The 142,386-nt window shown below is 48.0% G+C and overlaps 1 protein-coding gene across 9 annotated transcripts; it reads left to right on the top strand.

The window, feature by feature from the left end:
• Positions 1-7,084: 7,084 nt before the first annotated feature.
• Positions 7,085-66,219, top strand: KLHL13 (kelch like family member 13). 9 transcript variants are annotated; one of them, XM_061353278.1, is made up of 10 exons: positions 7,170-7,216; positions 17,465-17,529; positions 23,701-23,759; positions 48,118-48,305; positions 51,516-51,657; positions 52,403-52,535; positions 52,766-52,962; positions 58,736-59,531; positions 63,866-63,979; positions 64,686-66,219. In XM_061353278.1, exons 4-10 carry the CDS (start codon positions 48,289-48,291, stop codon positions 65,171-65,173), a joined length of 1,887 nt encoding a protein of 628 aa, XP_061209262.1. In that variant the 5' UTR covers positions 7,170-7,216; positions 17,465-17,529; positions 23,701-23,759; positions 48,118-48,288; the 3' UTR covers positions 65,174-66,219. The 9 variants fall into 9 exon arrangements, with proteins under 9 accessions (XP_061209257.1, XP_061209253.1, XP_061209261.1 ...); XM_061353274.1 differs by lacking the exon at positions 48,118-48,305; XM_061353273.1 differs by lacking the exons at positions 23,701-23,759; positions 48,118-48,305 and having other exon boundaries at positions 7,085-7,216.
• Positions 66,220-142,386: the final 76,167 nt, after the last annotated feature.

Genomic DNA, 142,386 nt, shown 5'->3' on the forward strand with positions numbered 1-142,386 from the left:
GAACAGCATCGGGCTTGGGGCATCCTCTGTGCCTGGGCAGTGCTGGATGCACAGGCAAGGAAACACGCTCCGAGGTTTCCTTTGCCAGCCTGGAAACATGCTCCGTGCTTTGCCAGCTACTCACCTGTGCCTCCAGCACAAATCAGTTCACTTCCAACCTCAAGTTCATCACCAAAAGGGAGCAGCAAAGCTAAGTTGTTTGAGCAGAGCTTTGGTCTTCAAGGGGAAAACTGCAGCCTGGCTTACTGCACTGGCTTACTGCACTGGCTTAGGTCCACAGGATGGAAACCTCTGGGCTGCAGCAGCCGGGCCAGGCAGGGGCTTCTCCTGATGGCAACTGTGACTGCCCTTATTCCTGCTAACGAGGGTCAGGTCAGTGCTCAAATCACTTCCCATTAATCCAGGGCTGAACAAAGCAAGCTCAGTGAGGCTTAAAGCCCGTGCAAGCCCCTGCACATGAGCTGCTCACACTCACGTGTGTAGGTGATGGTAAGAGACTTACACAGGGCTGGTGGTGGCAGAGCCCTGGCCGCAGGGATGCAGCACAGCGCTCAGCCCAGTCTGTGTTTCCAAGCGTGTGCTGGGGACAGCAGCTGGTTTGGAAGCACAGCTCTCAGGCTCTGCTTGGGTGCATGTGGCCTGCAGCATGTTGGAATTCAGACCCCGGTGTCATCCCAGCTCCCCGCGTGCCATTTACTGGGATTACTGTATTCCTGCCTGTTGTAGGTCCATGTAAAGGATAACCGCATTGCTTCGACCTGAGGACTAACCAGGTTTTATGCTGCTGTTCACTGGCACAGCACGAGTCAGGAATGTGAAACTATGGCAATAATTGCTTTGAGCCCATTGAGGTACTGGGGGACTGAACCATGGCCAGATGCTCTCCAGTGCGGTGAGCACTCCTGTTACAGCACCAAGGTCCCGATATTCCCTAACCAAAGGGAATGTCAGGCTCTGCTCTGGCTGTTGCTCAGGTGCAGATGCCACCGCAGCCCTGCCTCACATGGATGCTGCTATGGGAAAATGCTAATGTGACTTTTGCTGCTTATTTGTTGTGGGCCAACACTAGAAACAAGAAACCACAAATTACACCTGGCTGGAGAACAGACAACGGCAGCTCCACAGAGTCACTGCAGGAACCATGGAGCAGGACGTGTCCATAGCATAACAGTGTACAAATGTGCCTGTACCCTCTCCCAGATGTCCTGCGGAGCCAGTACCAGCCTGTCCCTGCTGCCACCAGGCCCTGGGCTGCACCATGACCAGCAAAGCTCAAGCTCCAGATTGTGCCCTCAGCCAAGAGCAGTCTCAGGGCACGATGCTCCAGCAGCGATTTGTTCAGCAAAGGCCAGCAGTGATGGGGGGAGGCTTGGGGAGAGGCCAGCAGCTCAGTATGTGGCTGTGCCCAGGTGAGGTCACCGTGCACTTATGGTGCCTTTGTTACATGGGAAAATAAAGGGAAAAAAATAAAGAGTAAACTGGGGAATGCTGGAACTTGTCATCACTGCAGTGTGATTAGCTGTCCTGCCATGGTGTGCTGGGAAGCACCGGAGAAGCTTGGAATGGTTTGAGTTAGAGAGAGTTAGAGTGACCTCTGTTAGAGGAGGCCATGGAGATGCTGCGAGGGCTGGAGCAGCTCTGCTCTGGAGCCAGGCTGAGAGAGCTGGGCTGGGGCAGCCTGGAGAAGAGAAGGCTCCTGAAGGGGAGACCTTAGAGCAGCTCCAGTGCCTAAAGGGGCTGCAGGAAACCTGGAGAGGGGCTTGGGACAAGGGATGTAGGGACAGGGCAAGGGGAATGGCTTGAACCTGCCCGAGGGGAGACTGAGCTGAGCTCTTAGGCAGAAGCTCTTCCCTGTGAGGGTGCTGAGGCGCTGGCACAGGGTGCCCAGAGAAGCTGTGGCTGCCCCATCCCTGGCAGTGCTCAAGGCCAGGTTGGACACAGGGGCTTGGAGCAAGCTGCTCCAGTGGAAGGGGTCCCTGCCCGTGGCAGGGGTTGGAGCTGGAGGAGCTTTGAGGTCCCTTCAACACAAACCAGGCTGGGATTCCATGTTCTGAAAGGAAAACCCATAGGAAAAGCAGGAAGGGAAGATCTGAGGTCACTTTCCCATCTGGCAGCTGCAGAGCTGTTGGCTGCTCCGCAATGCTGGGCACAAGGATCCGGCAGGCACAACACAAGGGCAGGTGGGAACATCCATGGCTTCCTTCAGGCCCAAGGAGACCTGGCAGGGTACCCAGGCAGCTCGTCCCTATCCCGAGGAGACTCCTCTCAAGAGGAGCTCTAGAGAAGGCAGTGCTGTGGCTGTGCTCAGAGCATGGCCCCCTCTGCCCGGAGGGGCTGGGGCAGCATCCCCCTGCAGGCAGGGAGAGGTTAACGTGGGATGAGCATTGAGCTGCCTTGACCTGCTCTAGCAGCCGTTTCAAAGCACTGGGTTACATGATAAAAGCTTTAATCATTGTAGAAAAGAGGGAGGGATAAAAATAGCCCTGAATGCTGTAACACACTGGGGGACATCTGGGTACGTGAGTCACTTTTAAGCACAGAAATGATTTTGAAGGAGCAGGACCTCTGATGTTGTTTGTGAAACTCTCACAGATGGGCTTAATAGCAGGGGAAACAACTGGAAAACCATTTGAATCCAAGCTGGCCGGAGAAGCTCTTTGTGTGCTACAAATACATCTATTTTGGCAGTGGAGATTCAGGGGAAGAGCATCCACATCTGACTTCCAAAGACTCCCTGCGTACTTATTTTTGTCAGCCAGTTTCTCCTTAGGGAATCGTTAAGGGAAGAACATCCTGGGGGAGCCAAGCAGTATCTCAACAAACTCCTGGAAAGGCAGGCTGTGATTTTCAAGAGCAAGCCTTTGAAAAGGCACAACCAGTGCGTGCCCAGTGCTCAATGGGGCTGGGTTTCCATGGGCCTGTTTGCCCTTTCCTCCCTTGGGAGTCAGTCCCCAACAAGCGCCTTCACATGGACCAGGGGGCTCGGACAGTCCAACCCAAAGGCAGAGGCCGGCTGTTACCTGACCAGTGTGACAAAACCTGCCTCTGGTTTCCCTGCTCTCACAAGGTTTATTGTCACTCGGAGGTGTCAGCGTGTCTCATGCTGGATGTGGGACTGATCTCCCCAAAGACACAGGCTCCTCTTGCTCTGAATGAAGCTTAAATCAGCAGAACTAAAGAGCATCTCCCTGAGGGATTGCAGGGGGGGGCAATGCAGCAGGGAAAACAAAGCAAGGTGGTAATGTTAGTGACAGCTTTTGGGCACAAAGGCCCCAGAGGTTGTGTCTTTGTCCTGATTTTACACGATTGGTTTCATTCCTTGTGGCCTGAGACGTGTTATTACAAGCTATAAATAGCTACGACTGAGAACAGAGCGATAGCTTTGTCTCTTCTACAGCACAGATAACTGCAGAGCATTAAGCAAGCAAGAATCCCTTGAAATAATAAGCAAAACTAAATGAGGTTTGCTGGTGCTTGTAAACCCAGTTACAAACCCATTGCACAATGGTCTCTTTATCTGTGAAGAAGTAACTTCACAAAGCAGCCCTTCACTGTGCTCCTGCGGCGGTGTTCAGCCCCAGTAGGTGCACCTCAATCTGCTGCAGCGTAGGAGAACACATGAGCCTGACCCGTGCCCCCTTGCTTCCAGGAATGCTACAATGATACCACTACATTTTACCCTGTGGAGACTTGGAACTGCTCCCTGAAGCATTGCTTTTGGAAGTGTCCACTGGATAATCCCACGTTGTTCCCCTCACCAGGCTTAAGAGCAGCTTGGGTGGCACTTAAGATGCTTTACTCCTGTGTGAGCTTGGCTGATGAATGGAGCACTTCCACATCACTGACAGTTACTAAATTTGCTCCCTTTGGAACCTTTGAGCTGTTTTTTTCTCTGGGACAGATTTATTAATGTGTTTCCTGGCAGCAATGAATAATTTATTTTATATTCTTTGTGATCTTTGATTGGGAGTGAACCTGAAGATGGATCGCTCCGGTAGAAGAGCTATTGATTGCTGCAGAAAGCCCAGTTACCAGCTCACACTGTGGAGAACAAGAGAGCACAGTTGCTCGCACCAGTTGTGTGATGCTGGGGGAGGTAAGAGGCAGCTCTTCTGCCAGGATGTAGCTGGGCTGTATCAGAGCCAGCTTTGGTCAGACGCTAGGACCCTGCTGTGAATGATGCTCCAGAGATCAATGGGAGCATTTGCACAAGGCAAGCAAAATCTGGCTTTTCAATGCTTTTTCGCATGATAGTCAAAATAATCCAGGGCAGAGGTTTGTATCTGTGTTGGTATCAGGTGAAAACTGGTCATTTATTGAGACAGACAGGGGTTGTTAACCTTAGTGCTGCTTTCAAGGAAACAAAGTGGCATTGCTTTCTTCTATATGGAAAGAAACTCCCAGGTACCGAGCTTGCATATGGATGGTGCCATGTGCCTTGCACTGTTCTGTTGCCCCATCAAAAGCCACTGCTCTCCCTGTTGCTCCAGTGGGAATTATGCCCATAAGCCATCCATCTGGCCCAGGCCATTCTGCATCCTGGTTGAGTTGTGTTGGCTGGAGCCATTTCCTCCACTGGCATTGGTTCCTTGTCCATCCCCACCTGTGGGAATGGGAAGAAAAACAAAAGTGATCTTTATCCTGCTGCCTTCCAGGCAGGATGAGAGGTGTCACGCTCCCTGGTTCCTCTTGCTGATAAGCCAGCCCTGCATCACCAGTTTTAGGAGCCAAAAGCAAGATGATTTTGCTGAAGTTCGGGAATTCTTCTTTAATCCCTGCCTTGCTCCTAGATCTGACCTGCACTCAGAAGAAGAGAGAGGAGTTAATACCATTTGCCAGCAGGGAAGAAAAGTGTATAAGCATGCAATGATAGATTGCTTAGCCAGGAGAATACACAGCCTGCAGAGGTGCGGGTAGTTTATCTGCAGCCATCAGTAACCACGTGCATGGTGCTGCAGTTATCCCCCAAACTACAACCATAGTGGGAGCTTGCAGGAGAAGCCTCTTCATCAGGGGCTGTAGTGGTAGAACAAGGGGCAATGGATTAAAACTTGAACAGGGGAGATTGAGGTGAGCTCTTAGGCAGAAGTTCTCCCCTGTGAGGATGCTGAGGCACTGGCACAGGGTGCCCAGAGGTGCATGCTCTGGCCTTCTTCTAGTGGTTATAATACTCTCTATAAAGCTATGGATAATGTAAGGATGGAAGTGCCTTATTTAGGTCAAATACTGTGCATGTAGCTGCTCTGTTTAATTTTGCAGGCACTCCAAGTCCCTGGGGCACTTCCCGCTCTGCTTGCAGTGGATGGCCTCCTTTCTGCCCAAACGTTAGTTGTGGGCTGTACTCCCTGAGGCACCTTTCCTGCTTTCCCATCTTTCCTTCCACTCCTTTCACATTTCATTTACCTTTCCCAGCTCCTAAAGCCCAGATCAATTGGACCTAGAATGTTTTCTGCCTTTTTTTACCCCCACACAGGATGAATTTTAATACTCAGTGGCCAATGTAATTCCCTCTTCCTACATATTTAGTCTTCTGACTGCACCTTTCCAGTGGGATGCTCCATTTCCATCGGAAATGTTTCTCTGTGAAGAGAGCTGATGTTTCAGCTGATTTCTTCCCTGTTCTGCTGTGATTTTGCCTGGCAGGGAATGGCAAAGAGCCTGTGATTCTCTAGTGCTCCAATAATTATCATGTCCTTGGTGGGAGCATCTATGGAGGGCAAAGAGAGATGAGACATTAAATGTGGTACCCACGAAAATTAGGTTGGAGTTTTATGTTTGTGGAAGTGGCTGTTGATGGGGAAACAAGGTGGAAACCCAGGATGCACACACAGGGCCTATCTGTGTTATAGCTGTAATGTAAATGCTTATGTGTGCCAGCACGTGCCAGGCAGTTATTTCCTCTTCCAAGGACAGGGAAGAACTCTGATGTCCCGCGGTTTAAAGGCACTGACTCTGCAAGGAGAGGCTTTTCAAATACCCCTTTCGTGAAGCTTTATTACCTCTTTTAGTGCTGTTTTCTGCCCAAGTATCCATGGCCTCGGCTCCGCGAACTTCAGCTGGGCTGATCCTACTGTGCTGGGCTGCAGAGAAGGATGGTGCCGATATCTCTGCCCTGAAGCATGGGGAGATGGAGTGGGACAATGTGGCAGAGCGCTGCTGGAACAGCGAATTTCATAGAACCACAGCACCCCAGCCTGGTTTATGTTGGAAGGGACCTCAAAGCTCCTCCAGCTCCAACCCCTGCCACGGGCAGGGACCCCTTCCACTGGAGCAGCTTGCTCCAAGCCCCTGTGTCCAACCTGGCCTTGAGCACTGCCAGGGATGGGGCAGCCACAGCTTCTTCATTCCAGTATTGAGGCCATATTTCCCTCTAGGGATTTTTGTTTCAGTCACCTCCCTGGGGACATTTCCAATTCACACCACAGGCAAACAGCAAGAACAGGACCTGGGCACCCTCTGCCCATAGGAGACTTTTTACAAGGCTTCACCAGCCTCAGCAAACATGATTTATTGCTGCTCAGATCCCTTCCTCCCTCTTGGGGGATGGAGTAACTCTCACAGAGCCTCTCCAGATGGTTGGCGGGCGAGCAGCTTCCATCAGCACATCGTGGCCTTCAGGATGGGATGCCAGCCTGTGGGAACAGCCACGAACAGGCTGTCTGCACTCAGCAGACGTTAGTTTTTACTCCAAGTTATTACTATTACTTGGAAAAAACAGCTCTGTAGGGTTTTTTGTGCATTAATGGGGACCAGGGTAGTCAGTCACCTTCAGAAGGGCCCCGTCTATGGCTGGAATCAGGCTGGAGTTAGAGAGTTACTTAATCCGTCCGTCCATCCATCCATCCATCCATCCATCCATCCATCCATCCATCCATCCATCCATCCATCCATCCACCCATCCATCCATCCATCCATCCATCCATCCATCCATCCATCCGCCCACCCACCCTCGCCCCCCGCGCTCTCCGACCACGCCTCCTTCCCCATAGCCCCGCCCCTGCCCCTTTAACCCCGCCCCCTGCACCGCCCATCCGCCCCGCCTCTTCTCGCCGCGCGTCGCCTACCCACGTGCGCCTGCGCACCGCCTGCCCGCCATGTTGGCGCGGCCGGTGACGCGCTGTGCCGGGGGGCGGTACCGGGCGCGCGGCCGCGCTCGGGACTTTGTGGACGCTCCGGAGCGGGGCCCGCCGCGGGGCCGGGCGGCCGCAGCCCGCAGGTGAGAGCGGGGCGAGGGGCACCCTCCGGCTGTGCCGCGGTTCGAGGGCACGGTGGGGCCGGGGGTCGTTGTGTCCTGCGGGGCCTGTGCGGCCGGGGGCGGCGGGGGCTGCCGTGGGGATACCCGGTTAGTGAGGGGGAGAACCGAGCGGGGGGCCGCCGGGGGGGGGGTGAGCCGGGCAGGGCCGCGGGTCCCGGCGTGCTCCGGAGCGGGGTTTGTGCCGCGGAGAAGCGCCTCCAGCTCCCATCTTCCAGGCATTGTCCCGGAGCCGTGCAGCCGCGGCCCCGTCTGCTGCCGGTGTTCATTGTTCCCGGTCGCTGTTTGGCTGGTCGAGGTCTGGAGTTCAGCTGCTTAGTTCTGAGATGCAGCCATTCGAAATAGGGATGTGATGCAGGGTGTCATTAACTTGATGGTTTCCTCTTCTCCCTGTTCGCATTAGATTTAGGCCAAGCTGTGCTTTACTCGGGACTCACTGCTCAGCACTTTGTGCCTATGAGAAGCGCGGTGTTAACTCGGGAGCCGTGGCTCGGGTCCTGGCTGCCGTTCAGGACGTGCGGGGAGCATCGCTTGTAGTTCCGTGTGGCAAAGGGCTCTTGAGCTCAGGTGTTGGCTGTGTCAATGAAACTGATGCTGGCTTGGCCCTGCTGTGAAGTCTTGCTTTAGAAATGCCTCTGCTTTAACTGTGGCTCATCCGTTTGAATAGAACGCCACGGAGGAGTTTCCTTATTCTTTCCCCAGTGAGCTGCAGACAGAGATAATGCTAATGAAGAACCTTCAGGGCACTCTCCCCACTGCTGCGCTTCCATGCAAAGCCTGTTCTGCAGTCTCCTTTAATACCAGAGCACGCTGCACAGAGGTGATAGTAAAAAGCTGTTGTAAGTGTGGGTAGTAGCTGGGGTGAAATGCCACCCGGAATGCAACTCTGTGATCCCGGTGGGGCTGGGACCGTGCTTCTAAGCATTTTCCTTCCCATCTGAAGCTCAGACCCATCGCAGTGAGCTCCCAGCACGAATTAGCATGCTGCTCTGCTTCAAAGCACCAAGAGTTCCAGTGAGCCTTGGCTCGGCACCAGGGCTCCGCCATGAATTCAAGTGGCTTTGCCCCAGCCAGCTGTGATTTGTTATCATTTGAAAAGGTTTCTTCTGCCCTTCGGAGGAAGGTTCACTGAGCCGAAGTCACCCGAGGCTGCAGCTCACCTGTACCTGCTCTGTGGCAGTGATAGTGGCTCGGGGACTTGTGTGCTTTGTGGTACCACTGGCACATGTTCTGGTGATGCTGGGAATGAAGCTGATTGCTGAACCTGCCCAGCCAGAAAACAGGACCCTGCAGGCTCCCTGACCCAGCGTGTTCCCACAGTTTGAGCAGAGCGTGTCCCTGGGGACATGATGGGCACGGGGATCATCTCAACCAGCCTCTCAGGATTTGGCTCACCCAGAGAAGGGAGTGTGTTCGGCTCATACCGCTGCAGAGGCAGTGTGTGAGGTTGGTGATGGATCCTTCAGTGAGCTCTAAGGGAGCTCAGAGGAGGGGTGAAATGAAGCTGCTGCAAACAGGGCTCTTGTTCTGGCACATGAGCTGCAGAGAAGCACATGGGGTTGAGCATACAAAGTGAAGCCTTGCTTCCCCCTGGAATTCCAGTAGCCTTAAATGGGTGGGTTTTCTTTCTTTTGCTTTCCAAGAAGCTCAGAATGTTGGAGCCCTTTAAAACAACCCCCAAATCAACAAACTGGTTGAGTGTATCTCAGTATAACATAGTACTTGTCTGTTTCCTTGGCAGTGGGGATGAAGCCAGGGATGTCTGGATGTAAAGGCGTCACCTCTGCTGTCTGAATTCAAAGTACCTCAAGGGCTGTGTGTTCATAGTGTGGTCCAGCTATTAGGAAGGGTTAATTAGTCCACACTACAAAGAAACATGTTGGTCGAGACTCTGAATGTGCAGTGTGTACTTCAGGGAGAGTTTCTGTGAGCTCTGCTGTATCACCTCCCCAAGCACCACAAGCAAAGCTGTCAAAGGTGCTCTGCTTTTGCATGGTTGTCCCATTGCTGAGGCACCTGTGATGTGTAAAACCTGCTTTTTGTGTCTTTACTCTTTTAGTTGATTCATCCATGCTGGCAAAATTTACTGTGGCAGAAAATGACTTATAGCAAAGCATTTATTGTGGCTTTCCAGTGCCTAAAGGGGCTGCAGGAAACCTGGAGAGGGGCTTGGGACAAGGGATGTAGGGACAGGGCAAGGGGAATGGCTTGAACCTGCCTGAGGGGAGGCTGAGCTGAGCTCTTAGGCAGAAGCTCTTCCCTGTGAGGGTGCTGAGGCACTGGCACAGGGTGCCCAGAGAAGCTGTGGCTGCCCCATCCCTGGCAGTGCTCAAGGCCAGGTTGGACACAGGGGCTTGGAGCACCCTGCTCCAGTGGAAGGGGTCCCTGCCCGTGGCAGGGGTTGGAGCTGGAGGAGCTTTGAGGTCCCTTCCAACCCAAACCAGGCTGAGATTAAGAGCTCTCAGCCGCAGAGTGCTCACTGTTGGGCTCGTTCACTATCCATAGTAAAACACTTTTCCAGTGACTCTTACAGCTCATGAAAGTTGACTTTGGTGGCCTGGGGCTGGTTTCACAGGGATGGATGCCTCTATCACAGATCTGGTGCAGTGTGTGTGGATGCCAGTGTGAGTGGGAGGTGAAATCATTACTGCATGGGGCAGCATGCATTCTGCTTTCCTTTCCAGGTTCTCTGCCCTCAGGTTTTTGTATTCCCAGTGCCTTGCGTTGGCAGAGCACTGGAGGGAAACATCTTCATGCTTTTAACTCTTGGTGATGCAAAAGGTGTCTTAAAGCTGGGAAATCGGAGCTTTATGGAGAACTCAAACACAACAGCGTGGAGGAAATTTCTTTTGGTGTATTTGCTCTCCCGAGGCAAAGTGTCTTGGAAAAACTAGGAAGGAATGAAGCCGTGTTGGGTTGTAGTCTCTGGAAGACAAGGCATGTGTTCAATGGGCATTCAGGGTGCTTGAGGAACTTGCTGGTTTTGGGTTGAGGACACATAGTGTGGACAGCCTGAGTCCTGTGCGGGCAGGACCCAAGGAGGAAACAGGCTGTAAGTGCGCTGAGATGCAGGGAATTGCTGTGTGTGACCTGGAACTGGTGACAGGAGTGATTCACAAGGGGGCTTCTTGAAGATACCTTTTGGCTGCTGAGGTAGGAAGGGATCTGCTGGAACCGAAGAGGATCTTGCAAGTGTAAGTCTGACTCCCTTAATCAGCCCGTGTGTTTCAGAATACCAACAGTAAGGGAATTCAGGTGATTTCCCATCTCCTACAATGGATTTGATGACTTCCATATGTGCTTCGAGCAGCTCTTTTGGAGTGAATCAGGTGTAGTCACCTTTTGAAGAGAGCACCAGTTACTGAAGTGTATTCTCAATGGTTTTGCTTTCAGCTTGCTGTGGGGAATCTGTCATTTGGTTTCCTTTGTGGGAACAGTGCTTCCTTGTAAATACTAATGGCTCTGGTCATATGATTTCTTGAGGCTTTTGTTCTATCTTCTTTGTGACTGCTGCAGCTGCTTGGTGGTGTGTTATAGTTGCGAAATGTGAGAGATGCTTGGCAATGCCACCATGGTTCTGCTTGGTTTCTTTCATATGAAATATCTGCTGGTACAGGGGAAAGTCGCAATGAAAATAGATCATGAACAGAAGTGTTGCTTTCAGGGAAGTTCTTGGAGCTTTTGCCCCAAAGTGCAGTTGCTGAGATTTGGGGGAAAACTTAAGAGCTTTTCCCATTTCAGTCTTCAAGAGCCTCAGCTTTACCCAGTGCCCTGTCAGGTCATTCATTGTGCTGTTCCTTTCCATGGGCACCAGCTCTGGGGGTACCCAGCCAGTGATGCACATGGAATCACAGCCTGGTTTAGGTTGGAAGGGACCTTAAAGCTCATCCAGACCCAACCCCCTGCCACATCCCTCTTGTGCTGCTGCCCCAGAGCTGGATCAGGGCTGCAGGGGGGTCTCCCCAGAGCACAGCAGAGGGGCAGGATCCCCCCCCCGAGCTGCTGCTCACGCTCTGGGGGTGCACCCAGCACATTGGGGTTTCTGGGCTCAAGCACACACGGTCCCACCTCTCCAACCTGTCCAGGTGCCTCTGGGTCCCATCCCTAAACCCCCAATGTTTCGTGCATGTGGCTGGGCCCAGCAGTGGAACCAGTTGTCAGCAGCAGGGCTGTTACCCACCATATCACACACCTGCAGTGCCTGCTTGCTGGTTGTGTACTTGCTTGTCCTGCCTCTCTGAGTCCGTTTGCCTGGAGGTGGGAGGGATAAGCAGCTTTAGGACAGAGGTCCTGCCTAAGCTGTTTCACCTTGTGAGAGGAAAACCACTAAAGCATGTGGGAATGTGTTGTGGAGTTAAACCAGGGAGGGGATGGTTTGAGTGCCTGTCCTGGCTCTGAGTTCTTTAACTGCTTTAACAGGTATTGCAGTGCTCAGCATCTCCGTGTGTTTTGAATGTTAATTTCCATCTTTGCAGGGAAGCGAGGGAGAACTTTGTTTCCTTTGTTCTTGGTGAGAGAACAACCGCAAAGGGGCAGATTTAACTATCTGTATCCGTCAGAAATTGCAGACCCGGATTTAGCAACACAGCAAATGAAAACTGTGATACGTTGTAAACCAGCTCAGTTACACCGGCATGTGGTCCTGTGCAAACTGGTGTTAGGAGGAAGGGGAGGATCCATGTCTTGGAAAGAACAGATCACAGTTTGAGGTGTTTGAGTGGTGATGATCAGAGGCTCCTGTAGGTTGAAGAAAGCAAGGATAAGCACGTGAGTCTTGACCCAGTTCCTGCTTCCTGCCTGCTTTTGGGATCTCCACGCGAGTGGTCTGTGCTAGTTTCAAGTTGAATCTGTTCCATGTGCATTTCATTCACCATCGTGGGAACGTTGATTCTTTTGAATATTGACCTTATCTGATAATGCTAATGTGAAATACCCAGCAGTGTGTTAAGGTGATGATCTGAAATACCCAGCAGGTTGTTACTGGAGTGGCACAAACCCCAGCTCTGAAGCTGAAGCTCTATTTCTGTTACAGATTCTTGTAGCACATTTTCTATGTGTTCAAACAATTCTGTAAGAAATAAATGGAAAGAATTTCTTTTAAATTGGAAACTTCTTCATAATGTGTTATAGGTGGAAAATGAAGCAGAAGATTCACACTTGGAGGGCAGAATCTGATGCCAGAGGGTTTGGAGGCGATTTGGTGCTGCAGGAGCCTCATCTGCTGCATCTCTGGGTGGTCCTACCTAGTACCTGATCTCCTGCTCAGCTCCCTTGGCAGAGCTGCTGTGATTGCAGGGTGATTTCTTTTATGCTCTTATCTCATGGGAAACTAACCCACTCAGTAACGTTCAGATCAGGCTGCGAACTCACCCCGTGGCTACACCTTGCTGCTGCTCACGCAGGTAGAGGCAGGAATGCGGTGGCTGGAGGTGAGTGGAGGGAAAGCAGGACTGCTTCCCTCAGCAGGTTAAGGATGCAACTGTAGTGATAGACAAGGGGCGATGGCTTTAAACTTAAACAGGGGAGACTGAGCTGAGCTCTTAGGCAGAAGCTCTTCCCTGTGAGGGTGCTGAGGCGCTGGCACAGGGTGCCCAGAGAAGCTGTGGCTGCCCCATCCCTGGCAGTGCTCAAGGCCAGGTTGGACACAGGGGCTTGGAGCAAGCTGCTCCAGTGGAAGGGGTCCCTGCCCGTGGCAGGGGTTGGAGCTGGAGGAGCTTTGAGGTCCCTTCAACCCAAACCATTCTATGATGCGTTGAACGCAGCGCAGCAGGACGAGGGGAATGCTCCCAAGTTTCCGGATGCTTTTAAAGAGATGCTCCTGTTCTCCAGCTCGCTTTTCACCTGTGCAGAAGCTGAGTGATCCATGTAAATTCATGCTTTCCGTAAAATCTTTACATGAAAGCATGACTTACGCACTACAGCAAGGTGGGGGGAAAGCGTTTTGTCTCACCTCTGGAGGACTTGGAACGTTGGCAAATGCCGCCTGGCTCTTGAAGGAAGCTGTGCAGGGAAAATGGGTTGCTCTTGTGCCTTGAATGCTTTTGACTGCTCAGTGCTTGAGTAGCTTCAGCTTTAGGAAACGGGCATGGCTCTGGGCAAGTTTATGGCTGCCCACAGGTTTGGAATAGAGCAGAGGAAGTGAGTAGCACATCTGTTATTTAAAGCCGTGACACTGGAATCCTACAGACCTTGGCATCTATTCTGTAGCTATATGTTTTTTTAGAAGCTGATTACCCACCATGGTGCCAGAGTTGTAGAAGACTTGTATTAATAGCTTATCCCCCTCCCTGATCATCTTTCTGCTCTCTGCTAGTGGGTAACATCTGAAGTAGTAGCAACTCCAAGTTAAAGAAACACATACGTGGTTGTATTGCTGCCTCTTAACAACTCTATTTTGTTGCCTGTTTCTGTGGGAGGCTCTGAACAGGAACAGAACGTAACCAGTTTTGGTCTCTTTCATGTTGAATTTGTAATCTAGCAGGGATGTTATATCTAGCAGTTTAAGCAGGGCTCTTGTGTTTGCTGTCCTAAGCATGTTGCTATACAGTGGAATGAAAATATTTCCATCAGGGTATGTGCCCTATGAGATATTTTATAGAAGTGAAAGACTTGGCAAACTTACACATCCAGACTGGAAGTTAGGGATTACACACGGGAGCTACAGAAGAATCAAAGGGTAAATCTATCTAATGCAGCAATCCTGAATCTGGATTTCCTCGGTGGCTTGAGTTGCTGCATCCTGCTCCCTCGGTGGCTCTGCACCTCCGAGACCTGGCACCGCATTTACCCCCTGGATCTGACAATTTTGCCCTTAAAGCCCAAACAGGGACTTTAGGGGCGAGCAGTAGTGAGAGAACCAAGGTATCAGCTACCCTGGTGTTGGTGGAAGAGGCATTAACTCCACCTTGGTGGTGGTGGTGGCATGTGCTGAGAGAGCCTGGCTCCTTTTCAGGACTGGTTTAGGAGCTTGTCTTAATGGGAGGTTGGATACATGGAGGAGTTTGCTGTGAGGCTTGAAATGGACCCTGGAGATGGAGACCCTGAGGTTTTGTTTTCCTTAAGCTTCGTTTTTGTCCTTAATCCTCTTGCTGATCTGTATACCTGGTGGTGTTCAAGAGCCACAGTCATGGACTGAGACCTTGGTGTGATGCTGCTTGGTGTGCACAGAAGAAAAAGGTGGGTTCTATTCCCAACTCTTGTTACACTGCTGTAGTCTTCCTTCACGTTTTGTTTTCCTGGGTTTGTGGGTGGGATGGGTGCTGAGCCCAGCTCAGTAAGAACAGAGTCTGACTCCAGCCTCTGGTGGTGGCATTTTGATCTTGAAGAACTTGTAGCCTTAGGACAAGACGATGGATGTCACCAGCATCTCTTGCCTTCCTGCAAGGGCAGAGGCTTGCACACAGTGTGACTGTAGGTGCTCGTGTGGCTGTCCCAGTGCGAGGAGCTCTGAGAGCTGGGTGAAATGACTGCCCTGGAACGGGCTGAGCAGATGTAGGCAAGGCTTGTCCTCCTCTTAGAATTCATTCCTTGGGTGACACAGTGTACCAATGGCCCTTGTTTCTTTCGGGATGCTGCCTTGTCTGGTTTTGCAGCTGGCCATCATTCCTGGTGTGTAGAAGGAGGAAATGTTTCTGTAAGGGGGCTGTAAACCTTGCCTCTGGCAGCTTAGACGCTTGTGTGAGCTCTTCTGTACGATGCCAACACAAATAAGATGGAACGATTTAAACAGCCTAAGGAACTCTTTGTATCAGTTGATCCTGTGTAACTGGGTTAGGAAGTCCTTGGGAGCAGGTCTGCCTGCAGCCTTGTGCCATGGAGCACAGACAAACAGCTGAAGGTGCTGAGCATGGCACAGATGTTCCTAGAGGAGGAGATCCAAACCCAGGGCAGGGGTCACAGCCTAAAATGCTTCTCAAAAGCAGAAATGTGGCTTCTGCGAGGATGGGTGAAGTCAGAGCATCCCAGTTCGTGATCTTCCTAGGGAATGAGTGTATTTCCTGCTTAGGCTGGAGTGAAAGAAGCGGTTAGGTTTTGACATGGTTTATGGGGATGGCAGTTGTGTTGATGCTCTTCCAGCAGTGCTGGCGGGTGCTGTGGGGTTGCTGGGGAAGTGGCTTGTCTTCCCCATGGAGAAGCCTGGGCTGTGGTTATCACCAGCTCCCTTTATTAGTTCAGGTCGTTTATTCATTAGGAAAATTAACAGTAGGAGGGGGTTTGGCTGGGAAGTGAGAATGTGCCAGAGCAGAGGTTGCATGGCAACACTTCAGTTCCTAACTGGGAATCAGGGATAAATAATGGTGGAAAAAGAAATGGGGGGAGGAGGAAAAAAGAGTGGGCTGGAGGAAAAAACGCTGTCTTTGTACTGACTTCAGTGTGTCAGGGCCATCCCAGATGTGTGGAACAAGCCTGACATTGTGTGAGGTTTCCATGAGCTGGAGCCGCTCACAAGCCCTCCAGTGTGGTGCTGCATGCGTCACTGGAGCAGCCTGCCCGCACTGCAGGGATGCAGGTTCTGCACAGTGCCCTGCCAGGGGATGCGGGGAAGCCTGGGACTCCTTCCTGGGTTTAGAGGGCTTCTTGCCATCACAAACAACTTCCTCACTTCTTGTGTCTCTGGTTTGCTCCTGGGGAAGAGGTTTCTGTGGGTGTCACTCCCAACACCTTAATACTTGTATTCTGGAGCATGGGTCTTTCTGATGGCTCCATGCATAGGTGGGTATATGCAAACAGCCAAATAATCTGACACATTTCAAGGAGGAGCATAAAAGGAAGAAAGCTTCATGAAATAGGCTGCAATAGGCTCGCAAATCTTAAGGTAACTCCTTTTGGTTTTGGCTCGGAAGCTTGAACATCCTGTAGTGCTTTTTATCTGTTACTGTCGGTTAACCTGTGGTTTCCTGTGTGATATATTGATGTTACTGATGCTTTATCATTGGCAAGGGCTTGACACTGAGGAATTTGTTCCTTGAGTTATTCCAGCAGCGACCCTCGTTTGCTGGTGCTGCCTGAACATGAGCAGATGGGGTGCTTCAGCATAGAACTGTAGAATCCTAGAATCAGCCAGGTTGGAAAAGCCCTTTAAGCTCATGCAGTCCAGCTGTTCCCAGCACTGCCAAGGCCACCCCTAACCCATGGCACTGAGGCCTCGTCTCCATGCTGTGTGAACCCTTGCAGGGCTGGTGACTGCAGCCCTGCCCTGGGCAGCCTGTTCCAATGCCTGAGCACCCTCTGGGGCAGGAATTGTTCCTCAGCTCCATCTAAACCTGCCCTGGTGCAGCTTGAGGCCGGTTCCTCTTGTCCCATCCCTTGTTCCTTGGGAGCAGAGACCGACCTCACCTCACTACAGCCTTCCTTTAGGTAGTTGTGGGGTGTGATAAGGTCCCCCCTGGGCCTTCTCTTCTGCAGACTAAACAACTTCCTTCTTTCTGGAGCGCGAGTGCAGAGGAAGCAGAAGCAGTGGTGTTGTCACCAGTGTTTCCTCAGTCTGCTGTATGTTAGAACAGTTAAACCCATGACAGCCATTGCAGGTAACAGTGCAGCTTCTCACTCCCTGTGTGTTGGGATAACTGCCTGCTTTTTCCCTTGTCAGTGGGGCATGCTGTCTTCGTGGCATTGAAAAGCAGAGCAGTGTCTCCTGCCAGATCCTGCAGCCCAGCGCCGTTCCAAGCCCATTGTGCCTGGTGCTCTGCCTGCAAGCTCTGCGATGGCTTCCAGTGCGAGTGCAGCGGGGGTGAATGGCTGAAAGCTTGGCTTAATGTCATGATGCTGTTGCTTTTGTTAGGACTTGTCCCTCCTGTGACTTGTATGCATGCAGTGACTTCCATGAAATGGTGGCTCTACTTCTGAGATACAGACTGAGTAGCCTGAAAGCAGAAATGAGCTCCGAGTTTCTTTCTTCTGCACTGTTGTTAAAACTGGTTTTTATTTGAAGCTGTGGTCTTGCAGAATTGGGTCTGAAACACTCGGTACACATGGGAAAGAGCAGGGTGCCCCAGCTCTGCAGTGAGGTATGTGAACTTTCCCTCTAGGCAAGAAGTGGGGCTATCCAATTTTCCACTCAGAGCAGAGATGGAGCTCAAAGAACTGCAGAAGCCAATAGTTAACTCTGTGGGAGATGCTGTACCCTGCCGTTCTTTACAATAACATCTACAGTGAATAACAGTGTGCAAATGTGTGTGACAATGTTTTTTCTTTTCCTGAACCTTGTTCTAGATGTCAAAATTAACCTGGACCGCTTGGGAATGGCGAAACATAGCCCTGGGATCCTGCCATGAACAGTAAGAAAGTTGAGATGCTTTGTGTATGCAAATAATACTGTCTTCTAATGGCTAAACCCCAGTGAAACTGTTCCTGTTCCATTAACGTAACTGGGCAACAATTTGTGTAGCTCAATGTGGATGTGGTCCCAGGGTTTCATGCAGGAAAGAGGCAGTGCATCAGTAGAGGGAGCGCTGTTTGGGAAGCAATACTGGGAAGGCTTTGGAGGGAGGAGGGCTGCTATGGTGCAGTGTTGTTCTGTTCCTGCTGCTCCTGGATCAGCTGCTGTTCGACAGGAAGCCTGGCTGAGTAGGTCTTTGTCTGACCTTTCGTATTTCGTTTCCTTCTATGAGACTTTGGATTCAGTAGATGTTGATTAAATGGTTCATGTATCAAGAAAGCAGCCACCTTTAACAATATCCTCAGGTGTTGGTAGCATGAAACTTTCTAGTTTGAAGGATACATAAATATTTCTGTATGTGCATGCTCTGTATTCCTTATATAGCCCTTTGCAGATGTTGCAGGAGGCATCCTTGCATCAATTGAGGCACTGAAAATTATTCTGCTGAATTTTCCCAGTACAAAATAGATGACTTAAGAGAGCCTGTGGGGGTGAGTAGTGTGCTGGTGAAGTGCAAATGTTCAGCAGATGCTGTTGATGCTGTTTGTCAGCCTTGGCTAGAACAGAAATGAGAAGGCTTTTGTATTGTTAAATATCGTGATTTGGAAATAGGCAATTGGAAATGAACAGCTCTTGGGAACTCTTGTATCTACACATCAGTTTAATGCTTAACATGCAAATGTTCAGATGAGAAAGATTGCATTTTCTTTTGTAGAGCTCTTTGGCTGTGTCATTGAATTCTTCCATGGAACAGTGTTTTACCCAGGGCTGCCTGCCTGCCTTGCAGTGTTCATGGTCTGAAAGTCTGAGCCCTCTCCTTTGATGGAATGCTGTAATTGTTTAATTGCTGGGGAGCAAATTGTGTGGCCTCGGGTCAGTTGTTAGAACAATGGATAAAGACCCAGGAAGCTGTTCAGTTCTTTGTGCACACTAGTGTATGGAACACAAGGAGATCCTGTAAGGCTGATGGCTTTCGGCTTCTTGAGGAGCTTGTCCAGATTAGCTGAGAAGGTAAATGTATGTATTTGTAGACTGTTGAGAGGCTTTGCAATCTTAGCAGAATGCAGCTAAAGCTTCAGTTGGCTTTTCCTGAGCTTGGATAGACTGAGCTGACAGTTCAAACTGTGCATTCATTCCTTTAGAAGTGTCCTGTTCAGCAGCCTTCACCTTTTGAAAGGTAGGGAGGGAACTTGGCTGCTCACAGGTTTGCTCTGGCAAATCCTCGTGATTCTTGAGTCAAGAACAAATGTAACACCAGAGAATAACTGTGCGTGTGCAGTGTGGTGAAGAGGAGTTTTAAGGGTGGAAATGATTCTTGGTACAAGTCAGGACATCCAGCATGATCTTCGACTTTTTGTTTCTTGCCAATCAGTTGTCTAAAAGTTGTGTGCCTTTTGGCTCCTCTTTCAGAGGTGGTTGCTGGAGCCAGAAGAGCTGGGCTGCTCTTGTCCTGGTGTTCAAGGCCCTCATGTTTGGGACGTCCTTAATGTCCGTTTCTAGGACGAGTAGCATTAGAAATCCAAATCTCCTCTTGGCTGTTAATCCTGTAGTGTTAGAACATGTCCACACGCTACCAAGTAGTAAGCTAAATCACCAACATGTGAAATACATCTTACTGAGCTCTCATGTCATTGTAAGCCAGTGAGCAGTGTGTGCAATGCTGGGCTTTGCACAGCCTCATGACTTGGTGTTTCCTGCATTATCAGTTCAGTGGCTGTGTCCTCCTAAGGTATGCTCAAGATAGCTGTTAGGAAGCAAAGGAGAGCTGATGCCTTTTGAGTTGATCTGCAGCTTCCACCTTCACCCACTAACAGCACTCCAGAACCAGTAACTTGCTGACAGTGATGGGTGTTTGGGATCATGCTGACTAACCTGATCCAAAAGCATTTTTCCCAGGCCTCTATTTGCATATGTAGATCTTTTTTCCCAAGGAAGTGGTTTAGATGAAGCCTGCAGGTAAAGGATATGGTGATGGCAGTAACAGCAGGTGGGAAGGCTCAGAGTTCAGTGGAAAGTGATTCCAAGATGCCTTGTCACATGAATACGTGAATGGAAGCTTAAGGAAATACCTTGGATTTAGTTTCTGAGTGGAGCAGGTGGTGATGCTCTGGTGTGTGATATAGGAGAGGGCTACCAGAAGGTTTTACAGCAGAAAATGGGGAAAGTGGGCTTTAATGTTGTGAGCTTCTTTGCTGTTATTGTTAGGTAGTGTAAGCTGGCTGCCCAAAAGTCACTTCTGAACACTGGAAGATTCAGTTTACTGGAGTGTTTGTTATTTTACTGAGAAGCTTCACAAGATTTCACCTCCTGCTGTGATGTTTTCAGCTTTTCATTAACCCTTGCAGAGCAGTGTTCAGTTGATGCCTCTCAGTCTGTGGCGTGCACTCCCCAGGAGTGATCCATGTATGCTATGAGTTGCAAGTCTATACTTTCAGGGCTCTTGAGAGATCGTGATTAAAACCCTTCATCTGGTCAAAAGCCCACAGTGCCTTTGATGGAGGAGTGGCATGGAGATGCTTGTGTTCCAGTCTGGACATGGACAGGCTGGAGAGGTGGGACGAGTGAACCTCATGGAGTTCCATAAAGTCAAGTGCAAGGTCCTGCAGTGGGTCAGGGCAATCCCCAGCACAGACACAAGCTGGGAGAGACGGGATGGAGCCACCCTGAGGAGAAGGACTTGGGGTGTTGGGTGAGGAGAAAGCTCCCCATGACCTGGCTTCAGGTCCTGTCCCCCTCTCCTCTAGTCCAGGCTGGGATTGCTCTGTGTGGAGCTGCTCTTGTCTGTTCCTCCCCTGAGGCTGGGTTTTGCTGTTCCATTATTGTGGAAGCTCTCAGTGTTGAGAGCATCATGAAGGGCACCCACTGTGGCTCCACCTTTCCCTGCTGCCTGTGGTCCCTTCCAAACTGGGGGTGTTTTCCTTGGTGTGATGTATAAGCAGCGTATTAATGCTTCAGGCATCCTCAGGGAACTTTCTCCTGCTCTGTGAGTGAAATACTATACTGAGGAGGTTGTGTTTTATACATGAAACATTACTGAAGACTCCTAAGCCTGTAGGAACACGCTGAAGCATTTTTATTGTGCTCCTAAAATAGGCTGAGTAATTTTTATTGAGCATATTTTGGAAGTACATTAACAAAGGCCGTGATGTAATCGCAGTTTGCGAGCAGGGGAGCATTGCTTTTTCATGGGCAAAACTTCCTTCACTTAATACAGTCACTAAATCTCCATTAGGGTGAGATCTGTTCTGCTACCTGGAGTTGTATTTCAACAGTTTATTGACTTCCTTTATGACACTGAGTTTTTCACAGTGCAGGAGCTTGGTTGACTGAAGCAAAAGGGTAGCTTCAAGTGGGTCTCCTGTAGTCTAAGACGAGGGGCTTGGTTTGTGTGGGGACTTGATGTTTATTGAAAATGTTGAAGTATTTATATGCTTCTAGTTTGAGGGTGGAGAATAGTAATGGTTTTCCTTGTTAATTATTGATTATCAGGTGATATTTGATATATGTTAATGCTGTTCTTGTGCAATACAGCTCTGCCTGTTATAAAAGCCTTGAGGCCATGCTAACATCCAGAAACACGTCCAAAGTTCAGGCTGACAGCTGCATACATCAGGCTATTCTACACCCTACTTGTAAGATAAAAATGCCTTCTTAGGCGTATACTTCTCTGTATTTACAGACAGATTATTGTAGAATTCCACCCTGATTTGGGATGAAGGGACCTCAAAGCTCCCCCAGCTCCAACCCCTGCCACGGGCAGGGACCCCTTCCACTGGAGCAGCTTGCTCCAAGCCCCTGTGTCCAACCTGGCCTTGAGCACTGCCAGGGATGGGGCAGCCACAGCTTCTCTGGGCACCTTGTACCAGTGTTGTAACAACAGCAAGAGCAACACCACAAACCAGGGACCTGAGGAACTTGCAGAGCCGTGAGAAATCCATCTCCCAGCTCTTGGCAGGGGGAGGCAGGTCAGTGCTGGTGATCAGGTGTGTCCTGTCTGTGGATGTAGTAAGTAGCTGTGCAGTTGTAAGCAGAGGTGTGAATGTCTCCTGTCTGGTGCTGGGCATATCGAATCAATGGGGAGGATGTTAAAGGTGAAAGTTAACGGTTAACACAGCTCTTCAGAGGATGAAGAGTTTGTCTGCCATGGAATTTGAGCTGTCTGGATTTCGGTGGTAGGAAGACCTGGTAAATAATCCTCATGCAGCTGCTGAATTTTGTACTTTATTGGAAGAAAATCCATCAGTTGCCAGTTGTAGAACTTGGGTGCATCAGCTTGTCCATCCTATCCTGTCTTTGGGCACATCAGCTTGTCCATCCTATCCTGTCTTTGGGCACATCAGCTTGTCCTTTATGTCCTGTCTTTGGGTGCATCAGCTTGTCCATCTTTTCCTATCTTGGGTGCATCATCTTGTCCATTCTGTCCTGTCTTTGGGTACATCAGCCTGTCCATTCTGTCCTGTCTTTGGGCACATCAGCTTGTCCATCTTTTCCTATCTTGGGTGCATCATCCTGTCCATTCTGTCCTGTCTTTGGGCACATCAGCTTGTCCTTCATGTCCTGTCTTTGGGTGCATCAGCTTGTCCATCCTGTCCTATTGGACACATCAGTTTGTCCATCCAATCCTATCTTTGTAATCTTTGGTCTCCTGTGGGCAGGAGACAGCAAGCGTGCTTGTGGCTTTTCTCATGGTTTTGTACTGCACCCCAGCCGTTTCTTTGCCCCACCAGCAGTGGGTTTTAAACAAATGCCCCAGAAGAAGACATTCGGCTTTCACCTTGCAGTGCATCTGGCTCAGCTTTCTCTCCTGAGCAGAGTAACGTGAGCAGGTAACAGAAGCTGTCCTGCTAAAACCTCATCCCGGAGCAATCTTTCAGGGAGGGGGGCCATGCACAGGTAGAAGGGTTTTCAGTGTAGCAGCTTCTGTTTTGAAACTGGGCAGCAGGATTACAGTTGTGAGAGGTAGTCCTGACTCTGTGTGAATAGTTTGGCCAGTCTGATGTGTTCAGCAGTCTCTGGAAGGAGGTGAAACTGCTCTGTTTGGGAATGCAGGTCTGGTTCTGTTGGGTACAGCACAAATTATACTGTGAGCTACTAACACTTATTTAGCGTTAGCGGCAGGATGAGGAGGAATGGCTTGAACCTGCCTGAGGGGAGACTGAGCTGAGCTCTTAGGCAGAAGCTCTTCCCTGTGAGGGTGCTGAGGCGCTGGCACAGGGTGCCCAGAGAAGCTGTGGCTGCCCCATCCCTGGCAGTGCTCAAGGCCAGGTTGGACACAGGGGCTTGGAGCAAGCTGCTCCAGTGGAAGGGGTCCCTGCCCGTGGAAGGGGTCCCTGCCCGTGGCAGGGGTTGGAGCTGGAGGAGCTTTGAGGTCCCTTCCAACCCAAACCAGTCTGGGGTTCTGTGGTTCTGTGTCTTGCAGCACTTGCTGTTAATGATGTGACATTTCAATTTGATGACAACTTTCTCACTGTCCCGTAAGTGGACGTACAAGTTCACGAACTGGGATATAGTCTGTAGTTATTTGGTTTGGGTAGTGGCTGTGAGATACCACACTCCTGAGGCACAAAAAAGTGGAACAAGGCTTTTTTTATCAATTCCATTAGATCTTGAAACTGGAACTCATTAACATTGTGGCCTCTTCTGCACAGATGAATGTGCTTACATCTTGCACATAAATAATGAACCGTAAAGGTGGCTTGAATGAGCCAGAGCTTCCATTTCATGAACTGTCCATGGGATAGGCGGGCTCAGGAGCAACTGGGTTAAACCAGGAGATTATTTGAAGAATCTAGGGCATGTGCTCCCTGTTCCCTTGATTGCTTTTCATAACTCAGCCCTGATCCCGCAGCTGGAGCAGTGGGATACACGCAGACACGCACTTTCCTTTCTCCTGTGCTCCTTTATCTCTTGTCGTTTTACTGGCCACAGTGAAGAGGGGGAAAAGCCATGTTGTGTGTCAATGCTTAGAATGGCTCTTGGTTCCTTTGGAGAGGATCCATGGGGACTGAGAGGCAGAGGCTGTGTCGGGCTGGCTGTGACTCTGCCTCAGTTCTTTTCTGTTTGACCGCAGGTGCATGAGGAGCAGAGGAGGTATTTCCACGTACCAGAGATGATGTGGAGAGACACTTTGTGAGTATCTGATGGGGGCTTCCTAAGAAGCCCAAAATGCCTGTGTGGGAATGACCATTCTTTTTCCCCCCTAACTTAGAATAACTGTGCAACTTGTCCAACAGTTTCATTTGGTCTAGAAAGCTGTGAATATGAAGCCCTTTATTTCGACAGTCAGCTTTGTCTGTGGTTTCCAGGAAGAGCTGGAAGGCAGAGCACTAGGATGTGAATGGCTTCAGAACTGATGAACTGTGACACTGGGGTGATTTTTGCTGTTGGCTGCTCAAGGTGTTCTAGACACAGTAAGCCCCCTGACATTGTGTAGCGGGGGAACCTGTACTAGGGTTGACTTGTTACTTACAGAAGCTCCTCTGTCAAGTTGAAGGTGCTGCCTGTTCTACATAGCAGGTTATTGGCACTTTCTTGTCACTTTCTTGTCCTTGTTTAATTTTGATTGAAAGTCTGATACATTTACTCTAAAAGAGATGGAAATAGCACTCAATAGCAGCTTTCCTGTCTGCTGGAACACAAAGATATTCTGGGAGCACACACTTAAACTGCATTCCCAAAATACTGCAGGAAAGGAAGAACCTCTATGACAGAACATAACTGTAGCTAAAGAAGTACTTAAAGGATTTACTTCTGTGGAAACAAGGTCATTTTTATGACCACAGTTAGATGATGCAATGTCTTAGTTGTCAGATGGACTCCATAAATAGGCTGGTTCTAGTGCTGCAGCCTCATCATCAGCCAGCTCTCTCCTCTGGGGCAGTGAGTCCCAGTGCACAGAGCAGGAACAGTTGGGATTTAAAGCAGTATGTTATTTTAGGATTTTCCATGATAGTCTTCATGCTTATTTCATTTTTTAAATATAATACAAGTAACATGGTCTCAAGTGCTTTCTTTTAAACCATGAGCTTTGATACTCTGGAGCTACTGCTTTGTTATCCAGGATAATGGGGCCTTTGTGGGCAGCTTTTCAAAGTGCTTTTCTTGGCACTGAAGAGCTGAAGTTAAAGAACTGCTATTACCTTGGGCTCTTCCACTTCTGATTTTAGTTTGCATTTGTGGTATTAATCCTACACCATGAAAATGATGGTGTTTTTAATTGAAAAATAGACTTTTTTATAATAGACTATGAATTGTTTAGTTAACAACTGCTTAAACTGCTAGGTAGGAACCAGTTTGGGTTTTTAACATGGAGTTTGCCGCTTTTGTGACCTAGATCTAAGGAGAAGGGGTTTAAGTGGTTTTTAGGCTTCCCTCATCCTGGAGCCCTTTGCGTAGAGATGGTTTTGTGATTTAGTAGGTACTTACAAAAATCATCCACAATGATGAATTTCCTCCTTGTGGGATGAGGTCCTGCATGTGCAAATAGGGGCTGGTAGTTTGTCTTCCTTTCAGTCAAGAGGAAAATCTGCTTCCAGACAATATTGGCTTGTACTCCTCTTTCCCTTGGCTCCCTCCAGGCTCTGCTTGCCAGCTCAGGAAGGCTGTGGGAGGATTTCTTCCTAACTGTGTCCTGGCCAGGTGCTGGCTTCTTTATGAAGCAGCAGGAGAAATCCTTGTGCTGATCCAGCTGACTGAGCCAGGAGCCAGTGTCCATTTGATCCACTGTGACCTGGAGATCACTCGATGGTGGCTGAAGTGCAGGAAGACTTTGGCACCATTGGCTGAGTAGCAGCGATCATGGGGAATATTATTTAATAATGTAACCTCTAGGAATAATGATTCATATTTGTAATAAAATTAGGTTCTGTGATAGCTTCTGTGAGTGAGCAGAGCAGTGCATTAGTGGATTCTTTGGTCATGGCATGCATTGTTCTCCGTGTTTTCGGGTTCTGGTCAGGGCTCAAGCAGAATCCCATCATCATCTCCTGGGCAGAGCTTTCTTCTGCAGCTCCTCTGGTCTGTTCCTGAGAAAGGCTTGTTTTGGCAGTAAGGCAGGCAGGACTTGCTTCCTTCATGGATGACACTGTTCTCATAAGAGTCTGTGTTTAAATTGTCCGGACTCCCCAGCAGAGATTTCTGCAGTTAGCAGTGAGGGGATGGGACCAAAGGCTTGGTTTGCTTCAGTTGCTTTTGTTTCAAATTCCTAAGCTGCTTCCTTAGGACAAAGGAGCTTTTTAATAGCCCAGAAAAAAGTTCTTCAGGCTCTTTCTGTAGCTTTCTAGAAGGTGTAAGGGGGGAGGAAGGATGTAGAGGTTGTGTGGCCTGATCTGGGCAGGCTTGCAGGAGTTTGCTGTGCTTTAGACAGCTCCAGTGTGTTAGATGGGCACATGTTTATGTGCTGGCTGGGTGTCGCTCTGCAGAGCTTGGAAGAACTTGCAGGTGAGCAATAACTTCCTTTTATTTGTATTCTTTTAATAAGGTATCTTTGTTATTGCCCCATCCCTGGCAGTGCTCAAGGCCAGGTTGGACACAGGGGCTTGGAGCAAGCTGCTCCAGTGGATGGGGTCCCTGCCTGTGGCAGGGTTTGGAGCTGGAGGAGCTTTGAGGTCCCTTCCAACCCAGACTGTTCCAGAATTCTGTGATTATCAGCTTCATAAAATTAAAACTTGATTGATGTCCTTCTTAATTACTTATTTTTAACAAGAAATAGAGTTTAGGTATAAACGTTTCAAGTATCACCCTCATACCTGAAATATTCCCATAGTGATTTCACAGTTGCTGATCAGACAGAACAGATTCCTTTGAGTGTATTTCCAATGTTAACTCTACGTGGTAATTTTCAGAACAGGCTCTAAAAAATAGACCCCCCCTTATCTTGTGGGGCTGGCATTGGAGTTGTACAGATGGCTGCTGCTAAGGACCTTTTGGTTGCACAGCAGTCAGCTCTTCACAGGCTTCAGCATATGGCTGGGGCAGGTTGTGCCCTGACCCTTAAGGGAGCAGATAAGGCTTATGGCCAGTGACACCCTCTGAAGCCTGCTTCTGGATTTGCCTACATTAAGGCTCCTCGGTGTCAGCATTAGTAGCTGCAGTAACAGGTAATGCCTGCCTGGTTTCACGAGTCCTCTTGGGGCTGTTGCAAGGGTGAATATGGGTAGTTTGGGCATTGAATGGAGTGTACTCCTTGGTGGAGGTGCAGGAACCAATTTCTTTTCTCACTTGTACATGATCATAACCTTGGCTTTAACCTCTGTGCTGTAGTACCTGTTTCTGTGAAAGGTATTTATACAGTTATATACAGTTCCTGGGGTGAAGTTGTTATTACTTGTTGCTGTTCTTATCATGGTTATTACTGTGCACTTCTGCTTGTGTGGTGTTTCTGGATAAAAGTGGAAAAATGGTTTACCTTTTGAATGCTTATGCAGAAGATTTAAAGAGCTTAAAGTACGTACTGCAACTTAGTCTACTCAGTTAAAAAGTGGCTTTGCTAATGAAGTGAGAATGTACAGTGAAACTTTTCCCATTTAATAGTATTGTCTCCTGCATTCATAAACTTCAAACAACATGAATTCCTAAGTATGTTGGGTAATATTGAACATAGAATTGTGGAAATAAAGTACTTGGCCCAAAGCAGGGATGCACATCCATCCCCTGTGCCGTTTTCTTCCTGACAGGCTGAATGAGGCTGCCTTGTTCCACTTGATGTCTGCCTAAGTCCAAGTGAGTCTAATTTGTACCATAGCAATGGGCACTTGAGCTGTGTCCTGGGTAATCAGCACATGAGGGGTGTCTGTGACAAGATGGACACTGAAGGGACACGCTGTATCTCAGCTATTCAGTTTCCTTCTGAATGGGCTAATATGTTCTGTTTGCTTTCGCTGACATAAAGCTTGGTGCTCTGAAAGAGCTGTCAGTCAGCAGCTGGTTTCTTACCGGGGTTTTCTCTCTGCTAGTGAGGAGAGGTGGGATCCAAATGTTGTACATCCTGTTGTATTCCTGGAGACAATACAGGTGTTCCACTGCTGGATTGCTTCCATGTGCTGGGTATTTTTACATGCAGTGCTTATCTAATCAACCTGTTCTCAGTGGAGTCTATTTCACCAGTGTGAATGTATTTAGTATAGGTGGTGATGAATGAGCTGGAGCATGCTGAAGTTGTAGCCATAGGTGACTTAGGCTTGATGAAGGGTGGCACATGCGGGTGACATGGAAGCCCTCAGAACACTGAAGATGTGGTGGTTCTGTAAGGACTCAAACATTCTAAGAACACATCAAATTGATGAGAAGTTTTTTGGCCATCTGATAACCTGCATCAGGGTTTGATCCACCTTGCTGTAAATGTGTGGGAATTGACATTTGGTTCATCGTGCAAATGCAGGCAGTGATCGGCTGACTTGCTGTTCAAAGTACTATTTCATTTACAGCAGTATTTTGCTACAACATCTCAGTGTGGCAGAAACTCTGCTTTCTGCTGCCTGGCTCTCTCAGGGCAGTGGGTTCAAGCTGACTTGTCCAGTGCCCTGACCTGCGGATGTGGATGAAGTATTGTCCTACCTGTCACTTGGTGTATGAGCAGACAGGGATGGTTTTAAATGTTAGTTACGTCAAGTTTCATATAGGTTCACTTTGAAATGCAATAACGAATCTGTTATTGTCAGACCTGTTGCTCTTGGAGTTCAATTGGGAAGCCTGAAACTGCCAAAGCAGGGATTGACTTGGGAGCCAAGCTCCGTCAGGCACAGATGCCGGGGTACTTAGGCTATGAAGTAATCCTGGTTTAGCTCTGGAGCACAGAAGCACCATTGTGTTCCTGCAAATCTCTGCAGAGGTTGAAGTTGCTGAATGGTTTTGAGATGATAGGTTTGGTTGCACTCAGACTGTCTAAAGGTGGTTCTCTCCCCCTGTCATGGATCTAGAGGTTTACTCTGCCCTCTGCTCATTGTCTTACTAAAGGTTGCTGTGGTTCTGCAGTGAAACACTTTGTATTCTGATTTGGTGCATGTGTCCTGGACCACTGTGGGACATGTTTTAGGATGATGAGGGTGCTGAGGCGCTGGCACAGGGTGCCCAGAGAAGCTGTGGCTGCCCCATCCCTGGCAGTGCTCAAGGCCAGGTTGGACACAGGGGCTTGGAGCAAGCTGCTCCAGTGGAAGGGGTCCCTGCCCGTGGCAGGGGTTGGAGCTGGAGGAGCTTTAAGGTCCCTTCCAACCCAAACCAGGCTGGGGTTCTGTGATGAGAACAAAGCACTTGATGTCTTGGAGCTTTACAGTCCACACACTGGGGATGATTCCATTGCCAGCTTCATCCTGCATATTCGAGTGTGTTTTTCCCAAGCCAGATGTTTGTGTCATGTCGATGGTGCTCTCTGTTGCACAAGCTAGAGCTGCTGTAGAATGGTTTACATAAAGCAAGAATTGCTTGCACTGAGTTTAAATCTGGCTTAGTGTTACAGAGATCAGTGTAGTGGGTGCTGTTCTGTTGCACAGTCTCGTTCCTTCTCAGTGCATGTGGCTCACCTGAATTACAGTGCTGGTAAAGGGCATTGCAGGAGCTCTGGAGTGATCCTGCATGTACCTGCTGCTGATTGTTAGCCAGCTCCTGGGTGCAGCATGAGGGCTGTAGGGTTTTTAGTAAGAAAGCTTCCTGAAATGTTAGAATTTGGACAGTTTCACACAACTTCCTGGTTTTAATGATGAGCGCTTGTGTTTGCTTCAAGGACCCAAAATGGAACAGATTTGCACAGAACATGTTGAGGTTTGTGATGAAGGGAGGAACATTGTTGTAGTGTGGTCAAAGAGAAAACTCTGTGGGCAGTATTTCTCTGGTTCTATGGTGCCCTCTTTGACGCTTGCTCCTAAGCATCCCTGGCTCAACAGCTGTTGCACAGGGTGTTTGCAGCTGGATGGGACAGGCCTGAGCCTCTGCTGTGGTGGTGCTGCAGAGTGCTCAGTTCTTGTCATGTGCAGTTTTGGTGGCTTTTGATCAGAGAGAATCAACTTTTCGTGCAGGGATTGCAGGAGCAGCGTGCTGCCGTAACAACTGCTGCTTCTAATTGTGAACAGTTCATTACCAGCTTGTGCTTATAACTGTGACCTGGGTGCTGTCAGCTCCTGGCTCTTGCTGAGAGGCTCTGCAGGGAGGGGGCTTTGTGGTAGGTAAAGTGAAATTAAACCCAAACCAACCCATTGAAGAAATCGATGCACTTCCTTATGAAACAGATTTCTTTGTTACTCCATCCATGTGCATGACTCACTCTGTGACAAGCTTAGATCTTTTAGTCTTTGGAACTTAAAGATGCTCTGCTCTTACTTAGTGCTGTGAGAGGTAAGCTCCATGTTGGGCTGGCAAAAACTCTCCTTAGATGATGTTGTTTAAATACTGGCCTGACGAGCAATACTGGTGTACAGAGGTAAACCAAAACGTAATCACACAATCCCAGACCGGTTTGTGTTGGAAGGGACCTTAAAGCTCATCGAGTTCCAAGCCCTGCACAGCTCCCTGGTGAGCAGTTCTTGGGAAGGTTGACCCTGGAATGTTCTCCCAGGGTCAGACAAAATAGGGTTGTCAGCACAGGTACCCTGCATAAGATGTCAACCCTTTATCACCAAGCTCTAAACCAGAGACAGCACGGGGCCATGTTGTTGGCAGTGCAATGTTGCCTCATGCTGACTCTTTCCCTTTCAGCTTCCTATCTGTCTCCTGTGTTGGCTGTAGCTGTTCCCTTGGTGTCAGGTGATGGCTGCAGTGTCACAAGTGCCTGTTTCCCTGCTTGCTTTGGGGTTTGCTTCAGTGCATCAAGTTCAAGAGAGGCTTTATCCAAAGTGACTTTATGCTTATGGTAATGTGCTTTAGAGTCCTAAATCTGAACTAATCTACTGAGTATGTACAGCATTCTGCCTTTGAGGGGCTATGGGATTTGTTTTTCTGCACGTAATTTATCTGTTGTGACCATGTATTTCAATTGGACATCCCTGTGGGTACAGACTGGCGTGGTTCTGAAACTGATAATGCACATAACACTCCAGAACTTCACTGCTATCGTTTCAAAAAGGAATCACTTGAATAGGCAGTTGAATCTGCCTTAGCCAGCAGCTGAGCATCTAAATAAGCACTCTGGAAGTACAAGTTTTCATCTTGCTGTCTCTGAATCCCTTACTCCCAGACAATACTTGTGGTGCTAATGTTCGTCTATAATCAGTGTCCTCCCGTCTAGTCAACTGGGGAAGAATCACGTTGTTCTTTATTCATAAAGGGAAGGAGGAAACCCATCAGGCTTGTTGGTGGTGCCTCTGATCGGGTTTATTTCATTTTGCTGCTAAGAAAAGAAGCCAGCGAGTTGTGGAAAGGGAGGTGTACCTTTGTGGGTGCTAAATCATTCGGTGCTTCCTACAGTTGGAAACCAGCGAACAGAAAACCCCAAATGACTGCAGGATGTGTGTATTTGTGCCTTACTCGGAGGGGAAGAAATCCCCACACCTCAACACCAAAAAAACCTTGTGTTACAAACCCCAACCAAGCCGTAGCCCCACTTGCCTGTTCCATTATTCTTTGCTGGAGGTGTGTGCAGCTTGGGAACATGTTTCTGATGGTTCCCTTGTCCTTGAGCAGCTGGGACGTGTTTGTCTGTCAGGTTTTGGTTCACCTGGATGCAAAACTCAGGCCTATCTGAGATAATTGTGCAGTGGTGGAGGCTGTGCTGGAAGAACAAGACACCCAGTTTGCTGGTTTCACTGTGTGGGGAGCTCAGTAGGTTTTGCATCTGGAACTGATGTGGTTTATGGGCTGCGCTTCAGGCTTGCTGTTGTGCTGTGAGAATGAGAGCTGCTGGGTTGTATTTGCCCTGGAAGTGTGTCTGTCACAGAAACCCCCCAGCTGTAGCTGCTGCTGCTCTGCCTTGTGACGATGCTCTCTGTATATTTATGCCTGACCTTCCTATGGCATCTCTGAAACCTGAGCATCTTGCTAATCTCCTTGCGTCTTCCCAAGCCGTGTTATCACATCCCGCTCCATCACGTTGGATTCCAGGCGTTTTCAGCATGTAAGTGCCCTGTTCCAAATTCCAGACTTCTGGTTTCATTCTGCTGTTCCAGCTCACCTGGTGGAGGCGAGTGGAATCAAAGCTGACAGCCAAGGAGGTGGAGGTGAATCAGGCAAGGATCTGAAAGCAGGCTTAATTTGAAGTGAATCTGTTGCCTTTTCGTAAGGTCTCGGTTTGCTTCTGTTGTCCCAAAGAGCACAGAGGTCATGTATCAACAGGTCAGCAGGTTCTGTAGGCTGGACAAGGATAGCAGAGCTGGAGCTGCAGTTGCTTAGATGTGGATTGACATGACTTGGGTGAGTCAGAGCAATGTGGGAGTAAAGTGGCACATGAGAACTGAAGCAGATGAGCCTGCAAAGCTGATCTCTCCTGGCTAGAGCAGCATCTTTGGTTGTTGCCTGGGCTCCAGTTTGCTCTCTTGCTCTGTCTCCACAGTAATTAGAGCACCAAAGCGACTGTGTTCAGTTGTGTTCTCACCTAATTAGAGCTGGGCCCATAAAGCACAGAGTGTCCATCCGGGTTTTGCTTGGGGGCTTTGCGAGGACGTCACAGGGCTGTCATTGTCAGCCGGAAATCCTTGTCATTGCTGCTCTTCCACAGTGACACAGGCGGTGGTGGGTGAGGAGTAATTACGTGATGTGGCTGGAGCTGAAGGCAGCATAAGCCACCTCTCTGCTATGCATGGCTTAGGAGGAATGAGGAGTGCTGCTTAAGAACAGGAAAGGCCTTGTTCTCTGGGCAGTTAATGTACTTGCTTGTAAGACCATTTACAATGCAGAACTTGGGAGCAAAGGGAGGGAGAAAGGGGGTAAATGAACTGAATCATATGAGTGGAATTTGCTGTTACAAAGAATTTAGAGAATCCCAGACTGGTTTATGTTCAAGGGACCTTAAAGACCATGGAGTTCCAACCCCTGCCACGGGCAGGGACCCCTTCCACTGGAGCAGCTTGCTCCAAGCCCCTGTGTCCAACCTGGCCTTGAGCACTGCCAGGGATGGGGCAGCCACAGCTTCTCTGGGCACCCTGTGCCAGCGCCTCAGCACCCTCACAGGGAAGAGCTTCTGCCTAAGAGCTCAGCTCAGCCTCCCCTCGGGTAGGTTAAAGCCATTCCCCCTTGAGTACATTCAAGCCCTGAGCACAATGCAGTGCTTGGAAGCATTCCCCCTGGAGTGCATGTTGTGGGCATTCAACAGCAGAGAGCTGAGGCTCAGTACTTTTAATTAGATTCCTGCCCTTTGCATTCTGTCTGCTTTCAGCAGATTACAGCTGGGAAGGAAAAGCTCACTTTCAGCAGATTACAGCTCTGAGGGAAAAGCTCAGTTACACTGTGCCTTGGGCGCTGCTCTGTGTTGCTGATAACGGATAATCAGAAATAGGCTCCTTGTCTGCAAATACTGGGTGTGGGTATGTTACACTGAGGTGTTTGATATGATGGCTGAGCATCCTGAACAACTTCCTACTTGTTTAATGAATGTAACTGTTTAGAACATGCCCAGTTGTCTTCAAAGGGATCTTTCTAACAAAGCAGCATTTTGGGCTGAAATGGAGCATTGCCACTGGTCCCCCTGTATCCCTGATGGCACATTTCAGGACCCAGCAAGTGTTCTCATGTTTAAAGAAAGAATGTCCCCATCAGCTGCTTTCTGCTTGCAGGAAGGTTTCTGGGGTCTGCTGGGGTCTGTGGTTCAGGGACAGAGCTTTTCATAGGGTTTCCTAGGAGCCCCCCACAATTAGTTCTGTCTCATTTCCACATTTCTAGTCCGTGCTATTCAAAGCCCTCAAAAACTTCATCTTTCAAGGATTTCAGTGTTATAAATGTACTGGGTTAATCTAAGAGTGCCTCTGAACCACTGTACCCCAACACGGCTGTCCGTTCGAGGGTCGAAATGTAGAATCAGTGTTCCAAGTGGGTGAAGAAATGCTTTGCTTAAGCTGCAGAAGTCTCTTTGGTAGCAATTATAAATGGCTAAAAAATAAAGGAGCAGCTCAGGCATGACTGATGCCAGTGCTTGACTTTATTTTTTGTACATTTGGTTACTTTAACCCTTCATTGTGTGGGATTATAGCACTGCATTTTCCAGGCCACACTTGGTGCAATATGCAGCAAGACTTAGGTCAGTGGCCACAGTTACGTTAGGCCTGGTCTGAGTTTGCCATAATGAAGTATTATTGTGCAACTTTGGTGCTATATTAGTTATTTCTGGTGTTCAGGCAAATGCAGTGGTGCTGCTGCATGTCTGCTGGTGATGGTTGTGCTGAAAGTCATTGTCTGTGATGTGTGTGCAGCCTTCTGTGTATGATCATTGTGGGCAAAATGACAACCACAGCATCTCAGAAACCAAACTGCTGAACCTAAGAATGAGTAAAACCCCTTCATTGTACCAACACATCAGAGCAAAGCTTTGCTTAACAGAAGTGCTGCTTTGTTTGGAGAGGCAGATGACGGTTATACAATGGAACACACACTGCAGGGAGCTGAAGGAATATGCAGAGGCTTGTGGGGAAGGTGTGATGGGCAAGTGGGGATGTACATAGATGTCCTTACGCTTCAGCTGTGCCTTATATTGGTTCTGCTTCTTATGTATCGTAGTACCTGAGCAGGGTGTTGGGCTTGTCTGATCCCTACCCCCCAAACTCACTAATTCCATTTCAGATTCATGTAATTAAACTTGTGTAGTTCAAAGTGGAAAATTCCAGCCAGAAATACCAACGTGGTGGGTGAGGTTGGAGGGTCACCAAGTGTTTGTCGTGTGAGGAGCAGTGGAGCATCAGAGTTTTCACGGCTGGAGTCAGTTATCATCATGGGTCCTTACTGTTGTTTCATATCTAATTCTGTGCCGCCTTTCTTCCTTCACTGATGATCTTTTTCTGCTTGAGAAATTGCTGGTGGAAGTTTGACATTTAGACACGGTTTTATACTGAAGCTTAAAAAAGGTCACGTTTTGCACCAGTGTCCGATAAAAATTGAGTTTTCTGGTTGTGCTCTTGTTTTTGTTTTCCCTATTAAAAATGGGAATTTGGGAAAACCAGTATTATTGTGCAGCAGTTCTGATGAATGCCAGAAGGTGGCATCACCGATTTTGCTAAGAGCATTTTGGTTACAAGACCTACACAGGATGCTCTAGGCTGATTTTAACGCTGTTGGTCAAATTTTGGTTGAAGGAAAGTTGGACCACTTTAGCCCTTAACGTTTAAGGGAGCCATTTAAAGGTACACTCATCGTTATTGATCAAAACGTGAGAACTCTGGGTTTTATGCTTGCTTTTATATCTATAAAGCTTATGAAGTTGGAAGTAGCTTGACTGAAGTGCAGGATGGAAGGAAGGGGCCCTTCCTGTGTGCAGTGGAATTGTTTCTGGAGCTGTTTCCCATCATCCCAGTTTCCCATGAACATGTGTTTTGCTTAACCAGTTTGCAGAATAGACCAGTTCCTGTCTGATACGAGCTCTTCATGTTAGCTGGTGCTATGCAAGTGTAAATTATCAACATGGTAATGTATAGTTTTATAGTTGCAAGCACTTATAGGTGTGCCAGTGTTAAGGGTTAGAAGCAGTCAATGGAAACAGCATGCAAAACCCACCAATAAGCATTTAAATGCTGTTTTCAGCATAGGGTCTGTTTCGTTCTAGCAGTCTGGAAACTTGACCTTTGTGCAGTGTTGCCAAGTACTTAATGACAAGTTGATGTAATCAGGTTTTTAGATACCATCTCATGGGATGCTTTCCTTCTTAGAGAAGCCTGTCTATGGGGCAGTCATCTCCATGATGGTGTAGGTCAAAAAGTACTTAAATATACCTTAAAAGAAGGTTTGTTTCCATTGCTAGGGGTACTCGTAAGAGCCAGTGTGTTGGGCATGACTGGTCTTAGTGGGGTGCTGGGGCAGGGCTGCCCTGTGTGGGGTGAGGTGGTGGTGCCCTGTGCCAGACACAGCCGGGGATGTTCCTGCATCAAACCCTTACCTGGTTTGAATAGTTAAATGAATTAGTGTGAGACAGATCCCTGACTTGTGAAGCAAGGACAGAGACTGGATTTTTGTCTTTCCTTCGTCTTTCTGGCAGGCAAGACCTGAATTACAACTTGGATTTGTTACTATTTCCGAGGACTTTGCCCTGGGACAAGACCTTACCACCGTTGGTGTTGTATCCCGGGCCTGCTGGGATTCACTAGAGCAGCACAGGCAAGTGATGGGACTGGCTTGCAGAGCAGTCCGGTGCTATTTGCAGGATCCCTTTTGGTTCTTTGCTGCCTTCCCTGGTGACTGTCCCTGAGCTGAGCCCCACATCCCACCTCCACAGGTCCTCCTCAGAGCTTTGCCCAGTGTTACTTTTCCCTCAGTTCCATATTTCCGAAGGATGGCTTTCCAGAGTGAAGTGATGCCTGTGGACAGCAGTGCGTACAGCACTATAAAGATGTTGAAAACTCCCCTTAGTGTGCAGTAGTGCTGGTAAAAGGGCTCAGCAGTGGTGAGATCTCGTGGGACCTGTGGAAGATGCAGCATGGGCACATCTGAAAGCCCTGGACTTCAGTTTTTGTTGTGTGTCAGATGTTTGAACCTGTGTGTAACAAAGGTTTATAATAAAGGGCTATGGAGCGGCTGCGAGGGCTGGAGCAGCTCTGCTCTGGAGCCAGGCTGAGAGAGCTGGGCTGGGGCAGCCTGGAGAAGAGAAGGCTCCTGAAGGGGAGACCTGAGAGCAGCTCCAGTGCCTAAAGGGGCTGCAGGAAACCTGGAGAGGGGCTTGGGACAAGGGATGTAGGGACAGGGCAAGGGGAATGGCTTGAACCTGCCCGAGGGGAGACTGAGCTGAGCTCTTAGGCAGAAGCTCTTCCCTGGGAGGGTGCTGAGGCGCTGGCACAGGGTGCCCAGAGAAGCTGTGGCTGCCCCATCCCTGGCAGTGCTCAAGGCCAGGTTGGACACAGGGGCTTGGAGCAAGCTGCTCCAGTGGAAGGGGTCCCTGCCTGTGGCAGGGGTTGGAGCTGGATGAGCTAAAGCTAAAACTGGATGAGCTAAACCTTAAAAGGTTCCTCCCAGCACAAACCAGTCTGGGGTTCTGTGGTTTAGACCTTTCTGTTGTCTGTATTTCTAGGGGAAATAGGAGACGTAACTCACACCGTCCCCGTAACTTCGAACGTGTTTCTTTCAGTATAGCTCAAGGAAGCCTGAGGTTCTGGAAGTGCAGGAGACTTTTTGGGTCACGCTAGAAAGGGTTTGCAAGACTTGAGCACATTTCAAATGGGATCACCCTGGTTCCACCTAGTGTTTCAGTTCCTCTGATCCTCAGTAGATGGATAAAAGCAGGGAGGTGAGCAGCTGGGTTGAGCTGAACAGCAAATCTTTAACCACAGCAGCTCACTTCACTGAGCAGTTATTTTCCAGCTTTGTTTTTTACCAGTGTAAGGACTGAAACCACCACGAGCTGAACTCGGTCTGGGGATGAGTGGCGAAGGGATGTGAATAGGGATGTGATAGAAGAACAGAGATGCCTGTTGGGTGGGTGCAGCGTGCTCCAGGAGATAGCTGTTTTTCCCCTCTGTTTCAAAATGTGTAATGAAACTGTTGTTTTGGAGTCTGAATTAAAATAACAGAATAATGCACTGCGATTTTGTGTTGTTTTAGGAATAGTTATGTAAAGCGTAGAATCCATCTCACTGGTGTTTTCCCTGGGAATGCACAAGCCACTTGTGGCTGTCAGGAAAAGAATGGAATATGATTTCTTGTTTTCCTCCTTGTGTACGAGATAGGTGACTGACTGCTCATGTGGTGCTGCTTCTGCAAGTGGAAGTATTTCTAGAGTACCTGGCACTGCTGCTTCCTTCAGTTCTGCATCCCATACAATGGCTCGTTTGTCAAGCAGAGTGTGTGGGACATGAGAAGGAGGTGAAGCTGGGCTGGGTTCGGGATTCATGGATTTCAGCCAGTTACAGCTGCTGTGTTTTCCATAAAGGTTTTAGTTAGGTTGCTTGTGAGCTGAATGGAAAAATGAATGGGAACTGTAGCCCCCAAAGGAGAGTGGGTGTTTGAGGAGTGTTGTTGCCCCATGGGATAAATCATCTTGTTGGGGTCAGCAGTGAGAAGTAACTGATTTGTGGGTGTGCACTGCTTGACTTCAGTACCAGTCAGTGCTTGGGAATGGCTCTGTGGCTTTAGCTGGTTTTCAGTTTACTGCTCCAGAGCCTCTTTTGGAAAAGGGGCCCATTGATTGCCGTAAGCCTCATTCTTTTATATTGGTAATGCTGCTGTCAATAAATGAACTGTGTCATCAGGTCCTTGGGGTCAGCAGAGCAGGAGGTGCAGACATTAACAGCAGTTCCCATTTGAATGCATTGGATGCGAGGGAGGCAGTAACAGCGTTTGCTGTTTAGATTTAAAGACAGCTTCTGTATGATGGCAGATGCAACAGCAAGATTGAATGCATGAATTTAAAACAGTGATGGTTTTCTTTGTGCTTATAGTAGCTGCTGTCTGACATCTCTTTCAGATTCCACTTTGGGTTAAATTTGTTACATCCTGCACTTCCTTCAGTGCAGGGAAGGCAAGGTCTAACAGCCTGGTGTTTTATATGTATTATATATACGTATATATATGTATGAGACTGTTGCAGGTAATATTTACAGGGTGTGCAGATAGGCATGGCTGTTTGCATATGAATGCAGGAATTCTTTTACTGAAAGTAACACTTCCTTGGCCTAAACCCATGTACTTGCTCTCTTTAGGATGCTGTTTATAGCACATAGGGTGGTGTTTATAGCATATAAACTCTGTTGTCCTGCGCAGCAAAGGTCTGCTTTGCTTTCCTGGAGCAGTTGGTGGGGAGTTTGTTGCCTGCATTAATGCTGCTCATGTGTAATTTGGAGCTTCAGAGGAGTGGGAGAGTGCTCCTGAGCTGTTTGTCAGAGTGCATCTGGGTTTGAATCAGTCCTCGGCTCCCACCACCCTGCATTACTGCAGCTCCTCGCCTGTGGTTATGGTAACAGCTCCCAGTGCCCAAAACTATTTTGGGCAAACGTTTGCAATAATAATGATCAGAAGCAGCAATTATTCCCTGGTGATTTCATCCCCAAAATAAACTGAACAGCGTAGGTTTCACCATTACAAAACCCGGTCGGAGTGCTATTAAATGCCATTAAATGTTCCAGTTGATAGGAATTCTGCTCCTGGTTCTGTCCGTTATTGCAGAGCAGTGTGACAAGGTGTTGGCTTTTCTTTGTGACGGGATTGAGCTGTCCTGATGAACAGAAGGATCACCGAGCTGTGCAGAGCCTGTTCTGACATCTCAAGCTTAAACACCCTCGTGTTGACTCCTCTGTGGCAGTGCATTGAAAGCGGCTTGTTTTGGTTTTGCCCCTGGAAGGGAGTGAGCGCAGTTGAAGCTCTGCCGCCTTCTCCCTAAAACCCAGCTCTGCCTATGCACAGTGTCCCCTCCCATGCTCCCTGCAGTCACCAGCCCCGGGAGGTCCCCAGGCAGCGCGGGGAGGTGTGGGGTGGTCCCTGATGGCCACCGGTGTGCCCATGTACTTCATCAGTTCTCCAGGCGATGTCTGAGCTGCTGGGGGGGATGTTGAGCGTGAGGCTGTTGATAGCATCCCTCCAAAGCCTGCGATAACAGCGTGCTCCTCTCTGCTTCTCTGCTGCAGGAGACAGTGGTATTTGTGTTCCCATAGCGTGTTGTAAAATGCATGAGATTTTGCTCATCCTCCTTGGAAGTGGGAATAGGAAAATGAGAGCATCCTGAAGCAGAAGCTGTTAGAAGAGCATGCAGAAACCTGCAGTGATTTGGGCTTTATTTTGTCTTCCTAGCTATGGATTAGAAGGACTGATTTTTGCAATGGGCTTTTTCCATAATGGCATTCTCGTATTGTTTGGTCAGAGCTTGCACAGGAGGAAAACAGGCTGCTGAATTTAGTCACTGATTTCTCTTAGCCGTGGCCTAAGGCTATGCTGAGATTTATATCCCATTTGTATTGTTGCAGCTCAAAAGAAGAATGTTCAGAGGATGACAAGTGTATTCTGAGTAGGTATGTTGTTTCGTTTTCATATGAAACCCATTTTTTCTTTTCCTGCTTCCATTGGTCAGAAAGGAGGTTAATAGGAAGAGAACAGAGTGCACTGCTGCAGTGTCCCTATTCAGGTAGAACAATAGCATCCGACACAGCTCGCTGAAAATTAGCTGCTTTTCCGAACCAAAGCTGCATTGTGCTGGTGTGCACGGTGCAGTCCGTCTGGCTGGGGTGGGGGGGTGGGGGGGGTTTAAGCATCTACTGCAGTCAGCGCTTCCCTGACGAGGTGGCACTATTGTGGAGTTGAAGGATAGAATCATCACATCGCTTTAGGGGACAGCAGGATTTAAAAGGAGATGGCTGGCAGCCTTGCTTTACAGCTCGGGAGCACCGGTTTAAGGGCACTGGCAGAAGCAGCTCCTTGTTCCTAGCAGCAGGCACTGCTGTGTCAGTGGTGTGTGTGTGGAATGGAAGTCCTAGTTGGTAGCCTGTTATGGAAATGCTGTTTGCTGTTATTGTAGTACCGTGGTGACAACATGCCATTGAAATGGAAAACGAGCTCTCCTGCTATCTGGAAATTCCCAGTTCCTGTGCTTAAAACATCCAGGTCATCGCCACTTTCTCCAGCATACATGTAAGTGAGAGAAATGAGGATAATAAGGTGGGATTGCTTTTGTGAGACTACCCCGTGGCAAAATACCCTGTTATGTGTTAAATGGCATTGGCGCTCAGAATCTTACCTTGTTTTCTGTGTAGACCCCCCCCTAGACTTTATCCTGGATGTTTCATGGTGGATGTTGTGTTAAGTCTTTCCCTCGTTGTTGAAACAGAGAGAAATTGTGCAGATTAAGCTATATTTGTAATAATATGATAGATGTTCATTTGAAAAGTTCATGTTGCTGTTAATCCGTAGATCTTGAATTGACAAGGAAAGCTCTGAAGCAGGCTTTCATTTAGTGTATGTGCTAACATTTCCTCCTCCTGACTATTGCACTTGGCAATTAAACATGAAATCACCTGCTGTATTGTACTGCACTTCTGTTCATGTCAGGTCTTGTATGGAAGAAATCACCTGCTTTGGTCGTCTTTTAGTCTGGAAAGTCTTAGCCTTAATACAGCTTGAATGTCTTGTGACAGAGTTACAATAAAAGCTTAAAGCACAAGTACCAGTCATCCAGATCTAAGTACTTCTGGGGCTGCAGTTTGTCCATGTAGAGTAGCTTCACAGAAAAGAGCATTTTAATACACCCAGAAACAGCGTGCCTTTGTCTTGCCCAACCTTGGTGGAGCTTTTGTTCACCTTTTGCTGCTGCCGCTCTGGGTTAGCACATACAGGTGGCTTTTTTTCCCCTCTGTGCTATCAAACTAAGCAATAGGGTTTGAATTGCTTCTGCCTTTCCATAAGAAAGCAGCTCTTTCAAAATGAGGCAGAATTGCTCTAAAATGCACAAATAGCTGTGTAGATGATTTCCCGATCTGGAAATGACTATAAAGACTATTACTTTCCAATAATATTCCAGCCTAATACCTACTTAGTACTTTTAAGCTTGTATTGTCATCTTGCAGATAGGTTTTTGCTTCAGCTCCTGTAAGGACGTGGCTGTAAAAAGGGGGTTTTAAGGGTCCTCTGCATGTCATGGTGCTTGGCTGCTGCTGTGCATCGCCTGGATGAGCAGCGGGGCCGGAGTAGCCTGATGCAGCTGCGGGGTCCCTCTTGTCCTTGCTGGGAAGGGCTGGGCTTTGCCAGCTAACCTGTTTGAGATGAGTTCATTTCAGCCTTTCCTCTCGCTGACTGCATCACGGATGCTTAAGGCTGCCAGAAGATGAGCCATTTCCAGTAAATTGCTCCTTACCCTGAGTTTTTACAAAATATTGGCTAAATACAAAGGAAGCGTCATGATGGGAGTTGTGAGGCTTTTAAACCTGTTCCAGGGAAGCAGTGTCTTCAGTGTTGTGCAGTACGCTTTTGGCTTCTTAACTATACTAATGAAATGCAAGAAAGGTCAGAAGGAGCCTGGTCTGCTCTGGCTGCTGCTGACACTGAGCATCGCTTTTGTGTCGCTTTAAATTGCTCATCCAGCACTGTGTGTGCTCTGGCTTTTCTGATTGGGATCGTGTAGCTGATGATCTCGGTGTGCTCAAAGTGTGGGGACAGGTTTAGTGATCATGCTGAACTCTATGATGCCGTGCTTATCTGAAGCATCAGAAATATGTGATCAGCAGCCCGAAGAACCTTTTTAGAATGAGTCCATGTATCCCAGTGCTTATGGAGACATTTCTTCCCTGGCACGCAACCCAGACATTAGCAGGACTCTGAAAGCTAACATGAAAATCATTCATACACCTTATTATGCAGAATGGGGAACATTACAAAATGGCACCTATTTGATTAGGCAGGATATATATGGACTAATAACCCACCCCATCTAATTTGGGTTGACCAGTAAAGCAGGTGATGGAATTAATTATCTTCATTGCAGAGATCACAGTAAATTTGCTACTGTTTTATGTGATCTGATGCTTTTCACATTCATATTCATGACTTTTCTTTCCGAAGAAGTACTCTGTACGCTGGCAAAAGGCTTATGTTTTAGGTGAAAGATTCAGGCATAAGTGGCGTGTGAAACAGGATGTGTATTGATGTGAAATAAATGACCATAAAACTCCTGAATTCACAGATGAACGCCTCTGTACTTGCTACGTTGGATCTAGGATATAGAAAGGTAGAAGTGAGCTTTTGATCGCTTTAATCATTGACATTTTAACCTTGTAGAATAGGTTTGTAGTATAATTTTAAACATAACATAGGGAGGTCTTAAAGGGTTGGGGGTTTGGGAGGTACCTACATCGAAATTCCAATTTTTCAGGTTTTTTCTAGTAAAAGTTCCACTGAACTTCACAAGCTTCATCCTGCTTATGATTTACAAGTGCCTTACCTGGAGGTTAAACTGCTTGTCAGGACACACAGGTTTGATTAGTGCTTGATTTGGTGCATGTAGCCAGTACCTGAGCTCTGCCTTAGTTTCCCTGTATGGAAAGGCCAAGACTAGTGGTTCCAGACACGTTTGGCTGCTGGGATGAAGCAGGTACAAAGTACCACTGGAGAGCAGGTAACTGTCCTCAGGCTGTGCAGCTGGGAGGGGGTTTGTGGTAGTTCTCGAGGTGGGGAAGGTGTTCAAAGAGCTGGTCCTAGAGAGTTCTCTGCTGCAGGAAACCTGTGACCAGGTAGGATGTGAAAGGAGGGACCTGCTGCAGCTGAGCTCATGACTTTGCAGTGAGGACGTGGTTCTGTTAGTGCTGGTGTTGCTGGGTCTGGTTTTGCTTTCCTGGCAGTGGGAAGGAGCAGCAGTGAATCGCTGCCTCTTGGCTGGTGGTTTTGTTCACCTCCAGTTACTTGGTAGGGATAACTTTGGGATATCCTGGCTGTAGGAGGTCACGCTTAACATTAGGTGGAGGGTGAAGGGTTCCTCTGTGGAACAGATGTACCCTGGTTTCTGGGAGAACTGGTCCACAGCATCTTGAGCTTTCCACCCAGGCTGATGGGAGATTGTGACATTGCACAGGGAAAATGAGATCATGTTAGGACTGAAGCACTGGCGTGTAACCAGCATGTGTAGGTGTAATGCAACCTGGCTCAGTGCACAAGTTGGGAATGTGCTGTATGTGCTTTTGTCAAGCTGCTTTCCAGTGGGTTTCATGACACTTGCGGCATTGAGGTTTAGAAGCTATATTCCTCTTGTCAAAATGAGTGTGAAAGCTGTTACAGCAAGTTTATGCTCTGCTAGTGAAATCGTGTTTATGGTGTCAGCTGTGTGGGGCAGACCTAGGTGACAGAAACATACCATCACAGAGTGCTTTGGGTTGGAAGGGACCTTAAAGCTCATCCAGTTCCAACCCCGTGCCCCAGGCAGGGACACCTTCCACTAGAGCAGGCTGCTCAAAGCCAGGACTAATAACACCGAGCTGCAGAAGTACTGTTCCTTGGCATCATAGCTGTGTATTGAGAGCCACGTGTCTAAAACAAAAACCCCAGTACCTGGCAAGAGCAGAGGTAGAGAACAGACACCCTGCTTGAGAGAGGGTGAGGGACGGATCAGCATTTGGCTGGGTACACAGCTTGGAGGTGTGAAGGAACACCTCCTTCTTAATTACTGTCTATGGGTCCCAGTTATTGTTTAGGCATCTCAATTACTATGCATGGGTCACATCATCTCACACTCTTCAGACCAAAGAGAATTCTTTGTTATTCACAGCAGCAATGTCATCTGTGTGGTTTTCCAAAGCTGAGCGCATCTTCTGTTGACAAGGATGGAAATGATGCTTGTGAGAGCTCTGGAGGTTAAAGTGCAGTGATGGACATCTGCAAAGAATTCAATAGTGCACAAACGCTGCTTGCAAAAATGCTGTTTTCAAAGCTCCTCTGCATGCCTCCAGCATGCCTCAGCTAAAAAGAAGTAAAATCCTTAATGCAGAATAATCTGTCTGTAAAGTCAGTGCCATTTCTCCTTTAACATGGAATAGTGTGTGATATTTTGAGTGGAAACTATCCCCTGCATGTGTTGTCATAAATAACTAACATTAGGAGACAAATGCAATATTCCAGTCCTGCTATCAAAGGGTTTGTAACACTGTCCTGAACCGTGTTTGTGAAATGTATCTAATGGGAACTGCCTAGCAGTGATGGAAATCGGTTGCTGTGCAGAAAAGTAGAAGGAATTCTTAATACTCTGGAGTAATCAGTGTTAGCATTAGCTGCTTAGATAGGTTATATAGGTTAATGCCTTTGTGTCTTCTTGCAAATCTCTGATTTGCTCCACACCGAGCTCTTTGAATTTATGCTGTACAATGATATGTACCTAAACGGGAGGAGGTGTGTATGTAGGATTTGTCAGACCAGCCCTATTAGTGCTTTTCTGTGGGACCACCCTCTGTGCTTCCACTGTCTTCACTGGTCCGTTTTAGTCAATCGCCCCTTTTGTTGGGCTGCCAAGCATTTGACCCCAGCCCGGACTCTCCTGTCTTCGGCAGCATTCCCATTTTAAGCAGTTACTTCCTAGATGTTGCAGATCTCAACATGTTCACATCAATGTGCAGGTCACCCCAGCTATTCTATCAACTAATCTGACAATGCACAAAACCAGATCAATGGGTGGGTGGGGAACAGAAGAGGCCGGTATCTTATAAATAGGAGACTGCTTTTAATCCCAGTGATTTTGTATATATAATTCTCATTTGTGCCTGTTGATGTGACTTTTGCTTTTTAAATAATAGGTATTTCAGTATGTTATTCAAAGAGAAATTCCACTGCAGTAATAAACTGGCAAAACCAAGGGAAAACCCAGACTCATTATTGTGAAGCCTCCCAGTGCTGGTGGTTTCTCTGGGCAGCCTTTCAAAGGGGATGCTGGGGCTCACAGCTCCTCAGAATTACCTTCTCTTACGTAGCACAGTGTTGTGATACTGACTTCATGTCATGACATGCTAAAGCAACTTCATTGAGCTATCATGGATTAGGTCCTCAGCCTGTTCTGTCAGTGTCAGCTTTGCCAGTTTGTCAGCTGTAAAGACCCATCAGGTAGAATGTGATCCACTGGTGCATTCAGAGTGTTATGAACTGTTCTGTAAGGCACCTGCAGTATTAAGCTAAAATGATGACTTGCCTTGGGAATGCCAGCGACCGACTGAAGGGCGGAGAGTGGGATGTGCAGTGTCAGTCCAGCCAGACCTGGGGAACCCCCCAGAGGCTGTTGGTTTTTACCTTTCTGAATGTCAAGGTAATGAAGGAGCTTTGCTTCTTTTGTAGAAGCTACAGAGCGTGTGGCTTAGCTTTGCTTTTCCTGGTTTGGATCGTAGGAATCAATAGACTAGCACCAACTTTGGCAACAAGTCATTAGAGAACTGTTTCTAATTTAGCATTATTAAACAATCTGAGCCTGCAAAGTCGAGCTGCAAATGGCTCAGTGAATGTAAACCCTTTGTCAACCAGATAAATGTGGATGTGAGACTAAGGCTCCCAGAGAGACCGAATACTGTTAGGAACAAAGCTTTATAGCAGTGACTGAGCCAAATATTGCTTTGTTTCTGTGGAAAACAAATTTGAATTAACCAGCAGGCTGTAATTATGCTGCAAACAGCTCGAGACCTCTGACAGTTCAGTTGTTTAAGAAGGAGTTTCGAGGAGAGTGTTTCCTGGGTGCTCACCCTTGGGGAATCCTATGAATGACTGGTGATGTTGCTCAGTCCTCCACTGCAGCCTTTGTGGGACTTGGTTTTTGTGCTGGCTTTGGTCGCAGCGTGGCCTTGTTAGGGAGTGATACAGAAAGATTCAAGTGATGCTGGGAATAGGTTCATTTCTGTGTTGTCCTCCTCTCCCCCCAGCTCTGTTGGTGTTTGGGGCAGCGATTGTACCTTGAATCGTTTGCGTGTTTCTAGTTGCATTCATGGCATTGTGGGTTTGCATGCTTGGGCAGAGACTTTTTGTCAGGGTGGTTGTGGCTGAAGTGCTTGGCTATGTTAAAATTAATAACGGAGTAAAAAGAAAGGTTAAAAGCTTGGCAGTTCCACACTAGTCTTGAGAGCTTGGCTTCTAGAATAGCTGAAGTAGGTTCCCTTGAGCTTGGCTCTGGTTGAACAAGGTTCTGTGTCACAGAATCCCAGACTGGTTTGGGCTGGAAAGGACCTTAAAGCTCCTCCAGCTCCAACTGATGCCATGGGCAGGGACCCCTTCCACTGGAGCAGCTTGCTCCAAGCCCCTGTGTCCAACCTGGCCTTGAGCACTGCCAAGGATGGGGCAGCCACAGCTTCTGTGGGCACCCTGTGCCAGCGCCTCAGCATGCTCTGAAAATGAAGTTACCTTTTTTAACAGGAGTTTGTAATGTCATTCCCTTCTGGAAACAGTAACCAAGAAAACTGCCCAAATTCATAATTTGTTAATGGTTCCTTGTAAAAAAATCACAGGAAAAGTTTCTGTAGGGAATGCAAGTTCACATTTTAAAGTAGATGTATGACTGCAGCTGAAAGAGAACACAAAGACAAAAGATCATTTTTATTCCGATCAAATCAACTCCTCCCTAAACAGACCCAGCAACATGTTCAGCAAAAAAATAGTCCTTGCTTTGGGGACGTCCAGGTCCTGGCACAGGCTGCTGCTGGAGACCTCAAAGGAGGATGAAGGCAAGAGCATCACTAGAAGGCAGGAGCCGAATCACCACAGGATACACACAAAGGGTCAGGAAGAGGAATCACGCTTCTCCTTTCTTATTATGAGCACTAGTGTCATGCGAGCAGCTTCAGGTGTTACTGGGTTTCCTGAAGAGTTTAAAGGCAGTTTTTACTGGATGAACTAGAGGCTGAAAATGTAAATAGAAACACTTTTTACAAGGGCAGATAGTGACAGGACAAGAGGGAATGGCTTGGAGGTGAGCTCTTAGGCAGAAGCTCTTCCCTCTGAGGATGCTGTGGCACTGGCACAGGTTGGCTCCCAACCCAAACTGGGATTCTGTGACTGTGATAATAAGGATTTCCAGCAATTGTATAGGTAGAAGCTTTGGAATGAAAGCAATGTGAAATAATGTGATTGTGTAATTTGTTCATCTACGTTATATTAATATCTAAGTTTCTTAATATAAGCACGATGAGATTTTCTTTTATACAGTGCCACTCCATCAGTTATGCCTATTGAGTTCCTGGGTGGCTGTGTAATTTGTTGGGGAATTCCTAAATTCATTACTCACCAAGCTTAACATCTGTTCCTAATGGGAAGACTGTAAAATAATCAATACTTCCATTATTTTTTTGGCAGACTAAGCATACTATGGTACTTCATTGCAGATTATGCATGCAAAGTAAGGAATTACTCTATATCTAATAGTAAATGGAAGTTTCGTTGTATTTCACTAGCCTTTTCATTAGTAGGTTCATTAGCAAAATCCATGCATGGCTGTGTGTATAGGAAAGCCCTGTAATGCACCAGCATTTTTGACAAAGCCGAAAATAGGCAAGATTTGTCTGAAATAAGAGTATCTTCATATGAACTTGAAATGTGGCTCTTTGTTTGGTGCTAAATTCCAGGGTAGTGGCACATGCCAGGTGTGATTGCTGAAGATGCTGTTTACCAGTGACCAGAGCACTTGCAGTCATGGTTCATTGAACAGTAATTTGACAGAGAAAATAAGGTTATAATCCTTTCAAAAACAAGCCATTGAGCTTCACCCAATGAAGAATTCGCTCTGTAGCCAATATGGCTTTGGCAGGCTTTTACTGAGTTATGTAAAGTCTGTGGGTTTTAAATAAATCAGAGAACACGCACTCTGAAATAGCCCTAGCTGTAGGCTGATCTCCTTCCTTTGCTTTCAAAGGCTGCATTATGCTCTGACAAACAGATCAATGCTTTCCCCATGTAAATGAACCAACTCCTAATAATATTCACAGTCACCTTGTTCCTGTTGCATCAGAATGAGTTCAGCTACTTCTGAAGAAAACATCATCACTGACCATTGTTTTATTCCATTCATCCACTGAACTCCATCCAAAATGGCAACAACATAATTTGGATCTTCTAGTTGAGTGGAAAACTTGTCTTAATTTCCAGAGACCCCTGCTCCTCATGGGTCACCTGGGTGCCTATGGACTGTTCTAACAGGTTAGTATTTGCCTAGTGCTTTAGAAAGCAGTCTGTGTCTGCATCACACTGTGACTCCAGCCAGTTAACAAATATTTGCTGGAAGGTTCCAGTACTTACAACAGCCTTTGCAGGAAGGTACAAATAGCAGTTCCACAAGAGATGGGGAAGCCTTCAGTGAAGGGTAGAGGGAGGCAGATTGACATGCTGGGTCTGAGCTCAGGGTCTCGTGTCCCATTGCAGTCACTGTGCTGGTTAGTGGCTCTCCTGCTGGGTACATGCAGCAGTTTCTCCACACTTCACTGCAGGTAATCTGTAGAGATAGCTGCAGAACTGGAAGCAGTGAATGACACGAGTCCTGTAAATATGCGGGTCAGTCTATGTGTTCTCAAATTGTTCACTGGCATCCTCCTAGAATACAGAGCTCTGGGTTACTCTTGTGTGTGATGCAGTGCTCGGGTGTTGCCTTTGCTTTGTGTCTGGTACCAACACAGTGTGGAGGAGCTGCTGTGTTTTCACTGTGACTTGCAAAGATGGGTTCTCTGCTTGTGTGAAGATAGATGCTGAGAGAGGAACAAAGCCTCGGACAAACTGGTCACTGCTGGTCACTCGTGATGGGTGTCCCAAGGCTGGATCCCAGGGTCAGTGCGCTCTCGCCAGCTCTTAGTGCAAATAATGCCCTTGATGGAAGAGGGTGCTTGGCCTTCCCAAATGGGGAAGCTGTAAGGCTCTGGTCAACCTGCTCTAGTGGAAGGTGTCCCTGCCTGAGGCAGGGGGCTGGAACTGGAGGAGCTTTAAGGTCCCTTAGAACACAAACCAGGCTGGGATTCTGTGACAGTCTCTTCTGCGGAAGAGCATCAAGCCAGGAGCTGCTGAGCTCACTTGTGTGCTGTGGGCATAAGACAACTGCCTGGGATGGACTGAAAGTGAGGCAGGGAAGTACCATGCTCTAGCCACACCTAACACGTCAAGGGTGTGCTGATGAGTACTGCGAGTCCTTTGGAATCTGTGGTGCTCTCTCGTGCTGTAGGAGACCACTGAGGACAAAGCTTGGGAGGTTTTGTGCAATGTGGCCTGTTCAGTACAACGCTTCCATTCTCACTGCTGTTCTTGGAACAGATGGATCCTGGTGAAGGGCTTTGCCTTCATTTGTACCGGTTAGGAATTCTGCTGGCTGTCAGGAGCTGAAGTAGCATGGGGCATGGGCAAGCATGGTAAAAACAGCAAGGGAGTCGGTTTACTTGTATGGTTATTTTCCTAATGATTTTAACCTATGTGTACATCTTCTGTTTCCCTCTGAGTTCAGAAACAGCGTTTGAAAAGCCCCTCAGTGTAATGGTGATCTGACCTGACATTTCAGGAGCACACAGTCAGGTCCAGGCTAGTTGAAGCTGCGCTTCCTTCCCACCCACACTCACAAGTCTCCCCATGTTATCTTCTGTTTCTCCTCAGAAAGACATGTACGGATTTAGAGCCTGGGTATCCTTTGAAGTTATGTCAGGCTCTTCCCTTGATGTGATTGGATTAAAACTAAAACAAATAAACAACGAAAAGCCCCAAACCACCCCAGAACAAAGGGAACAGAGCCAGCAACTGCTTTGCTGCAGGGCTCCATCCTTGGCTCTGTTTGTGGGATGCCAAAGGTAGTTTGGAGAGCTCAGGTGCAGCCTGTAAAACAGTATTTCAATTACACTATGGATTTGCTTTCTAAAGTAGATAATTCTGTTTCCAAAAGGACATGGTTCTTGCATGCTGCAGTACACCCACATTTGTGAATTCCTTTCAGATGTGTGAGCACGGGGTTGCTGCGTTCAAAGTCAAAGCTCTTTGGATGTTCCCTCATTCCTGCAGTCTGTTATGTCTGTGTGCATAAAATCTCCCTGCTTCAAACCCATGTGTGCTGTTGGATGGTGAATTTGTTCTGAGCACATTACGTAGCTGACCTTATGTCCTTGTGGGTTTGAACAAGGCAAATCAGTGCTGTCAGGGGAATGTGGGTTTCAGAAGCTGCTCTGTGTAGTCCGTGTTCCCAAAGGGGGGGACATGTGTTTTCTGTAGAACCAGAACCTGTTTGGGGTTTGGAAGTATGAAATTTACTTTTCATCCTCAAATTTCCAATTTGTCCTTAAGTAAATGGGCTGGGGGGAGTTTTAGCACATTCTTGCCACTTATTGACAGTGATCTCTGAAACTGCCTTGGAGGCCGATGTCTGAACCTGCATGTTTAAATCTTGGCAAACTCGACAATCTGAGGTTTGCAGCAGTCGCATCAAAGTGCCGCGAATCCTTTGTGGAATGTGGAGTAACGAAGCTGCCCTCGTCTGTGGATGAGCAGCTTCTGTTTGCTAGTGTTTGTGTGTATGTGCGTTATACCACAGTGCAATGCTAACTGTGCATTAGATCACAGCAGAGATGGGAAGTGGTTATCGTTAATATTTCTGGAGATGATCACTATTTATAATAGTGGCAGCGTAGGGGAGCTGGACTCTCATATGCAGATCTCTTTATACAAATCTCATTTGCATCTCAAGATTAAAATGGAAGGCTAAAAATAGTGCAGCAATTCCAGAACAGTTCTACCTAAAATTAGCCCTTCCCATGTAGATGGGGACAGGAATTGCTTGGCATGAAAACCACAAGTGTTGACTTCACACTAACACGTTTTAACTTAAAAATGCTGAAGTGATTGCCTGCAGGAGCAGGATACTGGATGTCCTAAGGAAGGACTTGTTGTGGGTTAGCTGAGAGTTACAAAACTCCACTATATATATTATGTTCATACTTGAGCAAGATAACACAAGCCATTGAGAGTGAAATTACTGAACTTTGATATTGCAACGAGAGTTTCAATCTTTTTAGCTTTCCTTGGCAATCTTGGATTTTTCTGGATGAAAGCCCTGCAAGAATCCTACAATAGTGGAACCACATGTAGAAAAGAAACGATGTGCATGGGGTGGATATCATTTCAGCTAATTTAATTAGCTGTTAATGCTAATTTAATGCTGTTAATGCTTCACTTTCCTAGATCAGCTGAAGGGGGGAGCACTATGGACTGAGTCCGTCATCTGCCCATGTTTGACCTATGCTGTTATATATGCTTCAGGGAATCAGCTACGTTGGAAAAGACCTTTAAGAGCATCAAGTCCAATCCAGAAGACTGTGGGTTTAGTACACAAGAGCACTGAATGACAATGAGGTTGGGCTTAAGGCTTCTTTGTTCTGATCTCCTTAGATCTCTGGTGGAAGAGGAGGATCCTCATATGAAAGTGTCTCTTGGCAGCAGCGATATGGGCGTCTCTGCCCATCTACAGTCTTCGAAGACAGGGACCACACGGTTTTTCACCAGCAACACTCACAGTTCTGTGGTATTACAGGTATGTAAATACTCTTGTGTCACTGTGGATCTGCAGCAGAATTTGGGCTGCTCCAAATAAAGTCTCCTCTCAATAGACCAGTAATTCCTAAAAAGCCTCACAAAAATGGACATTAGGCTGTGCTGGCAATGCCCACAGGCAGGCATGTCCTGGAACTTCTCCTGGAGTTAAAGGGGTGACTTTTACCAGCAGCTTCGAGAATGAAGCTACTTCCTCAGGCCTGGTGTGCCTTGCATGCCTCAGCCATGTCTAGAAAATAATAACAGTTATTCTACTTTATATTTTTATCTGGGACAAGGGGTGATGGGTTTAAACTGAAACAGGGAAAGTTCAGGTTAGATATAAGGAAGAAGCTCTTCCCTGTGAGGGTGCTGAGGCGCTGGCACGGGGTGCCCAGAGAAGCTGTGGCTGCCCCATCCCTGGCAGTGCTCAAGGCCAGGTTGGACACAGGGGCTTGGAGCAAGCTGCTCCAGTGGAAGGGGTCCCTGCCCGTGGCAGGGGTTGGAGCTGGAGGAGCTTCAAGGACCCTTCCAACCCAAACTATTGCTTGTTTTCCGGTGAATAATTAGTTATTGAATATATTGGAGATTATGGTTATAAGGTGACAAAGTATTTCCTAAGTCACTTTTTGGAAATACACTGCATCTGTATATAACAGTAAATAAGTGTTTCCATAAGGGAGACCAAGGAGATTCCTACTCTCCTCGCCGATCAAGTGGATCTTTGCATTGTGCTCTTCTTGCAGGGTTTTGACCAGCTGCGGGTGGAAGGTTTGCTTTGTGATGTGACGCTTGTCCCGGGGGATGGCGATGAAGTGTTCCCTGTCCACAGAGCAATGATGGCTTCTGCCAGTGACTACTTCAAGGCCATGTTCACAGGTGGGGTTTTTGTTGAAGTACCATATGCTGCTCCCCCCCAGTTGTCCCAGCAATGGCACTGAGACGTGTTAAGGGTTGTGTGAATCGGCCCAGGACTGCAGGCAGCTCTGTGTGGTTGGGTGGCATCTGGGCTTCTAAACTGAACTTGAAAGTTCTGTTTGGATTTTATCTAAGTTGATGAACTCAATCAAAATGATCAGATCAACCTACTACCTCCGTGTCTTTTTCAGGAGGAATGAAGGAACAGGATTTAATGTGCATTAAGCTTCATGGTGTGAATAAAATAGGCCTAAAGAAGATCATTGATTTCATTTATACTGCAAAACTTTCCCTTAACATGGACAACCTTCAGGACACCCTGGAAGCTGCCAGTTTTTTGCAGATTTTACCTGTTTTGGACTTCTGTAAAGTGTTTCTTATCTCTGGGGTAAGACTTACGCCTTGTTTCACATTTATAATGATTAAAGCCTCAGTATGGTTTTTAACAGTTCAAGTGAAATCTAAAACTTGCCATAATTCACCATTTGGATTCACAGAGAACAAGCTTACTTTGTAGCTTTTCTCCTGAGTAGCATTTACAGTTTGAGTTTGATATAAATGATATCACATTAAAGTTCTTCTAATTCCTATGTGTGATTGCAGCGATGATCCTCATAGCTCCCAGATTCATTACTAGATGCCCTCACACTTCAGATCCTTCCATAAGAAAGGTACTCAGTGAGTTAAACTAAACAGCAATAAAAATAATAGGAGAGTAAGGTGCTGTTGCTCCCTGTTAATGCACTTCTTGAAACCTTGCTTTGAGGAATGAAGCCCTCGATTGTAATGGTCTCTGTGATGATCTTTACATCTTCTTTGTAAACCAGTGAGCTTGCTTGCATTCCTTTAGAATGATGTATCCTCTATAGGGATGATACAGAAATGTTGGTTATATGAGAGAAGGATCTGTAAGGGTTTTATGTTGATTGCCATATTTTGCTAGAACTAAAAATGCCTTTGAATGCCTACTGGGAAATATTGTTTCACAATCACCAAAATAAGTGCTTTTGTAAGCAGGGGATAGCCGCAAAGTAGCAATCCTCTCCTCCTCCCTCTACCAATAATGGGTAGTTAAAGGAATAATACATACATAGCATGATTGCTTTTGTGCAATAGGAGCAAATAAAAAGCTTGCCCTGCAAACCTGTTTCCTGTAGTTCCAATGTAGTCCAGTCTATGGTTTAGAGTTGCCCTCTTCATTTTTATTTATTATAGGGATTGTGGGACAGGGAGTGAGCATCCCTGCAAGTGTTCACACACCGTATAACCGAGGCCCTCAGTGCCATGGGTTAGTCGTGGCCTTGGCAGTGCTGGAGAAGGGTTGGACTGGATGAGCTTAAAGGGCTTTTCCAACCCAAGTGGTTGTATGACTTTATGTAAGAGCTCTGCTCTGCTGTCAAAGCACTTCTGCCTAGAGAAACACTTTGGCATTATTGCTGATGCTTCCTGGAGGTTTGCAGATGTTAATTGCTTATATATCTCACTGGGAATCTTACCTTCCTGGAACAGGGAAACTGGTGAGTTCAGTGTGAATTGTAATATTATTTGGAATTCAGCTTTCTACTAGTCTGTAATGAGAACTAAAGCAGCAGGTATTCCCATTGCTGCTTCTGTGTTGGTGTACTTTTCCCTTGCCAGAAGATACATCTGCATAAGTGCCAACTTGGAACAGAGTCTCAGTGGTGTTTTGAACTGGGGGTTTGAAGCAGCCTCCCCCTGGAGTGAGTGAGCCCCAGGGACACTGCATTGCCCCTTCCCCTCTCTGGGTAGGGCAGCTCCTTCTTGATTTTGCTTTCTTGAGGAAAGAGCTTCTTTCCTCTTAAATAGTGTGATTTGGGGTATTTTTTGTCATTGCTTAAGAGAACCTTGTGTTCTGAAGTTTCTTTCCCTTCTGATGCTGACTCAGTCACTGGTTTGGTTCAAATAAGAAGCGTCTGGTTTGACACTGCATATTGGAAAAATCATTAAGATCATTCTCTTAATTTTATGGATTCTCTCTGAAATACTTTGATTTATACCAGTGTCTAAGGGGCCACAATCTCATCCACTGTATAACCGTAGAGGAAGTACAAAGCCAAGTTTGTGCTGGGAGCGTGGTTGTGTGCATCCTCGTATAAAGAATTTTTGACTGTGCTTTTGAATTTGTTGGAACAGGAACAAGAGTTGGTGAGCAAATGGTTGGGTCTTTGTCATTTTAATTACCATGTCTGAGGTTGACAAAGATTACTCCCTGTTCTACTGGTTTCGTGCCATTTTTGAAGCATTTCTGTAATTTAAATGAGTTTTCAGAGTGAGTCTTGAGCTTATTTCTGCTGACATTAGCATCCGAGAGCTGACGTGACCATTCTCAGGCACATGCTTAATTGTCTTGGGAGTCCATTATTAAAGAGATTATAGAAGTCAGTTTATGTCAAACATCATGTAACTGTGTTACTTCAGAAGAGGAGATTGGAAATGTTTACAAAGGAAAACATAAGCTTAAGGTAACAGCTTAATTTGTGTAAACCATAGCAAGACCTTCAGAGAATGGTGTATGTTGTAGTTGACTCGTAAGTGCTCTTTTATGTGTTCTGCATTAGCACCCCTCCTGTCAATAGCCCATTGCTCTTATCATTGATGGAGCTTCAGACAGCCTGGTCTAATGGAAGATGTCCCTGCCAATGGCAGGGGGTTGGAACTGGAGGAGCTTTAAGGTCCCTTCCAAGCAAAAACCTTTCTATGGTAACTGGCAAATGGTCTAATATTTGGAGTCAATATTTGGGAGTCCTGTCTTGTCCCAGGAACTTGGTGAAGGAGGGTGGAGCAAAATGGTCTCAGTTTTATGGGAGTGTGGGATGCAGCGTCAAGGCTCTGCCAGCCACCAGCAACTCCCCTTTTCTGATGTGAGGGTACGATTGATGCTGGTCAAGTTTCTGTGTTGTTATTTCTGGACTTCCTTTAAGGGAGCCCACAGAAGAATTGAGGAGTTCAAGGAAATGCAAGCTCTATTAAACTCAGACCTCCTGAAGCACCATCTGAAGTGCTCCAGTGTCTAATAGTCATTGAAACAGACACCTCAGTGGTCTCGAGGGCTTGATTTTCTATGCCTGTCATTTATCCCAGTTCTCCAAGGTTCTGATTTTGCTCTGTGGCCAGTTTTGTAGCATGTTGGAGGCAGTTAAGTTTTAGCAGAGCTTGGGAATTGATGGCTTCAAATCACGACAAATGAAGTCATCTGCTTTCTCACGGAAATCCTTTGGCTTTTGCAGTTGTGTTCTCAGGCTGCAGTAACGCTGTGCTGGGCTTCACCTGTCCTTTTGCAAAAGCTTATTAGTGTTTGCTGGAACTTCAGCTCCTGCTCTGTAGTGAGCAGCTCCAGCGAGCAGTGTGACTGAGCAACTCTGCTTAGCAAAGCTCAAATCAAAGCAGGTTCATGTAAAATCCTTCATTGCTCCTGAAGCTGCTGAGCTGTTTGACCAGTCACAGCGCTTAGTTCATCCTATGCAAGGATCTATAGTTCCTGAATTGACTCTACAGCCAGGCTTACATTTCCACTCCTCCCATTCACTTCAGTGGGATTTCCGGAAGCAGTGGTTCCTTCTGGTTGTCGATGAGCTCTGGATTGACTGATTTCCATAGAGATCCATTCCGTGCCTCTCACAGGTACCAAAGCATAGGCAAACTGATGTTTTTTTTGTTTATTGGTTTTCAAATTGACACTTGAGTAACTGAAGTATTTAAGTGTTTAAGTAGCATTATTGTACTTGAATGCTGCCCAATTTTGGATATTTAAGTCAAAGTAACTATTGCATTTCATTCTGAAAGATGATTTCTTGGCTCAGGACTTGAATCTCTAGAGTATATGTTGTTATGACTCTGAAGTCTTTGCAATATAATTTAGCCTGATACATTGATTGTTATGTTAGAGCACAGTGAAATTAGCAATAGTACTTTTGCCAAGGAAAGTAATATTTAAGAAGATACTTAATATGGTACCTTGATTGGAGGTGAGTGCTGGCATTTGTTAGTGAGCCAAAGTGCACAATTTTGTAAGCATCTCGGGGAGTACTTGCAGTCATAGTATGGAAATAACAACCCTGAGTGGGGTACAATTCCAGTGGCTTAATTAAGGCAATATAAAGTGAATTTTCTAAGAATTAGGGGTGACTGGAAACTGCTGATACCGTGTTCTTCAGTCATTGACGGTGTATAAAATATCAATACATTTCTCAAATGTAAGTATTCCAGGATTATATTCCATTGCATAGATTTACAGTATAACATGATGAGGATAATACAGCAACTAGGTGTGTGCTTGGGCACTTCATAACAGGCATGTGTCCTGCAGTAGGTCTAAATGCCTCACTGCGACCTGAATAGTGTGAACCAAGGCCAGGCTGGATGGGCTTGGAGCAGCCTGCTCTAGTGAAAGATGTCCCTGCCTGTGGCAGGGGTTGTTGAAGCTGGATGAGCTTTAAGGTCCCTTCAACCCAAACTGTTCTGTGACTCTAAATTAAAACTCCTAAACTGAAATGTACAGAAGTGAGGTTGACAAAGACTCAAACAGTTAAAGTAAAAAAGCTTCTTCAGCATCAGTGAATGTTTTATAGGTCGCTGCTGGCTGATGTCATCATGTTTTGATATAAACAATATGGGCTGTCTTGCAATACAAAAATCATTTCCATCTGTATCTTGCACAGATATTTTTGTAATAAGAACTCCTGTCAGTCTGCACTCATTCATTATAGATAGGACCTTATTACAGGATTGCTGTTCCTGGAGATGAAGAATAAGATTTGAACCTTTGACTTTCTAAAGGTATTTCGGGATGTGTGAATGAAGACCTCGGATGGCCTAATGCAGATCAGTTGCTAGTGAATTAAAGAAAATCTCCTGTTCCCATACTCATTAGACCCTGAAGTTGTGTAGTATTAAAGGGCAGTGATCAGATTGAGTTATACAGTATTTAAATCGTGTAATCTCTGCCGTGCCCAGAAGGTCAGTTGAAGGTTTGTGCATTCTTAGGCTGCAATCAGGGCATAGTCCTCAATCATTGTAATCTTTTTAAAAATAACCATGAGATTTGGAAGCTTAAACTCTTTGGGCATTGCAGATAATGAGAATCACAAAGTTGTGGAAATCATTGACCTTGAGGAAGATTGATGTGCACAGAGGCTAGAAAGCACATCTGTAAATGGGGCTTGGGTTAGAATAAGGATTGAATGCCAAAAGGCTGCAATACTCAGCAAGAAGCATTTGAAAGTGGACTTGCCCTGCGTATGTACCATCAAGCTGGCTGAAATCACTTGGCTGGCTTCAGTGGAGACCTGCTTAAAGTTATGTCCCTTTCCTGCAGTCGATTTCCTCCCGCAGCATTAGGGCCCAAGTGACCTTAGAAGCTCAGGAGCCGAAGATGTAAGAAAGGTAGATGCAGCAGTAGTGTGAGAGTGATGGTCACCAAGATATGGTCACCCAAGTGTTGAATTAAATTAGGGGTGAGCCATACAGCTGAAGTGGTTCATGTGCTGCGTATTTCTAGGGGAAATCCTCCTAGGTTGAGTATTTAAAAATAATAATGCTATTTACAGCTGCTCTATAAAATCATTGCCTTTGTGTTAACTTTGACATGTACTGAATGTTGAGCATATTCTGTAAAAGCACCATCTCTAATTTTGGTCATTCCTAAGGAATGTATTCACGGGATTAAACGCTGTAAATAGGTTGTCTGAAATGCGTCTTTGGCTGCATTATGACAATACATTTTTAATAACGTTAGAAAATGTCCCATGGCAAGACCTACTTTTCCTTTATTCTGTGTAACCTTGGGCTGATCGCTTCTCCTTTAACTGTGTTTTCCATGTGTCTGTCTCAAAGATGTTTGCAGAGCTTTTCAAAGATGAAGTGCTGTATAATTGCTTTGTACCAGCACTGTGTAATGCATTTGACACAATACGTATCAGCTACTTTTTACTTGCCTCATTTCTTCCTTCAAAAGAAGGAGTAGGTTGGGTCTCCCCTTGCAGCCACATCACATTGAATATTTATTTGCTCATGTGTAAGTCACCTTGAGCACTGTGAAGCATTGAAATGCTGCTGATTCTATAGCATTCGTTACATTTACATTGTCAGTGAGATGCCAAATTAAGGAAGTGTTTTGATTCCTCTGTCTGTTTACTTGATAGGTTTCCTTGGAAAACTGTGTGGAGGTTGGGCGCATTGCCAACACGTACAACCTCACGGAAGTGGATAAATATGTTAATAACTTCATCCTGAAGAACTTCCCGGCGTTATTAAGTACTGGTGAATTTGTGAAACTCCCCTTTGAACGTCTTGCCTTTGTGCTTTCAAGTAATAGCCTTAAGCACTGCACTGAACTCGAGCTCTTCAAGGCAGCTTGTCGCTGGCTGCGGTATGAGGAGCCCCGGATGGAGTATGCTGCGAAGCTGATGAAGAACATCAGGTTTCCACTGATGACTCCCCAGGATCTTATTAACTATGTTCAGACAGTGGACTTCATGAGGACTGACAATACCTGTGTAAACTTGCTTTTGGAAGCCAGCAATTACCAAATGATGCCGTACATGCAGCCGGTGATGCAGTCGGAGAGAACTGCCATTCGGTCAGACAGCACTCACCTGGTGACCTTGGGGGGGGTGCTAAGGCAGCAGCTGGTTGTCAGCAAGGAGCTCCGGATGTATGATGAGAAGGCCCATGAATGGAAGTCCTTGGCTCCCATGGATGCACCAAGGTACCAGCACGGCATCGCTGTGATCGGAAACTTCCTTTACGTGGTCGGGGGACAGAGCAATTACGACACGAAAGGGAAGACGGCGGTTGACACGGTCTTCAGGTTTGATCCTCGCTACAACAAGTGGATGCAAGTGGCATCTTTAAATGAGAAGCGCACCTTCTTCCACCTAAGTGCCCTCAAAGGACATTTGTATGCAGTCGGTGGTCGAAACGCAGCGGGTGAGCTAGGTGAGTGGTGCTCACAACAAAAGCTGCCTCCTTTCCCCCTTGCAGATGATGATTTGTTTTACCTGACAAAAAATACCCCCAAAACATTGATTTTGGGGAAATAAGGTGGTTAGAAACAAAGAATAAATAGATGGCAACTTGTAATGTAACAGAAGTCTACAGAGGATGGTCTATGTTAATGCGCTGTGTTTTCCAGAGCCATAGCGGGTTACATTTGCAGTCAGCTCTGGGAGTGTACAATCAGTTGTAAATCTGTGCTTTAAAATGGAAATGTTGCCGTCATCTTGCTTTGGATTTTAGCATAATATTATATCTAAAGCAGATGTAGCGTTAACTTTGTTTGTTGCTTTCAGCCCAATACTTAACTGTGTCTTGTCAAGTCTTTGTGGCAAGCAGCTCTTGCTGCTGAGATGTACTTGTTAGAAACACATGGGGATCTTTGAGTGCAATGGGAAACACGTTTAATAGAAACACCACAGAACCTAATCTATGCTGCAGCATCTGTGACTATTTTAATTAATCCATCTCAGTCATTCACACATCAACTTTGTTTCATGATCATATGGCAGTCTGTCTTAGGAAACATAGTACATTACTTCCACTACACAAACTGGGCTGGGTTTGCTAGGAGTTCAAAATCTGTTCTAATCTGTGATGGAATGGGATGTTTAAAAATGCCTCCTGTTTCCAAAAACCAAGGGAAACTGTGTTGCAGCAACTTGTTGCCTCTACACAGCCATGTTGTGATGCAGATCCTGAGGTTTTCTTACATGTCACATTATCTACGTCCTCACAGCAAACAGGATACCAAATGTACAAACTGATGTGTTTTGATCTTTATCTTGAGTATCAGACAACCTGCCCTTCATCAAGCTATTTGCTAATGCTATGAATTGATGGCAGATAACCACATTGCTACTCCTGTGTCCTCCACCAGTGAAACAGAGCAGGGTTATTAGAGTGTCTGTGAAAAAGTTTCAAGTCTGACCAAATCAATGTGAAATAAGAGTGTCCCTGAGGCAGTGCTGTGTGTGCAGCGCTCTTCTTCAGGGAGATGAAGCAGTGTCATTCTGCTGACCTCAGCTCCTCTGCAGCTTTAATTAAAATACAAACTCTATCACCTGTCTGAAACTCTGCTGTAAAGAGCCCATTAAAATGCTGCAGTGCTTTCCACAGCCCTGAGAAACGTCACTGGATCATTCTGGGGGAAGAGCACTCTATAAATGCTACATGTTGTAGCTGTCTGATGCTTTGATTTGGGGCTGCTTCTGTTTTCCTGTTAATTGTGAAGCAAGTCACTTTGCATTTTCATGTTTCTTTCATAAACCTTGACAGCTGAAGGATGAAATCCAGCTTCAGCTTCCCCTTCTCTTCAGATGAGAGAAACTCTCAAGCTTTGCAGAGAAGAGAAGGTCAGATATGTGTTGGACAGGTATTAGAGAAGTTGCCCTTGGGTTCAAACTAATTTCAATCTCTTGTTAGAGAAGAAAAAATCCCCAAACCTGAAATCAGCTTTCCGGAAGATCAGCTCTTATGGAAAAGGGACAACGGGTTAAAGTTACTAAAATGAATTTCTTTCTTTCCTTTTCTCCTGCCATTTTCTGCAATGACAATTACATTTTGTTGAGACCCTCTCTGAAGCCTTCCCAAAAGCGAGTTCATATCTTTAAACTTCTGAGAACCTTGTAAATACCCCTTTCCACCTCAGCAGGACGTGCTTTGGTGGCAATAACGGCTGCTGTTTGAACAGCACATGCCACTGGGGAGCCTTGGGCTCATTGGTAAAGAGGAGTGGACGTGCCCACGCGTGGTGCACATCACTCTGTGGTGAATGGATCTTGGAGATGAACTGAGTTGTGGTGGGGCTTGGAGCAACCTGCTCTATTGGAAGGTGTCTCTGCCCATGGCCAGGGGCTGGAACTGGATTATCCCTTATTTTGAAGTGGTTCCTTGCTGTGTGAAGAACAGAATTACTCAGGGCTCTGTTTAATTTAATCAAATCAGCTTTGAGTTCTACAGAAGCAAGCTGTATTATAGAAAGAATAGACCCAAATGAAGACCTTGGCTTTGGGACATCACACACAGTTGCTAAGTGCTGCTGTAAGAAACCTCAAGACACATTAGAAGCCACTGACAGAGAAGTGCTAAAGATCTTTGTTCTCCTCGAATAGCATCACAGCTGGTACTACAAAATGAGTGCAGGCTGAGCATCCCTTGGGACTGCCAAAGCTTTGTGTCTTTTTGAGGTTGCTTTATTCTGTTAAGATGAGGGCTGTCCTCCCTGGGTTATGGTAATGAACAGATCAGGTGTTTCACTGTCAGACATAAATAAAGCTGATTTGAGTCATTCATGCTTGTTGGGAGGATGAATCCAGCAGTCTCCTGTCATACAGGATATACACTTAGGTTCAGTCTAGGTGAGCTGTGTGTGCTCTGTCTGTACATGATGTATAGACCTTCCTCATAGCTCTCTTCAATTGATGGGCACCTTTAACAGCTGGAATTTTAAATGTTTGTTTCCTTTTCAATGTGGAGGGATATGTTGTCCAAGCAGCAATGGAATGACCTTGCAAGGGAACAGGGGGATGGCTCCATGAACAACCAAAGAAAACAGGAGGCTTTTATCAGCTTGAGGGACCAGTGCTGTGCTGTGGGGTACATTTGAGATTGGAGTTGGGGTGGTTTGTCTGGAATACTGTCAAACAGGATTATGTCAAACACTGTTCTGTCAGACTGTGCTTCAGGTGTACTGGCAGTGTTCAAGGGAGTGTTGAAGCCTTATCAGAAAGTGAGGGATCTTGGACTCAACATCATCCTCTCTCAGACACCTGAAGTCTTTATGATGTGGTGATAGCGATGGCAGCAGTGTGTACCAGTGTCTGCATGTGTTCATCTTCTCTTGCTGAAGTGATCTTTGCCTGGGGTTTCTCTCTTAAATGCAGTTTGTAGTGCAGAGTGAGCTCTGTGGTTGTCTAGTACTGATGTCCTGTTGATCTGGTTGTGGCTAGCTTTGCCATTGCTGTGTGCATACTCTGCTCTTCCTGAACTCACAGTGTATGAGACATGGAAGCTTCTCAGTTCAGCACTGAGTGGAAGCACTGTGGGCCAGAGGATGGCTTCGTTTTGGTGCAAGCAGGCAGAATGATGATTTTGGTGCAGCAAGCAGCAGGCTGGCAGGGTCTGCTCCCAGGGGAGAGCTGGGACATCTGTAATTACTTGCACATCAAATCCTGTTTTCTCTGTCCTCGGAATTTCTGCCCATCTTTGTTTTCTTCTGCCTGTTAAATAGAGCAGAGTAGAAAGGAGCTTTCATTTTCTGAAAAGAATATTGCAATGGGTGAATAATTTGTACAAGGTTTATTTTGGGCAGATTCTGCATGTGGTGTCGAGATGGCAGCACACAAATACAGCTCATGGGTTTAATTTTATGTGTCAGTTATGGGAGTAGTTCTTTGTGCCTATACCTTTATTTGGGCAAGAGGTTGTCCCCAGCATTCACTGGCTTTGTGGCTGTGCAGGTCCTTGGTGGAGAACGAAGTCTGCAGGTTATCAAGTGGGAAAACCACCGAAATATTCCACGTCAATGCCTTTTCATACCTTTCCTTGTGCAGACTTGGCTCTCCCTGTAGGTGTGTGTCAGGGGAAGGGCAGCTCCAGGCTCATTTCAAATGGCTGAGGTGGGAAACGTGGTGACAAGGAGGCCGGATTGTAGGAGAAGTGTTTAGGGAAGGACTGATCTCCTTGAGTGAATGTGGGAGCTCGAATTGGTGACTTGCATATATGAGCTGTATGTTGCTGAGGGAGTGCAGGACAATGGGAGGCCAGTGGTGGCTGCCCCCTTTGAGGGCATTTCTGTGCGTGATACCAAGAAGGAAACCTGGCCTGGGTGGGATGTTGCCTAGGACCTGGGTTTGTTGTGGGTACCAGATGAACTGATCCCCTTGGTGTTAGGTTTGACGTTCGTTCCCTCTCCCTGCAGCAGGCACTGCTTGTACCCGAGGCAAGGGTGCAAAAGCTGAACTTCCCCAGCTCCACTGCCATTCCCACTGCTGTCCCGCAGGGCAGGTCCTGTGCCAAGTGGGAATGGGAATGAGACAAGTGGAAGGCAAAGATGCAAGAGGGTTTTGTCTTCCTTTTTGCTCCTCTGGGACAAAGCTTGAGCTTTCCCTGTATCATGTCTCGACATAATGCTCAGTAATTCCCTTGGCGCTCTCAGCTGAACAGTGTTTCTCATTGATGCTTCCCGTGTCTATGAATGTATTACTGCCACTGCACTTGAATCCAAACTGCCAGGCCAGCTTCAACAGCATTATATTCTCATCTGTTTTAAACAGCCACTGTGGAATGTTATAATCCCAGAATGAATGAATGGAGCTATGTGGCGAAGATGAACGAACCCCACTATGGACATGCTGGAACCGTGTATGGGGGATTAATGTATATTTCAGGTAAGTAATTCCTATGATCGCATTATCTCTCTGGAACAAGTACTTACCTGACTTCTCCTATTTCAGTGGGAGACAGTGAAAATTAGTCTCTGGTTGCAGTAGGTTTGCTGTGCTGTGAGCAGTGCTGCAATTTCATATGAAGGCAGTCAAGCAGCAGGTAGACTGCAGAGTCAGAGGAAGTTGTTTTAGGTAATATTATGCATTTACATAGTAAATGACAGCTCCAAATTCCAAAACAGTTATTCCCTTTAACTGTCAGAATACATTTTTCTGTGGCAACACCACGCATGGACATTCAGGCAGTGATAACCATTGAACACATCCACTTTGAAACGTTTTGGGAAGCATTGGTAATACTAATACTTTAAAGAAGAAAATCTGCTTTCATTGAGCTAACGGAAAAGGGGGAGCTCTCATCTTAATCTCAGTATGTGAATGATGTCTGTACTTGCTCTGGTCTTGCATTTGTAATACGCTTGGTCCCAATGTCACTGGAGTTATAGTTTCATTCCAGCCTCTCCCAAACCGGAGCAATAGGTGTTCTGAGAACCTGCTGTCTGCTCAGTTTTGAAAGGAGGTTGAAGCTCTGCCACTGATCTCTGCAGAGATCCAGAACTATGTATGTTCATCCCATGTTAAGGGATGACCTCTAAGAACTGAGCTTATGAGGGTGAGTTATACTCTAACATGTGTTTTATTTCTCCAGGTGGAATTACCCACGATACTTTCCAAAAGGAACTTATGTGTTTTGACCCTGACACAGACAAATGGACTCAAAAAGCTCCGATGACCACAGTCAGAGGTCTGCACTGCATGTGTACTGTAGGAGACAAGCTGTACGTTATTGGTGGGAATCACTTTCGAGGCACCAGTGATTATGATGATGTTCTAAGCTGTGAATACTACTCACCGACTCTAGACCAGTGGACTCCAATTGCTGCCATGTTGCGTGGGCAGAGTGATGTTGGGGTTGCTGTCTTTGAAAATAAAATCTATGTTGTTGGAGGATACTCTTGGAATAATCGGTGCATGGTGGAAATCGTTCAGAAATACGATCCAGAAAAGGATGAGTGGCATAAAGTGTTCGACCTTCCAGAATCCCTCGGTGGCATCCGAGCCTGCACTCTCACCGTGTTCCCCCCGGAGGACAATACAGGGTCACCATCCAGAGAGTCTCCTCTGTCAGCACCTTAGAGCATCTCTTGACTTACGATGTTGTAGTAACCCCTCTGCACTGTGTCATGGAGTCTGTTCCTTCTCTTCAGTAGTTTCTGTTAGGCTTAGCCTACAGCGTTTCGTACGGTTACTGGAAAGCAAAAAGACTTTGACATTATTTGTGCTGTTTGTTTGGCCTAGAATGTTTGTCAAGTGGTTCCAAACCCCATGTACTTAGCCGAGCCAAATGTTTAACAAATGAAAAGATACTGTCTATAAAATGTATGCACTAGGTACGTTAGTAATGTTGTGTATTGGGTGTGAGGTACCTTCTAGCTGACATTTGGGAGCCCAACGAGTTCAATTTGTATTGACCACGTTCTCTCACCAAATTTCAGAGTTGACTCCTTTTTCCTTCCCGTTTTGACCGCAGGTGACAAGGGGAGGTAGACCCACATCGATGTGAACTGTGACAGGGGGTTGCCAAGGGGCCTGAGCTACCTCCCTCTCTTCACAGAGTCATCCTGACATATCTGCCCACCTGAGCTGTGGGTGCTTTCAGCATATGGAGTTTCTTAGGCAGAGGGGAGAGAGAAGGTGATTTTAAACTATCAGCACTACACGGGGGCAGACCTTGCAGAGGTGGGGGGGTTTTATAGCATACATCAAGTGTTTTTCTGGAGCCGGTTGAATGAGCTTCAAACAAAAGGTATTTAAAATGTTTGGGTTTTTTAATTTGGATTTTTTTCCAGGACTTGGCTTCCGCTTGCATGGGAGCACACTGTTAACTAATGGGAATTCAGTGCAGTTGTATATTCTGCTGTATGCCTGTACTGAATATAGGTAGATAAGGGCTAGAAACATTAACTTAAGCCACTGAATTTGACCAAATCGTTCCATCGGATTGAATTAAATCTACCTTTTCTCCTTTGCTGTTGAGATAACTTGCATAACGTGTCCTCTGTATAGTCTCCGTTAATAAGGTTATTTAGCACAAGGTGCAGCTTCAGCGGGAGCTGCTTTTGCTCAGTGGACTTGGACTACCACGTTTTACCTTCTTTTGTTCAATAAAACTTTTAAATGCAGCTATTCAGTCTGAGCTACATCATTAGAGCATTGGGCTTGATTCCCCTGCCTCACTGGCCCCAGGATGTGCGTTATATGTCTGGATGGGGAGGTTGGTTTGCTGGGAAACCGCTGCAGGCGTGATCACGGGGATACTCCTAAAGCAGCCCAGGCAATATGAATTGTCACCTTGAGAATGTTCTGATGCTGTGCCAAGCCACAGATGGGAAATGTTGCTCTGTCGTTCCACCATGTCTCAGTCACTGAAGTGTCCTGTGCTACTAATACGTTTTTGCCAGCTCAGAGGTAAGATTTTGGAGCCTGCTTGAGTTTAAACCCCCTGAAATCCATTCCTGGTGTATTAATTAAACCAAAAAGTAGTTGAAGTACTTGCAGCTTCTGTTGGATAATGTAAATATAACCTGCTGTTTCTATGCTGGGGAATAGGAGCTCCACTGTTCCCTGAGGAAGAGTGGGTGTCCTCAGTGGTGTTCCTCATTCAGAAGAAGCTTGGGGTGGGTTCTAACCATTATGAGATGGTAAGAAGGCAGGATGTTGCCCAGGAAAGTTATGAATGCCTCATCCATGGCAGTGTTGGACAGGGCTTGGAGCAACCTGCTCTAGTGGAAAGTTGGAACTGGATGAGTTTTGAGGTCCCTTCCAACCAAAACCATCCTATGAATCAATGTCAAAGTTCTGTGAGCCCTGAGGGTAGCCCAGGAGGTGGCATTTGGCCATGATGCAGGTTTCTGTCAGTGGTTCATTATCTGTTAAAGTGGAAGAATGATTTGGGGATGCCTTTTTGTCGTTCGTGTTGGGCGCAGCAGAGTGCATTAAATGTAGTGCTTCAGTCAAATTCATCTTGGAGGTTTTGTCTTAAATCCTCCCCTGGATTAAAGTGTTCACAGTGTCATTAGTTAACATCTCCCCAACAGGAGGGAAAAGCAAACATCAGAGATTGGCCCAAACCTGCAGACGGTTTTCTGCTGTGATGCAGTGTGAAGTGACTTGATGCTCATGAATGTCTTTAACCATAGCGTAAGAAACCCTTTCCATCTCTGCATCCACAGCTGTAGAGGTGTTATAGCAGATATTCCACCTCTGTTTTCAGGCTGCTCCCTGAACAGTAAACCCATCGTAGTGCCTGGAGCCAGCAGCGTCAGGATGAGAAGCTGCTGCCTGTTTCCCCGTAGATCCTGAATGAGGGAATTCTGCAGTGATGGTACCTAAATAAGAAAAGCATCTGGATAAAAGCAGCACTTGCCAAAAGTGCTTGTTTCCATAAACCACCCGCTTAGGCCAGGCCGGTATCCATGCAAAGGAACCAGCACCGAGTGACTTGAAACACCGAGGACAACATTTCGCTTTGCTGTGTTTTGAAACAGGACAAGAATGTTGGGAAGAAAACCGCGGTTTTCCCAGGTTATGTGAAGTTCCTCATTCCCATTGATCACCTGCAGGGGTCTGTTCCATGGTTCCCTTTCCCTTAGAAAGCTGCACAGGACCATAGAATCATGGAATGGTTTGTGTTGGAAGGGACCTTAAAGCTCATCCAGTTCCAACCCATCCCACAAGCAGCATTGGTAGCTCTTGCATGTGGTGGTTTTGGGTTTTTCCTGTTATATTCTCGCCATAAAATACCTCATTGCTTTGACTGTTTTTAGTGCTCAGGCACAGAGCCACTGTTCAGTGTCTTTGATGTATTTCCATGTCTGTGAGTCTGTGCTGTTGTATTAGATAAGAATAACCACGACTTGCTGATGAGAGTTACTGTATTCCCAGAGACAAGCCAAGAGGATTTTTAGCAAGGGGATAGATTAACGAGGTCACCAAGAGGATGTGTGGTTGCATTGAATATTGCTCTCTAATACACAGGCTTTTTGCAAAGGATTAGCCATTGTAAATCCAGTCCTCCTCCCAGGCTGGGTGAGTATCACTTTGAAATGATATTTAATGGACCACTTCAGACTCTTATGTCATTTACTGTCTGTCATTACTACACTACTGGTGGCTTATGGTAGCGAAAGCCTGCTTTGACCTTATGATACACAAACCTCTCCAGTCCTCCTCCATCCTCTCTCAGGACAGTCTTGTTCAGGGATAAAGGCTTGGCATAAAGGAGAATGAGCTTCAGCTGCACCAGTGGAGGGAGGGCAGCAGGACTAAAGGTGTGTTTCTGTGTGTAGAAAGCCCCTTGAGACCGATGGTCCTGGGGTACCTGATGAGTCTGATGGCCTGGGACCCCTGGAGCTCTGGATCCCTCCTACCTTAGAGAAGGTCTGAAGTTGCTGTTGTAGAAAGGAACCTGCTTTGAGGCTGAGATCTCTCGGAAAGACCAGGAATGAGGATTCAAATACTTCCTTTAAATTACTTATACCCTGAGGCTTAGCAGTAACTGCAAAATGGGTTCATTCCCACCTGGAGCTGCTGTCACTGATGGCCTGAGAGCTGGCGTACAGGGCTCTGGCCAACTGTACTAAATGGGTTTTCTCCAGCAGGATTAAAGCTGCCTCCCCCAAATTAAAGCTGCCTTGTTCTTTTAGGGAGAGCAGGAGTAGAACTCGGTGCCTGGGTGAGCAAACTGAGCCCATCTCGCCCTCCTTCATCGGACTGGTCCCTGAGGGCTGGGTGCAAACATGGAGCAATGGCAAGTGCCACCCGCCTGCAGCAAAGGGACCATCGGAGCCCTGGAGCGCATTGCCCACAGGGTGGGAGCTCAGGATCACAGCTGGGGGGGGGAAAGCTTTACCCTCTGAGGCCGCTGTCCTGGGGGAAGATGCTGCAGTGGAAGCTGGTGCACGGGGCGGGGGGGTTCCAGCTGCCAGCACTCATCTCAGTGCATAACACCTATGAGTGAGGAAGGGAGTTGATGGGATGGGTTTGGGTTGGAATGGGTACACGCCAAAGCACGTCCCAGCAAGCCGCCAGGGCAGGCAATGGCTGTGGGGTCTGCAGGGGAGCAGTGCAGTGGTCACTCATCCATCACCTCAAAGGGTTTGGCTCAGAGGATGAGAAGAGTGGGGCTGGTGAGGGATGGTGCGAGCAGGGGCAGGGCTGCCTGTGGTGGGAGAGGACCCAGCTCAGCAGCGGTGGGGAAGGTTGAGCCTGGCTGCACAATGCAGGAAGTGAGAGCTCTGGAGAAGTGATGCAGTGATGGGAGTGAGGGAGCGCTCAGCAAGAGGGGAAGATGTGCAGAAGAGAAGGTTCCTTTGTGTTACTCCAAAGGCACATCTGCCCTTGGCTGCTGCCCCCCTGCCATGGCACCAGCTCCCTGGTCATGGTTTGGAGGGTGTGGATGGCCTGGGATATGGCTCCGTGTGCTGGTGATGCTCAGGAGGGCACGCAGCAGACAGGCTGGAACTGGGAGCGGAGCTGAGCCCTCTGGTTGCCCCTGGTCTCTGCATGTGCCGTGGTTGTGAACCTCAACCCCAGGTTGTGGTGAGGTCGTCACACACAACAAGAAGTGGTATTAAAGGGAATCAATACGTTCAAAATGCGTGTGAAAACCCACAGTGCTCGTTACTTGCATGCAGCACAACACCCCCAGCATGGTAATTTCCAATTTCATCTTCTCCGGCTGACCACAGATATGGATTCATTCAAACAGCAAGGCACGAATTAAGTGTTAATTTAACAGAAGGGAAAGGCTACTCAGGAATTAGATTAGATTCTTAAATTAAATATCAACCCCTAGAAAGGCTTTCGGAGTGCTGCAGCCCGCCTCCTGGGTAATGCTCTGCAGTAATAAAGCAAAATGGTATCAAGTGTCTGGCAAATGCTGAGGCACTGCCCCCACCCAGCGGGACAGAAATGTGCTGCTCCTTATGATGTCTTTATTATTATTATTATCATAGTATTTGTATGATTATAATTAGTATTATACAGTGTAATTAGCATTACTATAAAGTTGACGATTTGCTCTGCCTCCTCCTTGATGTCCCCAGGACTGTTCGGGCTGGGAGCAGCTGAAGCTGAAGGTATGTCCTGGACTGAGCATCACAGAACCCGAGCCTGGTCTGGGTTGGAAGGGACCTCAAAGCTCCTCCAGCTCCAACCCCTGCCACAGGCAGGGACCCCTTCCACTGGAGCAGCTTGCTCCAAGCCCCTGTGTCCACCCTGGCCTTGAGCACTGCCAGGGATGGGGCAGCCACAGCTTCTCTGGGCACCCTGTGCCAGAGCCTCTGCACAAACTCAACCCAAACTGTTCTGTGAGTCTGTGTTTTCAATGCAGAACCATCACCTCCGCTCAGCCAAGCACTGGTCCACACTCCCCTGCATCCCTTGTGCAGCATCTGGGCTTCAGTGAACTCCAGCTTGAGCTTTGCTCCTCCAGTCTGGGGTTCATGAGGGTGCAGAGCTGCTACTGCTTCAATATTAAGCCACTGTTTGTCTTGGTGGCCACCATCAGGTAAGTGGAGTGTGAAAGCACCATGACTATGGCATAAGTGGGAGAGTATTAACACGAATGCAGGTTGTTGATGTAATTGGTAGCTCGTGAGGGTGAGCACTGAGCTCAGTGCAGGAGTTGCTGTCGCCCTTCTGTGGACTAAACCCTCTGCACCAGCTGAGCCTTCGCTGGTGCTCCCTGTGGGGCAGAGGCCTCGCAGGCAGAGCTTCAGCCTGTTCAAGGTTTATAAACCCCGTTTCCCTCCACTGCTTCATTACTGAGATGATATGAGCTTTTTCCTGGGAGGCGAATGGGAGCATCTCGCGCTCTGAGTCCTGCATGAGAGGAGCTCCAACGCCATCTGGGTCTCCTGGCTCAGCGCAGCAGGGATGGATGGATGGTACCTCACATGCCCTGAAGGCACTTGAGCAGCGGCGCTGATGGCTCTTCAAGAGGGATGACTCTGTTGGAGTGGCTTTCGATGTGCTCCTGGCCCCCACGTCCGTCCTCTTCGGCGCAGGGGTAGGAATTGCTTCATTATAGCCAATTTCACAGCAGCAGAGCTCCAAAGTTTCTGCATTAGAAGCAAATTGCACCGCTGATTACAAGCCTTTTCCCCAGGCCTTCGTTCTTCAGGAGGTGAAGCACGCTCCTCCTGGCTGCCCTCCCCAGGGGCCTGGGGCAGAGCAGAGCAGCAAGACCCTTCCAGAGCTCTCTGCTCCTCGGCTGGATGAGGACCTCGGGTACCACCACCCCTCTCTGACTGTGGGCTGAGTGTGGGGAGGTTAAAGTACAGAGGAGAGGAGGTGAGAAGGAAGGGAAGGGGAAAGAAATGGAGAGGAGAGGGAGGGAGAGAAAGAGAGGAGAGGAAGGGAAAGGGAAGGGAAGAAGGAAGGGGAAGGAAAGTAAAGGAAAATAAACAGAAGAAAATCCTGGTACTCAGTGCAGTTTTACACAGGTTTGATGTCAACATCTCCCTCTGTAAGAGAGTGATGGCCTTGATCCTGAGCCTGCTGTGTTCTGTGAACAGCAGAGCTGCTTTGTGGACCAGGATCCTTGATGGCCACTGTGAACAGCATCATCATAACGGACACCCTTGCTCCGGGAGGTCCCATTTCGGCACGGCCTGCAGGCAGTCCCCAGGGAGCTGCTCCCTGCGGCTCCACCTCCGAGCAGGCAGATTTCACCCTGGATAATTGAGGACAAGTGCATTTCCCCCATCCAGCAGGGAGTTTTCTCATCAGGAAAGGTGAGCCATGGCCTGGGGTGCGATTTCCCACACTTGAGAGCACAGCATTTTATCCTGGCTTTCTCCTGTTACAGCCCTTATACAGCTGATTACTGCGCTCTGACAGAAGCACTGCAATGCTGTGCTAATGAGATTTATCACAGATGCCCAGCCTCCCAAGCAGGGACAATTAGCAAGTGTTCTTCAGATGGGGGTAATTGCCCAATACGGGAACATTGATAAAGCAATAGAGTGAGTAACACACCACTGAAAAATGTATGGATAAAGCTGACACTGAGCTGGGCCTTCTCATAGCAAGCAAATAGCGTTTGGCAGAAGACAGATTCGTCACCATTATGAAACCAAATAGGCCTTTATAGCATCGTGTGATTGAGAAGGTTCTTGCAGGCTGGAGGCCAATGAGATATGACTGGAGGAATTTGGGACACTGCAGCTCCTTGCTGCAGCCTGCAGTAATTACTTTAAGCAAGAAGGTTAGTCAATACGCACCTATTTCTTGTTCATATTGCCTGTAACTCATCTGATCTCATCTGTGCATCCTTTCAAGGTCTGATTTCCTTCACTGCATTGTGATGGAGGAACAACAGAAAAACATAGACCTTCATAGGAATTTGAGTTGATTTTGCACCAGAGGCTGCTGAGGTGGTGGTTGGCTCTGCTGGGCAGGCACTGCTGGCCATGGGAGAGTGGCTGGGGCTATTTGGGTGCTGGGAAGGGGAAGGATAACTCATAATGAACCAGGGTGGATGGGGCTTGGAGCAAGCTGCTCCAGTGGAAGGGGTCCCTGCCCATGGCAGGGGTTGGAACTGGAGGAGCTTTAAGGTCCCTTCAACCCAAACCAGTCTGAGGTTCCATGCTAAGAAGCAGGCCTGGGTTAACACTGCCTGGATTAAGCTGATGCCTGTGTTTAAGCACCATGAAATTTCATAGCCTTACACTTTTGCCTTGTCATTAGTCTGTGTGGTGCTGTACCAGGCACTGTTGGCCTCCAGAGAGCTGGGCTGGGAGCATCTTCTCTTAGAAGCAGAACACCTCAAGTTTCAGATGTGTTTCTGAGTCTCACCCCCTATCTCCTACCATTTCCTAGGTTTCCGTCCATCCGATTTCCTTTCTATCTCCTGGCACAAACAGAAGCCTGAAGACGTGCAGCCCGAGCGGTTTGTCTCACCCCAAGGTTTTCTCCCACTCCAGAAAGCAGGGAGGTGATTTCTGGTTATCAGCTGATTCTTGCTGCCTTGTTTTGTTCCTTGCCAAATGCAGGCAGGGGGTTCCATTGTCTCCGGCTCTTGTTTGGAAGCATCAGTTCCATAACCAATTAGGTATGAAATCAGAGCGGGCTTTTAAACACTTTGAAGTTTTTACAAGCATGACATAGAGTAAGAATAGTATGGAAATAGATCAATATTTCCCCTTACTTTGAAGTTACTAAACCCACATCTAATTACAAAGTGATTAAGGCTGAGTCACCCCAGTTGTGTCTCTTCTGAACATCGGTTTCAAGCTGTATTAATACCCTTCACTATAAAACATTCCTAAGTGGGAGAGCAGAAGCGGTGAGGTTGGACCCTCCATGCGGGCTGAATGTGCTGAACTCCAATTGCCTTTCACTGAGTGACAGCATCACATGAAACATCAAAGCTGTTCTCTGTGCTTGCATGGAAGAAAGACCTACCTGCTTAAGAAGGCAAAAGCAGTGATGGGAGACATTGCTTAGCTGCCTGTTTATACAGGTTTTCCTGGTCTTTTTAATAATCATTTATTTATAAATTGTAGGATTAAGACCTGAGCTGCTTAAAAATAAGGACCTGGGGATGCTCCAAGGTTAGCAATCATACTTTTATTTTCGTAGTCTTCTATTTCAGTTATTAAAAGCTACTGCACCCAGTAATAACAGTTATCCAGAACAACAGGTAATTGGATAGGTTTAATGGAGCTTTGATTTTCAAACGCTTGCTTTGAATGACAGTGTGCAAAGTTAAATAAATGATGGATGAGCAAGATTAAATGAGCTCTAATCTGCCTTACATAATACAGGAGACATTAATATCGTTCTAAACTACCTGTAGTTAAAGGCTGTGAATGTCATAGTCAAGGAGAACACGGATGCCGCTGCCATTGGCAAGCAGCATGCTTAGGGTCTGGATGCAGTTTCATGCAGAGCAGGAGGCGAGCTGGGACAAGGTGCTCTTTACCCCACTTCCTAAGCATCACTCTGGGAATGCCCCAAGGGTGGTGAACCTGACAGTGCTTCAGGACTGTTCTGGGAGACAGGGAGGTTATGTAGGGATTTACACATCTAATGGCTGTCAGTGGAGGGGAGGAGCCTGGTGACCATCGCCAGTACAAACTGGTGATGTACTTGTCCTGTGCTGCTCTCACCTTGCTTCCTTCCAGCTCTGACGGAAGAGACTGCAGAAACCCAGCAATCTCTTCAGAGCAGATGTCATCTTTCTGGAGTCAAACAGTGCTTGGTGGGTACAAATTAGAGCCATTTGCAGTGGGGTTAGAAAGGCGTGCCTGTATCTAGCAATCCACAAGAAAGCAGTAGCCAAATACTAGCATGGTTAATTAACAAAGAAGTCTGTCCTGATGGGGTTATGCACTGCTGAGGAAGTGCAAAGGCACTGGGAGGTTGGGTGCAGTCACTGCCTGACACTTTGCAACAGAAAAGGCCAAACAAGCATGGAGGGAGCCAGAGATGCTGGGGAGGGAGGGAGGGCTTTGGACAGGGAATGACATTGCAAAGCAATAAGCACAATGAGCACATCGTGAGCGAAGCCCCAGGAGAGGGCACAGCTTTATGCATCCAGAGCTTCGTTTATCCAGGATGTGGAGGTGCTGCTCGCAGGAGCCCTGTGTCTTTGTCCTCCCTGCATGGCTCTGCAGGAGCATCGCGAGCTCAGGGCAAGCTGGGAATGCTGCTGGATAAACACCTGCAGAAGTTCTGTCCCTTTTAGCATTCCCATTTTGCCTGAGATGGGTTTGAATCTGAAAAGGGAAGAGATCCCACGTGTTCATCCTCTGGAAACAGCTTTTCTCCTGGGTGAAATAGGGACACTCGTGCCTGTGCACCTTTGGGGGTGGTTTTCCAGACCACTTTGTTAAGGATTCAGTTCAGAGCCCTATTGCTTCTGCACTGAGTCATCTGGATCAAGGACTGCTTCCAGCCACCAGACCAGGATGATAATCCAGTCTCATCAGCCATTCTCAGGGTCATGGGTTAATAAGACCATAAATCTAAGGGTAATTTCTCTGCAAGCCAAAATGAAGTCATAGTCTTCAGCCCCAAATGTCAGCCTTATAGTCCCAATGTTATTTATCTGAGCAGAGCATTACAGGTGATTTGTGCACAAACATGAACTCCTGCATAATGATCCTATTGGAGCCCGTTTACATCTTCTTCTGGGGCATAATTAGCAAAAGGGATGATCCAAGTTGTTCTGTTTTGGCTGGCTGGCATCGCCGAGTTGGTGCTGCCAAGAGCTGGCCTGGGGAATGCTTTCGGGTGGGTTTGGTGTGGGGTAGCTGTGTGCTGCAGCAGGATCAGGGAGTTCCTGACCGAAAATCAAGGCTGTCAGAAGCACTAATACCTGCTGGAAAGGGAAACCGCAATTCCAGCCCTGGCGTTTCCTCCTGCCATGCACAAGTGAGTGTCGTCAGTGCTGTGTCATGTAAAACCTGACGTCGAGTGAGTGATTATAACACAGCCTTGAGATTGTGCCTCCTGATTAGATATGTAGAGTGACTCAGGTTGGTTCAATGGGGTGTTGCTGCCTGGACAACCAAGGCACTTCTACACTAAATAGCATTGTTAAACTCCCTCATGTCCTTGGTTACTGACACTTGGAGGGTGGAAATGGGTCTGTTGGGTTGGTTTTGGTTTTGGTTTTCCCCTTTTCTCCCTACTTGGGCATTATTCCACAGCATAGAGCTAAACAAAAGCAGCAGTAGATGCTATTTAACATCTTCCTATACAACTTATAGGTAACCAGTGTTGTTTATGTCACGGTAGTCATGGCACCAGTCCTGAGGCTGCTCAGATGTTTGTTGCCCATTAGGATTAGGTGAACTTTCACCTTTTCCCCTGCTTTCAAGCCCAATCTGACTCATGCAGATGTAATGAGCTGCTGAGAAGCTGTTTGTGTTGCCTGCTCCAACGGGAGACTTCCCTGTGGATGCACCTCACTGAGTTACCTCTCCCCTATTCACTCCTCTTGTTGCAATGGGTCATTTTCTTGCTAATTGTGTGGTTTGCGCCCTTCTTGGATGTCTGAAGCTCTTTTAACAGCAAAACTCAGTAGGATTAACCCAGGTGGATGGGCTCTCCCAGAAAGCCCTGTTTGGAACCCACATCCCTGCCGGAGGCGCCCACCTCCTCCTCAGCCCCTTCCCACTGGCTCAGTTAGGGATGTTCTGATGTTACTGCATTATATCTGTTCATGGAGGTGGAATTCCACTGCTTTGATTCCTTGTGCATCGTCTCCTCTTGGTACACCCCTGGGACCTGTCCCACCGCAGGCACCCCAGTGTTTCTCCACCAGCTCCACTTCCCCAGGTAGTGCTGTGGTCCCTGCTGATGACCATGGATCCTGCAGGCAAGTGTTGTGGAGCAGAACAAGTGATGAGAAGCAGTCAGGGTGGGGTTTTCATTCACATGGAGATCCCGAGGGATGATGAGGTTTCCCCTGGCACAGGCCCATTGATGCCATTCATTTGTACCAACACCCTGTCCCCTCCTGAATCTCTGTGGTCCAGCTCTGCAGTGTTTCAGGAGATGCCAAGCTGCTTCTCTGTGGCTGTTTATGGCTTCAAATGTTTTTCCTTTTATTGCATACTTCAGATGCAATAAAGGAGAAATGAAGGGGCCGTTAAAGGGAAATGCTCTCCCTTGGTGTTTACCTGTGCTGTGGGATGTTTCTAGAATGGCTCCTGGGTGGATGCTGCCTGTACCCCGTTACCTTCCACACGATGCCCTTTTCCTGGGGCTGGCTTCCCACCTTCCCCCTGCAGTGCAATGTGTGCGTCGGATTTGGGTGCAAAAAGCAGGGATGCAGGAGCCTGTGGCTGAGAGCAGCGCTGCAGCCAAAGCCCAGCTGCTTCTTTGGGTGCTTCTGTGTCCCTTCTGAGCCAGGCTCCCTGCTGGAAAGCTTGTCAAGGTGCGACTCATTCCTAAGCTTTCCATGCTGCTGCTGAGGGTTGGATGCTTCAGGAAGGAGGCCTGGAGGATGCAGGTCTGACCTTATGCTTATGGCTTGCAAACAGAGCTCCTTGTAAACGCATGGATCATGAGCCTGCCCTGCAGCGTGTCCTGCTGGTCCTGCACGAGCCTGGGAATCTGGGGGAGAACAACAGTGGGAAAGGATGCAATGAAAACAGGTCCAACCCGAACCCATGGAGAGCACTTCTGGGAGTGTGGGTTTTCTGCACGCACTCACCTCAGTGTGAGGGAAACCGGGGCTGAGCCTGGTCACTTGTCAGGGGGATGCGAAAGGCTCCATCCCAGTGTAAGTGCCCTTCCCCTGCTAATCCTCATGAACCAGCTCCAAAGGCATTAAGGAAATGTGACTGGGGATTTACTAGCAGGCACAGTGCATCTATCCCATGGCTTTGCACCTGGAAACAGCGGAGCAGTTTGAGGCTTTCCTGAGCAACTCCTATGGGATGTGGCCATCCATGGGCAAGGAATGTCCCACTGGAAAATGGGCACCCCCAGCATCAGGCACACACACCCCCTGCTTGCTTTTCCTTTGCAGCACTGAAGCAGTAAGTGATGAGCCTGCTGTTGGTGTTCCAGTTACAGGTCTTGCCCTGCGACTTCTGCCATCTGCTAAGGGTGAAGGGTTAGGTTTAGTTTAAATCCTACTTCATAGCCAGTAAAACGCTAAAGGAGGACAAGGCAACCCTGTCAGACAAACCTGATACTGGTTTTCTGGTTGTTTTCTTTATAGTAAGCTCACACGCTCGGTTGATTGGGGTAAAAGGATTTATAGGAGAGGCTCTCACCTTGTGCCCCTTTCCTGAAGAATTCACAACCATCAGCAGCATAATTTGCAGTCAGCGTTGGACTGGTGTGGAGTGAGCTGATTTTAATGCAGCTAAATACAAGATTCAGTGCAGATAAATACAAAGATGGGAAAACAGTGAAGGGTTTGCTTTAGCAGGATGTCTCAGAGGAAATTTATGGTTTCCAGTTGCTGAGATGCTCTGGTGCTCTCAGTGGGTCTCTGACCCACGGGGCTGGTGGCTTCATCGGAGCCAAAACCCTGAGCTGGTCAATGCAGCCCCTGCTGCTGAAGGGCGAGGTGGCTGCAGAGCTCTCAGCACCACTGGTGCTCCGCAGCAAACCCTGCTCCTCCTCCAGCCCACTGCAGAGGCACCAGCTTCATCGCTGGCTCTGCCTTCGCCCAGGGGTCCTTGTTGCCATTCATTGTTGTTCTTTTCAATCCGGAGAGCCTTGCAAGCCCTGTGCAGGAGGAAAAGCCGCCTTTGTGCCGCTGCTCAGAGCTCTCAATGGAGACTCAATTTGTCTGTTCCAATCTGCAGCTCTCTGTTGTCTCCCCGCTCCAGGCGTGACCCCATCCCAGCGCCGGTCGATACTTGTGCTGGGTGGAACTGGCACTGATCTTGCTTAGGCAGGGAAAAAACCTGTCTCTGAGCTTGTCATTGGGAGATCGCTTGGATATTGCTGCCGGTGAGCTCAGAGGAGGGACAGGGCTGGCAGGGCAGAGATAAACCCCTGTGTCTGCAGGCTGCGAGCACGGGCGCTCAGGGGATGCTCAGCGCCTTTCACTGGGGAGGGAGCACCCTTGCAAAGTCCATCTCCCTGTTCAGCCCTTGGAACGTGGGGGTGAGAGCAGACCCTGCCCCTGGCTGGCAGTCGCAGAGCAGCAGCTCTGGGCTGCAGGGATGTGTTCAGCTCTTCAGCATCTTCCACACAGCCCTGGGATCTGCAGGTTTGTGCTTGGGAAGAAAATGAAGGAAAATCAAACTGTGCTCCTCACTGGCGTGTGCCTGTGCTTTACAAAAGTAACAAAGGGGAAAGATGTTTCCTTTTCTTCCTTTTTCCTTTTCTAATTGCTCCACGCAGCTCTCCCAGCTGATAGCAGTGATTCCTGTGTGAGCAAAGGGGATTATTGATTGTTTCTTTTCAGCTGGGTCTATCCATAATGTGTGTGAACACAAGCCCCTCGCTGATCTCTCTGCTGGTGTTTGCTAAGTCTCCCAGAATCAAGATATCGTTGTGTTTGGGTGGGTTTTTCTGTTGCTTTTGTTCTGAGGGCTGACAGGACCGGTAACACCCAAGGAATTGTCCAAGCTCTGTTAGAAACAATAACAACAACAGGATTTATTCCAGGAGATGCTTCAGAGAATCAGACAAAGCCTTCTAAGCACCACAAAACATTACCTGGGTTTCTTTCACAGGGCTCCCTGTGTCTCCTTGGGATGCTTTGCGGATGCCAGGAGGGACATTAGAGGGAATTGGTGGATATTAAGGAATGATTGAATAGCAGGGAATGCAGAATGTCGTTTTCTCACATGCTTGCTCCAAGGCAGGAGCCACATATGTGAAGATCTCTGCCTGCCCTGCTCATCCCAGCCGCCCTGATGGACCGGTTTTCAGAGGCCACAACCAGCCAGCCCTGTGGTCCTGTCAGCCCCTGTTTTCCTCTATGAGGAACAGACATCAGACCGTGTTTATCCGCATCAGCTTCCTCAAGCTCTGTCTTGGTGGCGTTGAATTTGCTTTGCTTTGCTTTCCTCTCTTTTGGTTAAGTTTGCCTGACATCCCATTTCACCTCAGTGCTTCTCCCTGGGTGGTGCCAAGCCCGTTGGAGACCAGCTCCTGAATGCCTGAGCACAAAATCACTGCTGCTGGTATCTTCTTGCCTTGCACTTTTAGTTCCTTCATTGAAGCGGTTAAGTTTCAAGCCAAGGCTTCTGTGGGGCAATGGGGACTAAAGAGATGGCATCTTCCATAGCTTGTGTCCACCACAGGGGTTTCTGCTTCCATCCCTCCCCGTTTACCCCATCCCAACGGCCAGCAGTGGTGCCTGTGGCTGTGACCATGTCCCACACACACTTCACAAGGACAACGGGTGACTGTCCCTGAGTGATCCCAAACTGCCCGGTTCCCGTGCTGCCGGCAGCGTCAGGAAAACAGGGAGGGAAGGAAAGGGAGGCGTGGATCCCTTTGGGAAGCAGGCTCAGGCATGCCTCAGCAGCTCCACAACACAGTGTGAGACCACAGGATAAAATTAGACTGACCTTGAAGCCTGTCTGTGGCAGAGCGGGAGCTGCAGCCTTGAAGCCACCCACATCCCTTGTCATTCTCTGGAAGCGATGCACTTGGAAAGCTCCTGTCTTTCATTCTGATGTGCTTAAATGTCCTTACTGCACAGAGCGCTCTGTCCCCCTCCTCCTCTCTCCTCGTTTTCACCTGGAAAGATCCTTTTTATCACAGATAAAGCAGGGGGAAGGAGCAAGCTGTGCCAGTCGCCAGCTCTCCTCTACTACAGCCGATGCTACTACAGCAGAGGCACTTATCTCCCAGTGTCAGCCCCCCCTGGCAGTCATCATGGGGAGAAGATACCCCCCCCCCCCCCAAACCAAACCGAGGGGAAAGTGAGGCTGGCTGTAAACAGGCTTTGTGGTGGGGCAGCATCCCATCATCTGCTCAAAAAGGAAGCAAAGGGACAGGAATGCACACAAAGCAAACCCGTCTCTCTTTGTCCTCTGAATGCAGCCTTGCTGCTCTTGATGGGAGAGCAGAAATGAGCAAACCCTAATATAATCGAAAGATAATGACTGTTTTGGTACCTGTACTTAGTGACGGTGTCGTCTGCCCCGCCGTTAATAGTAGCTGTGCTTTCAGTGTGGTGGAAGTATCATAAATCCATTGCAAGTCTGGGCAGATATCACTGATTTCCACTTCAATGGAAGCAGATAGCAAAGTCAGGCCTTTTATGACACCTGATCAATGATAAACCACTCCAATAGGCCCTGTGAGCCTGAAACAGCCTGCCTGCACTTCGTTCAGTCTAGCAGGAGTTACTACAAGGTGTAATACCTTCTCAGTCCTATTTAACTTTATGCCAGTCGTAATGTGTACAAAGCAACAGGGTCATACACTGTGAATCAGGACAGGAATTGTGCTGTCTGGTTTGGTTTTGCACTGTTCCTTGCTCTGTCAAAGGGTTCATTAGCAATAATGATTAAAAAAATAAGGTTTTAAAGTGAAACATTGAAAAATTGCCCTAAAAAGCATCATTCTCCCAGAGATTGTCAGTGTTTTCTCTGAGGCTTATCTTAAGATGAATATTGAAACTACTTAGACCTAGGCTTTGGTAGACATATTCACCTACACAAAACCACATTAAAAATGAGGCACATTTCTTCTGAATCTCAAAAGCTAAAAGCCCTTTTTTGGACTATTCACAGTTGAAGGTAATAGTGCTGAACCTGGGCATTGAAAAGGGAAGCATTTCCTGTCAGCAAAACCCTTTGGCTGTTTTTCCTTGCCAATAGGATGCTTCCAGCAAGAGCTGGGTTTGTCCCCTGGATGTGACACTCCCTGTAAAATGGGAATGAATCCAGTGCTGGGGTATCACAGTCCGGCTCCTCTTCTCCCTTTATTCTTCAGTGAATACCATGTTGCTAAGAGGCACTCTAGGTAACACAGGGCATTGCTTTGCAGTTGCTGGAGGTGGGGACTGTGTCTCTCTCATGGACAGAGGGTAAGAGCCAAAGAGACTTGGGCGAGGCTGGGAAGTGAAATGATGTGGGTGAAATGAATGGTTAAAGTAATGTCACCATACATAACACCCACAAGGAGGTTCGGTGCCCTCCTGAGACAGTGGGGAAGCCTTTCCTAATGCAACACTTCACCTCTAACCATGATGGGTCTCTTGAATTACCAGCTCTTGGAAGAAACAACTTCTGGTTTGATTGGAAAGAGCTGATTTCTGCCCTGGGCTGCACTGGAAATGGGTCTTTGCTCATGGGGGTGTTTGCAGTGTCCTGCACACCGATGTGGGAAGGAGATGGCTCCTGGGGCTGTGCTTCAAGGTGGTTTGGGTGTCTCTTGCCATGCACAAGAGTCTGGAGAGACTTTGGAAAGTTCATTGGAGGATATGGTTTTCCCACCCCCACTTCCCCTCGGTCTCATGATCTGCTCTTGTCTACTCTCCTTTCATTAGCACTTTATCTCATTTGACACTTCATCAGCATGATGGCCTGTTTACTGTATGCAAATAATTTCTGCATTATGCATGGCTAATGATGAGCTTGTGCATCGGTTTCCTGCGCTGGCACAATGCCACGGGAAATCAGCTCCACTTGACTCTGAGCACAGACACATGCCCACGCAGTCACATTAAACCTGAGGGAAGAGCTCACCTTGCAGGGGACACAAACCCAGAGCAAAGTACAGCTGCAGCCTGGTGGATGCAGCCACGAGCCGAGGACCTGGTGAGGGACGGCAGCAATGGTGTGCAATGGGACATGGTCTTTTTGCATTGAAACATCCCCTCTGCACCAAAGGTACCTTCCAGACATCACCTCCACGGGTGGCAACCCCTCGCTCATCCCATCCATCCACACCAGTGGAGTGATGTGGTGCATTGCCGAAGGTCAGAGATGGGCAGTAGGACCTGACCTGGCCATGCACACCCTGTGGACTGCCTGTGGTGCTCCTGTCACATGCTGGAGTGATGGAAAGGAGCCACAACGAGGAGCTGAACCCTTCTGTACTCCTCCAAGGTTTGTGCTCTGACAGGGCTGGGGTCCCAGTTCAGTTGTTGGTGCTGACTGGGGCCAGTGCAGGCACTGCACACGTGTCTCTGTGCTCTGTCCCATACTGAGGATGAATTACACTGGATAACTGCAAGTCAGTTAAATATGTTGAAATGGGGTATTTGAGTTTTCTCTGCCATTACAATCCCCTGCAAAACCTGCTCCTGAGTAGCCAGCCTGCCTCTGGTCAGATGATCCAACCTGCTTAAAGGAACATTTCAAAGGGGAAGGCTCCTTGTTTCCTCTCGGCACCAAGCACAGACCAGGGCATGTATCAGCATCTGAAGAAGTTTTGCTTTGCAAAGCCCCTCAGCAGACCCACTTTTTGCAGCAGATCTAAGAAGCGGGTGGAGGTGGAGCAGCCCTTGCACAAGAAAGACCTCAAGTACTGAAGCTCTTTTCTTCTTTCTATTCTTTCTGCCAAGTTAACACGGAATATCTTTAGAGAAGGGCTGAAGTCTGACATTCAGAAGGCACAGAGGAACCACTGAAGGGGTGTTCTCAGCTGGTAGTAATTCTGATCTGAACCTCCTGCCCCTTCTAGTAAGCTCTTTGCTAGGTTTGCATTTAATAGTTGCAAGCTCATGTGTCTCTGTGTAAATGTTCCAGTTACCCTCTTCTCTTTGGATGTCCTGCCAGGGTGATGACAACCTGCTTGAGCAGATCTTGAGCACGTCTGCATGAACCTTGGTGTGTTGTTACTGCAGTGCTTTGCTCAGTGTTGTTGGACAAGGGCTAATTAAAACAGTTGCTATGAATGATGCTATCTGAATTATTAACTGAACTGGGCTGTCTGCAATGGTTTGTGTGTATCGCAGTGCAGGAACCCCAGGACAGAGGCATTTTGCTCTCCTGTAGCTGCAGGCGTCCTCGGCTCTGCTCCACGTCTGGTGAGCGTTGTTCTGGATCAGAGTTTGCTTTTTGGTGGGGATCTGTCCAAACCCATGACTGCAGTGAGCAAAAGGCTGATGTTTTCAAAAGCATCAGTTCACCAAACCAAACCTCTCCCTTCTCCTAAAATCTCATCCATGGCCACGTTGCTCTCCCAGTAAGTCTGTTATTCATCAGAAACGGAGTTCATTGTATCACTGACTTCCAGGTAAGTTGACTCCTCCATATCCCTCATGGAGGAGCTCCACAGGCAGTGCACAGGGTGCAATGGTGCTGTGCTGTCGGAAGCAGGCAGAGGTGCATCTGCACTGGGGCAGGGAGGAGGAACATGCTGGGAAGCTTCTCCAAAAGCACCTGGGGAATGGCACTGAGCTGGTAGCAAAGGGGAATGTGGATGCTGAGGCTGCGGCTCTGTTTGCAGAGCATCATTGCCACCCTGGGTAATCATTCACCCCTTTGGTGCCAGCTCAGAGAGTGGTTACTGGGGTTATGAACAAGTTGTCTTTTCTGTTCACCTTTCCCCACCAGTTTATCCTCTGGCTCCCCATGGCTGAGCCTGGAGGGGCTGGAGCAGGGCTGTGGGTTCGGGGGGGGGGGGTCTGAGCACCCTCCAGGGCCTGGCTCACCCACTCGGATCCACCCCTGCAGATGCTCTGGGTGCGCTGGGCGCAGCATTACAACCTCTTGATGTGTGTGATGTGTTCATTAATGCAGATCCAGGACGATGCTCTGGGTGCAGACGTGTGTAATCTCCTGGCTGGGGATCTGAACTGGAGAAACACAGACATCTGGCACCGGGTCCAACCCACAGAGCTCAGCGAGTCCTGAGGGGAGAGAGCACAGGAAGAAACGGGACTCTTTGGTGCCGCTGTCTGAGGATGGAGGAAGCCTGAGAGCAGCTTCTTCCACTGGTGCCAGTGGGCACAGCTCACTGGAGGGCTGAGGTTTCACCTGCTGGCTGCCTGCTCCTCTTTGATGAAGCAAAAGGATGTTTAATTGGCATGGAAATGAGCCAGCAACATCCTACATCTTCTTTTCTCTTCCTGGAAGCTGGCAGGGAGGGTGAATGGGGATTTGAGCTTTGCAGAGATCTGAGGTGTTTTTCCCTAAACACAAATATCCAGCCTCCTCTGCCTGCGCTCTGTCTTTTTACATTTTCCCTGGTTTTCATCTGCTTTCCGTGTTTTCCTTATCATGACAATGGTGGGGAAAGATAAACACCGCAGCCAACAATGCTGTTCTAATAAAGCCCCAGTTGAAATAGCAAAGAGAATGCAAATTTAACACCATAATCATTTAGAAGCTGTAGTTTCTATTAAATATAAGTACTTTCCATTTCAGCTTTAGCATGTGGGTGGATTCTATTAAGTTTAATTATTTTCCTAGAGGACTGCAGAGTAAAGGTGTTTCACAACTGCAGAGACAGCAAAGCAGGGAGATTGCTTTTAGAAAGACGCAGTTGTTAAATATGTGGCTGATAAAGACACTGTTATTGACTCAGCCTCCCCTTTCTCTTCTTCACTCTGCTTTCCTCTGCTGTTGCTGTTCTCTGGAGCTCCCGGAATGAACCTTTCAGATACATTCATGCTATATTTATAAATAGAGGCAGCAGGAGCCTTTGCTCCTTAGCACTTCGGAATGAACCTTCCCTTGGCTTCAGCCAGAGCTGGGTTGAGCATCCAAGAGCTGACCTTTGGGCTTGGACTTCAGTGCCAAAATCCAGCTCTGCTCAGCTCCTGTCACTCTGTGGAGCCATGTTTCAGTATTTGGTTCATACCTGGACATGTGAGTGCCATGGCCACCACCCGACATCTCCTTTCCTTCCATGTCTTTGCAGGCAGTTCCTGTATATCACCATGCACCGGTCGTGGAGCCACCCTGTGGGACCCTGCTCTCCCCGGGTACCAGGTAACAGCACGCACACGCATCTCTGCAGCTGGATTTGGTGACTTTCCAGGTAGTTCCAGCTCTCCAGGAAACCCTTCCAGTGCCTCTTCATAGGAGGTAGTTAACTGCCATTGCCTTGCAGGGGTATGAGCGAAGGTGGCTTCTCGCAGCGGTGTGTGGCTGAAGGGTGGCTGCAGCAGCGCACCGCAGCTCGTGCCGCCTGCAGCCGGTCACCGGCTCTGCTTGGACCATTCTTGCTTGGCAGTTTCTGTTGTGGGGGTATTCCTGTGAGGGCTGGAGCAGCTCTGCTCTGGAGCCAGGCTGAGGGAGCTGGGCTGGGGCAGCCTGGAGAAGAGAAGGCTCCTGAAGGGGAGACCTTAGAGCAGCTCCAGTGCCTAAAGGGGCTGCAGGGAACCTGGAGAGGGGCTTGGGACAAGGGATGTAGGGACAGGGCAAGGGGAATGGCTTGAACCTGCCCGAGGGGAGACTGAGCTGAGCTCTGAGGCAGAAGCTCTTCCCTGTGAGGGTGCTGAGGCGCTGGCACAGGGTGCCCAGAGAAGCTGTGGCTGCCCCATCCCTGGCAGTGCTCAAGGCCAGGTTGGACACAGGGGCTTGGAGCAAGCTGCTCCAGTGCTGTGTATGCTGCTCACATGAAGATGGGTTATCTCCAAGATCTGAGCACTTCTCCATTGGGTGATCACTGAGACCTCCAGAGCTAGGAATGGCCACACTCCAAGAATGGCCTTGCTGAGCTTGAGATTGCTGCAGAGCCTCTTGTCTTGCAGGCGTTTGGTTCCATGTGGAAAAGCACATGCTGAGAACACAGGGAGTCCTGTGTCCAGGGTGGGTTTTGGGGCAGAAGGAGTTCAAAACCCATGCTGGTTTCTGCCCAGAGACGCCTGGTGATGCCCAGGTTTGGGAAGGTCTCCTGAGTACCTGAAAACCTGCGGTACACGTGCCTCAATCCCTAGTGCTGCCCCGCTCGTGTTTACATGTAGAACAGCCACTTTGCTGAAGTGAAGCCTGTGATAAACATGAGCATGAGATGAAAATTGGCTCCCATTTATTTCATTCCATGGAAGCAAAGCAGTGAAAAGGCCTGAGGATATTTTTCACTGTTTCGTGGTAAAAATAGAGTGAGGAAACAGATTCTGGGAACTGCTGGTGCTAAACCTCATCCTGCGTGCATGTGAGGCTGGGCGAGTGGCTGTTGTAGATCTTTCAAGGTTAATGGAACTGATCTTGTTTTGTTGATTGAATAAGTGATTATTTCCAGAGGATTAGCTCTAATCCAAATGTTAACGTCACCTCATCTTTGCTGGTGTTTTTACAGGTCCTCCTATAACCTCTCAGGCAGACAGCCCTGCTAGCTGAGCACGTTTCACTGGGGGATTTGCTGCAGTTGGGGCTGTTGTGGGGTGCCTTCACATTAGAGCTAAAGGGGATGCTCTGATGAAGCACTGTCTCCTCTGAAAATGCTAATTCATTGAAAATGAAGTGTTTCATAGAACTCTAGCCAAGAGGTATGACCTGATCCTTGTTGCTTTGCCAGTTGGCAGGCTGAGAGCCCGGAGTTTCTACATCCACTTTCCTTGGACTCCTGCCTTGCAGGTATTCCTTCAGTCCTCTGCAGCAAGTGCTGAAGGGCAAATCTTGCAAACCTTGTGCTGAAAAATCCCTCCTTAGGACTTGAGGCATGCACAAACGTGACTTGGAATGTGTCAGGAGCGTGAAACGGGGCCTGGGAGGAAGGGAAGCTCTGCAGTACCTACATGCACATCTTATTCAGGAGCTCCTATTGTAGCAGCAGCTGGAATATGCTGCAAAGTGGAGTCACCTTCAGCTCTGTGCACAGGGACAAAGCAAATACGTTTAAAGCAAGGCATCCTTCCAAACCTGACCGTTTTGAAGCCTCATGGATCCAGCTTGCACAGCTTTTTAAACTTAATTGTCACTATTAAGCTTGTAAAGAGGAGAAGGATGCACAATAATGCGAGTGTGGATGTAGAAATCTCCTCAAAACATATAGAAGTCCATAAGGCTGCCTTTGGATGGGATGTATTAGTGAAAGAATCTGGCCTGCATAGTGCAGAGGCTTTGCTGTCTCACCAGGTTCTGCCAGAGGAATCGCAACCACTGGAGAAGTCACTGCTCCCGTTCTGTTTCACTGGTGCTCTTTCATCTTTGCACAAGTCAATGCTTTCTGATGGTGCAATAAAACGCAGCTTGCTTCTCCCACAGAAGCAAATTACTGCTTAATTTTGTTATGGCAATAACACCTCAGAGACACGGTGAGCAGCAGGGCTGGGGGTTGAGCATCGTGGCCTGGGAAAGGTATTTGCTCCGGGTGGATTTGCTTTCATGTACATCCTGGTGCAAGAGCAGAGCTGCAGAGAGCACCTGAGGGGTTGGGGTGTGCTCAGCACCCTGGGCTGTGCTATGACATGCACTGGGGTTCTTGGCAGACCATTTGCCATGGGTGGTGTGTCTGGAGAGGCTGCTGAGGTGTGTTCCAGGTGTTCAGATCCCCCTTTTCCTGCAGAGATAATCACTGTGTCCACAGTAGCAGGTTCTGCCTCTGCCTGCTGGGAAATTAACATTCCTCTGAGCCCTTGTATCTCTGCATCTGCCTTGAGTGCAGCATCCTCTGCCCATCTCTGAGCAGGTTCTGCTGGCAAATGTATTCCTTCCCCCATCCCCTACAGGGGATGCTGCCTCGCTGCCAACCCCTTTAGATCTCCAACACCCCCCTGCTGAGGGTGAGCTGGGAAAACTGCTTGGGCATGGCTGGAGCTCCTCTGCTGCAATACAGATCAGGCAGGATTCTGTCAAAGCAGTGCAATGCATGGGGCCGACCAGGGGAGCTGAGGCTGTGCTGCAAAGAGTTGCTGGTTCAGTGCCCATGGGGAGTGAGACCCTTGGATGGGTTTGGTACAGGAACACGTTAATCCCACCAAGGGGGTGGGAGATGCTGCCGGGCTCGGTGCCTGCGCCTTCCCCATCCCTGCCTGTGCATGGTGCCTTGGTGCAGGCAGGCCCTGGCTGGGGCTGCTGAGGGCTGACTTTAGATTGAAGTCTTGGATTTAATCACTGCTTTGTCAAGCTGCAAAAGGATATTGCCATTGGCACCGTGAGCAGAGGGAACATGAGCAGCCCTCAACAGAATGAACCCAAGAAAAAGCCTTAGCCTGGCTGGGGGCTCCTCTCTGCTGAATGCCAGTGCCTGGCAGCAAAGGGCAGAGGTGGGAGACCTCTCACGCAGGTGGCAGGCACCATTTCTAATAGCAAATATCAGCCAGACTCGAGATGTGGGTTCCAGGGAGAGGTGAGTGCTCTGAGCTGGTTCGCTTTCAAAACACTTCCCATAAATAGCAGCTTCCAGGCTCTAGGTGTGGTGATGATTTCAGTGCTCCTGGCAAACACTAAATGAGCTGAGACCATGTAAACCTCACTCCCTAGACTTGCATAGCTAATATTGCATAAGATGTAAAGTTTTCCCCAGCTCGTTCTATTTACTTTTGCACATAAATAAGAGATTACATTGAACCTGTTGCATCTGTCAAGACGGGGTCCTCATGGGGGAAGATCGCTGCCTATGAGTGCGGGGGGGTTGAAGGAAGCGGAGGCATTCCTAACATGTTTCTGCTTTTCTTTATAGAAATGTAATCTTTTTATGCTCAGATTTCTCTTTGCTGTTCTGGGATATCCAGCTAAATGAATATGTACATCTGTAATGCAGAAAAGTGTGAGAGCTGTCCCCAGCTCTGCATTCAGCATTACGTTATACAGGATTTTCCATAGTTAGCTTCCTTCAGCTGTAGTTTTCCCTTGCAGTTTTCTGGCATCCAATGAGCATGAAAGTCTCCTCACATTACTGTAAGTTAACAGGTTATTTCTTGCACCAGTGGTACAAAATCAGGCCTATAATTGTCCTGTAGATCCTCCTCTATGAGGTATTGATTTTTATTACCTGGCATTGAATTCCCATGTGGGGAAACAGGTATTACAGGCTGGTTTGATTGCTGCATGTGGATATGCTGCATGTCATGGTGGGGTGTTTCCCCTCTCCCAGCAGGCTTATGGACAGGTTTATTTAGATGTATATTCCCCATCACTTGCCTGATCTGCACCCACATGGGGGATTTGCCAAGCCAAACCTTTAGAAATCAGCATGTATTAATGTTTTGGTGCCAGTCCAAAGGATGGTGATTCCAGGAAAACACAAGAAACCAGCCAAATGTTCCTGTGAGATGATCAATCCTTCCCCGATAGAACTGTGACCCCTGGCGTGCCAAAATGACCATTGATTTTCTGGTAAAAACCCCACATTTTGATTAGGTTTTGTTTTGCTTGGCCTTTGCTCTCAGATCCCTCAGTACTATAGCCAGTTACCCAAACAATTTATAGTCATATAGTAAATAGTCATCACGATTTAATTACAAAGTCAAGCTGCATGACTATTTATCAAGCCCAACAAGCAAAGATCCTGCCATTTGTATGCCATAAATCAGAATGCAGATTGTCAGGTTAATCTTCTCTGTTTTCAGCTGCTCCACCCATGGCACAACATTGGGTTGGTAATTAACATTTTAGCGTTTTCTGAGCTGTTTCCAAGTTAGCCCAGGTTGTGCTTGCATCTCTCATTGCCCTCAGCAATGGATTATCCTTGCTTTTTGCCAATGCGTGTGTGGCAGCAGGTAAGGTGATGATGAGCATGGTGATGGGTGGCTGCACGGGTCCTTAAATAGATGTCATTGGAAGGCCTGTGCCTCTTGCCACAAGGCAGTGATGTTTTCTGGCTGTGAAAGTGGTGTTGAGGCCTATGGAAAGCCACCAGTGCCTATTGGCACATTGACATTTCACTGCTGTAAACCTCTTAATTTCATGCATGCTATCGTCTACAGCAGACAAACGGATGGGTTCATTCTCCTGTTGTCCACCCAAAGGTCAGCCACGTCTGCCTCACCGGGGACGGCTGGCGTGTAGCAAGGAGGAGCGCTGGCTCTCGTCTCCTCCTGCCATCACTCATTAGCATGCTCTTTTATTACGCAGGGTTATAAAACTGTGTTCTGCTCCAGGGGCTGGCTGGGCAGGAAAACATCTCCTGTTGGAATGCATCAGTCCTTTCCAAGGCAATCCAGAGAGCTGCCATGGAGGTGTTTGATGGACACAGGGATGTTGCAGCCTTTCCATGGGAAGAATGATGCCACCTCGTCTGCGGTGACATCCTTGCATCGTTTCAGCTGTAATGACCAAGCTGGGTGCCCTGCATGGCACTGACAGGGTTTTGCTTATCTGAAAGTGGAATTTCTGTGCTCTTTACGTTCGTTTTGGTCTGATAAATGCACATATTTCTAATGGCATTGGTGGGGAATTTTGCAGTATCTCTAAGGAAAATAGCTGGAGTGCCCTATTGTGTTTCAGTCTGTGTCTTGGTATATGCTGATGTGGTTTTAGGCTTGCCTGGGTTTTGCACTGGGAGAGAAATAAGCTGCGTATAGATGGGAACCTGAAACACAGTATGGGCTGACTGCAGGGACTGGGCCAGGCCAAAGAAATGCAGCCAAAGTGCTGGTCCTCCTGCTAATGGTGGGATGGATTGATCTGTGTGAGAGGGGAAGAGGTGCTGCTGTGTACCCTGTTCCCCTGAGCACCACCAAAACCCATGGGTGAAGCACTAAGCATGGGGGGAATTGAAATTCTGCTCCAGCAAGGCTGAGGAGGTGTTTGTGCAGCAGATTGTTTAGGCTTTAATCATGGTTTAATCTTTTAGTTCGATAATTGTTCTACCAGCTGATAATGTGAATTGTATTGAAGAACAGTATGTTAAAACATCTCAGTGAGAGCAGCCAAGGAGCTTCTTCTGGATTCCTTTTTGTTAATTTCTTGTACATCATCATGTCAATTCTTCTGTTTTCTAATTAATTTGGTTTCAACGCTTGCATTTCCCTTGTGAACACTGACTCCAAATACCCATTTACCACTGCTGCCTGTGACACTGCCGCTTGGGAAGCCAGGACTCATTACTCAAGGTGGAGGCTTCTCTGTAGTTAGTCTCACACAGAGATGTAAGGGTCAGGAGATGGTGTTGCACTGCCAGCTGTGCAGTGGGAACTGGGGAATATTTCCTAGTGAGGACATGCTGGAGTTTTCCATTTGTGCAGTTTTAGGATCTGGGGTTTGTGTTTCTCATAGGCTGTGCTCTACCGAAAGCCCCATTACTTGATGCTTCCCAAATCCTCAAAGGAAAACAATGGTATTTTCTTTCAAGTGGAAATGAATTAAAGCTGTGCTTTGCTGCTTTGTTTTCTTCACTTTATGGCATTGCTGTGTGCTGGGATGAGCAGCATGACAAGTGTAGTGGCCTTTGCGTTACCCTTCTGTAGGATACAAGCCTTTGCAGGAGGCTGTGTCCCCCCAGATGCTGTCAGTGCCTGGAGAAATTGCTGTTTGCAGCCAGTTCCCTGCAGGTCCCTGGGCTGATGCTGCAGAAGGAAATCTGTGCACAAGTCATGAGATGTACCAAGTTCTCCACGTTGCCAGGGAAACATCCAGATTTAGGCACAGCCCTAAATGTGCTTTTTTGCTCAGTTTGCTCAGTCTCACCTCCTTCATGGACTGTCAGGGTGGCTGCTGGTGGTGGGGACTGGGACTGCTGCAAAACTCAAGAGGGAAAACTGACTTTGGAGACATTGGTGGAGATGAAATGTACAAAGGAAATGGGAAAGAGATCAGGAAAAAGTGATTTTTTCAGTGTTCTGGGGTTGGGTGTTTTTTTTTCCATCTGAAGGAAACTGAGGGATTGGCTTTGCTTTGGGTATTTTGGGGTTTTGTGCATTTTGGAAATTGCCATGCAGGTGCCAAAAAAGGTCCTTTTCCAGGCAGGGGATTGCAGGGACTCTTCATCAGGGCCTATAGGGAAAGGACAAGGGGTGGTGGGTTCAGACTTACACAGGGGAGACTGAGCTGAGCTCTTAGGCAGAAGCTCTTCCCTGTGAGGGTGCTGAGGCGCTGGCACAGGGTGCCCAGAGAAGCTGTGGCTGCCCCATCCCTGGCAGTGCTCAAGGCCAGGTTGGACACAGGGGCTTGGAGCAAGCTGCTCCAGTGGAAGGGGTCCCTGCCCGTGGGGAAGGCTCTGTGGCAAGACCCATTTCAGGGGTGTGTTTTTCCCATCTCTGCCAAAAGCATCTCAGCTGGTGACAGTCTTGTGTTTCCCCCTACTCCATCAGCCAGCCTGTACTGAGGCTTGCTACGAACATGGCAGTGAGGTGGAAAATCTGCTTGGACTGGGAATACCTCTGCAGATCTGAAACTTCTCCGTGGCTGCCTGAATACAGCCCCAAACAGGGTTTCTAATGGGAATGTTCTTTCTGAGTGTGTGACCCTGAGAAACTGCTTGAATGTTGCTCTGCTTTGAGCAGGGGATGGACTAGAGAACTCCAGCAATCCTTTCCAGGGTAAGTTATTATTCCAATATGTATTTTATAATAGTGCAAATTTGAATTAGCAATAATGGTAAGGCAAACATGAGCTCTGGTGAATGTAATTGGAATATATCCCATGACATCCTCATTCTTCCTATCCTCAGGAAGGCAAGATGATGAAAGTTGGTGAGCACTTTGCAGGCAAAGGGAGGTGTAAAAACCCCATTTCTGGTTATTGTCAATGCAGCCTGTAGCGTTCTGTTGTTGTGTTGGGTTTCTTCTCAGTTTTCATTGTATTTTTTATCTGTACTCGAATTCACTCATAAAGAGAGAATTAAAACCCTGGTCCTATGACAAATGGTGAACCTGGTAATGAACATGAAGACTGCTAATTGCCCGTGGCTGTTGAAGCTCAGTTCAGGCTGTCAGCAGCTGTGATTCCGCAGTGGAATTTTTCACCATCCTGGTAAGCAAAACATAAAGGCTGATGTGTGTCTTTCAGAGGAAAGGGGAACACTCTCCTTAAATAAGTAGCCCATTTTCCATGCTGGCCTTTCCACTCAGGACCAGCCAAGATAAATGTGCGAGTTGGTGCCTTGCACTGGGGAAGAGGGATACTGACTATTTCTGCAGCATTTCAGTCATCTCAGCCCTGATACAGACAGGGATCAGGCTGAGATGGCTTTGCTGTACCCAGCCCCTCTGAAATCAGCCCAGAGCTGTGGGATATTTCACATCTTCTTTGTATCCCATCTGAAAAGACATTTTCCCTGTTATTTCCGCATTCCCTCTCTCATCTATCTCTACTGCTCAACTAGTTTCATGGATTCAGTAGGTCAAATTTACCAGGAAGAATCAAATGGGGTTTGCCTGAAAGATGATGAAAATGAAGTGTCCTGTAGGTTGTATTTAGATTGATTGTCTGTTTGCAGGCTCTCTGCTGTTGAAATCATCTAAAGGGGGGCAGGTTCCTGCTCCCTCTTCTTGTTCGCTTGGCAATGGAAGGGAGTAGGAAGGCAGATGCGAACAAAACCCCCTTGAGTTAGATTAACAGATTAATGCTTTTAAGGAAGAGCTGACACAGTTCATGAGCACGTGGTAAATATTAGAAAATACAAGCACAGTTCAAACAAAACTAAATGAGAGCAGTAAAAGCACAGCTTAAAAGTATTTATTTATAGAGGATTCAATCTGGGGTGGTAGGGACCAGCACTCCCTGCTTTGCTGTTGGATAAGGCCCATGGCAGAGGTCTTAGCCAAGGGAGTGCTGGAGAAACAAGGCTCCCACACGGTAAAAGATGCACATCAGCAATTCAGGAGGCAATGGCAAGCAAAGGAGCTAAGTTGGGGTGAAATAGCTGGTTTTCTTCATGGCAAAGGTTGGCAGCCAGCACCTACTGCCTTAGGTACCATGCTGCTCAGCGCCTGCTTTAATGATCTGGACAGGGAATAATACAGCCATCATGTAGAGAACACAAAGGTTTAGGAAGGACTGTGAGGATCTTCAAAGAGAGATTTTAAGTGAGTGAAAGAAATGGGCAATATGAGAGGAAACAAACTTCCTCTGGATTACCCTAGGCTGTGTTTTGCACTGAATGCTCTTTTCCCCTCTTCTTTCTGGCTCTTACGAGCTTCTCTCTATTTCAAGGTTTAAAAAATGTAAAACAATTTCTTTCCTAAGCACAGGAAGTCAAAGTGCTGAATTTTAGCTGTGAAGTGGGATCAGCCTAAACAGATGATTGCTGCTGCATCAGGCAGCCAGTGCGCACCCAGCCATGCGGCCCTGAGAGGGGAAAATTACTTCTGTTTCATATGATGACTGAGCTGATTAAAATATTTAGTAGGGGTTTTGATGATGCTTTATCATGAATATTTGCCTTTTCCTCTAGGTTAAGGAGACAGCATAGGTTTCCTTCTTGGCACAAAGGGTAATAACAGCCCCATCCATCCATGTGCATGTTTGATGTGCAGCACATGCTGTGCTTGTGGCCCGAGGTGCCCCCAGAATGTTCCATTCTGTCTCTACCCTGGAGCATGTCTACATCTGGATGCCAAAATCCAGCGCTGCTGATCCTGCTGGCTCACGTGGGGCTGGTGCCCTGCACGTTCCCACCTCTGCAGGACAGCACAGGAGAGGATGGGAATTTGCCCTTTTGTGGGCACGCCATGGTAAGCCCAGGCTGTAATCACACTGGAGACACCTTGCATTTGTTTTGGCCTATAGGGTGTTCTGGCTGCATGGTCCAAGCCAAGTGCCTGGCCCTTCATGTGTGCCAGGAAAAGGAGGGCTGAAGACCAGAGAAGGGATGAGCATGCCAAGGCTGCCCCAAGGTAAGAGGAGGAGGGTGGGAGGAATCAGTTGACATTGGAGTTAGGGGTATCCATCTATGGGGTTTAGCAGGGCTTCACCCTACACCTTCAGCAAGCCACTGGATCCTCAGTTTGTTGGGGAGGTGCCCATAGCCTCCTTCAGTGCTTGGCTTCACTAGAGCAGAGGGCCCCTGGACAAAAGCTGTTTTCCATAGGGCTGCCTTGCTCCTGCTGGTAGCTGAGATTTCTTTGGGGTTTAGCATGTCCCTCAGAAGACACCTGCCTGCCTGCAGGGGAAGAGCAGGAGCTCCATTTCTGGCTTAAACTGGGATTGAATTTACCTGGTCAGGAATCCCTTGGAAACACGACTCCCTTTTCATCTGGGCAGATGTACAGCTTCACTGCCTTAACGTTCCTGCAGAGTCCTAACACCCGCATGATCACAGTGTTTAAACAGGATCAAGAGCTCTATAATTCAGTGTCACCTCATTACGGTTAAGAGAAATGTAATGCCAACAGTGACAAATGCAGGATAACTCCAGTTGCTCATAGCACAAATTGGATTCAACTGAAGCTTGACACACACTCAGAAAGCTGGAGGGAATCAAAAGGCTGTTTAACATACTTAGGTGTGTGGGAGTAGGTATGAGGTAGATGCTATTTCATGCTCATTAATCAAGGGTTAGGGGAGAAACTGAATTGTTCAACGCTGATTAAAATTGTCCTTGCTGCTATTACTAAGATACAAATACATCTTCATGTGGGAGCCTTTCTTAGAAAAGATTATGTGTTTTGGGTTGTATTGACGGGTCCTGTTGGGGTTTTCTGGGTAATACCATTGCTCTCAGACCTGCAAGCAGGGCAGATTTAGCTGGCACAGGCTGCAAAGTGGAGGAGATGGGGTGAAAAATCAGCCAGCTGAGGCCAGTTCTCCCCATCAGCACAGGTAGGGAAGCACAGAGCAGGGACCTCCAGAGGCTGCAGAGCCAGGACCTGGAAATCCACCTTGGGCTGTGCTGAGGAGGTTGGCCACTGCAGCAGAACACAAGCACGGGTTCAAAGCTGATTTCACAAGCAAAACAAGGTCTGTTGGCAAATGCAGGTCCTGCTGGTGCTGCGCATCCCTGCTCTGTATTTTGCCAGCAGGGAAATGGGGATGAGAGAAGAAAGTGTGGTTTTTACAACCTCCACCACCAGTAGATACTGGCAGAGCCTGGTGCAAACCTGGCATGAGATTCCCTCAGCACTCTGGGCGCTGAGGGAAGGATTGAAGCAAACACCAGATCTTTCCTGGATAAGCTCAAAGAGGGCATGAAGCAGAGGCAAAGCCCCTCTTGAACTCCCTGCCAAGGCACTCCTGGCTCCCAGAGACATCTGAGAGAGGAAACACTGTGCAAACCCTAACTCCCAATGAGGTTTTAGGGTACATCTGCTGAATGTGGGGGCCTGGGAATGGGGGGTACATCTCCAGAACCAAAACGTGCCAAACAGGGTCCAGAGCTTGGTGGGCTGCAGCCGCCATCCATTTCACAACCCCCCAGGTGACTACTGGTGCTGTATGGGTCCGGTGCCACCAGGTTCCCAGAGCCATGTGCTGCAAGGGGAAAGAAAGGGTGTGCAGATGACTTCTGTCCTCTGGTGTTTCTGATGAGTGTAAACCCCAGATCTCTTTAGGAAGGCAAATTGCAAGCTGGTGTGCATCGTTGCGCTTCAGAGCTGGGCGCTTTGCCCTCACTCTGGTGCAGCACGCTCCATTTCTCAGCGCTATTGGCCCTGCCCGGGTGGATGTTTGAGCCCCAGTGACTGAAGCAGTGTTAGTGCTGTCCTGGTGCCTGCTATATTCTTGCTGCAAACGCACCAGTACCAAACGTGATCAGGAGAAACGCGGCCGCTTGCAGAGCTCTCTCCCAGCATGGCCCGGATCAGGGCTGTGGGTGACGTGCTGAGGGTTATTTTCTCAGCTTGTTAGGCAGCCGTTCAGAAGTCAGGGGTTTGGGCAGGGGAGGCAGGATCTGCCCTGTGCCTGCTGAGGGTAATAACAGCTAGAAGCTGTCAGGTGAGGCAGGGATGGGAGCAAACCCGAGGAAGGAACAGGATGGAGCTGCTGCACATCAGTATTCTACCAGCTCCAAACTCCCCTCCGATCCTCCTTCAGGGGTTTTTGTCATGAAAGCAGAACATAAGGAAAGCAAAGAACAGCACGAGGTTACGCAGTGAGTCTCTGGCAAGTGCGAGAAGGCCTGGCCCGTCCCCATGCCTGGGGGAGGATCATGTCTATTCTGCAGGGGCAATTTCTCTTTCCTGCCCTGTCCCTTCCCAGGAGGATGCGTTCATTGACAACCTCGTTGCATTGTTCCAGGAGAAAATGGCTGCAGTTTGACGACAACCCCTGAGGAGGCTGCAGCGCTGGCTCCAGCTCCGCAGGTACTGGCTGTGGGGGCTGTTGGCATGGAGGGCTGTGGGACCCCAGCAGGGGAGATTGCTGGGGCTCAGCTTCTCCCCTTGGTCCCTTCTTGGGTCACCAACTGCACGCCCAGCTTTTCCTGCAGGTTTAACTGATCTCTTTTCTTCTACTTTTCCTTGTCTTTCAACATGTGTATAGACATTCATTAAAAATAATGTGAAAGAATGAGTAAAATGGATGACTATAGAGCTGGGCTTGTTTGGCAGAGACCTTAGAGCAGCTCCCAGTGCCTAAAGGGGCCGACAAGAAAGATGGAGAGGGACATGACTGGAAATGGCCCATGGTGCAAGCAGTAAAACCCTCTCATGTCATGCACCGCTGTTACAGATTGGCTTCCTTGCTGGGGGAAGCGAACCAGGAAAGAAATGGCAATGAAAAAAAGCAGAACAGAAAGGCAAATGATCTGCTTCATGTCTGAGAGGGGACGAACCTATGGGATGCTCGGGGGCTTGGTGGGTGAGATGTCACCTCCGCGTCTGAGCGATGCCCATGGGGCACAGCGCCTGGTGCAGCCCCTGCTCTCCCCACCCGTCCTGGGGGGCAGAAGTTTCTTGTGCTGGTTCTCTCTGTGCCGCTGCTGGCAGCAGCATTTGCCCAGGAGGAATCTGTTCTCACAGGAGTTACGCTCCTTCCTTCTCTAGCATCGCCTCTGCCGCCGATGGCTTCCAAAGCAATGGCACGGCTGCCCCGCCGGCTCCTGAACGAGTGAGTGCTGCGCCGAGAGCGGCTTGAGAGCTCTCCAGAGGAGGTGCAAATAGAAAGTCTCTTCTGTTTCTGGATGCCAGATCTGCTCTGAAGGGGCAGCGAGCCAGGGGCACGGGGGAGCCGTGTCCCCCGCTGCGGTGCTGAGGACCAGGCACGCTGGCTGGGCTGCAGGAGCTGGGCTGCTCATCCCCCTCCGTGCCTTGGCTTTCCTCTAGATTTTGAAGGCTACATTTGGAGCCACAGCAGCAGACTGGAGGCAGGTTGTGTGGAGACACTGTGGGGAGAGACCTGGACCAGAGCAACGCCTCTGAGCTGGGATGTGCCTTGTGGAATCGAAGCCTGCAGTGGAGGGGGGAAATGAAGTGCTTTGGGGTGGGAGGGAGGGTGCTTTTTCCTGCCTTTGGCTGCCAGAGGGGTGCTGGAGCTTGAGAGCTACTGAAAAGCAATGAGTTTTTCTGGCAGAGAGATGCGAGCCTTCTGGCTACACCCCGCTGCGAGGAGGATTTGGCACCCAAACAAAGTGTTTCTGTGCTGAGGCATTCTCTCCCAAAGGTCTGTCTGAGGCGAGAGAAATAAAGAGGAGAAGGAAAGCAGCCAGCAGAAATCCCTTAGAAAGAGCAGCTCCTGCTTAACGCTGCACTGCAAGCTTTGAAAGTCAGTGCTGACAATACCAAGGTGCTGCATGGGATGAATTAGTTGGAATTGCAGGCACAGACTCCAGATGATTTGCAGACGCCTGGGCCATGGAGCTGGCAGATGGGTGGAAAAAACACACCTTAAAGCGCCCAAGTTAGAAGTGTCATAGTGTGAATCACAGGGCGGGTGACAGCCCTCAACATGTGATGGTGGCACTGTTAAATGGCATGCCCAAAGCTTAAGGGTGCCTTGGGAGAGGTTCCTGCTCCATCGTTTGGTGAGCAACCCCAAGCAAACAGTTGTGTCTGTTAGGTGGAGATCTCTGCCTTGACCCTGTGTGATTCTCCACTTTCACCAGTGTCTGAGACACCAGGGGAGGGATGAAGCTCTGGAGGTCTCAGACTCCTTCCTGTGGTGCATGTTGGAATGGATCTCAAACCATGCACGTCCCTTCCTTGTGTCAGCCTTGTCACATTCTGAACACCACTGTTTAAGCATGTGTCTTCATTCAGATCCCACCAGTGGCCCAGACAACCCCTCTGTGGCTGATCAGCCTCAGTCTTCTCTTGTGCCCAAAGCTGGTTTTCAAAGCCTCATCTTTCAAGAGCTCAGCTCTAACTCCCACCCCAAGGGCTGTGCTGACAAGGGGACATCCCTGACCTCTGTGGTCTCTCCTCTGGGTTTCGTGAAGTCTGAAGTTATTGTCAGGCAGCAGAAAACTTGGTTTGGTCCCTCAGTTTGATTTCAGTGGAGATGTTGGCAAGAAAGGCTCCAAAGAGCCTGTTTGTCTACAGCGATGCGTTTGACTGTCTCTATTCCACATCCATGCAGACTGGAATATAACTTTTCAGTAGGGGTTGGAAGTGGCAAATTACAGTTTTCACTTTGGCTCCATCGGATTATGGGAAATGGAAACAAAAATTAATTTTAAAAAGGGGAATAAATGGGATGTTTGCAAACCTGATGCTTATTAACATTGTTTTCTGTTCCCAGGAAGCAGCATGTTGACTTTATTATCATGCAAATAGACCGCATTGTCTAGAAAGCTGAATAATGACAACAGTACCCCCATTGCTCATCTCCCAGTGGGTTTTAATTTCCCTGAGAAGAAGCTGCCTGCTATTGAGGACGGCGTTGCAGAGACACTGTGCTTTCAGCAGAGCATCCTGAAGCGCTGAAGGCTGACTGGGTGCCGCCAGTCTGAGCCTGGTGTTATTTATATCCTCCGCGTCTGGTACAAGTGATAAATGTGCAAAGACAGCGAGGATCATCCCATCCGGGTAAGGGCATTCCATAAACTGAAAACTAATGCTTATTTCTCTTTAATTAAATACTCCATTAGCCAAAGACTGTGTTGAAATACTTAAAAAGAAGCAATGTAATCAATATACCAACCGTGCCGTTGCAAGGACGTTTCCAATGCATTAAGGGCCAGGATTCTGCTCTTTGCTGAATTACGAGTTCTTTGAAATGGATAGGGAGATCACTGTGGGTAGAAATGATCTGTAAACGCAAAACACTCTGTTTTTCTTGACTCTCCTGAGGGACTTCAGCAAGCTGGTGTCTGGATAATGCCCAGTGTATTAATTGATTACCATTTTTTATGATATGCAACGTTTCTCCTAAACTCTTCCTTTCCTTCTCAGATGTGGTTCTATATATGTATAGCATTCTCAAAAGCAGTAGATGCTGTGCTCCCCTCAGGCTTACACTTCATGTTGATTAATTTGCTTGTTTGTTTTATCCATCTGGGTGATTCATGCTCAGGCTGATGGGGTCACTGGAGAGGGGGTGCTGCAGTGAAAGCTGTCCTCTCAAGGGAGCCCTGGGGAAGCACAGGTTCACCTTCCTGCTCCTGTGTGGCCACTGATGTCCCCCCAGGCAGAAGAGGTTTCACATCTCAGTCACACCAGGTCCTTTCCCAAATGTGACCAAAATGGGAAGGGAGGGAGAAGGAGCATGGGGTTAACCAGGTGGAGAGCCACAGAGATTCTTTTCTTCTTCGATTCCTTGGGGAGCCAGGCTAAAATCAGATTTTAAAACACTCAGGAAATGCATTACAGACCCCAGCCTGGTTTGTGTTGAAGGGACCTGAAAGCTCCTCCAGCTCCAACCCCTGCCACAGTCAGGGACCCCTTCCACTGGAGCAGCTTGCTCCAAGCCCCTGTGTCCAACCTGGCCTTGAGCACTGCCAGGGATGGGGCAGCCACAGCTTCTCTGGGCACCCTGTGCCAGTGCCTCAGCACCCTCACAGGGAAGAGCTTCTGCCTAAGAGCTCAGCTCAGTCTCCCCTCAGGCAGGTTCAAGCCATTCCCCTTGCCCTGTCCCTACATCCCTTGTCCCAAGCCCCTCTCCAGGTTTCCTGCAGCCCCTTTAGATATTGAAAGGCCACAGTGCTTTCTTTCCAACAAAACAGATATTCTGCAGTCACTCCCCTACCTCCCTGTTGCCTGGAGGAGCTCAAGCAGCAGCAGAGTGTGTCTGAGTCAGTGTCCACACATTCTCGGCAGGTCCTGTCTCCCCTCCTGCTATTGCCTTGCACGGTGTCAGTTGTACCAAGGTAATGAAAGTGCTGGCTTTCCCCAGGAAAATATTCCTAGTGGCATGATGAAAGAAGTCCTTTGTGAAGATAGTCTATCAGTTGGATTAGTTTACATGTGCTTTTAATGCCAAGAACCTCAGACTGCTTAAAAATAATAAAAATGAAATGTCAAGCAAATAGAAGTTAATTAAACACAAATGAAAGAGGCTTAATTTTAGTCCTTAAAGCACCTGAAGACTTTGCAGAACTTATCTACAAAGGTAGCAAAAATCCCTGAGTGCAAGGTGTAAAACATCCCCTGCTCCTTGGCAAGAGGTGAGGACAGCATCTGAAGAGCATCCATACTCCAGACACCACCAGATGTGGAGGAGATCATTTGCAGTCAGTCTGGGGAAAGAAGGCAGTGAACTAACACAAAAACTCCGTGGATTGCTGTATGTAATTAATATACTTGAAATATCATTATGCAGAAAGAGCTCAAAGTTATTGCAAGTCTAATGCAATGTGATATTTAAAGGTCAGCTCCTTTTCCCGTTGAAGCTGATGGAGGCGTGCGTTTCGCAGGAAGCCAGCCTGAGCTCCAGGCTCTTTTCAGCACACTTGTTCCAGCATCTCTGACACGCTGAGGCAATGAGGAGAGCCAGCAGAGCAAGTGGGAGAAGGCAGCAAACACTGTGGCATGCACGGGGAGCTATGGGACTCTGCTGCTGCAAGGGTTCTCCTGGCTTGGGCACAGCGGTGGGGCTCACTGCTCCGCTGATGGGCAGCATCTTGCCGCAACCCTGCTTAAATACCTGCAGTGCTCTATTGCTTGAGGCTTACTGCTCCCTAGCCAAAGTGAAGATAGGACAAGGGGTGATGGGTTTAAACTGAAACAGGGGAGATTGAGGTTAAATCTTAGGCAGAAGCTCTTCCCTGTGAGGGTGCTGAGGCACTGGCACAGGGTGCCCAGAGAAGCTGTGGCTGCCCCATCCCTGGCAGTGCTCAAGGCCAGGTTGGACACAGGGGCTTGGAGCAAGCTGCTCCAGTGGAAGGGGTCCCTGCCCGTGGCAGGGGTTGGAGCTGGATGACCTTAAGGTCCTTTCCAAGCTAAAGCAGTCTGGGTTTCTGTGATTCTATGACAGGAATTTGCTTACAAGCAACCCCAGAACTGCTGACCCGGAGGGGTTGCATCTCCAGGCACCAGGAATGCTCGGAAGGCAGGGAGGGAGGAGGATTTGTTCCCAATTTTGTTGATGTTCAAGGGCTGGGTGCTACACTTCCTGGTTACTTTTAAAAAGATGTGAGTTAACAACAGAAGATAGGAGCCCTGCTGCACTTCATGTGGAGTCTACAAGGCTTCCCTCACCCGTGACCTATCTCTGATGTTGCTCAGTAGGATTATATGTGATGTGGCAAGTGCTGAATTTCTTAATTCGTGGGATGACAGAAGGTCAAATCCCAGGGAGTGATAAGAGGCCCAAAATATCAGAGCTTCAGCCCGATGGGCTTCTGCCAGGCTCTTTTCTTTGCCATCCTCTGCATCCTGGCTGCTTTTCCTTCGCATCACCTAGGAACCCTTTGCGCCAAGCGGCTGATAATTCTGGTAAATCCTCCACATTTAATCTTTAACAATATAGCAGCTTTGTTAATCACTGTAACAGATTACATTTAAATGTTCCTTCTCGGAGCTGACCTAGTTTGGAGGTTACAATTCTGCAGCCTAGATGCAAAGAAAAGGCTCTCTCATCCTATTTGTATTTTTTTCAGTATGAAAGGAAGAGAAAATTAGCATCATCAGGCAAGTAGACTTCATCTTGACAGGCAACTCAGGTCTGAGATGTAATTATAGGACCAGACTAGCAGCATGGAATAAGGCACATCAATTGTGGCTGTGCTGCAATCGCAGGCAGTGTGGCCTCTGGAAGCACTGCTCTCCAGTCTGTGACTCCACAGTGTCACCTCTCACAAGGCTTTGAGTGGAGCAAGGGCTGGGATTAGAGGCAGGATGAGAAATTGTTTATTGAAAACCCAGGCTTAGTGCTGCTGGGTTGCTTCTGCAGCACCTGATCTCAGCATAAGCTGTCAGCATCCAGCTGTAGAGATCTGCTGATACCATCCAGGGCATGGAGACAGAAACTGCCTCCGGCATCCTCACCATGGGGTGGGATGGGGTGGGTGGTTGCAGAGGAAGGAGAGACAATGCCTTGCTTGCCTTGCTCCAACTGGTGAAGTCCTATGGGCTCCTGCAGGATTGCACGTGACAACATGTAGGACCAGAAATGCATGAGAAATGTCCTCTTCTAATGCCAGGTTGGACACAGGCACTTGGAGCAAGCTGCTCTAGTGGAAGGTGTCCCTGCTCTTTGCAAGGGCTTGGAACTGGATGAGCTTTAAGGTCCCTTCCAAACCAAACCAGCCTGTGACTGATTCTCTGATTCTGTGATGGTATGAATGCAGGCAGAGTAGCTTAGCCCTGGGATGATCCTTGGTGGGTCTGCGAGGTGGTAACATGCTCCCTCTGGTGTGGCTGTGTATGCACAGATAAGGCAGGTTAAGTCTGATCTGTGGTTTGATGTGATGATGTTGAAATTTATCCCTTTTGTGGCCTCAGCCCACGGTCCTGGTCAAAGCAATGTGCTGAAGGTAAGCTGTCTCCATCTCAAACACCTCTGTTGATGTCTGCATCCTCACAGCGCAGGAGAAGGAGCAGGGATGAAGGGGTTAATAATGCAATGACAGTATTATTTTCAGTTTTATCAATACTTACAAAAGGAGCAGATCTTGTTGCTCTGTCGGTGAGCTTGTAATGCAGTGCAAAGAGAAACAGCCAAATGTTGCAACTAGATGCACAGTGCGTTAAATGCCATGAAGACATTTGGCTACAGGTCCTTTGCTAGTGGCAGACAGCCAGCAAATACAGGGGTATAGCAAACATTCTTCTTGTGAAGGAGCTGTGGGATTAGCTGTACACCTTTATATGATCACTCTGGCTTAAATGAAAGGGAGGTCTTCGCTGGGCTTCTCTATCATTGAGACTGTTCAGCACAGAGCTGCTGTACCAGCGATGCTGTCCTGGTCAGGACAGCCCTTCCCGTGTCCCCTGACAGCTCCCACCTCCATCTCTCCACAGGGCAGCTTGCAAGGACCAGTGTGGAGGTGCCAGTCAGCCCTTGGCGGGCAGGGCTGGCACTGATTTATTAAATGCCTTCCCTAATTGTCTGCCATTAGAGGAGTTATTAGAGGAGTTTTAACCAATCCTGGGAAAGGGCATTTGTTTGGCTGTTGAAACCATAAAAATCAAGTGACATTTGAATTACCTTTTCAATCCTTCCATTGCCAAAAAGGGGCCTATGAACACATCTGCATTTAGTTTCCCCACTTGAGATGCATGTCTATCTGATGTCTTGTCTTACAGGACTGGCAATTGGTGTGTTTGATGTGCCTGGTCCCAGTATCTCCAGTGGAACTGTGTGTAGTGCTGGATACCACCTGCTCCTTTCAGGTTTATCAGTGCAATTTGCATATGGTTAATATATGTGCCTTGCTGACGTGAAGATTGTTATTGGCTTTTATTAACTTTTTCTGTGAAGGTCATTGCATTGCTTTATGGAGGTGTTTAAAATGTGCAGAACTTGATGTTGGAGCTTTGATTGCATGCATAAAACTTGCAGGAGATACTGTAATAAAGCTTATTGAGCAGCTACTAAAGGTCCTCCTGTTGGGATGGAACTGGATGTGCTTCAGGTTTCCTGATGAGTGATTCATCAGCTTTAGGGAACAATCTTCCATTAATCAGGATGCATCTCAACCACAGCCTGTCCTGCCTGCCTGTGAGGGTTAGGAAAGGAGCAAGTGTTTCCTTGGGAGCCTGGCTCTGCTGCTGGCCATGCTGGGAACCTGCCACTGCTGCCTCTTCCCAGTGAGGTTCTCCTCTGCTTTGTGCTATCTAGTTCTTCTCTCAACAAGCAAGCAAGCATTCAGTACTGCAAACGTTTTTGTTTCACTTGCTGGCTATCATGGTTTCAAAAAGAGAAAGGAAAAACTTCTTGTGCTTACTGGAATAGGGCCGGAAGAGCATGGAGCCATATGGGGAGGGGAATTTTTCTGCCAGAGGCAATACATTTATTCAAACAGGCCTTTGTGCTTGGCCATGCAACTGCAGTGATCTCTTCTGGCTGTGGAAGGTGTAAGACGGGGAAGAACTGGACTGGACAAGGTTAAACAATCTTTCAATCCTCCCCTGGTACTGAGCTCAAAAATAACCCTGAAGCATCCATAATAATCCATCCTTCCACATATAGAGGTTCCCAGTGACTTATTTCCAGTCTGTGTGCTCGGAACTAGTGTCAGGAATGAATGTTGTGCAATTAATGAATATATCAATCACGTTTAGTAAATGGAGACTGTCTGATCTGAATTACAAAGAGGAAAATTAGGCAGATTAATGGCTTTTCTCAGCTGAAGCAAAAGCGGTGATCAGAGCTGGCTGAATGAACTGCAAAATGGATTGCCATCATTTCTGCAGACCAAGTGATTTCTGTTGTGTTTGGGTCATGTTATTCAGTGTTCATGAAGCAGTCAGGCATGCTGGCAAAGCCTGGACATTTCAGAATGTCAGGCCCTGTCTGCCAATATCCATTCTTTATTGGCCTTTATCCTTTCAGAGGAGGAGGAATGGTTTGGTGTTTTCATCCCTCTCCCTGTCAGTGCCCAGCCCTTGAAGGAGAAACTGACAATGGAGCCAATAGGTTTAATACACAGATGATGGGCACGCAGCAGGAGCCTGCCTCCCAGCACCTCTGGGTGCTCTGGCCCTGGTCATGGGGCAGCAGGACGGCAGCTCTGCACCCATAGTGCTGTATCCAGAACTGCGGGCTCCAACAGAAAGGTGTTTGCTGGGCAAATTGAGGAGGTGTAGTCCTGGAAATGGGCATTGCTGGAGGTAGCAGAGGTGCCACAAGCTAGGCAGAGCCTCCCCATGCATCCTGTTGCTTATGGGAAGGGGCTGTCACATCTCTGAACCCATCTCCCTGGTGCCCTGCTGCTGTGGAAGGGGCTAAAGAAAAAGTAGGAGAGACAGTAGGGGTTTGTGGTGCCAGGGACACAGGTCCCTTAAACATGAAATAGGTAACTTGAATTAACCATCAACTGTTATTGACTTTCATTATCTAATATTTGCATTAAACAATAATTTGAAATAATATTTATATAAATAATAGTATTTATTTTTATTTTTATTGCATTCACTACTAACTCTGACTGACTATTAACTACTACTTGAATTAACTATTAACTATTAACACGAGACAAACTGATGCCTCTGAATAACACAAGCCCGATTTGTACTGCAAAGTGAATTTGTCCAGGTACTGTTAAACAGATCATTTGCAACCCCCATCCCTTCCTCAATCCATTTACTCCGAACCGTGTCTGCACCACTGTGGTCTTCTTCAAAAAGTAATTTATTTTCCTGGCCAGTTCTATTTTCCCTTGTTAACAGGCTCTGGGATAGTTCAGAGCAGGAAGAGAATGGGCGTTCATTCACTTAAAGCAGGAAATGTCAAACGCATATGCTGGTAAATGTTGCATATCTCAATATGGGGAGTTTAACACAGGCAAGAACTGGAAAATAGACACAGCATCATCTTTTGTACAAGTTTAAAACTCTTCTGGCCCATCCATCCTACGTGCCATACCAAGGGGTGTAGTGCTCTATCACTGGTACTGAAACAAGAGGGGGTATGTGTCTGATTAGAAAATGTACCTTGTTAGGGATGAGTTTATCCATTCCACTTTTTCCTTCTTTACATCAGCTGATCTTCAGCATTTCATTTACATTCCCCCATCCAGCAGCCTGAAATCCACGAGCTGTTTCCACAGGGTTATTTTCCTGTCCATTAAATCCCCTTGGAGTCTAAGACAGTTACCCCATGACATTCAGCCCAAAGCATGTTGCAGTGCTGTTTGGAGACCAGCCAGGCAGGGCTGGGGCTAGGAGCCATGTACAGCCAATGGCACCAAATAGGACTGGTGTGGGAAAATCCATGTGAGCAAATTCCAGGTCTGTGAGTTCAGTCTCCTCGTAGGACCAGAAACCTTGAGAGCTCCTTGGATTGGAAGTGAAGGGAGGTGGGGTTGGATTTCTCTTGTCTCATCTGGCTGGGAAACGCTGTGCAGGAAAGGTTCATTCACTTCTGGCTTCCAGCTGCAAAAAGAAAAGAGAAGCAGATAGAGATGTAATCACTGCATCTGAATCACCCACTATTAGATTCATGTGTCTAAGTAGACTTCAGTACTACACATGTACTGTGTGAGTACCTTCAGGAAGGGAAAAGGTGACCTGCTTATTGCCATCTTGCTCTGTGTCTGATAAGGAGCTGAGAAGCACCTAGGTAATGGTGCTCTCCCTGTTTTCTTGCTTTAGATCTGTTCCAAGGGTCAGAAAGAAAGAAACCCCATCAGATGTCAATTTTCCTTATGAAAAGATGTGGTTCTGTTCCAGTTTGATGGAATACATCCCTGCGTGTCAGCCAAATACAATGAATTCTTTAATTAGAGGCAGTAAGAGAAGCTTAAAAAAGACAGAAAGTCCAATTTGAGCCATTGCAAATTAAAGACACTTCAAAAGCTTAAAACGTTGCGTTCTTCCTGCAGCTTTAGTGATGTTATAGCTCAGGGGTTTGGTTCACCTTGTCATTCTGAAGCAAAGGGCTCATGGGAGCAGAAGGCTGTAAGCAAGGGGGAAAATACACTGGTCTCTCCCAGGTATTTGTGGGGAGGTAGGTGGGTTCCTCTGGTTGTGAAGAACTGGTTTCATTGAAGAACAGTGGATCTGCAGAGCTTTTGTTAGCTGGGCCTGTGTCCCTGGTGAGGAGTGCGCTCTGAGCAGGGACCCTATCTGAAAGTGGAGCCCTTTGGGGCGGTCTGTGGTAGGTGCTCTCGTTGGATGACTGCAGAAAGAGCAGAGCTCATGCACTCCCAGTGCTGAGCTTTCCCTTACGGCTGTGTTTCGGTCTCCTACACGTCGTTCCCGTTTCCAGACACGCTGGGTCCCTGCTCATGCTGCCAGCTCCGTGAGCAGGTTAACAACACATGGAAGCTAAATGTTCCGGCTGGAATGGCAAGGCCCAGTGCAGGACAAGCTGTATGAGCAGAAACCTCTCTGTGCTTCCCCTGTGAACCTACAGCCCTGATGCTCTACACAGCCTGGCAGGAACACTTGGGATGAGGGCAATCCCTGCTTCACCTAAAGCTGCAGCAAGCACCTTATGCAATATGATGGCTGGAGGTATATTTCTGTTGGAAAATACCCATTCCCTGAAAAACAGGTTTTTCCTCTAAATTGCAAATAGCCTCGGGCAGGCAATTGCCCAAGGTCTGGAAGAACTGCGTTATCATCCCGCTACATCTGATTTAGACCAGGGCATGGTGGGGGGAGTCCAGCATCCAAATTGCTGCCCCAGTCATGAAGCTTTGGGCTGCTCTGGGGAGACCTTGTGGATTTTGTGGAAGCAACCATGTCCTGAGGGCATTTTTGTTTCATCTTGATGGGAAATGGGGAATCTTTGAAATTGCAGAAGATGCTCAGATTAAATCGCACCCACTGAGGGGGTAGGGTCTTACCAAACAGCGCTGCAAGAACATACCCTTTCTGCAGGCACGTGGAGCCTTTCCTAAGCTGACCTTTTGGCTAAGTCAAAGCAGAGCTGAATTTCTCCATGTAAAATGGGAGTCATTTCCTCTTGACACAAGCTTACCCTGATGTGAGGGCTAATTGATAGCTTGCAGGGCACTTGTGTTTTCCAGGCTGTTGGTTTTGCTCCAAGCACAGATTTACTCAGTGATGAGAATATTTTGACAACTCTGCCTATCTGTGCTCAGGAGCTGCAATTTGGCGTGAATTTTCTGGGTGTGCTGACCCAGTTTTGAAGTTGAAAATGAGCATGCTCTAGAGGAACATGGGAATGCAAAACGAAGCAAAGGCATGGGGTAAATAAGCAGAAGCACAGTGCGCTCTGCACAAGAACTTGCAGGAGAGGTTTTGCTTAGCTGGCAGTGCTGTGGTTTTCATCCTTACCCTGTCTCCAGGAGGTAGTTGTTAAACCTGCTGTGATTCAGCTGCAGAAACATGTCATTCTGACCCACTTGCGCAGCCCCACCAGCACAGCTCTTGTTGTAAACACAGGAAAATGAACTCGTCAGATTGAACAGAATCGGTTCTGAAGAGAGGGCACATGTGTCTTCGTTATTCTTCTGCCTTCCTGGATCTAATAAATGTCTCATTTAGAATTCTCTCTCGTGCATGTTTGTGGTGTTTATTTTTATGTGCTTCTCAAAGCTTATTTTTAGGCAGTGTAGGACTCATTCTTTAGGAATAACGGAATCCTGTCTGGTTTTATGCGCTGCTCTGTGAGTGGAGATGGAAGATTGTGCTTGTTTTCTTTAGATAATATGACAAATTAGCTTATTCCAAAATATTATGCTCCGGGGACTGTGATTGCAGGAAGCATGAGAGAACCTTAGAATACATTGCCGGAGCTCTGTGCAATCCATGCGTGTGCATTTGCTGTGTACAGAGTAAGGCTTTTGGCAGAGGTGTTCAGATCGTTTTGCTATAAACCCTCCTAACAGTGTCTTGGCACTGAGCACAGAGCATTTGTGTGCTGCAGGATAGTTGATTTGGGTCCATGTTTTGAATGTGGAAAAGCATATATACTGATGATGCGCAAAATCAGTAAAGCTGCTCTCTTCTATTTGGTATTGCCATTAAATGTGGGTTCACCTCGGCCGCTTTTTATTCCCGTAGCTGGTGGGAAGGTGCTATGATTCCTGCTCCCAGTTCCTCCACAGAGGCTCTCTGACTGGGGCAGAATGAGGATAATGTCTGGATGGCCCTGCTCTACAAAGGCAACCAATTCCTGGTGGAAGCAGGGAATGATGATGCTGAACACAGCTCAGGAATTCAACATCTTGGCAACTGGTTTGATTTTACAGTAAAACCTCATGCACAGTGCACTCTGTGTGCGGAGGAGCCCTGCTGTCTGCATTTGCTCAAGCCAAAATATTGGCTCTGGGTCAGATTTCCCCTCACTGAGGTTAAAAGTGTGGGGTTTCACACCTGCCCTTTCAGGCTGGCCTTGTTTTGCTGAGGCACCAGCAGCGATTTCAGGTTCTGAATGAAGCCATCAGAAACTGCTCACCGGGGGTTTGCAGTCTGGCGAATAGCTTCTTGTGGCTCCTAACTTTGGCTTGCTGGGTTTCCTGCTCATGCCGTCAGCTGCCAGAGCGGAGGGGAGAGTCTGAAATGACAAAACCAGCAAGATAAAAAACACTGTGTTGGCAACTGCAAGCTGTGTGAGCATTCAGCCCGCCCGAATGTGGGAGTCTGCAGAGTGACTGCGGAGAACGGCAATGTTCATAAGCAGATTACTGAGTCATGAGCATGTTTTGAATGCGATTACAAGCAGAGAGACAGAATTAGTCTTTGATTTCCATAAAAAATTAATGAGGGAGACAGACAGGGACAGGCAAATTGAAGAGTTCACTTGGTTAATTTTCTCGCCAGCAGCTATTGTAAATGTTCCTCTTATTTAGCAAAGATACTAAATCTGTATTCATGATGTTGGCCAAGAAAAACTATTAGTGTGCGAGAGGTTCACCTGGGGGCAGACTGTCAGCACTTTCAAAAAGCAATAATGTGCTCATTTTGGGACATTTTGAGGCCTCTTCCACAAGTGCAGTCCATTAAGAGTTCCTCTGGCAATGATGCTTAGCTGCGGTGCTCCTGTGTGGCAGCTCCGCCATGGTGGGACCACCCTGGCGCTGAGTCCCTCTCTTACAAGTACAGAGTCCAGTTGTGTTTTATAGGATATTGCTTAAGTCGTGCCCTGTTACAGAGGGGATGAAACCATCATTGATGTTACGGATGCAGCAAGTGCAACATCTCCAGGTTGTAATTTTAGTCCTTTTATTAATAGCTGCAGGGCAGCTTATAATTGAAATAACACAGCTCTAGCAGTGGAGCTCTGAAGCAGGGCAGTGCAGCTCACACCCTTTGCCATGGATTCTGTTTCGAGTCTACCCAAGCCTAGCTCCTGATTTTAACCAGAATTTAACTACACCTCACCTCAGCCATGCTCCCTTAACTTCCACTTAAGGCAGCCAAAATGCCACCATTTAGCAGAAATATCTACTGTTCCACATCCTTTGGGAAGAGCAGAGGGTTCCATGTACAGAATGGAGTTAGCTCTAATTTGCACAAAATATCAATGAGTGTTTTTGCAGTGATTTCTTATCCAGATCTAATGTCCTGTATTTAGACTACTTCAGATGTTGAAATGAGGAGATGATGAGTTCAGTCCCTATTTAAGCACAACTCACAACAGAGCAGTGGAAGCTGTGCTTTAAAAGGAATAATTGCCCTTGCTTTGTTCCCCTTGAAAAGGGCTGTGAAATTTGTATTTTATGATTGTTTTCAACTTGGGGTTTTTTTCATCTTGCAGAATGCTGACTTTTCCAGTGGGAGGCATTGAAACTGTTGTGAAGCTTATGATGGGAATGGGCATATCTGCCTGGATTTATTCAACAGATACTTTCTCTGTAGAATAACATTAGCAGAGATTCTGCTGTAGGATGGAAAAGATCTGGTATGAAGGTATTGATGTAGTCCAGCTGATTCCATGACTAAAGCATAGAACTCCTGTCCACTGTGTGCTGGGGGAATGGTCTGCTGAAGTGAACCAGGTACTGTATCATTAGACATGCTACAGAACTATTGGTGGTTAAGTCACATATTTAGTTTCTGCCTTTATGTCCTCTGTTATAATAGTGTCTGCATCAGCATCTTTGTGTTACTGAAGTGCCATAAATAATTCATATCTTTGTTTAAATAACTGCGGGTTTATTTCCAGTTGGCATGGGAAAGGCCTTTATTTTGTGTGCCGTTGTGCACAGTTGTCGTACAAGGCTCTTATTTCAAGATGTTTGTGATTCACTCAGAACACATCAGTAAATCAAATTACAGCAAACCTAGCCTGGAATGTAATTAGACGATCGACAGTCATAGCTCTGTACTTTCCTGATGCAAGGTGTCTTATTGCAGACAGTTTACAAGGCATTGTGTCTGCACATGAATTCTGGAAACAGCATGGAACCAGTGCTCAAGGCCAAGGTGGAAGGAGCTTGGGGCAACCTGCTCTAGTAGAAGGTGTCCCTGTTCATTGCAGGGGTTTGGAACTGGAGGAGCTTTAAGGTCCCTCCAACACAAACCAGTCTGGGATTCTCTCATTCTATGGTATTCGCACCATGGGCATGGGTTTGGCTTTTGAAATGCTTCCTATGTGTAAAAGTACTTGAGACAAGGTTTATCTCTGGTGGACTGACTTGTGTCCAGTTCCCAAACCCTAATTCAGTGGTATGTGAAAGAGTAAAACTCTTGCCCTGAATGACCCTGGAAACCTGTCAGGAACACAGTGTTAAGGGGGAGCTGTTCCTTCAAGGGGGCTTTGAGATCATCCCTCCTACTGGTGTGGGCCCTGACCTGCAAAGAAAGTAGGCATGGAACCAGGGAGATGGTGTCTCTCAGTGGATGCCTCTGACCTCTAGATGTATTGATGTATTATGCACTGCCTGTGTGCCCCTCCTTTCCTAGAAATACTATGACTTCTCTTGTTTTGCTCAAATCTTTAACCTAAAATATGTCAAGCCTGGATTATATATGCCATCGACCCTTCCTATTTAGAAAACGACATCAGTGTCCCTTGTTTGTCTAACAAAGGTTAAATTCACCTTCAAGGCACAGTGCAAAGAACATCTGTTTATTCAGATTCCCAGCCTGGGGGCTGAGCAGCACAGTTTGTATTTGGGACTCTGGCTGACATTTGTTAACTTCGTTTGCATACATTTTAATGTGGTTTCTTGAACCAGAGGGATTTGTTTAGAGTATTATTTGATAGGATATAAATATATATGGCCAAATTATTATTCTTCCAGGTTATTCCTGCTGGAATATTAAGGAGAAAATAGAGATCTTACAACCCTCAGAGGTCACCAAGAAAGGGTGAAACATGGACACACTGGAATTCATAGAATGGTTTGGGTTGGAAGGGACCTTAAAGCTCATCCAGTTCCAATGCCCTGCCACAGGCAGGGCACCTTCCACCAGACCTGATGGGTTGCTTGTGCCTGCAGAGCCAGTCTGCAAGCAGACAGTGCACCTTGGTTGGCCTGCACTTTTAAATGCATGTTAGAAGAGGCCACAGCTGAGCTTGCTGGACCCATAGCACCAGGTTCAATCTGACTTCACCCCGCCTCGCTTCAAGTGAACATGCCCTCCTTGGCAAGAAAGCAGTTTGCCAGCCTGACTTGTGGGGCTACTGAACAATTTCCTACATAGGAAGGTCTCGTGTCCAAAGAGCAAAATAGCTCTTTGATGCCCTGGTATAGAAGCATATAGAATTATCACCTCCAGGGAGGCAGTGTTGGTGTCTCTGTAGAGTTTCTTAGGAAAAAACACGTTATTGCTTGGAAACCACACACCACTTGAGGATGATCATCTGCAGCGGGGCTGTGTTTCCCCCAGCACTGGATGCTTAGGATTAAAACCAAATCTCTTCAGATGGCAACGCAGTGGAAATATTCATCCCTGCGTGAAAGGGGCAGGAGGGATCCCCACAGGAGCTGTTTGGCTGTCTCTGTGTGTTTGACCCCACAGGAGCTATCTACAGGTAAGCACCTCCCCTAGGGCAGGAGGGAAGCTGGGTCCAGTGATGGGAGACGCTCCAAGCTGCATCCCCCAGCACGACCCCTCAATGCTGCAGCTGCCCTGGGACAGGGACTTGGCACAGTCCCTGGAGGGGGTTGTTGCCTCTCTCTGCTTCCGTTTCCCATTCCTCTGTGATGCTCAGGAGTGGGGCAGGGCACTGCCTTTGCCCTTTATCACAGCTCAGAGGCATCTCTGCTTTCCAGGGCAGAAAATCCACCTCCTTGGGCTTCCATTTCACAGCACGCTGCTTTGTGTGAGAGTTCCAAACATGCACAGCTGAGCCAAAGTACTCACTCAGGCAGTACCCAAGTGTCACAGTCAGCCCATGTACCACTGCCTTCAGGGTCCCACGGCCCAGGAGGCGCGGTTCATTCTCTCTATATACGTCTCAGCCTCACTCCATGGGTTGAAAGCTCATCATCGTTAATTATGAAGGTTTATGTTGGCAACCACTTAGTTCCTATGGTTACATCTCTAAGAAATTGTGGAATAGGCACTTCAAGGCTCTGGGCAGAGAAACAAATTGATTGTTACAGAATTCATGAATGATGAGAACTCATTTACTTATAATGCTAATAAATAATTGGTGTAAAATCATCTGGTGCAGCCTCAGAATGTGTGTTTAAAGGTCAGCGCTGCTCTTAACTCTCCATTAAAACCCTTGTATTGCAATACTGCATCCCAGACAGCAATTCCAGTGTTTCTGAGTATTCACTTAGTGAATCTATAAGCTGGGCCATCCTGTAGGGCTGCCCTGCCTGGCTTCCCCTTGGCACCACGGCATGCTTTCCAGCCTGTGCTGAACAGTGTTATAAAACCAATGCTAAACCTGTGCCATGGGAACAATAGACTCTTATTGTCTCATGCAGCCCTTTGTCCAGGCCATGGCAGGATCCTGAAAGCAACGGTGCTCTGTGCCAGATAAATACCCACAATTTGTCTATAAAGTTATCCCTGTGACCCCAACCCATCAGGGACCTGAGTCCTGATCTTTGAGTCACATTGCTGGCTGCTGTTCCCATTACCCTTACCTTTCAGTGTTACTGGGTCCTGGAGTATCTGTTTTGTGGTGTTGCTTTTCTAACTCTCTTTCACCCGTATTTGCTTCTGGCTTGCATGCTTTTCTTTTAGTTACCCGTCCTCTGTTTGGCTTTGTGCTATTTCAGGGTGCTCTGCCATGCCCTGTCCTGTCTCATCAGTACATGGAACAGTTCAGTGTCTGGCACTCTCCCTGCACAGATCTTGCATTGCCTACAATAAAAACTGTGTCCCTTTTCTCTCACTTGCTGCTTTTTCTCCCTTCTCCCTTGAGGGCTGGTTTTCCACACTGAACCCTGCCTGAGGGAGCAGCATCCATGTCCTTAAGGATGCTTTCATCTTTGCAGTCCTGCTACTCTGCAACCATCCCTCAGCAATGGGTACCAAGTGCAGGCTTTCCCCAGCAGCCCATGGCAATGCCCAGCCGTTGCAGTTAGTTTAGAGCTTGCCAATATGTTCAGTTGACTTTAAATTACTCCTCCATGCTTGCAGGCGTGGGATGTATTGAGATGAATCACACGGTGGTGGAGGTAATTCCTCCATCAGCTGAACAATAAATCAGTTGCTATTTTTCTCATAGAAAAGATGCTGGTTTGTACGTGGCACTAAATAATGTTCCCTGGTAAAAGCATGAGGCTGAATAAAGTGGTCGGTTTGTTACCAGCTTACAGATTAATACCCAGGATGAATGTCAGAAATGCAGCTTTCCGTGTAAGTGAATGGTGTTTAATAACTTGGAAATCTGGCTTCAGATCAGGAGACATCCGACCCCACCATCCTCTAGAAAGGGATGGAGGAGCTGTTGCTCCAGGTAGGAAAACAGGCCCATCACAATCCAGGTTTCCTAAAGCCTCTGTAGGTGCTGAAAGCAGCCCCAAGGCTCAGTCCCGCAGGACTGTCTGGCTGTAGGGGTTGCTCTCTGTAGGTGATGCAGTATAGTAAAAACAACAGAAAGAAAAAGCAGAGCTGACACTCCTTCAAAAATGGTCACAGCAACATGGTGATTCTACCTGTAGTCATCTCGTATTTGAAGCCCTTGCGCTGTGTATTTAATGCATTAGCTGTGATTCAACGTTAGTGTTGGGGAAAAGAGTTACTTGGTTTCGTCCCTGTCCCCTGCACTCTCTCAAGACAGGGATGTAAAGCCTGAAGAAGCAGCTGGTTGCTTGTTTTCTGTCACTTCACATTAACAGGCTGTGATGTGGAGGGAGGGGAGATACCAAAGTGATGAGAAGTTGTGCTGCTGGGAGTGTGGCATAGCAGAGGATAACCTTGGGGCTCAGCCAGGGAATGGAGCAACAGAGCAGGTTTGGGAGCACCTGCAGACCAATGCCTGGATCTCCTGTAGACACCCATGAATGTTCCATGCTGCTGCTTTGGCACCTGTGAGATAGCAGCAGGGTGGCTTGTGTGCTGTGTGAGAGCTCTCTGGACTGGGAGATGCTTCACGGCAATGCCAGTGGCTTCGGGGGCTCCTTGCTTAGCTAAAAGAGGAACACTGAGGAGAAGGAGGTGGCCTAAGTCCCAAGGCTGTGTGGCTAAAGGGGCTCCACACCCCTTCTCCTCAGGGGACAAAGCAGCTGTGTTTGCTCGCGACTTGACCCCTTTGGGAAGTGCCTCCACTTACTCCCAGGTTTAAGGCTGAGTGATCTGCAACACAAACAAGCGCTCGTGCCCTTCGTTCATTGTGCCGCTCCCAGCATTACCCACATAAAGAAAACCCTCGCTTCACTTAAATGTACAATGACACCAAATCATGACTCAAACTTGCAGTGACATTTATCCAGTTAGCTGATGTGTGCTATAGGTTGAAGGGGCTCATAACTGCAGTTGTCTTCGTGTCTCAGGCACATTTCTCGCTGTTCCTTGACAGTTATTAAGTGCATTAATTCTTCTGATGCTAATTTCTTTGTAGCACTGATGAAAAATGCATTTTTCCCAGGGAGCTGGCACTTGGCAAATATCTTGATGGCAAGAAATTAAAGGATGAACTAAGTTTCTGTTGCCATGGTTTTCTCCCCCACTGATAGAAGCAGTTGCTGTATCTTCACTCCAACAAGGACAGAGAAGAAAAATCACAGCCCAGATCACCTTGATGCACAAAAACCTCTTCCCTCAGGCTCTCTGTTGTAGTTTATGCTCCCAGTGCAAATCCCTCTACAAACAAATGATTCTTATGCAGTCTCGCTGCACGCTGGGACCCGGGAGGGCTGCAGGCCCTTGAGACATGAGAAGAAGAAAATAGATGTTGCTGAGGAGCATCCCCGTGCTTTGGGGCTCTTCATGTGCCTCGCCACGCTGTCCCCCCACTGCCAGCACTGCTTCCCTCTGCTTCACCCCACCGAGTGGTGAGGCTGAGAGCAAAGGGGTTGACCTCAAAAGGGACTAGGTGTGGTGCCTGATGCCCCTCTCAGGAAGGCTCTTCTCCACCTGGTACGTGATGAGTAGCTCTGGCTGGAGGAAATGTGAGACCTGAGGACTGCTGTTGCTGTCTCCCATCAAGCAGTGATGCTGCTCTCAGCTGAATTCAGACAGGATCATGGGCAGCATAGGAAGTACGCTTCCCAGCATCCTTACCAAATCTTGCCATTTAAAGCACTGACGGCAGCTATCTCGATCCAAATGGAGCACAGTCCTGCAGATTGTCTACTGGCTCATAACACTCTGCAGGATCCTCTAGTATCTATTTTCTCTCTCGTCTCAGCTTTGTCGTCTAATGCCCACAGCAGGTGACCATCACATACGCACCACTGTTTCTGCTATTGACCTCTTGCGTGTGAGAGAAACCCACAGAGGAGGCTCTGACACATCAGTACGTGCATAACTTGTACTGGTAAAATCACCACTAATGCAGAATCTCTCACCCAGGGAAAAATGGAGCAAACACAGCCTCACAGGAGCTTGCTGCTCTCAGGAACTGGTTGTGTGGCTGAGCAGGTCTGCGCAGAGCTCCTCTCTGATGGACTGGAACCAGCTCTTGGCTCTACAGCTGGAGACAAAATCCTCTTTCTCTTGTAAAAGAAAGACTGCAAATAAGTTGGGTGTTTTCCTCCTTTCGAAGTGTGAATGGATCTTTGCTGCTTGATAGAAGGGCAGCTCCATCTGCTTTGCCTTCAAAGCTGTTTTACTTTGTTGCTCTCCTTAAGGAAGACTTTTAACCTATTTTTGTTTAAAGTGATACATCTAGACAAGAACTTCCAGCACAATTTTAGCCCATCTGAATATGATTGAATTTTTCTCTTTGAAAGGCACTAATATCGTTTTCTGAATCGAATAGAACAAAAGTTCCTTCTTTGCCCTCCTCTGCAGCAAAGCACAATGATGGAGTTGCAAAGTTTTTAGTCTTCAGCTTTTAGATTGGATATAAGGAGGAAATCCTTTCCTGTGAGGGCGGTGAGGCACTGGAATGGGTTGCCCAGGGAGGTTGTGAATGCTCTATCCCTGGCAGTGTTCAAGGCCAGGTTGGACAGAGCCTTGGGTGCCATGGTTTAGTGTGAGGTGTCCCTGCCCATGGCAGGGGGGTTGGAACTGGATGATCTTAAGGTCCTTTCCAACCGTGACTATTCTATGATTCTATGATTGAGATATCTGAGTTTTGCTAAGTGTGTTTGTAAACTTTCAGCACAAGAATCCCTTCTGAGAGACGAGGCTGAGCTCAAGTCAATCCCGGCTTGTTCTCAGTGTGGTGGAGCACAGCCTGTGCCTTATCCTGCCGCGTGCCCGGATGCAGAGGTGGGGACACCAGTGCAGAGGATGCTTCACTGTTCACACTGACAGAGCTCGGTTTGTGCCTTTACATCTTCAGAAAGAGGTAAATGGTTCCACCAGGAAACCTGGTGTTTGAGGTGCTTGCGGGGGTCCAGTTCTGCCTGTAAATCCTGATCCCCCCAGCCTCCTTCCAGGCTTGGCACTGTGTTTGTTCCTGTGTCTGAAGCGAGTGCTGGGCTGGGGGAATGGGGATTTCTGCTCTTGGGCAGCCTGGGCTTGTGCTGCTGCAGCTTTGCTCTGCTCAGCAAGATTTAGGGATGTGGCAGCAAACGGCTCTTCCCTGAGATGCTCCTTTTATCCCTGGTTTAGTGCAGCCGGACCTTGCGCCAGGGTCTCGCTGAGCAAGGGGTTTGCAAGATCAAGGCCTTGTAGAGAGGCTGATTGTGTATTCTGCCTGTGCCACGACCTCCAGAAAAGCAGCATGTAAATACATCACCAGGAGAGATTAAAGAGCCCTGATCTGCACGAGCTGAAGCAAACTGAGCCTTGCCAGGATGCAATTGCTACCAGTGTACAATGCTCCTGCTCCAGGCTCCTCAGAGCCCCGTCAACATCACAGCGCTGAGCTGCCACATGGTTTCATATTCATTAATACACATGGGGCTTGATTTAAGCGCAGCAGCTCAGCAGCACAACTACCACTGATTTATGGTGTGGGCATGAGGTCACAGTGAGGTACACTCCCTGATTTGCAGCCTGAACGGAAAGGGGAGGCCAAGGGAAATGATCTGTGCGACTGCGGGCAACCAGCAGTTAATATATGATACCCAGTGAGCTCATTCTGTATAATCCAGCTTTAAAAGTTTGTTCATAGAGATCTGGTCATAATTTTTTCAAGGAATGTTTGCCACACAAAATTCCTTTTCCTTTCTTTCTTCTTGCATCCATTTGTCAGCATCACAGTGAACCCCAGCATTCCAGCTACTGTACTTGAAACAACGGTGCATCCCTGCTTCATACATTATGGAATGCTCCTATTTTTTCCCAGTGAGGTTCAGTTTTAACTTCTAATATCACCTGATCTCAGTGCAGTCAATTCCCTTGGCTCGGGGCCATGTCAGCTCTGACCTCAGAACTGCAGAATAGCCTTGGCAAAAATAAACCAACCCCAAAAGAATTATATGGCAGCTTCCTTTGCATCCCCATGGCTGTGGGCTCGGCGCACTCCCATGCTGATGCCTTGTTTCAGCCAGCCGGGCAGTGTGGATTGCTGCGGCTGGGCTCAGCCTTCAGGAGGGGATCTATCCTTAGAAACCGGGTCAAAGAATTTGGTCTGGCTCAACATGACCTAGTGTGAGGTGTCCCTGCCCATGGCAGGGGGTTGGAACTGGGTGATCTGCAGGTCCTTTCCAACCCAAACCAGTCTGGGGTTCGCAGGGCAGGCGAATCATCGACCGAAACAATTCGAGCATTCTTCATTTTAAAAAGTGAGAACAAACTTTCATCAGTTGAATTGGAGCAAGCCCAGAGGAGGCCACGGGGACGATCAGGGGCTGGAGCACCTCCGGTATGGAGCCAGGGTGAGAACACTGGGGCTGCTCAGCCCAGGGAAGAGAAGCTGCAGGGAAGCCTCAGAGCAGCTTCCAGTGTCTGAAGGGACTACAAGGATGCTGGGGAGGGGCTCTTCATGAGGGACTGTAGTGATAGGACAAGGGGTGATGGGTTCAGACTGAAACGGGGTTAGATATAAGGCCGCAGTTCTTCCCTGTGAGGGTGGTGAGGTCCTGTGTAACATCAGTGCTGGGGTGGCTTGTTTCCCCCACCACAATGAAGGCAATGCCATCGCACGTGTCCCTGTTCACTTGTGTGCATTCCCCTATGTGTCAGAGGCCTGAAATGATCCCAGATCTGCTGGGTTGAGAATGTATCAACGGTGCAGTTCCCCTGAGACACACCATTAGTGAACACTTGTCGATTAACTTTGTTCTTTCAAGGGCTAATGACTCTGAGTAGCACCTCACCTGCCCCACATGGTTACCATGACGGGACGGGGGGATGCTGCACTCAGTGCAGCTCTAGATCTAGAAATGTACCTGCTAAAAAGATGGAGTCTGCAGTGCTCAGCATCAGCATCAAACCTATCAGGCAGAACTGTCAATGGTGGAGCTTCTTAAAGGTTATGAGCCTGTTTTTCACTTATAAACGGGTTTCAAGATGAATCATTTTGCAATTTGATTCTTAGTCTACTGCTAAACTGCTGGATTCATTACTGAATTAATAGCTTTGCTTCGGTCCACCTGCAGGCATACAATGAACAACGGTCTGAAGGATCAGAAGAATACGTTTTCACTTCAGAGAGTGCCTGGTTTGTTCTCGTGCCCTTTCTTGCAGTGTCTGTACAAAAGGCAGCCCTGGCCTCAGCCATGTGGGTCTCTCCTCTGTGCAGCCTGTCCTCAACAGCAGCCACTGTGGGAGCCTGGAGAAGAGCACAGGTACCCTTTTAATATACTGGAAATCTAAGTTGGCCATGACTTCAACAATTATCCTGCTGCTCCTCCGTCCCCAGCATCTCCCTGCATGAGCTCTCTTCCTCCAGCACTGACTGAGGAGCAGAGCTATTAGAGCCTTTGGGGAATAAAAGGAAGCAAGAGATGAGCCTTTGCTCTCACCAAGGAGAAAGGGAAGAGTCACAGCAAAATGGGTGGCATGGCAGAGCAGGGTCTGTGTGCAGAGGGGTGTTAAACACAGCTCCTCTTCTGAAGCATTATTACAGGGTAGACACAGAGCCAAGGAGGAGGTTACTGAGAGCTTATAGAGAAGCACTTGTCCTTTTAATTCCTGCCACCTCTGACAAGCATGTTCAGATCCCTGCTCAGCATCCCTGCCCCTGCGGGGGTACCCATCCTTTCTGTTTCACCCTGGCACACAAACCAGGAAAGGGAAACTTTCCTGGCATGCACATAACATCATGAGAGGCTATTAAGTACATGGAAGATAAATCATCCAGGTGATGCATTTACAGGGAACAGAATCCCACCTCCCAGTGGTGCTGCAGCGGGCAGGGTGGGTGCTGCTGAGCAGGTGAATGCTGATGCTGCCCGTGTGCTGCCTTCTCCCCTTTGTGGCTGCAATTCTAAAGTTTTGACCCAAGTTCTGCTTGTAACAAAACTCATTGACTGAGTGTGTTACCGGGGCCTTATCCTTTTAATGGGGCACAAGTGTTTCCAGCCTCACACCAATGACCTGCTGTAAAGGCAGAATCCTGCTAAGCCACTGCAGGATAAATACCCTCAGGCTGCTGGAAACACTTGGGATAGGATGCAGCTGTGTGTGGGGGATGACTCCTGTTTGCCTTCTCCCTGCCTCCTGCACGTTATGGCTCTGAAATGACTGCTTTAGAAGCCTCAGGAAAGGGAGCTCCAAAGGACCCTGAGCCGTTTTCTGCTCCAGGAGCTGGGTAAGGAGGGGGGCAGTGCCCTGTGGGCCCTCTGGTGCCCATGTTCCATGTTTTCTCTGCCTGCTGTAGCACATACAATGGGTGATGGTCCTGCTGCTGGTGCAAACATCAGGCTTGCTCTTTCCTGAGTGTGCCAATTTCATTGTGGGTGGGAAATGAGGAAATCCTTGCAAAGAAATCAAACTTGGGATTAGCACTTGGTACTCTGCTGCTTCCTCTGTAATCTGTGTGCTCTGCTACACAGAACTGCTCTGCTTCTTTCCCCCCAGCCTTCAAGACCCACCTGCTTTTCCTTTTAGTGGGAAATCAGTTGTACAGTATTTACTGAGACATGGAGGCCTTTCTCTGCCTCCTGTTTGCATCAACAGAAGTGTTGCTATTGATTTGGGTGGGGTTTGTCCTGATTTTTTGAGACAGGCTCTCTTTTACCCATTTTTCAGTAGGTGCATTCCATGCTGATGTGTGCTGTGTCAGGGTTAGCTCTCATCCTCTCTCTGCACCTTTTGGGAAGCAGTAGGAGCACAGCAGAGAGTAAAACTGGTCATTTCATAAGCTAGAAAGGTGCCACTCGAATACGAGCATGTGGATTGGGGTGGGCAGCTGCACTGCTTGATCTTGAAAGCCTATAGGTATGATGGTTGGACTTGTTATATTTGCTTCATGGTGTAAAGGCTGCCAACTCCTTTAAAACCTGATGCAACATGACGCTTATGCCACATTTTATCTGCTTGCATTGGTTTGCATTCTGTCACCTGATGGGATGTGACCAGACACAGCCTAATAGCTGCTGATGTGCAAAACAGGCTTTTATTCTCCTTCTTCCTCTGCTTAGGACTAGTGTAAGATACCACAGAAGGCATAATACTCTTTGACTTCATGAATGTGACATTGTAGGGGTAGCTTCCATAGGGTGCCCCCTGACAATACCTGCACTGTGTGTGGCCCCATAATACTACACATCTAAATAGGCAGCTCAGCTTCATCTTCAGAAGTGATGGTGAAGCACCTGAAATCCCCTAATGGGGGTGGTGATTCCCAGCTTCCAGGCATCAGCTGTGGTTTTCACCCAGGTGTTGGAGCCTGTTGGTTAGGTGCAATGAATATGTATTGGAGGGCTCGGTCAGGCTAGCAAGTGTGGGAAGAGGGGAAGCATCCAATGGGACCACATCACAGGCCTGTGTTAGGAAACCCCTGGGTGATGGAGCTGCAGCAAAACCTGCAGGGAGATGGAGGCAGAACGTGCTGCGGGTCCCAGCGTGTGTGGGGCACCCTGGGCTCTGTGAGCAGACCCATGGAAAGGTGTTTGGGAGAACAGGAATGGAGCACAGGGAGGCACTGCCCAGTGGTGCTGAGCATGGCCCTGACAGGGAGGGAGCTGCTGGCTTGGAAGCCCTCATTAGGGACAGCACCCAAAGTGGGATGTGGCCTCTTGGGCTGCCTTCTCAAACTGAACTCCCAATGAGCCTAAAGGCTGTAAGTCACCAGCACAATACTTACTGAGCCACTTGATGAAGCAATGCCGTGAAGCAATGCATGAAATAGCCTCTTGGTGCCCATCACACTGCGGCCTCAGGTGTAACAGGGGCTATGGGCAGGCAAGTACTCTATAAAATCAGGCCAAGGCAGCATAGAATCCCAGCCTGGTCTGAGTTGGAAGGGACCTTAAAGCTCATCCAGTTCCAGCCCCTCAGCCTGGCCACAGGCAATACTCGTAGCCAGCCGTGCTGGGGATTAAAGGTGTCGGGAGATGCAGTATCCAAACCCGAGCAGGGAGGTTGGCACACATGCTCCTTTACTAAGCATTGTTATCATAAATTGATTGCACCTAAGTACATCTGCAGTGCTGTCACCAGTGCTTTCCTGGACGTCTTCATCTGCTGTGCATCTGGCTTTCCTTCACTGATGATAACGGTGTTTTATTAGACTAGCAAAAGGTACTTTGTGAAACCAGTCTTTGCAGTGGTTTAGGGACACAAAATAAGATAAACACATCAGCTCAGCTAGATTCCAATTTAAGCCACGTGTGCATGGCTGGAGGGTGCCCAAGGGGGACTGGTCCAGCCCAGGGCCAGCGAGGAGGGTGGAATGGGTCACACAGATGCCCCATTTCACCAGGGCCATGCCCAGGGTAGAGCTCCTCTGCCCAGGGACCTGCAGTAGCTCCTGTCTGCGTAGGCAGAGCTTACAGAGGTGGGTGAGACAGGGCTCAGCAGTGAGCCCACCCCATCCACACATCTCTGTGGACCTTGGTTAGGATTTGGACCTAAAAGCCGCTGCCATCCCTCTCCTGAAGCCTGTGAAGAGCAGACTGGGGACAATACATGTGCAAGCTCAAAGCCAGCTAGAGGGAAATATGCTCTATTAGCTGTGCTGATCTGATTAGGCTGGCAGCAGAACAGAGACAGACATAAACCCTTCCCACTAGTCACTACCATGTCAGAAATATCCCTTTGACACTGTAAAGGTCCTTATTCTATTTTGTCCAGCTGCTTTCCCAGTACAGTAGTGATGGATTTCTATGTTCCCCTCATTATTCTTTCAATTAGAAACTTACAGGAACTGTCATGATGACATCTAAATGGCAAGAGGTGGCTGAACTGTACCAGCAATGGGCTGGGAGTCCCTGCTCAGCCCACTGATACTTAAGGAGGACTCTCGTTATCCATGCTGCTCGGCTGCTTCCAACACAAGCACTTCTGTAACTTCTTCCTAGGGCCATAACTCCCTTCCCTAGCACTACCCTGTGCTCCTGTAACTCAAGAAGCTCTGATGGGCAGATGCAATTTGGTCGCAGCAAAGCTTGTAGCACCCTGCTAAATGAATTGGCATGTTCTGATTTCTCCTGCCTGAGTAAATCCAGGCTGCTCCGAGGTGGCAGCTAAGCAGGAGACGGCCAGGGTGGCGTTTTGAAATGGTAACTAGCATGCTCAGGATCCTGGCTTTAACAGCATTTAGCTAATTACAGCAACAGTTCTGACAAATGTGGCTTTCTGCTTGTTTTTGGCATTTACAGACATACCTTCATCTCCTTCCTTAACTCCTCCTTGTGATACCTGTAGCTGCTAAAGCAGATAATGAAGCTACAAATCCGCATGCCTACCCTGTCTGATATTGATGGCCAGTTTCCTATGGGGACAGAGCTCTCTCCTCCGGAGCACAGCACAAAGCACCTCACTGAGACACCATCTCGCAGCAAGATAAAGTACTGCAAGGCAGGGAAAGGCTTTGGAAGCTCGCCCGAAGGAGCAGGGGATTCAGTCAGGGCTCCCTCACATCCGTATTCACTGCTCCTTTATGTTACATCTTTAATATGTGAGCATTTGTGAGGGCTGGGTCTCCAGTTCCATGTGTTACATGCACTAGGGAGGAGATCTAAACAATATCTGCAGTGCCAAGAGCTTGCTGCTCTGTGACTAAGTCCCAAATATTGTGTTAACCATGCAGAATAAATAGTGGATAGCAGTTGCCCCTTCCAATCGCTGCTGGGAATGGTGCCTTTGCTGTGCTCACCGCTCTGCCAGAATGCTGCAAGAAAAAGCAATACTCTGCAGTCATCCATTTCTCAGCTCTCAAAGCCTTGGCACAGTAATTAAGTTATTCCTGCTAATTTGGGTCTGCAGGTCCCTTGCACACAGTGCAACAGCAGTGGGGCCATCGGGCACTGAGCACTGCACTGAAGGCAGGGAAGAGGACTGCAGTAAAGCCCCTGCAGGTAAATACCTGTGGGGAGAGCCCACTGCAGGCACCACTGAGCAGAGGGATTTGTGGGCTCAGTAACTTGGTTATTCCAAGCCTCTTCAGTCTGAACCTTGGATCCATCCATTGAGCCATGGGATTAATCCAGCAGCTGAATCTCTGAATGCATTCCTGCTGCAGATGGGGCTGGGGACTCCCAAGGCTCTGAGCAATTAAAACCCTTCTGATTTTACTTCAAATTCAATAATGTATTTTTATATGCAGTAAGGTGTTGGGCGTAATACGCTCCAAAGTGAGCGCGTGGAGGGTGGGGAAAGGAAGGAGCAGTTGGGAAAAGTCTTTAATAACATTTTAGTCAGAATTCGTTTTAAAAGGCACATCTACATGAAACGAGCAAGGTCAGCACTCGGTGTCTGAGACCTGCATAAAGAAAGAAGACCCAGGGTCCTTGATGCCTCCTGTGCTGCACCACAGCAAGCTCAGACTGACCTCACTGTCCCCCCTGCCTAGCATCTTGCATGTGTGTTTCTGGAGGGAGTTTTCAGTGGGGCAGCTGCTCCCCATGTGCAGAGCCAATGCTGGCACAATACTGAGGCTGCAGTTCCCAATTGCTTTCTTCTGAATCCCCGGAAAACTTTGGAAGCCAGACCCATGTTTCCCAAGTCTGCGCATCCTCCCATTCCAGTGTTTGTTTTTAGATTCAAGACAAGTCTGACAGTCTGGGTAATGAAAGAGATGTATGTCTGTATCTGTGAGTGCCTTATGTTGTTTTGAAATCCCACTTGTGTGCTATATGCTCCTCAAAAATGCTCTTTCTGTATCTGTTCATTGCAAAAAGCTTTGTAGAAGAATTCCCCATCATTTTCTTTTGTCCCGACTCTGGCAATATCAGCTCTTTTACACTAAGACCTTGCTTAGAAAACTGGGCATTTCATTTCTTCCATGATTTTCTCCACTTTGCTTTTCATCTCAGCACTGAAATGGTAATATTTTACTAGTTAAAGGGGGAAAAAAAGCAGTTAAGACAGATGCCTTTTCATCATCTGGCTAACACAGAGCTCCTCAGCATTCAGAACCATGGCTTAATGCAACAAATTAAGTGCACACATATTTCATGTGGAAGCAATGATTTCTGAATTCCCTCTGAAACCCTATTTCTTCTGTAGCAAGATGAGTTAATGAAGGCATTTACCATTTGTTGACTGTTAGTGCTATAGGGGAGCTTACTCTGGCTCTCAAATGTAGTTTGTTATCATTTTCCATTATTGTAAACTCCTCTAGCCATGATTTGGGAACAGCAGCTGGGATCTCACCTGCAGCTGAGCCTTTGGGTTACCTCCCTCTCTTTGCCCAGCCGAAATGATGCCCTAAAGTGACCACTGGGTCTTTAACCTGCGTGTTTGTGGTACCTGTTAAAAGCACTTGCAAAAGGGAGAGAACAGTTGAGTAAAACCAGCACATTCCTGGCTCCCATCCGGTTGCTTTGCCCTTGTCCCTTCTTGTACTGGTGCAGTGGTGCCTTCCCAGCATGAGGAGGCCCTCCCTGTGCATGGGAGCAAAATGAGGAGCATGACCCTTGACATACTCAGTCCCTACACTGCAGCATGCCAGGGTTTGGCAGCCTTTGTGATGTGAATTTGGGGTCTTCCAGCATGGGCAAGTCATCCACGTGCATCTGTTCCTGTGCAGCACAGGGCCCTGGCAAGGCACTGCGCTGGGTTTGGATCTGGGAGAAGGAGCTGGAGCTGTTACAGAGGTGGATGTGTTTTTCCAGGTCTGTGATGCTTGCCACTGAGTCTGGTTGCTCCCGAAAGGCAGTAAGTACATTCTAGTGCCGAGCTTTTGTGCTGTCAGAAAGGGATGCACCCAGGGACTTATTGAATGGAAGAAGACAATTGACATGGGGGGGAAATTGATTCAGCTTAAAATAGAAATTTCATTTTAATTTTGAGATTAATGCTTTGGAAGTTTTCTTTCTGTCTTCTTGATTGCATTCTGTGCTGCACTTCTGCCATGTTCCTTCGAACTGGGAAATAATTAGATTGCTAAACTGAATAATTCAGAGATGATTCTGGACTGCAGTTTGAGTTCCTCTGACCCAGGTAACACATTTTGGTCCTGCCTTGGGCATCGCTAGCATCAGTAATCTTGTTACCTTGGTCCGCTGTTGCACCAACAGGTATCAGGGTTGGGTTTTTCCCTTCTCCAGTGCTTGCATGGCTCAGGAAAAATGCTCGAGCTCTGGTGCACATGTGGGAAAGAGAAGGGATGCTCTTTGAAGCGTGGATCCAGCAGGTTTCTAAAGGCTAAAGAGAAACGCTGAGTAAATGAGCAAGGAGTGAAAAGAGGTAGAAAACAGAGCAGAATGGAGTTAGAGACATTGACCAGTTAGATGTGTTAAACAGGGAAGTGCAGAGGTTTCTGTTTGCAGTGCAAAGGTTGAATGCTCATTGGAAAGGAAATCAAGGAATGTCAGAAGCACACAGGAGCTGCTCTTTCAACATCAGAAGGAGACACGTTTGAGAGTGCATTTTCCAAACCAAAAAGCAATGAATTCCATGAATTCTTTAGGAAATGTGGTTAAACCTGAAAATAACAGCGGTAATCAAGGAAAACTTTAAAAGATTTTAGGAATGCTGAACAAGATGAGATTGAGAAGTTAACTGGATGGAAAACCACCGTTCCCATGAAACACTGGGCTCAGGGGAGGCATCTCTGTCTGCAGCTTGCACTCCAGCAGTGAGAAATAGTGGCTGCACTCTAAAGCACCAGAAGGTACTGCCTTTAAGGCAGCCCCCAAGCAGGATGTTCCCTGCCTCCCGCTGGCTCTGTGCGAGCTGGGAATCAGCAAGCCAAGGCACTCCCTGAAAGCTGTGGGGTTTTATAGGAACTTTCCTGATGATGGCAGATTTCTTTTTCTTTTAACCTGCTCATTTCCTCCCAAACCTGATCTTGGGGCCGGAATTAATCTCTCAGTGTTCCTCTTCAACAGCAAGAACATGTAGACAGTTAGCCCACTGCCAAGGGGAATCAAGAGATCGTCATCAACTTGAATGACAAGCTTCTATTAAGGATGTTTCAGGAATAAGAAATCAATGAGACAGTGGTTTGAAATGACCCAAGGACTTTCCAACCCAGTGATTTAATAACGTAGTAAATAAAAAGGTAAATCTTAGTCAATACTAGTGGCCTAGAACAGAATCTACCCAAAGGTATTTTCTGGTATTGCTTTTATTTGCTTGTCATAATACATTTCAGCTACATCTTCCCCTTTCTGTTCTGTTGTGGTGGCTTAACCCCAATCAGCAGCTCCTCACCCCGCCTCGGTGGGGTGGTGAAGGTAAAAGCCATGGGTTGAGATAACAGCAGTTCAATAACTTCTTGCTGTTGTTGTTACTATTATGAAGAAGACAAAAAGGAGGAGGAGAATAAGAAAGGGAGAAGAGAAGGAGGAGAAGAACAGGAACAGAGGGAGAGGAATAAAAGCAGGAGGGTGACCAGTCCTTCACTAGGGTAAGTGCCACTGAGCAACAACCAAAACATCGGTGTGTTACCAGCTTTGTTCTCAGACTGAACCCAAAACGCAGCACTGTACAGCTGCGAGGAAGAGAATTAACTCTCTCCCTGCTGAAACCAGCATATCCTATGTTACATTAAAGATTGACAGTGTCATGTTCAGTTTGAGGTTTCCATGAGCCTCTTTCCTCATGTGTTAACTAGAAAGGTATTGAAATGCAAATGTTGAATTAACCAATAGAACAATTTAAGCCGCATTTGAAAGAGGTTATCCTAACTGTAGGTGTGTGCTTGGAGAAGCAACAAGGAGAAAACCCCTTCCTTTGAGCTGCTTAAGTTCTTCTTGCTTCTTTTGTGCAGAGATGAAGCTTTTTGGTCTCCCCCTCTTGTAAACTAACTCTTTGTCAGATTAAATATGAAGATCTCTATCAGAAAGCACTTGGCTTTGACAAGCCTGGCGGAGTCCTGCATAGCCTGCAACGTGGTAATGGCTGGCACTGCAATGAAAAGGACTTGAATAATGAACAAAGAGTATTTTAGTAGCATGACTCATAAGTAATACAAAGACAGCTCTGGCAATGCCTGTACTAATTACAGACCAGTCGCTGTGTTGTAACAATCATGGGTATAAGTGTGTGGGATGCTGAAATGTGTGGGCATCCTGCTAAGCTTAGTCTCGGTTCCTTGCAACTAAAATCCTGTCTGTCCCAGCTGGAAAGTGGGCAATGTAGGTAGGTGCCTAAATATGGACTGAGGGTGACTAACTGTGTGTACTGGCTTTGATTTTTTGGCCTCCTGGCCACCAACTTTATGAGCTGTCAGAAATGATGGAGACAATTAGGTGCTGGGCCATTTAACAGCCAACTGCCCTGTTGCAGCCTGGTGCTCTGGGTCTGTTCCTCATTGCCCAGCATTGCCACAGGGCATCATTTCCAGGCCCTTCAGTGGGACTGAAGAGATGGAGTAGCAGTGTTTCCAGGCCGTGTTAGTTCTGTGCAGGCAGGCGATGCTTGCTTTACCTCCAGGGTTTCAGGGCATGAGGTACCGTGGGCTTTGAAAAGCAGAGTTGGGTTCAAAAGGCCAGTAGTAAATCTTGGATGGGCAACTTGGAGATCCTTGATGGGAATGTCTGCAATGGGATAGCACTGCAAAGGGAGGCTTCCTGCTCTGGTTAGAGAGGGCTGGGCTTAGGCAGTGAGATGTCAATGAGACTCAAACCTTCAATTTAATGACGCCAGGTCCAGGTGTGGAATTTGCTCTATTTCAGCAGTTAATGAATTGGAAAATTAGCCAAGCTCAGTTTTCTGTTTCCTTCAAGGCTCTTGTTTCCTAAGTTTGGGTGATTACTGCCCTTGTCTTTCTGTCCTTCACACTTAAAGGCTCTTTTTCTCCCTTTTCTGACAGGGGAAGGCCCTCTGCCCATTTCCAGCTGCCTTAGGGATGTGAAGCACGGCCCACGACTGCACAGAGCAGTGCTCAACGGCTGCTCTGCCTTGACAATACCATGGGACCATCTCACAGGCAAGGATTTCAGTACGTAGTTGGTGTGTATGTAGTGAGGAAGGCAGCCCCTGTGCTGGGAAACCTATGCACAGAGGACACATCCCTGTGTATTAACACTCCATGGCTACCATCTGGTGATGTTTTAAAACAGGAGCAGGGAAGGAGAATGAAAGATGTAAGATTTTGGGAAGGAAGGGTGGATTTGTTTGTGGATTAATGTCTCCAGTCACGGAGAACTGCGAGAGGGCAGAAAATACCCCTTGCACTGTGACCACCTTCTGTGATCACACTGATGCCGCTGTAATGGAAATAACATTTAGCCTGTCGTTATTCCCCATGAGATGCTCCCCTAGATTCCTCTTGGCTGCCAACGTTCTGGTGAACAAAACCGGGGATAGCTTTCAAAGGTCTCAGTTGTAATGGAGAGAACAAGCTGCCAGAGCGCTGTGCTAATGCATTTGCTTTGGCACCAGCTCTCCCTTGCTGCATGGCACCGGGTGCCAGGAAGGGCTGAGCTGGAGCACAGGCAGGGCTCTGCAGTGCCCAGCTTTGCTGCTGCTGCCCAGGCACTGCTGAGCAGTGGGGAGAGGCCCCGAAACCTCAGCCTCTCCTGAAGCTCTTCATCCCCCTCCCTTCCACTGGCATGGGGAAGGTAAGCTGGAAACTGAGCCCAGAGCCATTTCCATGCAGCTCTGCCAGAATCCCCATGGCCAAGGAGGGAGCAGGGCCATGGGAATGGCCAGGTAAAGCAGGCCGAGGGAGGGAGGGAGGGAGGCTGTGACAGGACACAGCATCCTGTGGCAGCCCCGGCACCTCGAGCCTGCTCTGATTTTGCAGGCTGAATTATTCCCAGTGAGTCCCCCAGGCTGTGCACGATGGAGGCTGCTTTTGCATGGGCGGCGTTCTGCCAAGAAGCTGCGTGGCAAAAGGCAGGTGCTATTAATAACCTACCTCAGTGCCCCCGTCCCTCCTACGCCATGTGCAGCTCCCAGGAGCTGAACAGCACAAACCCCGCAGGCTCCGGGGATGGATTACTGTGGTTTTGACAGCCCCATCACAGGCCAGGAGTATGCACAAGAGGCGGCAATGAGAAGAACACAGAAACGTAGCTGTGCAGAATTTGCTTTATGTATAGGAAACGTATTTGCTTCTATGTAAGTATATTATTTTTATATAATATATATATTATATGCACAAATATATGTATTATATATTGGGGACAAAGCCCAGCGCAGCCCCTGGGACCCAGGCAGCTCTCTGAAAGGCTCAGCCCTTGCACTCACACTCTGGGGCAGTGAATCTCCCACCAGAGGCTGAGCCAAACAGGTTCCCTTCGCATTTGATGGCAGCACCAGCACTGACCTGCCCCAGCAAATGTTCCTGTACCAGAATGAGGAAAGGCAGCACCAGGGCTCCAATACTGCCTTCACTTTCCAGGCAAAGGCTTGTGGGTGAGTGACACAACCCACACTCCAGAGCAGCCTCGAAGGCATCACCTTTTCACATCCAGACCTGCGCTGCATCCCTGCGCTGCGTGCTGCTGTGCTGTGTGTTGAACAGCAACTGCCCGTCACAGGCTGCCGTGTGCTTGTGTTTGGTCTTGAGCGAGAGATGAGGGCAGACATTACCTTAAATATTCATGAAGCCGTGTCAGCACAGGGGAGGGGTGGAGGTGGGCTCCCTATAAATCATTTATGGCCATAAATAGCTATTCTGGTCACATCATTGTCAGCAATATTAGTTCAATAATGTGATGCAAATCTTCCCTTTAATGGTAGCCTGTAAATAAACCTGAGCATTTCTTATCAGAAACCAGGCCAGCAGCTTGCAATGTTAAGGGTTGTCATGGGACTCGCATTAAATAACCTTGTGGGAAGAGTCCTTTGCATTGCAAGCCCCAACAAAACTTGTTTTCAGAGACCTACCCCAGCCATGGGTGGTTTTGGCAGGGGCAGAGCTCATTTTATTCACAGGAGCTGGTATGGGGCTGTGCTCTGGGTTTGTGCTGGGAGCAGTGTACATGGTACAGGGATGTTATGTCTGCAGTGTGGATGTTACACTTGCATCCCTGTAAGAGTGATGCTGAGCAGCACTTACACAGAGACAAGGCCTTTTCTGCTCCTCACTCGGCTGGGGTGCACCGGGAGTTGGAGGGGGCACAGCCAGCACTGACCTTAGGGATGCTCCATACCATGGATGTCATGCTTGGCACATAAAGCTGGTGGAAGGAGGAGGGGATGCTTGGAGTTGTGGCATTCAAGGATTTAAGGTGACTGGTGTATTAGGTTAAAAAACAAATGTCTTAAATTATGGTTTCTGAGGTCTTTTTTCCTTTGGTTTCTCTGTGAATTCACATCTGCCTTTGCTCTCTGCAGCCGCCTGTAATTCTGAGCTGCTCTCCCTGCCTTACAACGGGCTTTGGCATAGGATGCCTGTGACAGAGCTGCGTTACAGACTGGATGGAGTTCACCCATTCCCAGGTAAGTCACCCAGGCTCCCTGCAGGGCACCTCCTGCGGCTCCTCCTCAGCCCTGGGGCTGGGTCTGCCCCTGAAGGCAGTGCAGTGGATGCAGTTTGCTTCTGCTGGCTCGCTGGGATGCTGTCAGCCCCTGCTCAGCCTCCTCCTCTGAACCCTGCTCGTTTCACACCGTGAGCATCTTTTCTTGTCTCCTCTTGTCTGCAGCCTTGCATTTAATGATTTCTCTTGCCACATTCACTGCATGTGACCCCACGTACAAGGCTTTTTCCATTACCATGGGTTTTGGCAGTGTACTAACAAGGCTTCCTTTCCAGTTTATCTCCTGTTCTGCACTTTGTCAGCTGTTGTATTGACTCCGTGAGGTGCAAACAGGCTTCTGCTCCCAAGCTTTCGTACACTCCTTGGTAACATCTACATTCTTCTTGCTTCCGTTAGACTCTGCATCTGGACACAAACTGTCCCTGTCCCATGGCAGAGCTGCCCGGCTTCTCCTGTTGCCCTTCACCTACCATTTATAGGAGATTTCTTAGTAAGTCAAGGATAGAGAATGCAAAAACCTGTCTACTCTTAGCTGAGCCCATAGCTGTCTGTACCAGAATCAGCTGGATAACGCTGTTCCCTGCCTCCTCTGCTGGGTAACCATCACAGCAGCTATCAGAAGCAGAGGACTATTCATGTTGTGGACACCCTGTGCCAGCGCCTCAGCACCCTCACAGGGAAGAGCTTCTGCCTAAGAGCTCAGCTCAGTCTCCCCTCAGGCAGGTTCAAGCCATTCCCCTTGCCCTGTCCCTACATCCCTTGTCCCAAGCCCCTCTCCAGCTTTCCTGCAGCCCCTTTAGGCACTGGAGCTGCTCTCAGGTCTCCCCTTCAGGAGCCTTCTCTTCTCCAGGCTGCCCCAGCCCAGCTCTCTCAGCCTGGCTCCAGAGCAGAGCTGCTCCAGCCCTTGCAGCACCTCCATGGCCTTGCTCCAGCAGCACCACGTCCCTGTTGCATTGGGCACCTTCATGCGTGTCCCTGGCTGTGTCAGGGTTCAGTCTCACCCAAGCAGAGGTATCCTCAGTGTCACGGCAGATTATTCTGCCCTGGGTTTGATCTGGCAGCCTTGTCTGCACTGCTTTATGGAGCCTGCTGGCACCCAGCATCCTTGTCAGGGCTGGAAATAGAAGCTTAATGGGGGAAGCACAGATCAGGTTTTCCCGTCAGCCCCCCGGAGCGCTGGCAGTGCGTGGGGCGTGCAGGGACCAGGATCGCTGTGAGCAGATTCACCCCCCGTGACCACTGCTGGGGTATGGATGTCTGCAGAGGAAACGGTGCCCAGGGCCCGCATGGAGCTGCTGCTGGGAGCCTGAATGCTGTGGAACAGAAGTCATCCCTTCGGGTAGAAAACTCTCCCATTTAACAAGATACACTAATCAGTTCTGTCCTGATACGGGCCTTCCATTTGATGCACACTTGATGCACACTTGCTGTCCTTTGAATTCTGCAGCTCAGCCCCTGCTTCTGCCACATTACCTTTAGTGTAAATAGGGGTGTGCTGCTAATTCAGCACAACAGAGCGTTTGATGGTATTTTTCCATCACTAGACACAAAAGCCATTTGTTTTATCATTGCAGGAATTGCATTAGCTCTGCTGACCATTACCCTTGACTGCAGCAGCTGCTGGAGCAAATGAGCCCATCAGTGTGCATCATGCAGCAGCTTGCTTTGGCTCCCACCTTTCTCTCCCAGATGTCAGGTGCTAGTGAGATGTGCCAGGGTTTCAGAGGAGTAATCACATCAACTGGAGCAGAGAACAAGCTGTCATCATTCACTGTACTAATGAAAATTACGATGACACCACAACAGAAATCCTTGCTAATCTAATCTCACACCACCGCAGCACAAAGTTATTCAAAGACTGATGTTCTTAGGAGAATATAGAGGCTTAAGAACTATTTCTGAAGGTGATTAACTGCTAAAGTGAAGCTGTATGGAGAATTCAGCTGGTTTGGGAGCGTGCATTCCCCTAAGCACCAACATTGTTCCTGCTGTATTAGAGAAAACAAGTGCAATAAGTCATGAAGCTGTGGCTGCCCCATCCCTGGCAGTGCTCAAGGCCAGGCTGGACACAGGGGCTTGGAGCAAGCTGCTCCAGTGGAAGGGGTCCCCCTGTGGCAGGGGTTGGAGCTGGAGGAGCTTTGAGGTCCCTTCAACACAAACCAGGCTGGGGTTCTATAGGTCTGTGATGGAAGAGAAGGTGCAGAACAGTATGCTTTGACCGGAGAAGTGCTGGGGGTTTGGTGTTGCTGCCGTGCAGCATTTCCCGAGGAAGGCTGTAACTGCGGATGGGTACTGGGTTTGCTACCACTGAATTTCCTCCCTGTTAGAAGGTACATTAACGGGGAAAGAAGAAAAAGGATTAGAGCAACCTTCTGGGTAAGGGCACGGCTCAGACTTGGCGCTGTGTGCTAGCTCAGCACCAACACAGAGGGGAAAAGAGCGCAGTTGTGGGTCCCCTCCCTTCCCACCTACAACCACCCTGTGCAATAAATACATGTGTTTACACCATCATCTTTTGGGGGAGCGTGTGGAGGAAAGGATCCACAAAGGTTTATTAAGGGAAAACAGCACCGATCCAAACTAGTTTTAGGGAGCTGTAAGAACCAGTTTGTGTGTTTTGATCTCCTTCAAACTCTGTCCTCAGTGGTGACTCACGGAACAGAATGTCAAACTCCAGTAAATGTAAGGAACAGATACAGCATTAAGAGACTGAAAGTCAAAACGAGTGTGAAAGTGGGCAGCCAAGAGGAAAAAGAACAAACAGGGAGTGTGGTGGGAGGACGGAGCGGGAACAAAGGGAATCTGAGGCAGGGAGGTGAACTGGAAACGTGACAATGTGATGGATGCAGCAGAAAGCCTCCCCTATTCCATTTTCTGTTACCTGCTGCCTTACCTGGAAGCATTGTTTCTCAAAAGGAACTTTCAAAACTGCTGGAAGGAGGAATGGGAGCATCAGGAAAGTGAATGCAGGAATCTGCTTGGATCAGCTCCTCCTTGGCTTGTAAATAAAGCACTTGGAAAGCGGATAATTCACCATCTACCACTCAACTAAACATCCAGTTGCCATGGTTCTGTGATTTACAAGACATACCGTATCTCAAATACATCTCACACCAAAGGCAAGGCACTTGTTTGACTTTGCAGGCCACCATTCTCATCTCAGACACCCAGAGATGCTCAGAGCCAGCCTATGTGTGCAGGGAAGTGTTGTAGTCTGATTGCTGAATCAGCCGAGCTTTTCCTCCCTGTGCCTGGCCCTGGCCCTGTATGACAGCATGGGTTTCCATCAGCCAGATTTCACTGGACTATAGCATTATTTGGCTAAACAGCAAGGAAAACCTGCAAGCCTCAAAGCACAGCTTGGTGAAGAGAATAACTGCACATAGCTCAGTCCTCTCAGCTCTGCAGATACTGATGTAGATCCCTCACAAAAAGATGCTCCAAACATCACTCTGCACTCCCCATGTCTTTGTTGCTGCTCCCTATATCCAGGCAACCTGTGTGTCATCAGCAGCATAAGAGGGATTTCTGTGTTATCTGGTGTAATGAGAATGGCTGAGCTGGTTTTGAACATAAGCCAGATCCACACAGCGCCAGGGCAGCTTCCTCTGCCCTGCATCCCACACTATACCCAGGTCCAGGGCAATGACAGTGGCTCTTCTCAGAGTCATTCTCAGCCCAACATGTCTCACCAAGTGAAAGAAACACACACAAATGCAGCTTCAGCAGCTCTGGGCTGAGCTGCTTGTGGATACTGGAGGGCTGACTGCATGCACATGATAAGCTAAGCGCCTGGATTTATAAGGCATGAGGGCTCTTTTTATTGCACAACATACTAAAGCATTTACTGTATATTTCTCTCTATTGATCTAGAATCACTGTATTTCCTTCCTTGGGATCTTAAGCTTCTCATTCAGCTGAGGCAAAAAGAATATATCTTTCCTGGGCAAAAAGGCATTAAATTGCCAGTAAAGTTGCCTTGCTCCTGCTGGAGTCTCCAAGCAATGCCTGTGTGTGCCTGGAGCCAGCACTCACAGGGCTGGTAAGGCAGCAGTGACAGCACGCAGCTGTGCTGTGCTTTCTGTGCGTGAGGATGCGCTCCAGCTCCAGTGCATCCTCAGTGAGCTGAGACCCATTGGCCATGGGGAAAAGCTAACCAGCCTGTACAGAGGTCCTTGGGAGAAGAGTGAATCCAGGCACTGTCCGGGTTGCTGAGCTCTGGGATGTACTGGGAATCTCCCCTCCAGGAATAACCCTAGGATTTAACCAAGAGGGAGGTGAAGGATGTGTTTTGATTTTAAAGAGGACAAGAGGGAAATGCAAATTGAAGAACTCCTTCAGAAGAGCATCGGATCCATATGATGGTGCTCTTCAAGCCCTGTCTTGCATCTCAAATGTAGCTTGCAAGGTTAACAAAATCCACAGATGGCCACACTGGGAGTGCTGAATCATTACATTTTACACAGTCCTTCGCACTAGGAAACCTGGATGGTTCCCAAGAGGGAGCAATCTGGAAACAAAAAAGTGTCTGATCAATAAAACGAAATGGCTTGGAGAAATGTGAGTTTAGTGCTCACTGAGACCTAATTGCCTTTGCAAGTATCAGAGGTGACTTTGCCCTTCCCAGCTCAGCTACTACAGCAGTAAGGTTACTGCAAGGTAACAACAGCACAGCGGTGACCCTGGTGCTCTTGAAAGCCCAAAAGGCATCAACCACAGGAGGGATCAGCAGTGGGAAGGGCTGGCAGGAATGGCAAAATGTCCCAGTGGCACCGGATGAGCTGAGGTCCTTGTGCCCTGCTTGGGTTGGGAACCCCGAACGCTGACTCTGTCTACACCAGATGTTGGCTAACACTTCCCTGTAGCCCTACATGCCAGCTGCTTATGACATCAGATACAGACATAAAAGTCACTAACGTTAGCGAGCTGATAAAAAGGCAAGTATAAGTATTTAAACAGCATCAGTTATTTAAATAGGGAAGTTAAACAAAATCTATCCCAACTGGCTTTCAAATCTCAGCCCACGATCTAAAAATCAATTCATTTTACTCATTGAATGCTAAACCCCCCCAGGGAAATGCTCTTCTCTCTTCAGCAGCATGTGTGGACAGAATAAACCTGCAAGGTTTTAGCATGGTTATCCAACAGAGACAGCCCAGCAGAGCCCAGGCATCTCCTTCCACAAGCATTCTGCTCCCCTCTAGCATGCAGACCTGCCTTTCCATCAGTACTGTAAAGAAGAGAGATTTGCAAAGCAAAATGTATTGCGAGCCCTCACCAAGGGAGATGGGAGCGCCGTCTGCTTTAACACACTGCTTGGCCTCAGGAGTCAGGTTTGAATGGGAATTCCAGCCATGCCCACAGGTACCCCCAAGGGGATGCTCTGAACCACTGTGCCATAAGATGTGCGGAAGCTTCCAGAAGGTTTCCCTTCCCTTGCCCCATGCTTTTGTTCTGACAAGAGAGGTTTGCCTCCCTGGGAACAGGCAGCCCTGCCAGGCTTCCATTGCCCTTGCTAAAAGACAGCAGTTCGTTACCTGTGTTTAGTAACCTGGTACTGAGAGCAAACCATGAACTAAAATGTGACATTTCTCCCTTGGAATGAGAAGATCACCCCCTTGTCCATTTAAAACCCCAGGAATCAAATCCAAAAAGAGCCTGGCATATTTAAACACTTAAATAAACCCCCATGCTGGTGAGGAGCGAACAATGAGAGTTTGGAAGGTGAGCAGGAGAGAACAGTTTTGGTGCTGATGCTCTGCAGTGCTGCAGGAGCAGTGGTTGGGGTACTGAGTGCCAATGACCTGTCCCAGGGCCACAGGCAGCCCCATAGCTGGGGGCCTGAATAATGACTAGCTTTCTACCCGTATGAGCTCTGTATTTGAGCTACTGCTTTGCAGTGAGGGTGGGTGTGAAGGGGTACCTGCCAACATCCATCCCAGCACAGCTGCAGGACCTCACCAAGGACTGCTTCTGGGGTTTCTATAGTTGGAAGCACAACCCAAGGGCTAGATGGAGCCATAAAAGTGTGTTACCTAGGGGCACCCGGTAGGATTTCCTGCAAGGCATGCAAAGGTAGGGATTGTATCACCAGGGGGAGGTCTCCCCAGAGCCACTGCACAGCATGACCAACCTGGAGTCACATCCTGGTTGACCGAAGAAGCTGTGGCTGCCCCATCCCTGGCAGTGCTCAAGGCCAGGTTGGACACAGGGGCTTGGAGCAAGCTGCTCCAGTGGAAGGGGTCCCTGCCCGTGGCAGGGGTTGGAGCTGGAGGAGCTTTGAGGTCCCTTCCAACCCAAACCAGTGTGGGATTGTATGATCTTACTGCCATGGCTGTGAAACCAGAGCCTTCAATCAAGCTGTTTTTCACAGGAGCTCCACAACAGATAGATTTGTTAAGCCTTGGAACTGTCAGCAAAGGGCTGGAGATCTCTTTTATTTGAAGTCTCCCCCCTCCCCTCCCCATAATTCACATTCCTATAGCTCTAGCAATAAATCCATAGACATCCAAGGGTAAAAGCGGTAACCAGTGACAAACTGTGGTGCCTGGGGGGGTATGCTGCTGTATAGTCTTAGGATGGCAGGGTAAATAACTAAGGTCATTTTCTTGTAACGTACTTATTACTTTATCAGTCTAAACACGAGAGAATGCCTCACGTTTCTCAATGTTTTCCACTTGCCTGTTAAACTCCTGGCTGCTTCACTGAGCCCTCTGCTCGCCGCTTGACTGCGCGCTGGTGATCTGTAACTCGCTGCACTCCGATGTTATCATTTCTCAAGGCCTGTTCGACTCCAGCTGCAGCTTTTCAGGGGCAAAGATAGATGCTGTTAGCAGAAACGCAGGCACAGGCAGAATTGATCTCAATTTATCCTGCACAGAAACAGTAACCGAAGGTACATCGCTGAAAGGAAAACACACTGCTTGAATGAATTTACAATAAGTAATAAAATACAGCAGGGAAAACCCATTACTGTAGGCAAAGAAGGAAATATATGGCGCCGGTAATTCACTTTAAAACAATGCTATTAAGCAAGTATAAAGGTGATTATCATCTTTTTTAGGCATTAAAGTTCTATTTATAAGCCAGTTGGTTGGTGACATCTACCAATATAAAAGAGACACATTTAATCTCTTGCAGAAAAAGCTATGCTTTATGCCACGTCCAGGACTGGCAGTGCTTGCAGCAGTAGAAGAGGACAAAGGCAGGCCCATGGCAAAGTCTGCTGTTCTCAAGACAAGGTTATAAACACTGAAAAGGCAAATATCTTAATGAATCCACAGGGGAACTGCTGAGGCCAGACCAGGAATTAAATCACTTCTTCTGTTTAGTCCCAGACCAAGAAACAGACTCGTTTTCATCCCAGCACTGCAGAAACCAAGCAGGAACACAGGCACAGCCATTGCTACCCAGCAGCATCCTATCACAGAGCCAGATTACTTCAGCCTACATTCAAAAGAGAACAATTTTACATAATGAGGCATCATAGAGGGTGGCTTCACAGGAGTCACTTGGGTTGACTTTGGCTCCTCAATCCAAAATCACAGCCCAGCTCCCTCCCTGAGTACCCAAAGCCCTGGAGGTGCCCAAACAGACCCCTTGGGTCCCTGTTCTCTCTATTTCTGCCCCAGGTTTCTGCTGCTGCTTTTGAAAGCTTGCACTGGGGACCTTGCACAACACCAGCATCACTTCCTTGTCGCAGCAGTGACTGTATCACCCACCACAGATGCACAAGCCAGTCCTGATTTGCCAGCTCTTCTGATGCTCAGTACTCAGTGGGGCTGCAGCTCCTGAAGGCAGGTGGATACAAGGGGGTCTCAATGTCTTCTGTGCTTCCCTGAAGAGCTCAGAATAAATCCTGAATATGTGTTCTCTGAAGAATTAAATCCTAGAAGAAAAACCACAAATAATAATAACCCCAGCTCTGTGGCTTTCTGCATCTCATGATTTCTGAGTCAGTATCAGGATTTCAGGGCATTTGGGCTTGGCAAACAGTCTCAGAGCAGAATCCCCCTCCCAAAACCCCAGACAAGGAGATTTACCACCACAGGCTTGACACTTCTGTCTCTGCACAAGCAAATGCTGATGGGTTTCAGTGACCTGGTGACCATGGGGTTGCATCCTGCAGTAACTGCCCTCTAAAGCAAGGGTCTCTTAGCGCAGGAGGCTGCAGGAGCAGCCTGTGGGCTCTGTTAGGAAGGATGCAGAGTTCAGTGCCAGGAAAGCAGCAACCTCAATCCCTGCGGATCCTTCACACTGTTCTGGCTCCATGGCTTAACCTCTAGGAAGCTGACTTGAGCAATTGAATCCTCCAAAATGCAGATGAGCTGGAGGCAGCCCCCATCCCATTTACTATTTGCCATGCTGTGGCTCCAATACATAAGCATGCATTTTTAATAGCTCTTTCAAACAATAGCCAGGCTAACTAGAGCTCATTCTGAATGGGGCTCTCCAAGCCAACTTTTCCCATCAAGAAGCTGGGCCTTTACTCTCCAGACAAGGCATTTCAGTTGATCACAGTTTCCATAAGCACATGATAAATCCTGCTCTTGCAGTTAAACATCTCCTATCAAAGCAGAATCCTCCTGATTCAATTATTTAGAAGACTTCAAAACTAACAGGGTTTAATACTAAGGTGGCCAATTTAAACACTGACTTTGGAGCTAATGAAATTGTGCTAACTCTGAGACTGAGAGAACACGAACACCATGGAAACTGCC

The sequence above is a fragment of the Neopsephotus bourkii genome, unplaced genomic scaffold, assembly GCF_033783945.1.
Source record: "Neopsephotus bourkii isolate Nb327-2 ecotype Australia unplaced genomic scaffold, CSIRO-AGI_Nbou_v1 NB_668, whole genome shotgun sequence".
Taxonomy (NCBI): domain Eukaryota; kingdom Metazoa; phylum Chordata; class Aves; order Psittaciformes; family Psittacidae; genus Neopsephotus; species Neopsephotus bourkii.

Bases quoted from the DNA above. Each gene is read 5' to 3' on its own strand.
- KLHL13 (XM_061353269.1), top strand. From the start codon at position 7,095: ATGTTGGCGCGGCCGGTGACGCGCTGTGCCGGGGGGCGGTACCGGGCG. The intron at 51,658-52,402 runs GTATGTAAATAC...CTCTTCTTGCAG, and splicing joins ACAGTTCTGTGGTATTACAG to GGTTTTGACCAGCTGCGGGT. The intron at 52,536-52,765 runs GTGGGGTTTTTG...TGTCTTTTTCAG, and splicing joins CTTCAAGGCCATGTTCACAG to GAGGAATGAAGGAACAGGAT.